At 46.3% G+C, this 144,179-nt stretch overlaps 1 protein-coding gene across 3 annotated transcripts; it reads right to left on the reverse strand.

Annotated features, from left to right (window-relative positions):
- Positions 1-24,031: 24,031 nt before the first annotated feature.
- Positions 24,032-105,794, reverse strand: JCAD (junctional cadherin 5 associated). 3 transcript variants are annotated; one of them, XM_037837960.1, is made up of 5 exons: positions 105,661-105,794; positions 95,455-95,626; positions 53,029-53,368; positions 34,236-37,879; positions 24,032-28,555 (listed from the first exon to the last, which is right to left on the reverse strand). In XM_037837960.1, exons 3-5 carry the CDS (start codon positions 53,307-53,309, stop codon positions 28,521-28,523), a joined length of 3,960 nt encoding a protein of 1,319 aa, XP_037693888.1. In that variant the 5' UTR covers positions 53,310-53,368; positions 95,455-95,626; positions 105,661-105,794; the 3' UTR covers positions 24,032-28,520. The 3 variants fall into 3 exon arrangements, with proteins under 3 accessions (XP_037693888.1, XP_037693889.1, XP_037693887.1); XM_037837961.1 differs by lacking the exon at positions 95,455-95,626 and having other exon boundaries at positions 105,661-105,784; XM_037837959.1 differs by lacking the exons at positions 95,455-95,626; positions 105,661-105,794 and adding an exon at positions 68,164-68,250.
- Positions 105,795-144,179: the final 38,385 nt, after the last annotated feature.

Genomic DNA, 144,179 nt, shown 5'->3' on the forward strand with positions numbered 1-144,179 from the left:
GAAGGCACCCCCTGCAGGAATCCGGGATGGCCAGGGCCACGCACGGCCAGCGGAGAGGGCCACGGCACTGACACCCCCAGCCCACCTCAGCAGCTCCTTTCCCAGTAGATAGGGCAGTGCTGACCCACTGAAACGGGATGGCACCACGAATGAGAGCGTCGCATGGAATTGGAAATGTCCTGGTATCTACATTTAAAAAGGAAAAAGAGAGAGGTGAACTTAATTTTAAATGTATTATATTTAACCCAGTATTTCCAAAATATTATTATTTTAATATGAGGTCCATATAAGATTGTAACTGAGATAGCTTACATTCTTTGTTTTGTCTTTGACATGGCTGTGTATTTTACACGTACAGTGCATCTCAGTTCGGACCAGCCACATTTCAAGCGTTCAATAGCTGCACGGGCCAGAGGCTACTGCATTGGACAGAGGAGCTTTAGAGCCTTATCTACAGCAGGTCTGACTGGGCTTCGACTTCTGGTTGGTCAAAAAAGTGAACCACAGGATAGAACAGGTTGCTGTCCTGGAATAATCAGTACTTAGGGTCTGGGGAGCTTTTCGGTCACTGCGGCAGACCCAAGCTCTTACCTGATGGACAAGAAGACAATGAACACAAAAGGAAGGAATTCTGGGCCTTTCCCTGTTCAATCGAACAGATAATTTTTGCACTAAGAGTATTATTGCGACTAGGAGTATTTCTTCCCGTTCTTTTTTCCCTTACACATGCTATATTTTGTATCCCGTGGACACAGAAGTATAAGAAAATGACAGAAACCGAGGTGTGGAATAACTTTATAATGAATTCAGTAATTTAAAAAGATTTAAAGTCGCTCTCTCCCATCCATGCTGGTACATAATCTCCAACTATCCTGGAAATGGAGAATTTTAGATTACAGGCATTAAGGGCCAAAATTCAAAACAAAAACTGTGTCGATAAAAAATGTCAATATGTATTAAAATGACCACTCTTTTGCCATCTCTCCATCCTTCTTTTCTGTGAAATTACATAAAGCACACCATTTCTTTGGCGAAAGTAGCCTCCTGTTTTATCTTTGCGTGTCTGTTTATATTTCCTTCTGGGAGCTTCTGGGATATCTTCATGTAGCTATTTGGATGGGCCTGATGCCTTGGACCTTACATTCCAGAATCTGTTTTGTCCTTCTAATTTCTTTACTTTGCAGCCCCTTGCCCTCAGGGAGCTGGCCAGAAACAACTGGAGTTAGTGCAGTCATCGCAACCAGGCACTGACCAACCCTCAGGTTCCTTTTTTTTGGGTAACCGTCAACTCGGAAGAAGTTCAGGATGGCTGAGAGCTGCCTAAGCCCCCCACCTCCCCACAAGGCGGTGATGAAAGCAAGTCTCAGGGCAAGTTTTTTTTGTTTTTTTTTTTTAATCTTCATTTTATTGAGATATATTCACATACCACGCAGTCATACAAAACAAATCGTAGTTTCGATTGTTTACAGTACCATTTCATAGTGGTACATTCATCACCCAAATCAATCCCTGGCACCTTCATTAGCACACACACAAAAATAACAAGAATAATAATTAGAGTGAAAAAGAGCAATTGAAGTAAAAAAGAACACTGGGTACCTTTGTCTGTTTGTTTCCTTCCCCTATTTTTCTACTCATCCATCCATAAACTAGACAAAGTGGAGTGTGGTCCTTATGGCTTTCCCAATCCCATTGTCACCCCTCATAAGCTACATTTTTATACAACTGTCTTCGAGATTCATGGGTTCTGGGTTGTAGTTTGATAGTTTCAGGTATCCACCACCAGCTACCCCAATTCTTTAGAACCTAAAAAGGGTTGTCTAAAGTGTGCATAAGAGTGCCCACCAGAGTGACCTCTCGGCTCCTTTTGGAATCTCTCTGCCACTGAAGCTTATTTCATTTCCTTTCACATCCCCCTTTTGGTCAAGAAGATGTTCTCCGCCCTCAGGGAGCTGGCCAGAAACAACTGGAGTTAGTGCAGTCATCGCAACCAGGCACTGACCAACCCTCAGGTTCCTTTTTTTTGGGTAACTGTCAACTCAGAAGAAATTCAGGATGGCTGAGAGCTGCCTAAGCCCCCCACCCCCCCACAAGGCGGTGATGAAAGCAAGTCTCAGGGCAAGTTTTGCCTCACATGGAGACATTTATTACAGAGAGGCTTATTAGCAGGCAGGCCCCAAACAGTGTAAATAACTCATTCGAAAATCCAGTTACATCCCAGCGTTCTGCCTGTTTAGGTGCCCGCGGACCCCCGGCACGGAAAAGTTACTCCAACAGAAGCATCTTGTGAGGCTGGAATTCTACTGATATTGGGTAACAAACTCCTCGTAGGAGTCCCCTGGGGTCCGGTGTGGACCTTCCTGGTAACGGCTCCAGTCTCCTGCCTTCCTAGACGTTGCATGGGGCTGAGGAGCCTCTAAACACTTAGCCCGGCCACGCAAACCCAGAACTTTCCATTTCGCCAGGGATGGCTTGTGGCTAATGTTCAACATGTGGGTGCATAGCCCATCACCTTCACCATTGACAACCCTCCTGGTATTGGGGTGCTGACGCGCGGCCAGCAGACAGGTGAGGAAGGAAGGGCCAGGACCTTGTAATGGATGTTGCTGGGTCAGCTGTTCACCCCTGCTCGGGCCACTACCCTCGAGTTGGGAGCTGGGAGGGACCTGGAAGCTGGAACTCAAAGGGTGAGTGGAAACTAACCATGGGGCTGGAGGGAAGGGTACGGGGTAAGGAGGGTTGGGGTGGGACAGGACTTGGTTCAATGGCCACTGGGTGTGGGGCAGGAGGAGGCGTCAGGAGGGCTCCCAGCCTCACGGAGGAAGCAGCCCAGCTGCCCCTTTCTGCAGGGATCCCCTTCATGACCAGGACCCGGGACCCAGGATGTGGGCACAGAGCTCTGTCTGCACAGAGGCTTCACCTATCCCCAGGAGCTAGAGCATGGTGCAGGAGCCCAACAATCTCACCCAATTACTTCAGAAAATGAATTCTAAGGTGAAAAGTAAGCTTTTGAAATGCATTTACATGGACCCTTTGCTTTGTTTGATATAAGTGCTGAACCACTTTTAAAATTCTCCTTTCATCCACTGCTTATCTCTGACTTATAATCACGGTGGATTTTTGGAAGGAAATACATATTAGAAATGGAAATCTTTAGCACAGAATAATTGCTTCTGAATCTGATATTCCTTTTCCTCAAAATTTTCAGCCCGATTATCATTTTCCCACAACGTGGGGTGAGGCAGGAGGGTCTATCATTGCAGGGAAAGCAGAATGGCCTTCCCTTTGCGTAACCAGTAGCAACAGGAGCCAGCATCCCCCAGTGGGGCTGAAATTGCTCCTCAGCCTCACAAATCGATGGCCTGTATGCAAAGTGGCCTCACTATAGTTTTATACCCAAGAACCCACAGCCTACTCAAGATATTATGGTCTGCTTGTCAATAGTGGTTCATAAGTCTTTTATTTTGTCTTACAAAATCAATAAACATGTGGGGACATGTCCGGCGCTTTCTCCGCCCCGCCTCGAGTCCTCGGTCGGCCGGCGATGGGGACCAGAGAAATAAGGGGAGAGAGGGTGCGGACAACGTCTTACCCGGAGCACTTGTGATCACTCAGGACTCGCGGTGGTAAAGCAGATAAACTTTTAATGGGACTAGGCAATCATCATCTTTACAGGTTCCACCCGGGGCGAGACACCTCGGGGGAGAACAACCTCGATGCGGCCGTCAGGTACGGCTCCTTGTGGGCTGTCTCCCCGAGCTCTGCCCGGGAACTTTCTTATAAACCTTACGTATATCCAATGGGCTAACGCCACGCACACAAGCATGATTGGTGAATACAGCGGGTGGTTACATACATCGAAAGGCGGAAGCAGGATGTGGGCGCCATCTTGACACCACTCGATGGGCGGGGGGAACTCAAGGGCAGGCTGCAGCTTAACAACTAGGCCAAATCCGGAAGGTGGCTGCTCACATCTCCCCCTTTTTTGTTTTTTATGCCCCAGTGTCTCTAGTGATGAATGTGCTCCCGTGGACCAAGATGGCCCACAACGTATTTTTTGGTGCTTTGGGGAGTCTGGACTAGGTCCCGGCCATACTGAGGTGGGACCTCTGGCACCGACCAGAATGCTCACTTCATATAGAGACCGGAGAGCCCATGAGCTGGAAACCATGTGGCTCTCCTTGCAGTACTCAGTCTCGCAACTGGGGGACAAGAGGGTTAGGAGAACGGTAGCCAGTGTCGAGGGCGTCACTAGGTGTCTCTGTGCAATGGCAGGGGTCCCGTCTGGCCACAACTAGGACTCTGCCCAAGAGATCTACCTGAGACAAAAATAGGACCACTGGTGCCGATTATTTATATCCGGGATTTTACCAAATACTTAGCTGCGAACCTTGCCCCCAAATGCCCTGCTTCGAGTGGTTGGGATGGGTGCTGGGCAGAGGGACTATAGTCATCAGGAGGGTTACAGGCAGAGGACATGGCCATCATGGCGGTAACACGTAATTGCTGTTGTCTTTGAAACAAACGCTCCAGCAAACTCTTAACAATGATCAAACCTACTAATAACCCCACAGCAAGAAGAACCCAGTTGGTCAGATTAGGCCAAGAGAACCAGGAGGGAAAAAAGGTCAATATTCCTGGCCCTCTTCCCGGTCTGCTGGGGAGTGGTCGACACCGTCGACATCATTTGACCGCTCATCACGCGAGTTGAGGACTGGATCCAACAGGTCACGTTGGGGGTTTAACGACCCGTCAGGCTGCAGTTCTTTGGTGTTCTCAGGCGACTGCACGGTTCTCACCAATCTCTCCGGTACCCACACTGGTTGGCGTCCTGGTTCCTGGGGAAAGACACAAACAGAGCCTCTGGCCCAGCTGAGCACTGGGTCAGGACCTTTCCATTGCCCCGACAGAACATCCCTCCAACGGACCAGGCCTCTATGCGGAGGACCTGGGGTGGTATGTTGTAGGGCAGGCGTCATGGTTGATGCGTTTTCATTTAAATAATTGTATGTAAATAGGGCGGCAGACAATTGGGCCCTGGGGGACAGACCATGACCTATTCCCCCCTTTTGCTTTTGTAATAATTCTTTAATGGTTCTATGCGCTCTCTCGATGATACCCTGCCCCTGAGGGTTGTATGGGATGCCATGTTTTAGGTGAACTTCCATAACATCACAAAATTTTTGGAAAGCCTTGCTGACGTAAGCCGGTCCATTGTCTGTTTTCAAGGTTTTTGGCTTGCCCCACGTTGCCCAAGCTGCAAGGCAATGCGCAATAACCTGATGGACCTTTTCCCCTGTCTCGGCAGAGGCAAACATCACCTGAGAACAGGTATCAATTGACACATGCAAGTACTTGACCCTACCAAACTCGGCAAAATGAGTAACATCCATCTGCCAAATGTCTCCCGGGATGAGACCCCTAGGGTTTACTCCTATTGAGGGGATAGCTTTTCGAGTGACACAATTTCCACAGGCTCGGACTATGTCTCTAGCTATTGCTCGTGGTATCTTAAACCGCCTAGCCAGGGTACCCGCGTTGATGTGGAACCTGTGATGGAATTCTCGGGCTAGTTGGCAAGGCGTCAGTGCAGGAAAGACATGTGGCTGCCGAGTAGCCATATCTACTAAATGGTTACCGCGTGCCATGGGGCCAGGTAAGCCCGTATGAGCCCTAATATGAACTATGTGAAAGGGATGCCGTCTCGCGAGAATCACCGTTTGAAGCTCGTGAAAGAGGGTGCTCACTGTGGAGGAACCCTTTATAATGCCCACAGCTTCCAAAATTCGCAGAGAGTTAACAACGTAGATGGAATCAGAGATAATATTCAGAGGGTCTGGAAACTCTTTCAAGACCGTGGTGACGACCTGCAGCTCGACCCACTGAGGTTTGAGTGGCTGAAAGAGAACAGTTTTGGGAGCATCTCCTTCCACACAATATGCTCCTATACCCGAGCTGGAACCATCAGTGTACACAGTGAGAGCGCCTTTAATTGGTCTAGGCGACGTGACCCTGGGAAAAATCACCGGGTGTCGGGTGACAAACTGTAGGAGGGGGTCTTTGGGGTACTGATTGTTGATACATCCCGAAAAGGTGCATCGGAGAATGGCCCATTGATCTATACACCCAGTAAGCACCTCAAGCTGCTGAGAAGAATAAGGCACCCTGAGGTTTTTGGGCTGCAGACCAAAATGTTGTACTGCCTGTTTAATGGCCTGTAGGGCCAGTTCAGCGACTGCAGTGGGATAATGTTCTAAAATCCTTTTAGGGGAAACTCCGGGGTGAATCCAGAGTAATGGTCCCCGTTGCCATAGCACTGCGGTGGGCTGTGATTCTGTCGGTAGAAGACAGGCATCAAAGGGCTCACTGGGGTTCACTCTTTTCAATGCAGCACTACTGAGCGCTTGCTCTACTTGGTACAGTGACTGCCTTGCTGCAGGGGTAAGGTATCTTGGTGAAGCCAGATCCGAGTCCCCTTTCAGCAACTCGAATAAGGGCATTAAATCTGCATTGGGTAATTTCAAATATGGGCGGATCCAGTTTATGTCCCCCATAAGCCTCTGCATGTCATTTAGGGTATGAATCCTGTCTAGTCTGAGTGTAACCCTCTGGGGTGAGATGTGGGTAGGCGTGAGCCTTGCTCCCAAAAAGGTGACAAGCTCGGTCATCTGTATTTTTTCCGGGGCCACTTCTAAGTTGGCTTCTCGGAGTGTTAGAACTAAATGTGCTAATGTGGTTTTGAGGAGGTCTACTTGTCCATGGGTCAACAGAATGTCATCCATGTAATGGAGGATCCTTACTTGGGGAAAAAGCTGGCGGGTGCGAACTAATATTTTGGCCACGTACAGCTGACACATGGTAGGGCTATTAGCCATGCCCTGAGGCAGAACTGTCCATTCATAACGATGGCAGGGTTCCCCCTGATTTAGGGAGGGCACTGTGAAAGCAAATTTTGAGGTATCCTCGGGGTGAAGTGGGACAGAAAAGAAGCAATCTCTAATGTCCATGATGACAACAGGCCACCGGTCCGGCAGAGTTGAGAGAAGGGGCAACCCCATCTGGACAGGTCCTAGAGGCTCCATGCAACTATTTATGGCCCTCAAATCATGTAAAAGCCTCCACGCACCTGATTTCTTTTTGATGACGAAGATAGGGGTGTTCCAGGGTGACGTGGAAGGGACGATGTGCCCCCTCTCCAACTGATCTGACACCAAAGCATGCAATGCTGAAAGTTTTTCCTGAGGTAAGGGCCACTGAGGTACCCAGACTGGAGCCTTAACTTTCCATGTTAACTTTATAGGTGTAGGTGGGTATGCACCCTCAGTGGCCCCTAGGAAAAACCCAGGCCTTGTCTACCGGGGTTAGAGTCAGCCTGAATGGGCTTCACGCGCCCTTGCAAGGAGGCCCCCAGCCCCCTGCCCGGGACATATCCCATTTTGTTCAGCAACTGTTTAGAAGTTGGAGAGTAGCCAGTGGTTAAGGTCACGTCCATCTGAGCTAGAATATCTCTTCCCCATAATGAAACAGGCAGGGCCAGCACATAAGGCTGGAAACTGCCTTGGTGTCCTTCCTCATCCGCCCAGTGGAGGGTAACGGCACTCATCATGGGCGTTGAGATTTGGCCGATCCCTCTGAGAGTGTCTTCCGCTTGGTTCGTTGGCCAAGCGGGGGGCCAATCTTGCTGTCTTATAATCGACCTATCTGCTCCGGTATCTAACAGACCTAGGAAGGCTCGGCCTTGCACTTTAAGAGTCAGCATGGGTCGAGACTCCAGGGACATTTGAAGACCCTCAAAAACCTCTCCGGAGGATCCAAATCCTTTATTCCCCCTCTGTCCTGGCTTGCTTGGAAAGACTGAATGCAGGCTGGGCAAAAGCAGAAGCTGCGCCAACTTATCACCCTCTGCAATGACCAGAGTACCCTGCAGAGACTGTACCATAATCTGGACATGGCCTGTGAAATCTGAGTCTACAATACCTGGTATAACTGTTAACCCTTTTAGGGCTGTGGATGCTCTCCCTATTAAGAGCCCCACCGTTCCTGCTGGTAAGGGCCCCTTGAAGGAGGTCCCCACTAATTGGACTCCCATGGCGGGGGTTAGTACGAGTCTGGAGGTGGCACAGAGGTCCAATCCTGCTGATCCGGGAGATGCGCGGGTCTGGATGGGAGCCGCATCGCCCGCTGGTGTGTTTGGGGGGCCCACCGCAAGGGTGGACCCCCTCTGCCCGTTTTTTGAATCCTGTTCGGGGCGGCCAGAAAGGCGTACTCCCTGCGCGCTGAAGACTGACTTACAGTCCTCTGCGCGATGAGGCCCCTTGTAGCAGCGGCCGCACAGCTTAATGGCCGCACGCGGTCCGCGGAGGTGCTGAACGGCGGGCGGTTGATCTTTATTAGGGCAATCTCTCCTAAAATGTCCTGACTGGCCACAGCCATAGCACCTTTTTGGCCTTGCCCCCAAGGCTCCGGGGTCCTTTGCGGTTACCTGTAGGGAGCTGGCTAGCATAGCAGCCAACCCTGCATTAGTTAACGGGCTACCAGCGTCTCTGCAAAGCCGAACCCATTCTGTCAAGCTCTTCCCCTTATTCTGTGCCAGGATAACCTTACATTCCCTATTGCATTGCTCAAAAATCATCTGCTTAACTACAGTTTCCGCTACCCCTGGATCTGAGAAGATTCTCTCAGCCGCAGTCTGCATCTTTGCCACAAAATCCACAAAAGGTTCTGTGGGACCCTGGTGAATGCCGCTGAGTGAGGCCTGGGCTTCTCCCTCTCCTGTCAACTTTTTCCATGCCCCTATGAAACAGCGGAAAATTTGGGCGTAAACTTCCTGGGGGTATCCTGTCTGATTTTGGGCGTGAGCACCTTTCCCTAACAACATATCTACATTCCACCCGCCGTGCCTCCCCGCCGCATTCCTCGCTGCCTGCTCCTCAGCTAACTCCTCAAACCACGCTTTCCAATCGATAAACCGGCCGGGTGGCAAGCAGGAGCGAGCCAGCTGAAGGATATCAGCAGGTGTATGATTTAGGGTGGAGAGGTTCTCAACCATGTTCAGGGTGTAAGGGGCGTTGGGGCCGTACTGATGTACGGCTTGCCTCAGCTCCTTCAAGAGCTTGTAATCATAGGATTCATGCAGATTACGACCTTGGTGATTGATGATGACTGGGAACATTTCGGAGACCGGTTCGGGTTCGAGCGGTTGGTAGCCGCCAAGAACGCCAAAAGGTCTGAATGTGATAAAAGGGCTCCACCTCCAAAAATGCCTCCTATTGGGTGAAAGGTGCGGAGGGTCCGCGTAGTCGGGTGGGGATTCTGGGCATTGCGCGGGAAGGTTAGGGTATGTACTCGGCATGTCCGCCAGAGGGAGCCCTCTATAAGGGCCCTTTACGGAACCGCTGAAACCGTCCACCGGATGCAGGTGCATTCTCTGAGGCGCAGCAGCCGTTGCTGGTGGGGCGGAGGGCCGCGTGGGTGAGACAGGAGGCCCCTCTAGGTCAATCAGCGGAGGCGCTTCCGGCCCTTCATCTGCCTCACTTTCAGATTCTGAGTCAGAATTATCAGAACTAGCACTCGACTCCGGCGGCTTGCCCTTATGGGAGCCCTCCGCAGATGAAACAGACTGAGCCTCTTGGAGTGCATGTCGCGCCTGCAACAAGGCGGTAGGCGTAGTTAGGCCTGTGGCTGATTCTAACTCAAGTACTGCACGAACAGTCTCCCATATAAGGACTAGAATCGGGTCCAAACAGACACCCGTTTGGCGCGCTCGGTCTATATCACGACCAAGTTTCATCCAAGAGGGCAGATTAAGGCTGCCAGAACAAGGAAACCAGGGGGCAAAAGTGGCCACATCATCAAGAAATCGCTGGAGAGAACTTCTCTTAACTGAGATACCCCGCTGTTTCAAAAGGGTCTTTAAGGGGGTCAATAGGGGTGAACTCCCAGACTGCCCCATGCTTGCAGTCGGCACTATCTCTTAATCACTCGGAGAGCTCTTCCGAGTCCCCGGGGCTACCTGAACGCCCACGGGCCCTAGTCCTCGCACGAAAAAAAAAGGGGGTGCTTACCTTCTCGCGGTGATCAGTCGCGGAAGTCAAGCCACGGATCCCGGGAGCACGTCTCCGTTGGGTCGAGGGGAACGCGAATGAGGTTCCCCGTACGGGCCACCACTTGTCCGGCGCTTTCTCCGCCCCGCCTCGAGTCCTCGGTCGGCCGGCGATGGGGACCAGAGAAATAAGGGGAGAGAGGGTGCGGACAACGTCTTACCCGGAGCACTTGTGATCACTCAGGACTCGCGGTGGTAAAGCAGATAAACTTTTAATGGGACTAGGCAATCATCATCTTTACAGGTTCCACCCGGGGCGAGACACCTCGGGGGAGAACAACCTCGATGCGGCCGTCAGGTACGGCTCCTTGTGGGCTGTCTCCCCGAGCTCTGCCCGGGAACTTTCTTATAAACCTTACGTATATCCAATGGGCTAACGCCACGCACACAAGCATGATTGGTGAATACAGCGGGTGGTTACATACATCGAAAGGCGGAAGCAGGATGTGGGCGCCATCTTGACACCACTCGATGGGCGGGGGGAACTCAAGGGCAGGCTGCAGCTTAACAACTAGGCCAAATCCGGAAGGTGGCTGCTCACAGGGACAGACAGGAATCAGTATACCAATTGTCACACACTCTAAGAAAGCTGGTGACTTTCCCAGAAATGAGAAGAAGCATTATATACACAAGTGCTGCTGTTCAGTAGGAAAATGGGATGCACTTGCTATGCAGTAGCTCTTAAGTTTAGGCAAGCCTCCGAACCACAACTGGGGCGTTTGTTAAAATGCAGGTTGTTGGACCCCATCCGCAGGGCATCTGCCTCAGCAGGGCCGGGGTGGGGCCTGAGAATCTGTATTTCCAACAAGTTCTCAGTGACAGGGAATCTGTCACTCTGGGACCAGGCTCTGGAACCACGCCTCGAGAACCACACATGTACACACAGAAAGAGCCGGACGCATCAATAGAATACCTGTTCTGTCCTGTGACTGTTGGCTTTTTTTCTTGGTTAGGAAATCTTAAGGTTTTCTTTAATTCTAGCAATATTTTTATAGTTGTCAGTGTAGAGATCCTGAACATTTTTATTAGCTTTATTCCTACATATTTGGCTTTTTAATGTATTGTAAATGGTATTTTCAATTTAATTTTCTAATTGTTTGTTGCTGACCTTGCATCTGGAGACCTTGAAAGAGTCATTTATGCAGTTTATTTCTATGTTCAGAATCATAACACCTGCCAAAATGACAGTATTACCTCTTACAAATTCATTTCTTTGTTGTTGTTGTTGTTGTTTCTTCATGCCTTATTGCACTAGCTAGGACCTCTAGTACCAGAATTAACAGAAATGGTGATAGCAGACCCCTTTGTTTCCTTCTGCATCTCAGGGAGAAAGCTTTCAATATTTCATCATTGAGTGGGACATTTGCCATAAGTTCTTTCAGAGTTATCCTTTAGCAGGTTAAGAAAGTTCTCTTCTTTCCTAATTTGCTACTTATCACCAATGGGTGTTGAATTAAAATCCTGCACATTTGGCTTATTTTGCTCCTCTGTTCCTGTGCCAGTTTGAATGTACTGTGTCCCCCAAACGCCATTATCTTTGATGTAGTCTTGTGGGGCAGACGTTTTGGTGCTGATTAGATTTGCTTGGAATGTGCCCCACCCAGCTGTGGGTGATGACTCTGATGAGATGTTCCCATGGAGGCATGGCCCCACCCATTCAGGGTGGGACTTGATCAGTGGAGCCATATAAATGAGCTGACTCAAAGAGAAGGAACTCAGAGCAGCTGTGAGTAATGTTTTGAAGAGGAGCAAGCTTGCTAGAGAGGAACGTCCTGGGAGAAAGCCATTTTGAAACTTTGGAGCAGACGCCAGCCACGTGCCTTCCCAGCTAACAGAGGTTTTCCGGACACCGTTGGCCATCCTCCAGTGAAGGTACCTGATTACTGATGTGTTACCTTGGACACTTTATGGCCTTAAGACTAACTGTGTAGCCAAATAAACCCCCTTTTTATAAAAGCCAATCCATCTCTGGTGTTTTGCATTCCAGCAGCATTAGCAAACTAGAACAGTTCCCTCCCTGTAGAATGCAGCCCGTTAGAGCAAGGAGTTTAGTCGGCTTTGTTTTCTGTTGCTCCTCCAGCTGAGTACAGGTAAGTGGAGGTGGTGGGAGTTAGGTGAGACCTGCATGTAAAGGCAGACCCAGCCTCCAAAGCACAAGAGAACCTCAAACACTGCAGCTGGTTTTATCATCCTTGTCGTGACCCCGTGTCCTGGTAGGAGGCAACCAGCTGGGCTCACGTGCTGTCTGGGAAGGGGTCTGCAGCTGCCCATCATCTGAGGACCCCTCAGGCACTAACGCATTTTGATGCCTGCCTTCTTGCTCCCCTCTCATGGGCTTCCCAGGAAGGGCCCCCAGGCCTCCTGCTCCACAGTCTCCCATGGGGTCATCCCAGGCACCGTCCATCTGGGCCCCACAGACCCCCTGGAGTGGCAGGTGGGCGGATAGGAGGTGAAGCGAAGGGCAGGCATCAGCAGAGAGAGGATCTGCTTCATGTGTGGTGAGGCCAGCCTGGGGCGGGGGCTTCTTAGAGCATTGCAGGGTGAACTCAGAAGAGACGCTTTGGGATCAGTTGCTGTGGAGTGTGGACCTGATGAGGACAGCAGTAGATCCACAGAGCGTTCTTCCAACAAGAGAGTGGGAGCCTCTGGCACATGGAAGGCAAAACATTAGGCAAGATGGAGCACTGTAAACTGTTACTGATGAACTTCCTGAAATGGCCGGGGTTTGAATAATCACCCAGAGAGGACATCTTTGGTGTCTAAAACACTAAGACATCAAGGAATGACCAAGGATCTGTGATCTTGCCATCCTTATCCCACTGGCTCAAAGGAGCAGCATAATTTAACTTCTGGAAAGTTCTGGAAAGTGCATTTACAACCATTTACGCTGTCATTCTTCTTGGTAAGCCTGTGCCTTGGAGCAGGGTTCTTAGTCACAGACCTACTGACATCTGGGACTGGATAATTCTCTGTGGTGGGGATTGTGGGATGGTCAGCAGCATCTCTGCATCTATGACCAGATGCCAGTACATCCACGCCCCAGTTGTGACAACCAAAAAATGTCTCCAGATGTTGCCAATGTCCCCTGGGGGGTAAAATCGCCCCCATTGAGGACTCTTGCCCTACAGTGAGCTGGCCATGAGAATCTGCTATTTGCTCTGTCTAGTTCAGATCCCAAGATTTTCTTATGTTGTGAGCACCTGGCCAAACCAAACATAACTCCGAGAATTTTCCTTCTGCTACAGGTCTTGTGAATGCAATCCAAATGTTTTACTGGGCTGGATGAAAAACTGGCCTGGGTTGGGCGTGTTGAGAGATGCTCTTTACGGGGAGACTTTCTAAAGGACTTTTCAAGAATAATTTTAACTACATTTGATTTTCGCCTTATGCTCTAGCTTTGGACCCTAACCACAAAATAGGATGCTACTCCATTGTAGTAACCTTCTGCCTCCACTGGGATTATAGGAAAGACTGGCAGAATTCAAGGTAGTTTGAAAATAAAGGCAGTGTGATGGTTTAGAGGTTTCATGGGTCCCAGAAAAGATAGTGTTCTTAAAGTGAATCCATTCCTGTGGGTGTAGACCTATGGTGGGTGGGACCTTTTGATTAGGTTATTTCAGTTGAGGCATGTCTCAGGTGGGTCTTAATCATCTTATTGGAGTACTTTATAACAGATGAAATACAGGGAAAGACAGAGAAGGTGAGAGAGAAAACCCAGGGAAGCTGAGAGAGAAAAGCCAGAGAAGCTGAGAGAGAAGGACACACAGAAAACAGAGAGAAACCACAGAAACAGAGAGGAAGCCACCGAGTTCGGAAGCTGGAAGCAACGAAACCTGGGAGTGAAGGGAGAGATCAGTAGACATCGCCATGTGCCTTGAGACTCGCCGGTAGCCGTCTTCAGAGAGAAAGCATCGCCTGTGGATGCCTTGGTTTGAACATTTTCATGGCCTCAGAACTGTACGCTTGTACATTAATAAATCCTAATTTAAAAGCCAGCCCATTTCTGGTACACTGCATTTCATCAGCTTCGGCAAACTAGAACAGGCAAGCAAGTTGACATTTTAGAGCAGGGAAGGTTAAAGGTCAAGTATGGAGTGACGCCACCACATGGAGGAAGGTGCCGTGAAACGTACATGTGAACTGGTGTACGTGGGTAAAGGTTAAGCTGCTGTAACAAAGAAGCCAAAAAAGACTGCCTTAAGGAAGACGGCCGTTTGTTTCCCTTTCGTGCAATTGTCCACGAATTGGGGGGCTGGCTCTGCCGGATACATCGGAGCTTTCCCTGATGTCTTCTTTCTTGGTATCGTCCTTGGCACTCCACCGCCTCCTTGGGGGTTGCCCTTGCTGCGTGGCTGAGGTCGGGTCATGGCCAAGTCACAGGAAGGGAAGAGAGAGACCAGCAAATTCCTTCTTGAGCAAACGAGGCGGGAGTGGCACACCTCCCTCCGTCCACGTGCCATTGGTGAGCACCTGGTTACGTGGCCACACCCAGCCACGAGGAAGGGGGGTGGGTGTCGGCTTTGACTGCGCGGTCACATACCCAGGATGGAGAGGACAGGTGTGGGAGGAAACAGCCTCCGATCAGACTGGGAATACAAACTCAAAATTCTGAAGGATAAATCACTGTTCAGAAAAGGATGAATGCATTTTTTTTAATAATCTCCCTAGATTGTACTTGATCTCTCCAAACTTTCAATGTCTTCTTGATTTTGGACCAGAAACTCAAACAGACTACTCTTCTCCTTGGAGGGGGCAACAGCTAAGTCATTAGACCTTGAGGGTCCCCTGAGAGGAGAAGCAGAGTGTTTTTTGTTGTTGGTGGGTCCTTAGCATCCTCACCAGCCACACTGGGGACCTGAGCGTGCAGGAGGCTCAAGCAGTGGGAACCCCAATAGGGGACCCACTGGCATCTTTTTCTACTGCACTGAAGAGTTTCTGTGCTGGGGGAATGGCTCTCCTAGCCTCTCCCTGGGGTTGGAGCTAAGTGTGCATGACCAAAAGGCCTGTGTGCCCCGGCAGCTAGGCAAAGCCTGAGCCCTGTGCCTGGGCAGGGCTGGAGAAGTGAGCAGAAACGAGCCCCTCCTCTCACCTCCTTGGGCAGCCTTGGGGAAGAATTTCAAAGGCTAGGGGGGGCAGAGGACAGATGAGAGGGGAGGAAGAGGAATGGAGCAGAACTTAAAGGCCCAAAGAGAAACCGAGGGCTGCTGGCCCTGGCCCCGGGGCTCACACTTCCCAATTCAACCCGCAGCCAAGAGTCCCCTATAGCAGGTTAGGTAAGACGGTGGCCCACCTATGGACCATTTCACGGGGCTGGGCCCCTCACCCCCATCACCTACTGCTAGAAGCTTCCGAGAGGACGGTGGAACAGGAGCTCCACTCAAGCCAGGTGCTTGGGAAGAGGTGGATTCGCAGGAAGCCTGGTGGAGTCGGCGCATCCGTGGCTCTGAACGGATTGGGCGTCAGCTCCCTCCCCCTGTGGACGGCTGGTTGCCACGTGCCCATGACCCAAGGACTCCTCTTGCTTGTGGAGCTGATGGGTTCCACGAGGGCTTCCCCACGCAGGAGCCGAGGCTGTACAGTAGGATCACCTGGCAGAGTTTTTACAAAAATACGTATGCCCGCTCCAGGCCTGGAGATCCTGATGGAATCAGTCTGCAGGGGCACACAGGCCTCAGCCCTTCCGCACCCAGCCGGGGCTGAGACCCTGACGTCCGGGATCTCATGTGATGGTCCTGACGGTCCCACGAGGAACCGGGATGTTTTCTATATAAGGGCAGAGTCTCAGAAAGGGGGATGGTTTGCTTAAGATTGTGTGTACGCCAGTCATTAGTCTAGTCTAGAAGCCACAATTACTGCCCCTCGGAAGAAAAAGACAATGCTATTTACAGTGGATTCGTGGGTTTTCCCTGCCCGGGGGTGGTTTCTAGAGATAGATAATGTGATTTAATTTTACTTTCAAAAAAGTTAGTGAAGGATTATGTTGAGCAAAGTAAGCCAGAAACAAAAGGACAAATATTGTAAGGTCTCACTAATATGAACCAAGTATAACAAGCAAACTGAGAGCTAAATTTGAGAGCACAGGTTATCAGGAGACAGAAAAAGGGCAGAGATTGGGCAATCGATGCTTAAGGAATACAGAACATTCAATAAGGTTCATTGTAAAGGTTTGGAAACGGACAGCCCAATGCTGTGTGATGGTAACACAATATTGTAAGTGTAATTAACAAAACTGAATGTGAGTAGGGCTGAAAGAGGAAGATTAGGGTTGTGTACATCACCAGAAGGAAAGCTAGAGGATAAAACCTGGGGCTGTATAACTCAGCGAAACCTAGAGTGGATGATGGCAATGGTTAATTGTACAAATATAAGAAAGTTTTTATATGAACTAGAACAAATGTTTGTCACTATATGGTATATGGGAAAAAATACAATTAATGCAAGCTAAGGTCTATAGTTAACAGTAACACTGCAATATTCTTTCATGAATCATAACAAAAGCACTATACCAGAGCTAAATGTCGATAATAGGAGGATATAAGGGAGGGGTTTGGGAATCCACCCTCCCTCTGGGACAAATAGGAACATTCTCATATAGATTGTGGTGGTCAGTGCATAACTATGTGATTATACCAGGAGCCACTGATTGTACACTTAGGATGAATTGTACGGTGTGGGAATAAAACTGTTAAAAAAAAAAAAAAAAAAAAAAAAAGAAAAGAATAAAAAAGGTAGTGAAGGGAGGCCGGCAAGGACCTGGGTCCTGCTGCCTTCCCATGTGCCAGGTGTGGGGCTGACCCATGAGGCCCCAGGCACGCGCCCAGGAGCCATCAGCCAGCATCTGCACTGTGTCCCCGGGCCCCCAGGAAGCTCAGCCGGTAAACCTTCTTTTTCCAGTTTTTTCTTGTCTGGAGCCCTCAGCAAATGTGACTTCCCCACCTCTGCCTCAGTCACTCACCTGCCACCTTCCCCAGGAGAGCATCACCCCTGAACCTGAAAGCAGGCGAGTTCCGTGGAGCAGGTGACACGGAACCACAAGGCAGGCTCGACTCAGGATCTCCTACCTGAGATGTCCTGCATCCTGCAGAGGACGTTTGTGTACAGTTGTGAGAGCAATTTTATGTCGAAGAAAGAAGACCTGACACTGCAGCAAGAACTGCATAGAGTCTGCGGATCCTAATTTATAAACAGGGGGCTCTTCCCATAATCGCCTGAGGATGTTTGGACCTGGCATCTGCTGGTACAGGGGTGGGGAGAAAAGAGGTTGAGCTGAGGGACACTGTCGCCTTTGGAGTGTTAAACGAGACCTGAGACTGCATACACAACACCACCCACATGTGCACATGACACACAACACATGCACACAAATGCACAGCACATACACACCACACACAGGGAACTCATGCACACAGAACACACACAAATGTATGTGCACACATAACATGCACTCACACAACACCCACATGCAAAATATGTACATGCAACACATGATAAAACACACAGCACGTGCAGACACTACACACAGAAAACACAGGTACACACATGCCACACATGCATACACACAACAAATACACACAGCACAGCACATATACATACAACACACAGGCAATACATGCCCACATGACAGAACTCATGACACATACATACATATAGAACACATGCACACACAACACACACAATACACACAGCACACTGCACATAATACACAGGCAACATGCACACGACACATATGACACAACACAACTCATGACACATATATGCACCCACAACACAGCACACGTGATGCACACACGACAGTGCACATGAAACATGCACAATGCACACACTCACACAGCACCGGAGCCTGCTTCTGTGGGAGCTCACTGAGCACTTCTTGTAACCAGCCAGCAGGGGGCAGCATTGCAAAGGCTATGTGGGTCGAGGCCATGGCCACGGGGCAGGACTGATCAATTTTTCAGCCGCATCAGTGCTTTCCTCAGTGCCGGGCACTGTGCCGGGACCTTCCAAGGCCAGAATGGAGAAAACAGAAATGTCTCTCCCTCCCAGACAAGCTTCAAGGGCTTCCTGCGAGCCAGGGGGCTGCTGCCCCAGGCCCAGGGAGGAGGGTTAGATCCAGCTCTGCCTCCAGCTGGATCTGTGGGGCTAGGGAGCCACTTACCCATTTCTCTTTTCCCCATGACATGAACTGGGTGGTGGAGCTGCGGGGTCCAGTGAAAATACAAAGCGAGCCACGAAAGCAAGCTCCCTTTGTAATGAGAACTTCTATAGGAGCGCCATGGAAAGGCCAAAGAAAAGGGTGAAATTAAGTTTAATGTTATATTTAACTCAATCTGTCCCAAATGTTATCATTTCAGTATGTCATATAAAAATGACCGGGATATTTTACATTCATTTTGCATATGAAGCCTTTAAATCTGGTGTGTGTTTTTACACTGACAGCACGTTGCAATTTGAGCCACAGTTCAAAGACTCAGCAGCCACCCATGGCTGGTAGCTTCTACTGGACAGCGTAAAAACAGAGCTTCCATTCTCAGCCCTTGCAAGTGTATTTCTGGGGAGTTATTTTTTTATAATATCACTGCCCCAACCCTGCCCATTTCTTCCTCTTCTACACACACACACACACACACACACACACTTGCATTGAAAAATAAAAAATAGAAAACATCAAAGATTGATACTAGAGAAAATCAGACTCTTCATTTTTCCTTGCTGGACTCGGCTCACATCCCCAAGTCTCCCGACTTTTCCTGATTTCTGAGGTTCCTGTCTGAGGCCCGAGAATCCCTCGGGAAATGCTCCATTGCCCTGCCCTCTCTTCCCATAGACGCCATGGCCGGGAAGAGCCCCCGCCCTCTGCCTCCTATCTGCTCTCTCTCCAGGCCCCTCGGAGCAGATTCCTTTGTCCATTAGGAAGCTGCAGATCCAAAGAGCTGCAGCCCCGTCCTCTGAGAGTCAAATATAAGCCCCATTTCCCACCCCTCTTAGACTCACAGGACTCAAGCCAGGGGAGCGTCCAGGGCTCCTTGTCTGCAGCCCATTGGGTGGGTGGGGTGGGGAACCCTGCTGCTTCGCGTTGACTGACAGCTTTCCTCGGGGGCAGCTGAGGCCACCCTGCCACCCCCTAGCTCAGGGGTGGGAGCCGACCCGCTGCTCGCCTACCCGAGGGAATCAATGTGGGATCAATGACTGCCCCCCACACTGGTTTTTTGGGCCTCCACGATGCAAAAGGGTAATAGAGCAAAATCCCATCAATACCACTTTTCCCCTGTAGCTAAAACCTTTCATTTAAAAAAATTTACTTGAATTTTAAAAAGCATGTAAATTCTAGTTAGCCCATCTACCTTGGGAAAAGAAGAGAGGTTTGGGGAAAGTACTGTTTATAGTATAGGGCACTTATTTTTAGACTTAGGCAATTCCTCTGCCGTCAGATCAGCTGACCTTGGGAATACCCCTGAACTTCCTGAGCCTCCGTTGCCTCGTCTGGAAAATGGGAGTAAAAATCTCCGCCGGACCTGGCTCTAGGGTTGTTGTATAAACTGGATCAAGCAGCTTTGGCTGAAGGTCATCAAGAACTGGGACAGGGTTTGAGTTTTACCCCACTTGCCAGCGAACAAGGTGGCCTGCTACGGCCTCCTGGACGGTGTGGGAGGCATGAGACTTCTGGGTCAGAGATGAGGGCCTCGACTACTCCCAGCAATATCGGACTTTTCTCGCACCGGATCCCCAAACCCCATTCCCCACAGGGCAACAGGAGAAGGGCCAGGTGACGCCGACATGCACACAGGAGAGCAGAGGAAGCTGCTCGGTCTTTCGTCCCGAGCAGTGAGCCTGCCTGGCCCCAGCCCCAGAAGGAGACACTGTCTTTATCATGTTGCAGAGTGAACACACCTGCCTTTTTCTCCCATCTTCAAGGCCACATGCCGTACAAACCCCCTTGGAAAGGACAAAGGCAGTCAGCGCCCCCGTTGGGAAGATCACAGCAGGGCAGGGGACGCGTGGAGGCCTGCCTGCTCGTGAAAGTAAGCAGTAAGCACCATGCACGAAGTATTCATGTTGTGTTGCAAAAATGACATCCTTGTGCCCCTTTCTGAGACAGGAAGTCTGGGGGCATGAAGAGGTTAAGTGCTTTTCCTGAGGCTGCCAGCTGTCTGCTGAATCGCCAAGTCCACCATGCAGCCCTCCGGCCCCAGGCCCCATTATCCCTTCCAAGCCACTGGCAAGATGCGCCCTAACGTCACTCATGCCTCTTTCAGCCCCATGACAATCTACGAATTGTAACCCCGTGAACACACACCAGTCCCGGCCATCAGATCCTTCTGAGGCTTCCTAGGCCAAGCTCATTTGAAAACAGGTGATGAGCGTGCTACATAAAGTAGGCTTTGTTCTGGGTTCTCAAAATTCTTCCTGGGTCTGCTCCAGACCTACCAACTTGGGTGTCAGTGGGCACCCGAGGGAGCACGCAGATCCCAGGAGCAATTGGACCCACAGGGTATGTGTCTTTCTGTGAGGTTTCTGAGCAGGACCCAAGGACAGCTGCCACAGGGGCTGATGACAGGTGGGTCAGTGAGCTCCATCCTGTGCAGGAGCCACACCTGGGCAGCTGGCCAAGCCCAGGAAGTCATTGGCCTGGGGACTGGGGTCTTTCTGTGTGGCTCACCAAGTGTTAAAGAGGGTGTCTTGCTGTGTTCCTGCCAGCTGGGGGGAGGGGGAATCCACCTGGGCCCTCTTCTCTAGCCCCCCAAAGTGACAGCCTCTTAAGGTGGTTTGAACACGTGCACCAGGTGCTACAGAGAGCCCTTCACGGGCATCATCTTATTTAATCCTCCAGATGGCCCCATTTACAGGTGACCTGCCCAAGTCACACAGTGAGTGACAAAGCTCTGACCCAAGGGCTGTGAGGCTCTAAGGCCCACCACTGTGTCCAACAAATGGCATGTGAATTATCTGCACATTTTCACAAATAAAGGAGGGGTCCAGGAGCAGAATCCCTTAAAAGCTTTCCTGCCCCAGCCCACTGTAGTTAGAAGCCTCAACTGAGGTCTGTGGGTGGGCAGCTCCACAGATTCTGCTTGCAAACAACCTGCAAGCCATGACTACCACCATCCTGGGCTGGACACCAGGACACCGCCGCCCTTCGTGCACCGAGGCTGCCCTCTAGCGTCTGAAGGCCGGCCGGGCGCTGCTCTGCTGGCTGTGCACGGCGTGGCCGACCCTCTTCCTGTGGGGGCAGACCGAGCTCAAGACGTATCCTCTCCCCTACCAGCAGCCAGGGCCCTGCAGAAGCAGACCCCAGGGAGTCCACGAACTTCCGGGGCTGCCGACAAGGGGGCTTTTCTCTAAAGGGGCGGAGGGGGGCGGGTTTAGACACTGTTTGCTGCAGTCAGTCATCCCTGGAGCCATTTACCCCAACGGCTAATGACAAGTGTCGACATTAGACTGGATTTTCAACTTGGATTCCACAAAACCCAAATACATTTCCTATTCTCTCTCATGCCTCCATCCCTTTAGAAACCAAGTCTGTTTCAAGAGAAATCAATCTGCACACTGAGGACCAAAGCAACAATTCGTGTTAGGAATTTTAGAAAAGTGTTTGGATTCACAAAAAAGCAGCGGCGCCTCTAATGATTTTTATCCTTGGGAGGATCATTCTCTCATGCAGCTGAGATGCACAGCATGGCCTTTGCAGTGGATGGAAATGGGTTTGAATCCCCACTCTGTTGCTAGCTGAGTGCCTTGGGCAATTATTTAGCCTCTCTGTGCCTCAACTTCGTCTTCTGTAAAATGGCAGGTATAAAGTAAATTAACACATACAACACACCTGTCATGCAGGGGCTCAACGATGTTTGGTTTCTGGTCTTCCCTCCACCCCCATGTTGGGCATTTGATTTTAAACTCTCAAAAGAAATTCTAGGTATATGGACATTTGGGTTCATTTCCGCACAAGTGGACCCTGCTGTTCTAACCTTAGAAAAACCCAGGTGGATTCCGTTAGTGCAACAGGAAGCACAGGACAAAGGCAGGCAGATAAGAGAAGGAAGGGCAACGGAATCTGTGTGATCTGGAACACACTTCCTCCAGCTCAAAGGCCTGCTCCAGCTAAAACAAAACTGGGGGGCCCCTTGGGCCGGTGAGGGCTGCTGCTCACCAAATCTCCATGGAGTTGTGTCCCCCAACACTCAGCAGTGGGGTGACAAGAGCATTTCCAGCCTGTGAGATGTAAGCTGAGCATCGGGGGGGGGGGGATGTGGGTGGGGGGCATGAGCAGAAAGGCTGATTGAGCTGGTGAGACACAGCCCCCACGGAGCTTCAGTGCACTGAAAAGGCAGCAGGGTGGCCAAACTGCTGAAAGTCTCTGCAGGCCACTGCAGATCCAGGCTGGAGGCTGGCCGCCCAGCTCATCAACACCCCAGTGCCCTGCCCTGCTGGGAGAACAAAGTGGGGAGAATTCCGTATCTTCAGCCTCTTGGCTCGCCCGTGGATGTGGGGAGCGGGACGGGGCGGGGGGGGGGGGGGGCAGACCACCCTGGGGAAGGACAGAACGGCAGGGCCCACCCCAACGAGAGCCTGCTCTTCGGGCATACACACGTGGCTGCGGTTTCAAATTCCTTTACACTCGGACGCTTGTGGCAGGGCCGAAGACCCTGTGGATGCCTATCTTTACCAAAAAATTGTCATATAATCTTAAGAGTTGGAAGAGACTGGCTAATTGAGTTCCACTCCCTTCTCTACCCTAGAGTGAAGTGTCCCAGGGAGGGTGGGAGCAGCTCAGGGGGGCCAGGCCCAAAACTTGGGCCTCAATTCCCTGGCTGGTGTATTTCGTCTTGTGGTGTCAACTTGGTCAGGTGACCCCTTGTGCAACCACACTATCACATGTGGATAATCACCTTGGAACAAGCCTTACCTTAAAGCCCACGTCTTACCGTGATCAGAAACTTCAGCCTACTCAGAGGCCCCTGGACACTGGAGCTTTGAGGCCCACACACATGGTGCCTTCCAAGAAATGGGGTAAATAGCCTGCAGAAGCTAATGGGTGAGAGCAGCAGCCAAACTTGAAAAGGACCAAATTTTTTAAAATTCAGAAGCAATGATGTGTAAGCATATTGGTCTGACTACCAGGAATAACCAACTGGGAGCATGATGGGGTGCAGAATCTTCAGCTGCTTCTGGCACCTGGATCCCTAAATGAAGATGGGGCCTGTATTTGAAAGCCTTCAAGCTGCCAGGACAAGTGATTCCCTGATGGTACAGGTTTAGGTTCATTTCCCACGCATCGAACACCAAACCTGACGGGCCTTTATATATACTCGATTCTTATATTCCAAGTATAAGTGAGGCCGATGAGCAAACGGAAGCCAGACAGGTGAGGCGCTCCAGGCCTTGTGCTGAGCTCTGGAGCCCGCTCCAGGACTGACTCCAGGCCTCTTGCCCTCGCGTTGGGGAGCCCCTACCAGGAGCTTTGATCCCCAAGAAGTCCTCAGTGGAGACGAGAGGCGCTGGGATCCTCCCGCCACATCTCCCTGGGGTCACTCCTGCTCCCCTCCTGGGACCCACCTTTAGAGGTTACAGGGAGCTTGTGCATGCACAGCCAGAGACAACAGACGCAGGTATTTTCATGCGAAATCTTTATTTGGAACGCGTGTGCTACTGAGCAGGCCAGCCACCCTGAAGCAGCAAGAGAAAGTACATTGTGCAGAGAGATACAAAGAGCTCCTTGAGACATTCACTTGTGTGTTGCTGGCACATCGTCTGCTGCTGCTTCCCCACGCTCGCTGCTACCCACCCCCCCTCACCCCTCACCACCACCCTCTCCTGTACTGAGCTGCGGCCACCGGCAACAGGCCCTCACCTGGTGGTCCTTTCCTGGGACCCTCTCCACCTCCTGCAAGTATTAACGATGCCTGAATTTCTGTGGGGTTATGGGGCCTTGTCTTCAAATTTTAGAATGATTTTTTTTTTTTTTTTTTTTTTTTTTTGAGATACTTTCTGCTTATTTTGTCTGACAGGCCTGAGTGTGATGGCTGGAATTTCAGCTGACCCAGGAGGAGAGGACTTCATTGATTTTTATAATCTGCAGGTTACTGCTCTTCTCCCTGGCTGGGACATGTGGTTTTCCTTTCTCATCTCCGCCATATGCTTCTCGACTTGAACCTGCCTTTGTCTCCCTCTGGCTCTGTGACTGCATGTTACACATCTTGGCTGTGGCTGGGGCAGTGGTGAAGGGAGGTAGGAGACAGAAGTGCTGCTTCTCTGGCTTGGCCACAAAGCCCGCAAGGCTTCCTGGTGAGGAAGGGGCTTCTCTCAGGGCGATCACTTCCTGCTCCCTCCCAGGCAAGGCACTGGGGCTGGCAGCCGGAAAACATGGACTTGCCTTTGGGTTCGTGGTTCCACCATTTATCAGGGTCCACAGAACAAGGCCCTCCCTGTCCACTGCTGTGTCAATAACCAGAGCAGTGGCGGGGGCTGTCAGTCAAAGCTGGGCTCTCCGGGTGCTCCCCGGCCTCCCCCACACTCCTGATGAACAGCCCGGGGACGGCGCTGATGGGCAGGCTGCTAGACCACAACCGACCCTTTCGAGAGGCCTCCCCACGTGCATGACAGGCTTCAGCACTCCTTCGTTTGTCCTCAACCAAACGCACAGGCTGGGGGCTGTTATTTTCTCATCTCCCCCTTCCCAGCTTGGTGGGTCCCCGCAGGGACCAACCCACGCTCCTGGGCAAGGACCACCCACCATGCAGACCCCCGAAGGTCATTTGGAATGTGGCTCCTAAATCCTGTCCTGAGTAGCAACCCTCCTCCCACAAACAGATGTACAGAATCTGCAATTAAAAACAAAACAAAAAGGAAATACACACACTGCCCAGGCCTGCGGTGGCCTTAGCTTAAGGAGTATACCCCCCGGCCCCCCACGCCCGCCACCCCAAGCCCAGCTCTCAGGCTCTGTCTCCCTGCACGGGGTGCGGGTGGGGGGGGGGGGGGTCTGGCAGAGCAATGGTCCTGACCACCAAAGCAAACGCTCCCAAAAACGTAGAAAATCAGAAGTGTTTCTCCACCTTCAGACAACTCTGCTGCACGGTCCCTTGCTCACTGATGGCAACCTGACAATCGTATATGATTAAATCACTGTAAATGACGACAGAGAATAGCCAGAACCTGCAGAAGTGATCCCGGGGCCTCGGGGTGGAACGGGGGGGAGGGGTTACTACTACCTTCCATTGGCCCTGCTGCCCAGAGACGGGGAGTGATGTTCCACTGGTGGATTTGCTTCCTCCTTTTTCCTCGAAGCCCGAAACCGAGCCGCTGCCAGAACAAGTCACTCTGTGGCTGCAGAAAATGCCTGGGACCCTAGTTTCAGAACTGTTAGAGTTTAAACACTGAACTACCAGGTTCAGGTTCATGAAACACAGAAAACTCCACTCACAGAATTTCCACAGGAACCAAAACCTCCACCTGCAGTTCGAGTAAGGAAACAAGGATCTCCAGGAGTAGGGGCTTTTAAAAAAAAAGAAGCCCAAAGAGTTGTGAACCCCATGGAAAACATCTGACTAGGGGCTGCCTGCACCTTCAGGCAGGAGGCTGCTGCTACTCGGAGAAACACAAGGCTGAAAATAATAACACAGATATTTGGTTTTTAATCATTCAGGAATTTTCTCCAGAGATAGCCAATTGGAGCCATATTATCATCAGACTTTTCCCTTCTTTTGTAAATCAAGAAATACAAAAACATTTCATACATAATTCTTCATATAGTTTTTTGGTCCAAATGGTCAAAATTGGAACTTTAATTTAATTTTATAAGTCCCAAATTACTAAACACCAACAGAAAGTCATATGTATGAGAAAAATAATAATACAAAATAGAAAAACTGTTTTTCAGCCACAAATAATAAAGGAGAGTTGTGTGTATATGACAAATAGAAATAATAAAAGGAAAATGAGCATTAAATTCAAAACCTTTGGTTAGAGACTAAATAATTTTATCTCATAACATGCAAGTTCAAACATCAAATTTTATAAGTTAACTTAAATTTTGAAAGTTATTTCTTTTCCCTCAAAATATTTATATATATGTTTGAATCCAGAAATTAAGGTTAAAACATAAATATTGGTCATGTCAACTCAATTCCGAATGGGTTCAGAAGGATATGATATAACCATCAGGATAAAACAAAGCAGAAGAACATCATGTTTTGATTTGCTTGAGGATGGACATATGTAAGATGCAACAATTTTTTTTTTTTTCTGGAGAACGCTTCTTTTTCTCTTAAGGAGTATGACTAAAATTTAATTATTTAGACTAAAAAAGGCTTTAGATCTATCAGCAAAACTTAAGAGGAAGTCAGAACAGAGCTCATGTCCATATACACATGTATGTGGGCTCAAACCTTCTTTCATCTGCATGTGATGAGGAAAGAATGAACCCACGAAGCCAAACCCACGATGGGTCAGCCCTCTCTTCATTCTACCAGACGACCAGAACGGTTCCTCCACAGTAACTGAGGGATGGACCTCTTCCCCACTAAATGTTTCCTGGGAAGAAGAGCCAGCCGTTCCTAGCAGAGACTCAGCCCAGATTACGGGAGCTGCCTGTAACTGCTCAGAAGAGCCCAAATCTACAAAGAGGTGACTCTGAGTAACAGGTAAGAACCAGGACTGCAGAGGAGGGTATTTGGAAAGACTTTTAGAATTATTTAGATAGATTTTCTTTTGTTGATTATAGTCCAAATACATGAAGCTCTTGTGAAATAAAATCATATGGTACAGATAAAAACAAGCCATGAGAGCCCAGTAAGAGCTGCTGTAGGGCCAAATTACAGACCACCCAACGGTTCACATTTTAGGAACTTGAGATGTCTAAAAATAGATAAGATGGTTTCTCAAAGAGAGAGAGAGAGAAGGAAAGGAAGGAAGGAAAGAGAGAGGGAGGAAAAGAGGAAGGGAGGATGAGGTGGCATTATTGAAACTTGGCAAGAAACTCTTTAGGAAACATTAGCTAACATCTCATTTAGAAAGAATAGACAAATGCATAAAAAATGCAAAAACTTTGTGCAGGCTAATGCAATATCAAACACAGTAGAATACATAGGCCTTATGATTCTTTTGTAATGGCTATATATATAATGCTCCAAGCACTTTTTAAAAATATGCAGAGACTAATTCTGGAGCATTCTAGATAAAAATACTTATTTCTATAAAGGAGCAGGGCAGGGGGAGGACAGCATAGGCTTGGGGCAGATCACCCCAGACATACAAAGCTGAAACTACGTTTTGGTAATTCTAGTCAACATGGCAGTAAAAGCCATTGTAAGGATGTTGGCTGGTTTTGAGAGGGTTCTTTTCAAATATAATCTTATAGCTGTATCTGTAAAGAAAAAAAAATCTTTGTTTAAAGTTCATTTTATTAACCCTGTAATATGTATATACTGACATTTCTTTCTACAATAAAATAAAAGTAGCAGTGTTGTAAAAAGGGACATAGCAAATGCTTTAAAGCAAATGTGAACCCTCTTTGGGTTCCTCTCACACAAGGGGATACAAACTCTTTTAAATAAAATAATACTTCCTTAAAAATCTGCCACCTAACAATTGTTTACATCATAGAAAAATAGTATTTTTGTAAAAAGAAATATAGTTACTTTGTTAAAATGGTCTATTTTAAACCAGCAATTATTTTTTCATATAAAGACTTTCTAAACATCCATACAGAAAATAAAAATAGATAATACTGAGTGCAAAGCAGACAATGTATATTTGCAAATGATCAAAGTATTTCATTCCCAGATAAACAATACTCCTAGTATAGTATAGTACACATTTTAATCTTTCAGCAACTTAAGAGATACTGCTTTTATTCTCTGATGGCAAGTTACTTTTACATAAAGTTACTTCCAGCAGCAGCAGGCCAAACTGACTAGACATGGATCGTGTCTATTCATTTCACACTTCCTCTAAATTCAAAGTGCTGAGACACGAGGCCACAGCCTGTGTCCCATGTCCCAAACCCCTTCACATGAGCACAGCACACAGGCCGTGGAGATGCAATAGGGGGTTATGGCATTCACAGGCCTTTCCAAATTATTCCACTAGATCTTCCACCTTTAAATTTTCACTCAGAACCAGACTGACACCCAACTATTTACCAACTCTGACAAATCCATCATCAAGGAGAGTTTCTATGAAAACACTTTTCTAAATAAAGGCATTAAATCTTCATGCCATAGAAACAGATGCTTTCAAGTGACTATTGCTTTATCTCCACAAAGCAACTCTGCACGAATGACTAATTTCTGTGTGACAGTGGCAAAGGATGTATCGATACACTAAAACCCAGCAGTTTCCAACGTATAAGTGCGCCTGTTGGGTAGTACCCCCGCATCAGAGGATACTTGCTTAGTAAACTCAGAGCTTCACTGCCATTTCTTCACACTCTTTCCACTCTGCTAGGATCGTACGAATCTGCAAAAAGAAGAAAGAGAATTAGTGGTATATTCAACTCGTCTATAATCTGCTTAATCCTCAGACCGTAAATAAATGTTAAGGCTCAAAATCCACAAGAGTATAAGAGTTCATTTCTAGACATTTCAACAATCTTGTTTTCACTAAGGAATAATAAACTGCCCACCCTGAGGCTACTTTAAAGGTATGTGGGTGACCATGACCCAGAGACGGGAAAATGTAAGCTGCTTAGTATTTTGAAGCCCTTCCTGCTGGTCATAGTTGAGTATAATCACCTTCAAATGCAATGCTTACGAACTGCAGTGAGGCGCATGGTGGATACTAAGGGGGAATTTGTGTGTGTGTGTGTGTGTGTGTGTAAATTACAACTGGAGTTGACGACTAGCTTTTGAACGTCCATCTCTGCGATCATGTAGTGTCCCTTGCGGGGCTGGAGGGACCCTGAAATTCTGACTATTTGGATTTTAGCAGACTGGCCTCAGGGCTGGACACAGGCCTGTGAGTACAAGCCTTCGAGGCCTTTGCAGACACGTGTGTGTCAGAGGCTGGCTGTCACATGGAGCCATTCTACAGTCCACACTGGAAAATCCCAACTGGGCCCAGATGACCTGGACTTCCAAAACGGGGAACCCAGCAACAGAGAAATAATCCCAGACCTCCACCAGCAGCTCAGCTGGGCGCTGCTAAGTTTGGCCACTGCTGGAACCACAGGGCTGTGGGGTATAGCAAACCTGAGGCCCACCCATTCCTCTCTTGGTCAGGAATCTCCTGCCACTGCAGCTGAAAGGTGGCCTAATTTTTAGAGGGAAAATGTTTCAGAAATCCAGAAGATGGCACACAGTTTTAGGGTTAGAAAAACAAAGACAAAACAATCTGTTTCCGAACCCATCAGGACCACTGTGCATCGTGAAGATCATGTAGATCCCAATTTCTCTGGCAGCGGCAAAATGCGCCCCCCCTTGCCTCCTCACGCCTTTTCAATTTAGCTAGAATACATCTCTGTGACGACTCAGCCGGAGTTTAGAGCCCTCTGAGTTAGACAGTGTCAGGGACTGAATCATATGTCCCCCACAGAATACGGGTTCAGTCTTAGTCCGTGTTCCTCCCGTGGGTGTGACCCACCTGTGCATGGGACCTGGGAGGAGGTTACAACCTGTTAAGGTGTGGATTCATCTGTGAACAGGATCTGCAAAGTTCCTATCCGGATGAGGCCAGACTGAACCATGGAGGGTCTTAAGCCATGCCTGGGGGCTGGGTCAGGAGAGGACAAACGGACGGAGACACGGACAACTGAGCAGAAGTAGCAGCCAGAAGCAGAGGCCGTGGGACAGAGAGAGAGACGTGAGTCAACCAGCCCCGAGGACGCTACATACTCTGGGAAAGCATGGCCTGTCGCAACCATGACATTGGACTTCCAGCCTCCAAAACCACGAGACAAATGCCCGTGGTTTGGGCCAACCCACTGTGTGGTATCTGTCAGAGCAGCCCTGGCAAACGGGGACTAGCGGTCTCCGCGTGGAGGGACAGTCCCGTGTTCTTCCTCGGCTGTGGTTAACCACACCAGTGCCCGTCCCTGCGAAGGGGAGGAGCTCCGCCAGGCTAGCCTGCCTCTGACCTTTCACACTTCACAACTTCCAAGTGGCCGCAGAAGACAGTGACAGCTGAGCTAACTCAGCCTCATGGTGTGTGGATTCTGAGAAGGGCCTTCCGGGAGCAAATGTGGCATTTTCTCCACTGAGAACGAGGAAGGCTGGTCACTAGTGGATGGGAATGTGTGGGAAGGTCAAGTTTTTAGCCTGTTGTAGTCCTGGGAGAAGCTGAGCATCTATTGAGCCCCACATTATACAGACTGTGCGCACTGCGGGGCTCACCCCAGTGCCGGGTGCATGGGGAGCATCTCCACAGAATGTACCTGCTGCCCACAGCTACGGCCGCGGCAGGGCACTGCGGCAGGAATTCTGCGGGACAGGGGCTCCTTCTGCAGACCCGGGAGGCTCTTGGCCCCATGGAAATATAATCAGAGCCACCTGAGTTATTTTAAATGAACAGGTGAAATTAATTTTCATAATATATTTATCCAAATATATCCAAAATATTATCCTTTCAACATGTATGCAATGTAAAAATAACTGATAGTATAGTTTTTTTTGTTTTTTTTTTTTTTGTACTAAGTCATTGAAATTAGGTGTGTATTTCACAGGTATTGCACAGCTTGGTTTGGACCAATTCAAGGGCTCAGTATGCCCATGTGATTCGGGGTTACTCTACTGGACAGCGAAGGTCTGGGGGAAAGGGTGTCACCCTAAATATTTGGAATCTGACTCCCATGGGCTCTGTTTCAGCTGATGACATCTCATCAGGCCATCTTGGTGGGTGTTCCGTGTGGCAGCGCTCTGAAAAGCTGGTGCCCCTGAAGCTGTGCTAATGCCCAGCTTTCCTCTGGCACTATCTGGCATCATCGGACCTTGCCAGATTTCCTCACTTTGGGCCTGAGGCAGTTTGTCTCTCCCCATCCTCCGCCTGCATTCACATCGTGGGGCATGCCACAGAGGAGGACCAGGGCCTGTTACTACACTTCTGGCTTGGAACATAATCCGTCCAGCTGCGGTGGGATCCTGTGGCCTGAATTAGCTTTGAGCAGCTGATTTCTTAGCCAGAGCTCAAAAAGACCTCTAAAAAGATGATGGCTGGAATGACCATCTGTAATCTGAAATAAAGACACAGTATAATGTGATATGCTCCACAATATAACAGAGATGATGAAGTTCTGCAAGGGTGTGTGTGTGTGTTAGGGGCACAGGGGATGGAAATACAGATCGACTCAGTGTGTCTTGTTTGTGACAGTTCCAGAATCCAATCTGGATTGAGGTGGGCCAGGAATCTGGGAGAACTGAAGTGGTCCCAGCACCTTGGGGTACTGGGGGGAGGGTGAAGTGGGACGGAGAAGAGCAGTCTTGTGTTTAAAATAAGATACATTCAAAGGAAAACAAAGTCCAAAAGTTTATCAGCAGCAAAGCAACAAGGTTTTATCCTAACTTGTGAGGCAACCATGAGTGGAAAAGTTCACGTACAGCAATAGTTTTACTACCTCAATCATCCAACCCACATTCCTCTCAAAATGACGAGTTTTGACTATTGAGGTCTTGGGTTCAGGGGGCTGAGCACCAGCACATTTGAGAAAGAGTCCCTAAGTGGCACCCCATGCTTCCAATTACTCAGAACACCAGAGCAAACTGTCAACATGCACAGCTCTCTGCATTCAGGTTTCTTAATGCATTTTAAATGCATCAGACAGTGAGGAGAAAAAAATAATGAAATTTCTACTTCTAGCAACAGTGGGGGGAGTGTTTTTAATGGTTGGCTAAACTTAAAATTTGTATTACCTGGCTGTTTTCGGATACCCAACCAACACCATTCATGTGCCAAATTGTCAAGCTAAAATTTGAAGACGCGTTTTATTGAACTATCAATTCTATATTATAAAATACTTCTGAAAATATGTGGCCATAGACTAAGGCATGGAACTATTTGCAAACTGGTTTTCTTTACTATTATTATAGGAAGATTTTGTCTTATTATAAAAATCTGTACAATTCTCAGGAAAAAGGTTGCACATATGTAATCATCGTCATTTTATAGATGAAGAAACTCATTACAGAATCCACCAAGCTTTAACTAGCATTTCAACATGAGTGAGCAGATATTACTTTCAGGAGTAGAGACACATCATGCTTGAGCCTAAATAAATCCCAATAGCTCTACAAACGGACCATGTAACACTTTTCCACCATAATGGCAAAAAGTTCCCATTCTCAGTATTCTCTTTCTCAGCCAAGAGCAAATTTGTCAAAATAACATGATCCAAGAGAGCCCTACATATGTATTATTTCAATAATGTATTTTGCATAAAGAACAGAGGAAATGTGATAACATTCCTAAGAATCAAACTGCATCAGTGAAAAAGTTTTTAAAGTGCCCAAGTAGGTTTTTTTTAACAAAAATTTCTGGATTCTTCCAGCTGTAACAACAACTGCCCTTTTCCATCTGCATTTAAATCCTTGGATTTCAAAACAGAAAGCAGAGATGTTGGCGACAGCACTACTGAAACGGACGGCCCGGCTCAGGAGGTGGGATGGGGTGCCCCTTCCCTGCCCTGGTACCCTCAGCTCCTGGGGCATGGGTTTCCCTTACTGTAAAAAGATTCGGACTAAATGATTCAAGTTCCTCCCAGTCTACGGTGTATGATGTGGACCTTTGGATGGCTCAACTCTTCCCCTAATCACTTCTGGGGTCAATAACTGACTAATTATTGCCAGTGCCTGAAACAGATGCCAAGGGGCCTCACTCTCTGCCTGCTGCTGTCAGAGCTCAAGGGCAAACTGCATTCGGGAAAAAGCACTGTTACTATCACAGGAAACCTTCTGGTGATTTTATGGATCAGAGAAGGCTCTGGAAACACATGCAGGTGAGAGGATGGGGAGGCTGGAAGTCTTCAGGATGCGAGTGCCAAAACAGTCTCGCCTGAGATGTGACCATCAAAGCACAGGGCACTTGACAAAGCTCAGTTGGTCGTCAGTTATCGACCCCAGAAGAACCATAATCTTTTAATCCAATCTTGCTGGGTGGAACCTTTTGATTGAGTGTTTCCATGGAGATGTGACCCAGTCAACTGTGAGTGAGAACTCTGCCTGAATCATTTCCACGGAGATGTGGTCCCACCCATTCAGGGCGGGTCTTGATTAGTTCACTGGACTACTTAAGAGAACTCCAGAGCTGACACAGACCTGGCACTTGGAGATGCTTGGAGAAGCAGAGAGAAGGATGTTTGGAGATGCTCAGCTAAGAGATGAAACCCCGAGTTTGCCCCAGAAATGCCCTGGGAGAAAGAAGCAAGGATGCAGAGATGCTGAGAGAGAGGAGTGAAGACAAAAGCCCAGAGACATTTTGGAGAAAGCCATTTTGAAACACAACCCAGGAGCAAAGGGCCAGCAGACGCCAGCCACGTGCCTTCCCAGCTGACAAAGGTGTTCTGGATACCATCACCTGTACTTCAGTGAAGGTGTCCTCTCCTTGATGCCTCAGTATGAACACTTTTATGGCCTTAGAACTGTAAATTTGTAACCTAATAAATCCCCTTTTTAAAAGCCTATCTGTTTCTGGTATTTTGCATAACAGCAACTTTAGCAACCCAGAACAAACAGTGTGGTAGTGAAAACAGATAAAAACAGGGATGGGGGGAGAAGGGTTTTGGAAGGTGTGACTATAAGACAGCATAACAGAATGGCCAGTTTATTGACTAGTCTGGTATGTCTTTTCTTATTAACTTAATAAAGAACTATGAGGGTTATTTGGCTGAATGCCTGTTGTTTTAGGCTGGTCTCCAAAAGGTTTACCAAGGTGTCTTCACCAATGTTGGAAGACATAACAGATTGCCCTTTTCACAGTAAGGGGTCTGAAAAGTTGATATAGATCATTTCTATAAATACATAATTATCTTAAATACATAACAAAAACTTGATTGTTTTTTAAGGAAGCTTCCAGATAATTCTTTGTAAAATGAAGCATCTTTTCTGTATTTGCAAATTTTCACTACCCACCAGCCTGGTATTTTTAATCACCTAACTTATCATCTAAGGAGTCCAAAGGAACACCGGAAACGTGCTCGCCCACCCCCGCTCACCTGGGCACCAGGAGTCCTCATCGACGCTCCTCCTCCCGCGGTGCCGGCTCCGGCGTCCGCTTTCCTCCCGCGAGAGGGCGCCCCTGGAGGCGGAGCCCGCGCGCCCCCCTCTGCGCGCGGGGTCCTCGCCGCTCCGGGCCGGGGCGTCCTTGGGCTCCGGGGTGGCGCCGGCGCCGCCGGGGGAGGCGAGGAGCCGCATGCGGGACACGGAGCTCACCTCCTTCATCCTCAGCAGGCGCTCGGGGGCGGCCCTGCGGGGCGGGGAGGCCAGCTTCTCCTGCAAGCTCTCGATGGCCTTGGAGGGGCCCCTGGGCCTCTTCTCGGGGCCCGCTGCGCTCGGGCTGCCCTCCACGAAATGGAACAGCGTGGCCCGGAAGGGCGGCCCGGGGCCCCCGGCATCGGGAGCAGGGGCCCGGGGGTCCGGCGGGCGGGGCGGAGGCTCGGCGGGGGCCCCAGGCAGGCCGGCAGGGTCGGGGGCTGGGGGGGCTCGGCTCTCCCCGTCCCTGCCCCCCACGAAGAGGGGGCTCTCCGTCCAGCCGCACTTTCTCCGGCCGTAGAAGGCATCCCGGGGCGCTGCGGGCTCCTCCGGGCAGGCCGGGCCGGGCAGCGGCTTTTCGCCGGGCGCGTCTGTCCGGAGGGCAGCGTCCTCGGACGCGGGGGGCTGGGGCTGGTCGCGCCTGCTTCTCCTGCTGCCCCGCAGGAGGGTCTCCACCGCCACGTCGATGCCCAGGATCCTGGCTGCCCTGGCTTGGAGGGACTCGTTTTGGGGGATTTCGACTGCACCCACTTTCTCTAAGGAGCCGTCCGGCTCACCTGGGCACTGCTCTTGGCCGGTACTCAGCCCCACAGCCCGTAAGTCTGGTGCCGAGAGGCCTCGACCTTTGTCAGCAAGGGAGAGGGGAGCCCCTGTACCCTGCTCTCCACCAGCATCAACCCTGGGGGGGATCATTTGGCTCAGCTCCACAGAATTGAAAACACTGGTGAGTTTCTGGTTTTCCAGTGGCAACCCCGGTTCCACTGCGAGGACTGGGGGGGCTGGTTTTGTGTCACTTAATCTGAATGCCATCATTCTTTTCACAGGGCCTGGGCTGACTGCTAGCTGGTCTATTCTACTTTCCACCTCCTGGACCCTCTTCTCCATAATCAAGCTTCCTGCTGCTGACCCACAGTATCCACCTCTGCTCCCTTCCGCCCCCAGGGGGCCCGGGGCCCGGGGCCAGGCACATGGCCATCCTGGCCTCTGCTCCTCACTCCAGCTCTCAGACTTACTTTTCACCCTTCCTGACCTAAACCCAGGCTCCTCCGGCACCACCGTCCTTGGCCCTTGCTCCACTCTCATTTCCTGACTGTTTTCACCGAGGCCAGAATTCTCCGGTCTGGAGCTGGTGCCGTTTTCCTGCTGCCACTCCGTCTCACTTTCTTCACTGCCGCTGCTCCGGCTGCTGCTCTCCTCCTCCTCCTGAAGCTCCTTGTTGAAACTTTCCAACTGACTGATTAAATCCCAGGGACGGCGACTAACTGGCTTCAAAAGAAACTGACCGAAGAGCTGCTTGCTGTTGCACGGCCCGGCTGCTTCGCCCTTCACTACCTCCCCCTTGGGCGTGGGGTCTGCTGCGTGTCCATGGACCTCAGGGCAGGGCTGACGCGAGCACGCCTGTGCCCGATTTGTGCTGGACGGGGTCCAGGAGAAAGCACTGTTGCTGGACAGGCTGAGGTGCAGCTGACCTTTCAAGTGATGGGCACTCGGCCTCTGATTTGGGTCCCCAGGAGCGAATGCCGGGGACTTTTGAGCTTCGGAGGCGGGTGGGTCCCAGCACTTGGAAGTCGGCCCAGGGAGCGGCTGTGAGCTCGTGGGCTCTTCGGCAAAGCTGGTTTGGGTTTGCTGATCTCTGTGCAGGTGCCCTGGCCAGGAGCCAGGAGGTTTGGACTTTCCGGGGCCCGTAGGGTGAATGAATCTGAAGTCGTTTGTTTCTTTGTCTTCTGGTTCCCCCAGATCGTGTTTTTGTGGCTCTGCTTTGCCAGCCATGCACCCCATGAGCGCCTGCAGCTCCAGGTCGGTGGAAGACATGCTCAGCAGACTTTGTTCTTGCAAAGCTGCTTTCTTATCAAACCCGTTCTGCTTATCAGAGCTCTGTTTTAAGTCGTTGTTTGTATCTATATCTGGCAGATGTGATTCTGATTTAACTGGGATGGAAACCAAACAAAATATAGTCTCGTTCATTTTTTTCTTTGAACATCTCTTGATCTGACTCCCGGTTTCAAACGTCTTGAGCTTGGTCATGGTTTCCCTGGTCCTCTCACCCTGCAGTCTGGGGGAAGAGACGTGGCCCTCTGGGTGGCCGAGCCGGCTGCCTTTCGTGGCAGCTTGTGGTTCTCTCACGATACAACTGTTGTCACTTTCTCCATCCCTAGGGCGGTGGCCCAGCAGCCACGGGGGGCTGGGATCAGGGGCTGCAGGGGCTCCCTTGCTCCCTGCCATGGGCATCCGGCTCTGTGCATCCCAAAAGGCCCCGTCATGTTGCACACTTCTGTGAGCAGCTAGTTCCTGGGGAGCAACAGAACCAGGGTCACACAGCTGACCATACGGCTTTGCTCCTTTGCAGATGCCCTGGGGCTGAGCGAGTTTAATATGGCGTATCCGCGGATGGTCAAAAGGAATGTACTCAACAGAGCTGTCGTCGTAAGCGGTGGTGGGGTGGGGCTGTGGGTGCGGCCCTGGAGGAGAGCGCAGGCCAGCGCCATATTCATTCCCGGTTCCCAGGGAGCCACAAGGAAGCTGGTGGCCGGCACCGGTCTTCTCCATGGGCTGCTGCTGTCGAGGCACCGCATCCTCCAGGTACGGGTTGGTGATGTGCTCGGGGGGTGACCTGTATGATGGGGGAGGCACATAAACCGGAGGCTCCAAAGCAGGGTCTGATGCCCAGAGATCATGCCTGGGGTCGTTGGTTTTGGTCAAATAGGAAACATAAAGGTCCGTTTGCTGGCTGTCCTGATAGTCGCTGTTTTCTACTCCTCCCCTAGATTGCCAGTGTGATTCGTAAGATGGAGGCTTTAGGGGTCTCCCAAACTTACGCTGTGGTAAAGGAACAAAGGAGCCAGCCTTCTCAGGGTTCCTTGTGGATTCCAAAGTTGGCGCACAATTTGGAGGATAAAATGGCATTTTCGGAACACCTGGCAAACGTCCATCATCTAATGGAATGGGCACTTCCACGCAACTCAGGCTCTCGGGGGAAAGAACTCTAGGCAACGACTGGGATTTCCCCTTGTTTTGAGAATTCAACACATGCTCTCCTTGAATGAACGGGTACAGATCTTGAAACACTCTCTCCCCATCGCTGTCAGACATCTGCCTCCCTAGTTTCCTCGGCTGGTTCCAGCTTTCGAGGCTTACGTTCTGCCACCTGGCGGGCCCTGACATTCTCAGTTCTTCTTCCAAAATTGCCGCCTTTATCGCACTCTCGGTCCTCGTTCCAACTTCCCATGGACCCTCCCTCAGGTGGACGGGCAGGCCATGGGCGTGGGCCCCTCCCCTGGCCTCCGGGCCCAGCCAGCCACCAGGCTCCGGTCCTCTTCTCCCCCAGGAGGCCCGGTCGTCACCGGCCTGGGGCTGGGAAGGCCACATGCATAGTGCTTGGTCATAAAATCTACAAAACAAAAACGCACAGATGTCACAAGAAGGGAATAAGCACTCAGGAGAAACACATACTTTCTCTGCCTCTGTGCCCCTTACTCCAAGTCAAACTAGGGTCAGGATCTTGTAGAAATGTATTCCCGACCACCGCACTTGTCAACCAGAAGGAAAACATGCCTCACAACCAGGGTTGGAAGACAGCCCCGTGTTTTGCCATCGAGGGCCTAGGAGTGACCACAGCAGGCTGACCACATGAACAAGGGCACACTGGTTGTCCCTGAGAGGGGTCAGGGCCTGAAAACTTTAAAGTGCCCAAGGGATCAGGTTCACCCAGGAGCAGTGGCCCATCTGCACTGAGAGCTCTCAGAGTGCTCATGACAATGCTGGATTCCTGGCTCCGGCCAGACCTGCTGAACCATCTCTGGGAGTGGGGTCTGGAACCTGCTCTACGGAGCAGTAGTTCCCAAACTTCACTGAGCTTTGGAATCACCCAGAGGGCTGCCAAAACACAGCCTGCTGGGTCCCTTACCCGGTTCCTAGTTCAGGAGGCCTGAACGGGGACTCAAAATGTACATTTCTAACAAGGTCCTTGGTGAGGCTGATGAGGACTGCACTTTGAGAACCATCGGTGCCAGTGGTTCTTGGCGGCAACCGCACACTTGAATTCAGGGAGTTCTTTTAAAAACCCTGATCCGAGGGAGAAGGGGGACCCAGGATTCAGTGTTTTTCCAGGTTCGCCCAGGTATTTCCAAGCATGGCTAAGCCTAGAACCACTTGCTTGCAGATTTCCCAAACTTCCCCGAGGGTGAGGCCCACCCAGGAGGCCTGTTACACACACACATCGCCAAGTCTCTCCCCCTAAAAATCGAGATTCATGGTCTGTTTTAGAGCCTGGGAATCTATTTTTAACAAGCATGGGCTGATTCTTATCTTCGGGCAATTTGGGAAATACAGCTAGGGCTGATTTGAGACTGATGCAGAGGAAGAGGGGGCTGTTTCCAGGGGGGACAGAACCTCTCCGAGGCAGGATGATAGCAGCAAAGGCCAGCCTAGCTCCAGCAGCTGCCCACTACCTGGCCGCACACTGGAATTGCCTGTGGGCCTTAAAATCCCGATGCCCAGGCCCCAACCCCACATGTTTGGATTTAATCTGTCTGGGGAGGGGCCGGGCCACTGGTATATTTCCAAATCTACTCAGGTGAGTATAGCATCCAGGGTACAGCATCACTCTTCTGCAGCAACCAAAGAAAGCCTCTGAACTACTCCACTATCCAGCTGCCACCCGCAAGGGACTGGACTAGAACAGGAAAATCATGGATTGAAGAAAGCTCGGGGGACTCAACTGTCTTGATTAACGATGGGCTATGCAGAAAAGGTTTCAACCCTCTAAAACTACCCTTGGTTTTTCAAATTATAAGGGTAATACATATTCATTATTAAACATCAGGGAAAACATGGCAAAGTACCAAAACCGAAAACTGCATGTAATTTTTTTACCTGGAGACAGTCACTTTGGCACGTGTCTTCTAGTCTCTGTGTGTGAGGATGTGTATTAAGTGGCCTTGCTGTTCTCGCAGGGATTTGGTTTTGCTGTGAGCATCTCCCAACTCAGCAGTAGGCAACGCTTAATGCAGAACACACCCTGAGCTGGTCCACTCTTAAGTGCTTTCTGTCCCTGATGCCACTTAAGCTTCCCCTGAGGCAGGTTCCACTGTCATTCCCCGTTTACAGAAGAGGAAACGGAGGCACAGAAGTCAAGTGGCTGCCGGGCCCTGCGATTTGCCAGGCACCAGGCTGAGCACGCCAAACGAATGCTGTCACTGGAACTTTATAACCACCATCACCCCCCCCCCCCATTTTACAGATACAGAAACGGAGGCACAGAAAAGTTAAACACCTTTCCCAAGACATGCAGCTTGTCGGTAGTAGGGAAAGGCTTCCAACCCAAGAAGTGTGGGCATAAAACCCAGTCAATCACTGCATCTTATACGCTGAAGAAAAATTCCTCAAAATATGTGAACTGAATGGACGAGCAGCTTTCCCTCATATGCACGTGATTTAATTAACCAGATGCCACTGTTGGACATTCATGCAGATTCTGATCTAAAACATTTGGATAGACAGCATTGTGCACAAACATTTATGCATGTCCCAGATTATTTAGAATCAGTCCCTAGAAAAGGAATTAGTAGATCATGGTGTGTTATTTATTTTATACATATTGCCGAAACCCAGCCCACTTTCCAGCTCGTAGCCCAGGAGACTGAAGAGGAGAAAAGGGAGGTGTCCTGGGGCCACAACTTCTGGACAGCGAGAGTTGGTGATGTGTCTGCATGCCCATTCCCAACACACGGCAGGAAGGTGCTGCAGTGCCGGGGCCCGGGGTAAAAATTCTTGTTACTGCCATGGTTGTTTGGAATTCTTTCTTTCCCCTCAAAGGTGAGGGTGGCTTCTCTAGTCCTGCCACCATCACCACTCCCAATAACTTATTAAGCAGCTACTTCAAGCAAATCTTTAATTTTGAATTGAAAAACTAAAAAATATTTAAAATCAGTGTGAGTGAGTGGCCAAAGTGCTTCTGCATTTCTGACTTGTCCACAGGGCGACACTGGCCACATCAGGAGCTCACGGTTTCTTTGCTGCTGTCAGTAAAATGTTTTGAACGTTTCGGTTTCTGATGCTTCGCCGAGCACTGCTGGGCCAGCTTCGGGGAGGCCGGTGGTCTGGGAAGCTGGCACCGCTGTCCCCTCCCCGGGTGCAGCAGCAAAACGCCCAGGAAGCTGCGTCCCTCCCTTTAGGACACCTCCGTGACTCCACTGCCCACCAGCAGCCTGGGGACAGGGCAGAAGAGGAACCGTTCAAAAGTTCCCAGCACCTGCTGGACTGCAGGGTCTTAGACTCTGGGGAAAGTCCAAGGGCAAGACTTAAAAACTGCAACTTATTAAACCATGACAGTTGTCAGAGATGCCACTGCAGAGACAGTGCGAGACATCATTAGGAAGAACATGACCGATATTCTGCCTCAGAGAGAACGTGCCTGCTCGCCTCTTCTCTTAAGCCGATGGTGCGTGGGCCTTTATTAAAACCTCCCTGACTCCTGTCAGTCCCATAAATGTGTTTCTAGAGCTCCAGACTGGAAAAAACAGGGCACTGTGGTTTATGCTCATTTTCTCAACTGAGGTTTTGGTTTCACAGCAGGCATGTGGGGTGCTGAGGACGGGGGCTGAAATCCTAAAGGGTATGTGCCCTGAGCACAAGCAGAAGAAAAATAAAAAATAACATAAATAGGACAAGGATGAAAACAGACTGTAAAAGCCTCCTTTCCTCCAGAAGTTGTGTGCTCAGTTTTCTCTAGAGTGAATATCTTTCCCCACCCTAAAATGTTGTTGTCTTAAATTTGTCAAAACCACCATATCTAAAACTCATCAAAATGGCAAACAATCTAAATTTTTTTTCTTCTATTTGCACACTATACCAATTTAAGGAAAATAAAGTCATGTGGGAAAATTTAAATAACCTATCTGAAAACCTCGTCCATGCTACATGGAGAAGTACAAAGCATTTGCTTAACAAAAATGTCTGCTTTGTGGTGGAGAGAGCCAGGCTCTGACAGGGCAGGTGGGCCCCACCTGGGGGACAGTTATGGTAAAACTCTCCTTCAGACACATTATCAAGTGAGGATCTTCTATTAGCTTCTATATGTGACATCCACTGTCAGCTAAAATGCACACTACCCTAGATGGCTTCAAAACCAAGAATATCTTGTAATACCTTTGAGAATATAAGGTGAGGTCCAATTTTTCTTTTTTTTAAAAAATGAAACTAGTTACTCACATGTCAGGAAAAAACTTAACAATGGGACTTTTTACAAAAACAAGCTGAACACGTTAAAACGGTGGGAAAAAGATAAGGAAAGCCAAGTGGAATGTGATAGCCCAAATAAATTGTGTTGACAAGTTCAATGAGACAAGCAGGACATTAAAGCAGAATTCCCAGGAGTGCAGGACAAAGACAAAGGAGCAGTTACACTTGCTAACAGCTCCCTGCCTTGTCGCAGAAGAGAGCGTGATGCAGTGATGCCAACAAAACAGCTGATTAAAACGGTTTGGAAACTATCTGAAACGTGAACATGTGAAAAGCAACATGCCTAAAGGAAAATTAACAAGTCTATCCACTGAATGTATAAAGCTGATTGTGAAAAAAAATCAGGAGGAATTTCTGTTCATTCACATGACCCATCTTCAGCCACAATAGAAAATATGGTCCTTCTTTTAAAAAGAGTAAGAGCATACTTAGAATGGGGCAATATTTGAAGTAACTTCTCATCACTGAGCCACAGGCTCTAGGTGTATCTTCTCAGCAGATGGCAGGGTCTACAGAAACTGTGTGTGTTATAACAGACCAGCACCTTGCCTTCCCCCCAGGGGACACTGGAGGGATGTGGGGCTCCTTCATGAATGAAATCCTGTACCTCGTCCTCCCAGGGGTGGCCCAAAGGGGCTAGTCAGTTACCCTCCACTCTGGAGGTCAGGCTGGAGGGTGGGGAGGCCCCACTAAAGGGGTCTCCAGGCCCCGGGATTGATTCCTGATTGGCGATTTCTGCAGGTCCAGCAGATGCCTGCTGTTCTCCATGGCCTTCAAGCCCTGGGGCCCATCCGGGGCCCCTTTGCCACAGCTGAGTCCCTTCGGAAGCTCGGAAGCCACCCCCTCTTGCAGATGGCCCAGGCAGTCTCACCCAGATGGACCATCTGAGCATGAAGGTCGTGTGCACTGCTTAAGGAACATCACGCTCCTCTAGGAGAAACTGTCTTCTTCTAGGCTGGTGACCAGCACTTTGGGCATTTCTTCAGAGTGACTCAGATTCTGCAGCCCCATGTTGGGTATCTGACGTGTCCTCGTGATGGGGCCACCACCTTCCCCAACAGAATGTGCTTGTGAGGCTCTTCGGGCCTGGAAGCCTGCGTCAGCTTTTCCAGCATGCCTTGGTCTACTCACTATGCTACACTGTGTAAATAATCCTCAGACCCAGGGTGACAAATAGTTAATTTGGGGAAGGAAAAATATGGGGTCAAGAAAAGATTAAGACCAAAGTGAAGGGGTAAGCAGAAATTAAACATCAGTCAGAAAAGATAGAGCTGTTCTGAAAACATAATGGGGTAAGTATCACTAGTTAGCCAAGTTCAATTTGAACAAGAATAATCTATTGCATTGGCAGAGGGATAACTAGAAAATGCCCAAATACCTGGTCAGGCAGCTGAAGTACTGTTATATGCCTGCTTCTTATGATGACTCAATAAATGAGTATTAATAGCATAGATTACAATGACATAAAGTACCTGGCCATCTATTTCACGAGATTCATTTTTGTTATTTTCCAAAATATATAAACTTAACAATGGGTCTGGAAGAGGAAGTATAACCATTAGAACTTTATATGGTGCTAAATTTAGACACATGAACAAGGGGAATAGAAAAATCAGCCAAATGCACCAAAGTTATCAATGTGCACAATGGATAACTAAGTGAGACTCATCTTGGAAAAGCACCTACTATGTACCTGAAGGAAAGCACCAGAAGTCACAGCTACTCAACAACAGAGGCTTCTGGACTCCTAAGCCTGGGTCAGGGTTGTACAAAGATGAGCTCAGAACAGAAAGTCACTTTCTCGCAGACACAGGGCTTCCCACCAGCTGCCCGGTAGCTCTCCCCTCACTTCCTCCAGGCCACTAATCACATTCTGACTAATTAGGAAGGAAGGGCTCAGACTCAGAAAAGCCGAATGGAAAGACGATGCCTGGGGGCAGGCCTAGGGGTGCACAGTGACCCTGCAGCCAACCCCAAGGGGCCTGCATGGGACCGAAAGGCTCCTCTAGTGGCATCACACCAAGGAGGTGTTCAGGGAGCGGGGCCTGGGTTTAAAGGTTGACACCACAGCTTTCTGATTGGGTGCTTAACCTCCCTCTGCCTCAGTTTCCTCATCTGTTGAAGGGCAGGCAATCATTCCTTCCTTTGCAAATTTGTTGGGCAAGAGTCAATGAGATAATATATTTAAACTGTTTAGCCCAGTGTCTACAACATAAGAAACACCTGTGCTAGTTATTATTAATGCTCACTAACCTAACTAAAATATATTGAGCCTTTAAACTCAGGGGAGGGGGTAATTTTAAAATTCTTTTTCCTCCCATCATCCAGGGAAGGGGTACGTGTAGCTCAAAGGGCAGAGTGTTTATTTTAACCTGGTGATTATTTTAGGTCTGTATTGTCTTTTTCTGAGTTGTAATCAATAGGACTTCAAAATAACAGGAAATGATGAAATAGCTGTCATAACATGGCTCTCAGGAAAAAGCCACACCCATTTCCATAACGATGATGTAGAACAAACCACTATTTAGTTTATTAAAACTAAGCAGGAAGAGCAAGCTCCAATCCATTCCCTCACCTACAGTCAACAGGTAAGGCAGATTATTTTGGTCTTTTCATATTTTCTCTTTAATCAGGATATATCAGATTTCCACCAAAAATACAGCTGGTCCTCACTATTCATAGATTCCCTATTCGCGAATTCACCTACTTGCTAAAATGTATTTGCAGTCCCAAAACTGACACTCACTGCGCTCTCACAGTCATTAGTGGACTTGTGCACAGGGGCGAAAAATTGAAGCCACCCGACATGCAAGTTCCCAGCTGGGGTCGAACAAGGCTCTGTCCTCTTGTTCCAACTTGCATGCTGCAAAAAAGTATCCTTTCCACAATGTATTGGTGCCATGTTTTTCACGTTTGTCCTTTTTGTTGATTTTGCTGTTTAAAATGCCCCCAAGAGTAGTGCTGAAGTGCCATTTGGTGTTCCTAAGCATAAGGCAGCTGTGACGTGCCTTACGGAAAAACATGCATGTCAGACCTTGTGCCGGTTTGGATATGTTATGTCCCCTAGAAAAAGCCATGTTCTTTGATGCAATCTTGTGGGGGCAGGCCTACCAGTCTTTTGATTAGGCTGGAACCTTTTGATTGTTTCCATGGAGAGGTAACTCACCCAATTATGGGTGAGAACTGTGGTTGGGTTATTTCCATGAAGGTGCGGCCCCGCCCACTCAGGGTGGGTTTTGATTAATTCATTGGACTACTTAAGAGGGGTCAAGAGCCAGCCCAGACATTTGCTGATGCTTGGAGATACTTGGAGCAGCAGACAGAAGGACGTCTGGAGATGCTAAGCTAAGAGATGAAGCCCAGAGTTTGCCTCGGAGAAGCTAAGAGAGGACTCCCAAACATTTAGAGAAAAAGCCACTGAAATCAGAAACTGAAAGCAAAGCAATCCAAGAGCAAAAGGCCAGCAGACATCAGCCACGTGCCTTCCCAGCTGACAGAGGTGTTCCAGATGCCATCAGAATTTCTTCAGTGAAGGTACCCTCTTGTTGATGCCTTAGTCTGGACCTTTCTGTGACCTTAGGACTGTAAATCAGTTGCAAAATAAACCCCATTTATAAAAGCCAATCCATTTCTGTTATTTTGCATAATGGCAGCATTAGCAAACTGGAACAGACCTGCTTTGATCAGGCGTGAGTTTTAGTCCTGTTGGCTGTGAGTTAAGTGCTAATGAATCAATAAATACCTTAAATATGGTGTCTTTAAACAGAAACACACATAAAACAAGATTATATGTTGACAGATTGATGGAAATGTTGTACCAGAGGCTGGTAGGCACCTAGCCCCATCTCTCCCCTGGGAAGGATGGTTCACTATTTGCTAATTAGGTGTTAGTGGCAACACCTAATGAGACTAAACTGTATTTTCACTACTGTAGTCCATATCCTGCCACCACAGACATGAAAAAAGAGAGCCCTAGTTTTTCTCCCTTTCATGTTTCTATTACGAGCCCTCACTTGCATTTATTTGTTCATATTTATTCAATAAGCAGGTGCTGAGTGTGTTTTGTGCCAGCCACTGTTCTTTAGATGCTAAGCTCAGAGTAGTCAAGGGGGGAGAAGGCCACCACTAGGTAGAGCAGATCAGAGAGCCCAAAGAGACGGTAAAGAACCAACACCCCATGTTCTCCCCTAAATGACGAGGACACTGAGCTCCAGTGAAGCCAGATAACGGCCCTTCCGTCCCACAGCCAGCACCTACCAATATGCCCCCAGATGTCTGGTCTAGGCTCTTTATGTCTCATAAGGAACTCAGAGGGATCATCCTCTTTGAAGCAAAACCCACTCTGCCTCTTTCTGGAGTCGCGTTTCCTGTCCTTCCACCCAGAGTCTCCCAGGTGGGTATTTCCCAGCTCGCTGACTGATCCAATTCTTTAACCAAAGAAACTCAACACCAGCAGGCTCCTCCAGGCGACAACATGGCTCCCGAGACAAGGCTCTGGCTGTGCTGCTGCTGGGCGTCTTCTCCTTCACCGAGGGCACGTCCCTGGCCCTGCCCCCGCAAGCCTCCCATGCAGCGGGGCCACCTGCCCTTGGGAGAAGCAACAGTGATGGGAAAGCCAGGTGGGAACAGGGTGGGTGCTCCTTGACGGTTATGTGACTCGTGAACAAAGCACAAAGCATCTCATAAGAAGGGTTCACAGAGAGACCACAGGGGAAAACAGGAGGTCTGGATCTTCATGTGTGTGCAGGAGTGCACAAGCTCAAGAAAGACATGTTCTTCTCTGTGACGGGGTCAAAACAACAATGCCTAAGAGTCAGGATATGAAATAAGTAGCTAAAGGACAAATAATGTTTGCGGATTTATAATTTTGAAGAAAGAAAAGAGATACATAGAAACAGATGTTAAGCTTGAAGAATTCCTTTTTTTTGGAAAACCACTATAAGCAGGATATGATTGGAGAGAAGCTAAAAAAGCCTCCGAAAATTAACTGTTTCCCATATCCAGTGGCGCTATCTAGGAGGTCACTGATCAAACAAACCTCCCAAGATGGGGGTCCAGAGTGCTGCGTCAGAGATTTCCCAGATTGCCCAGTCTCTAGTTAGTCATGGCTGCCACTCGATAACAGGAGATAATTACCAGTGTTTCTCGTGCCTAACTAGCAAAAATTTTTACCAGAATTCCCAGGGCTAAGCAGAGAAGAACCTATTATGGCGTGACTCTCAGATTCAAACCTCTTCTGTGTTATTTTACAACTTCCTATGACTATAATTTTTCAAAGGAAGCACATGAAGGAAACCTGACTGCCTGATAACGGTCCTTTATATATTTTAACGGTAGCTGTTCAGGTTTGCTAATGTTGCCATTAAGCAAAATACCAGAAATGGATTGGCTTTTATAAAGGGGATTTATTAAGTTGCAAGTTCATAGTTGTAAGGCCATAAAAGCGTCCAAACTAAGGCATCAATGAGAAGATACCTTCACTGAAGAATGGCCGATGGCGTCCGGAACACCTGTGTCAGCAGGGAGGGCACATGGCTTGCGTCTGCAGTTCCTTTGCTCCCAGGCTGCATTTCAAAATGGCTTTTTTCCAAACTGTCTCTGGGTATCTCTTAGCTTCTTCAGCTCCTGTGCATCTAAGCATTGGAGTCTTCTCAGCTTCTCGGGAGCAAACTCTGGGCTAGCATCTCCAAACGTCTCCAAGCATCTCCAAGTATCAGCGACACTGTCAGCTCTTAGCTTCTTTCCAAAATGTCTCTCTCAGCTGCTCTGAGCTCCTTCTGTTTGTGAGCTCTTTTATAGGACTCCAGTGATTAAATCAAGACCCACCCTGAATGGGTTGGGTCCATATTTCCCTGGAAATAATTTCATCAAATATTTCACCCGCAGTTGACTGAGTCACATCTCCATGGAAACAATCAAAAGATTCCAATCTAATCAACACTAATATGTCTGTCCCACAAGACTGCATTAAAGAACATGGCTTTTGGGGGGACATAATATATCCAAGCTGGCACAGTAGCTAAGCATTCTTTGGTTGTAGCTTCTTGCTACATGTAGAGCTAACACCTAGCTTTCCCCTTGCCCACTTTCTCTTTTTGCCCCTTAATTTCTGTGAGTGTGTTGGCCAGCGAGCCTTAGAAGAAGACAGCATGTACTTCAGTAGATAAACTTAGTTCAAACTGATGAACTAAAACAATAGTTCCCATTATAGTCTTTGAATCTAGATCTAAATATAAGCTCTCAGAAGCATCCTTTTTATATTACCAGAGAGAAGGGATGCCACCTATAAAATATTCTTAGTAAGTATCTGTTATATGGTAAAAACAAGGATGTCATGAAAATCTAGCATTAAATCATTTGATATGTAGAACACTGCAGTTTTACAGACATTCAAGGTTTTTTAACTATAAGCCTATAAATAACTGCGATAACATTCGACATGGTCTGTGTGTTGGGTTTTTTCTACACCATATGAATGACTTTCATGCAAAGCCTGCAGCCAGTTGCATCACCACAATCTGTTACTGAGACCATTTAGGAGAGGTTTAGCATCTAAACGAGTTCTCTCTGAAGCAAATGACTTGGAGAAGGAAATATGCTGGGTTTTAGAGTTTCAGTGACGAGTGAAGACGACATGTTTTGGGGTGCATGATCGGCTCCCCTGGCCTGGACCTGGCCTCATCCAGAGCCCCTGGTGAGGGTGCGGCTCAGCACCCATCTCTGCGTGCTCCCACCTGCCCTGTCCAATCCCCTCCCCTCCTGACTGGAGCAGGGTGCACACCCTGAGCAAGCTGGCACATCCTCCCGACGTCCAAACCTATCCGAGTCTTTGTCAGAAATTTAAACTAAGGGAAAAGGACAGTGGTCAGCAGGGGACCCTGGGATCAAAGCACTGTGCAAAGACAGAATAGAAGTCATTGGAGCCAAGTTTACTGGGACGCAGAGACCGACTCTGTTCCGTAGAGGAGGGTGCGGACGTGCAGAGGCAGATAGACGGCCACATGGGGACAGTGACAGGGATGCCACGAGCCCCCAGGGAGCAGCCGAGATCTGGAACCACCTCGAATGACAGTCTAATCCTGGACCCCACCTCTCTCATTCCCACTGCTGGTTCCCACTCCCATGAGGCCACTTCCTACCCACGGGTGGTCCAAGAGATTCTCCACCAGAGCCTCACAGCACCCTCTCCCTCCTCCAGGTGGGTTCCAGTTTCTTGCATCTGAAGAGTCCACAAAGGAGGGATGGTCAGCCTCCTGGGAGCTTTGCCGAGCCTGATTACTTCCTCCTCTCCCAAGAGATAGCATGTTGAGGGAGAAGCTGTCAACACTGTCAGCAGCCACTCACGGGCCCAGTGCAGGAAGCCAATACCCATCCTTCTCACCAGCCTCACCGGGTTCCCTCACTGGCAAATCCATGTCCACTTCCCTCCGAGTTGAGCCCTACTGAGTACTCAGCACTTATACAACTGCCTTGGCATATGCATATTGGATTGGGTCCACTGAATTTATATTTTAAAAAAGAGCTCTTACTAAATGCAGAACTCTATGTTAGGAACTAGCAGGATCAGAGATGAGTTAGATATGGTGTGAGCCTGCAGGAAGCTGACGATCCTGGGGCCAGCAGCAAGTGCTGGAAGGACACAGAGGAGAGTGTAATTAATTTCAACCGGAGAAGCCTGGAAAAGAAGGTGAACTGAGTCAGGCTCACTGGGGCAAGTTGGGATTCCCAGAGGGAGGTGGGGGAGCAGCATTGTGGGTGCTTTCCGGTAGGGCCAGAGGATGGGGGACACAGCAAATAACCCAGTGTGGCTGGCACATGGGGGTGGGTGAGGGCACAGGAGGGGTGGGTCAGGGTCTTGGGGTGGGAGAAGCCTGCCGTACCCCTCCAGCGAGCCAGGGTGACCATGCAGGGAGCTGCGCACTCGGGGTGCAGAGTCTAGCTGATAAAGTTCTCAGCTGTAAGACCAATGATGCATCACACTGATATTTAATTTTGTAACACAGTTTTATCTCTGATTATTAATTGAACAAACAAATGAGAATTGACTCCTGGGCCTGTCTCACAATGAGAGCCTGGGAGCGCTGCAGCATGTCACTTGCTCTTTTACCCCTGCTCATCCCAGAACTGTCTTCCTCTCCCCATCTTGGGGCATCTAACAACAGTCAAATCTTAGCCTCTTCAATAAGTTATGAAACCACCACTCTTCATGTTCGACATTTAGTCAAGGGTCCATATTTCTCTCTCTGTCTCTCTCTCTCTTAAGTTTTACTGGATATAACTGGATAACTGGTCCTTAAAGAAGAAACTGCTTTTCTAAGATGATGCTAATTATCAGAGGAAAAGAAACTCATCCTGATCGCTCTCACCAGAGCTCTTAGTGGTCCAGCCAAGCCCCAGGCTATGGACAACACCAATTTCCAGTAGCACAGCACTCAGCAATGTATTCGAAGCAGCACCAAGTTCCTTTCTCTCATTTAGGCCCAACAGGATGGACTCCTTCCACAGCTGCCCCAGGTAGGGAGGGAACTCAGCTGTGCTCCAAGTGCTGCCAGATGCCCATGTGTGCTGGGGGAGGGAGGGAGCTGGACAGAGAGGGAGAAGTGAATATCCAGCCCAAGACCCCCGTAAGGGGCCTCGCAAACTGAGCACCACCTCCCACTGGAGGAGGCCCATGGGGCACCAGCCTGGCGGCCTGGGGCTTGTGGCTGGAGAGCCAGGCTCTCCCCCACTGCCTGGCTGAGTGGCCTTGGGAGCCACCTACATTCTCAGGGCTTCGAGCTCTTCGTCTCTGTGATGACGAGACTGCCATCACGCCTAGGTGGCAGCCATCCCACTGGAAGGAACAGAATGACCTGCGTTCAGCCCTGGTCACCTGTCAAGCCACCTCTTGACCGCCCTCTTCCCAAGAAGTCCGGGGGATGTCGAGGACGGTCCTACAGTTTGGGACGCGCTCTCAGCAGACCTCAATCCCCTGGAAACTGAAGGGTGCGGGGACCCCGTGAAGCTTCCCCAGCACCCCTGATGCCTTGGATTTGGGTGGGGCCATGAGGCCCCCCACCCCTCACAGAAGGAATTCTGAAGGGGCCACGGTGAGTGACTGAACCTGGGACTTCCAACTCGTTCAGGTTCAGAATTCACATAAGTCACGATACTGTTGGGTTTTCTTTCTTTCTTTTTGTTATTTAATCTGTTAATTGTTAGCACCTATTTATTTTCTCCCAAATCACTTTTTATCTGATGGGGAAAAACTAATCTCCTCCATGCCCAACTCTCTGTCTGCCTCCTGTTTTCTCAGGGCCAAGTTCTCTGTCAGCTACTAAAGGAAGAAAACATCTTTTCTTCTCAACCCAGGAGGTCTTGCAGCTGGTCTCTGGCTTTGGGCACTGGCAGATTTTTGCAAACATGTATGTGTTTTCTCTTTTCTACCCTAGAAGGCAACCTTTGACTCCAAAGCTAACATACGCCTCTCTAATCAGCCAATCTGGACAATACGGGAGATAGGCCAGGCCTGTTCCACCCTCTGTCACCTGTTCAAAGACATCCCCGTGATATAAAGCTGCTTGTCGGAGCTGTCACTCCTGATGGGGGCAGGGCCTCCTGCACTCTGACTGGGTCTCCCCACCTGCAGACTGGCTGGTGGGCCCGCACGGTCCTGGGGAACCTGTTACCACCCAAGGCCCTAGAACGTCCTGGGCAAGCTGGATAAGAGCTCGAGAGCCGTATCGCCAGCACGGAATTCTAAAGGGGGCTCTAGAGCCTCCCACTCTGGGACCCAACTCTGATCTGGCCCCTCGAGTCTGAAGGAGGCCCCCACGGCCACCGTCTTCACCTTGACAGAAAGGAGCCTTCTGCTGTTTAACAGTAGTTACAATGGTGGGAGAGCTAACTGCATCCATCAGCACAGATCAACCGAGCATCGTGTGCCCGGAGCTGAAGCAAGCTCTGTGGGAAACACAAAACCAACAGGAGACAAGGTGCAAGCTTGATGCCCTGAAATCCACGCTGGAAGGAGCAGACATGCTCAGCACAAAACCGGAAACAGCCGGGTCTGTGCAGGAGGGAGCAAGGCTGTCCCAACCCTCAGCCAACTGTCCCAGCACAGCCGCTCCCCAAATCCAGGGCGGGCTCATCTGCCAGGGAACGAGGGAGCTGAGCCTGGGGCAGGGGTGGACATGGGCCCGAGTTCTGAAGGGCAAAGTTAAATGAAAGCACTTGCAAGTCCTTCTCCATTCTGGGGTCTCCTCCTACACCCGGCACTCCTGGTGATAACTCTTGCCCCTCTCTGCAGACATGGCTCTGACGTGGCCGCACAGTCTGCTTTCACTGCGCCGGCTATGAATGGCGGCTCCCACCTTCACTCCTAGGTGCGGGAGGCTCTGAACCATATGATCAAAGTGCTGCCCGATTCTGCCTGAGCTCTGGCAAGCAGCAGGCAAGATCCCCTCTCCAGAAAGCAGCTTCTCACCCAGGAGACGAGCTCCCTGCTGCGTTCACCTCCTTCACCCACCTCATGCCTGCTATGTGCAGTGACACGACAAGCCCCCCCCCCCACCCAGCCCTTCTTCCCCAACCCGTGCCCGGTCCCCACACAGCTTTAAAAAACAAACACAACCTGAGGAAATGACGATAAGGGTTTCCTCTAAGGAGAATTTAAGGCTCCTCTCCCAGGCTGCCTTGGTGGCCAGCTGCCTGCTAAATTTCCTTTTTTTTTAAACTGCTCTCTCTCTTCTCTCTCTTTTCCTTGGTAAGGAGACAGCCACAGATGCAGCTGTACCCAGTTGGGATCCACACACTGGGGCCAGTGTGTGCACAAGAGAAAGATGGGTCAGAAGCCAATGGAATGTCAATACACAAGAAGAAAGATTTGCTTCCTCACAAATGGAGGGGAATACATACCCCCTTTTAACTCCCCAAAACCTATAAAATATTGACATATATTAAACAAAAACCTAAATACAGTGAATGTGTGCATGACATGGACAAGCTCTTACAGCGTTTTAAAAGGGCACCTACCTGAGCACAAGGGAACAGAGGAGCAGAATGTGAAAATCAAGTGTCGAGCGTGATAGAACCCGTTTACTCAGCCACCATTTGTCGAAGGCCTACTATGGGCCAGAGCCAGTGCTAAGTGTTGTTGGAACATCCCAAGGACCCCAATGAAGAGAAGCTTCTTGTCCCTATCCCCCCTCTCCTCCCCTGGCCCCAGCCAAATACAAAGACTTGAAGGCGTCTTTCGTACATAAGCCATGGCCAAGCACCCAAATCAAAAGGAAACGCTGGGTTAACCCTGAAACTCACCCTGTGTCCGATGTTCTAGAAGCAGAAGAACTCAGGGGCTCTCGGTGGCCTCTAGGGGTCCCTCGGTGGCTCTGGGATGCGCCCACGTATCCCTGCCCAAGGGATTTCTTGACCTGTGCCAAAGCAGCCGGGTCGTTTTCAAACCCATTCAACACCCCCTGGCTGGCTCTAGTCCTTGCCACTGCACGCTGGTGCTCCTCGTAGTTATCCTCGCGGGCTGCCGGGAGGGTTCTTGACACTTTGTATCCATGAGAAATCAGGAGATCTTCCACGCTGTACATGGTGCACTGAGTCCCTCACAGCTCAGCGCATGGAGACATCCTAGAGGCGGGGCCTGACACTGAGGGGAAAGCAGAGAGCTCTGTGTTAGGGCTGCCATTCCTGTGTGGCAGGTCCGCCCGACACTGAGGCGGATCCTCCTCCTCCCTTTACCCACAGCAACCTAGACCTCAGGGCACGGCACCCGCAGAGGTGGCACAGATGATGGAGACGTGCGACTGCCCTGCCCGACAAGATGCCCGGTTTTATCTGTATAGACAGGGCAGACACAGCACTGGCTCCACAGGGTGTAGTGGTATCCAGAGGATCTCACCGCTGATGAATGCCTCTTCCAGAAAAGACCGGAGTAGTGTTTAAGCAATGAAATGACGAACAGTATCCACCATCCCCTATAAACAACAGGCATAAGGGGTGAGGACAAAATAAATACAGACCCTGAAGACACAATTACTACTTCATGTTTCTAAAAAGAGAACTACCAACGGCCAGCTCAATCTCATCCTACTTTCCGGCTTTCATCTCGTGGCTATCCCTTTTGCTATAAAAGGGCAGGGCGAGGTTTCTGATCAACATGTACCCTGATAGGCTTCAGAGGGGCCAACCGCAAGGGAAATCAGCCGCACTGGGGCTTAACCAGCATCAGAAAGAGATTTTAAGTCTTTAGGCGCATAATGAGATGACAAGCAATGCACTGAAGAGTTGCATATACCTGATCTGCTATATGTGCAATCGGAAGGTTCTCCTTTCCACATGAAACTGTGAAGAATCACATCTCTTCCCAGTGGATCTTGGAGAACAGTTTGGAATCTTTGAGCCAAGAGCATCCACACTCCAACCCTGCCACAGTGCATTAATTCAACAGTGGCCACTTCCCCCAAAGTGAAATACCCAAAGGCCGTGGCACTGACAAAGAACAAAAATGGAAAGACACCTACTTAAGAGAACCATGTGTGAAGACACATGTTGACTTTTACCCAAGAGACTCTCACTTCCTATGTCTTTCCCATATCAACTGGTTGTGAAACAGACTTTGGTTGGACAGAATCTTGCCCTGCCTTCCCAGAGATTGGGACTCTGGCTTGGGCAAGAAGCACACACAGCCAGCTCCAGTAAGAGAGCTCAGCCAGCTCCAGCCACTCTCCACTGGGGGACGGAAATAGAGCTGCAGCAGCCACCGTGAACAATGGCCAGGAAACGCCTGGGCCTGTGTGCAGGTGAAACAAAAACGTACGTGCTTCCTGACAATGAGATTTCGGACTTGGACACTGCACAGTTCTGCTGACCATACGGGTTCTCACTCTCCTCATGCCAGATGGCAGCCCAAACGTCTCAGTGGCCAGCGTGCTCAGTCTCAGACTTTGGAAGTCTGTAACTTTCCATTATGCACCTAGATGTGGTGGAAGGTAGACAGGCGCTGGCAGTTATGTGCTAACAGACAAATCTCTGTAGCAACCCTGCCATTCCTGACATACTCCCGCTAGATGTCTGTTTGGGATTCATATGGCTTGTGTCATTCACCTCGACAGAGATGGACGCTCCGGAGAAGCAAGCACTTGTTATTTTATTCAACTGAGCAGGTCACTGGGTTGGGTTGGCAGAGGAAAGAAGTCCTATTACAAGCTCCATGTGACTGAGTCCTACAACAAGGTTGGGTACATGGTGCTCCAGGAATATAAAACAAGTCCTCGGGGGCTGGGTCTTTGTTTTGTTCAGTATTAGATCCCCTGCATCTAGCACTTAGTATATTCCCAATAAATAATTGTTAAATGAATGCACACATGAGAGAAAGTGACACTTGAGCTGGGTTTTGAAGAATGACTAGGAGCTCGTTAGGGGACAGGGACTTGACATTTAAAATACACTTTGAGTATGATTATCCCCGGAATAAAGAAATGGCCTTGCAACAGGATTCTGGTGGCCCTGCCCAGGGTCCCTGGCTCACTGGCTCAGGCCTCACCACAGTTAGAGTGTAGGTGTCAGGACACTCAGGTTCTCTCTACTACTCCAGGCTCTTTAAAAGAAAAGCACATTACGCGGCACTTGCACTGGCCATCCAAGCTGCTGAGGCACAGGCCAGTGTCCACCAGGCGGCCGGAGGATGCTGCCTCCATGGTTACTGCTGAAGAAGAAATGGTCCTCACAAAACGGGGTGGGGGGGTGTCCTTTCTCCTATGAGGGATAGTGGAGCTGGTCCAATATGGCTAAGTGTGCATGGAAATTATATTTAGCAAGCCCATGGGGGAACCACAAACATCTCTCAGAAAAGGTTCAAACCTGTAAAAACCAGCACATGCCCTTAGAGGTCCGAGACCCGGAGTGTTCTGACTGCTGGGAGCTCCCAACTTGCCTTCATCTCAGAGGTTGGCAGCTGGTAGGGGACAAGAGTGTGAAGTGCATGTGCTTCCTTCAGCAGGCAGTGCAGAGAACGGGGCAGGAGCGGGGTGCGGGGTGAGCCGCAGGCCCTAGCGGACCCCCCAGATGGCTGTCCCCCGGCCTCCACCTCAGGGTTATAGGAGGTTCCCTCCTTCCGGGCCAGACGGTCACCTTCTCACCCCCAACCCAGAGCTGGGCTTCCACTTCCTTTCTGCTCCCCATGAAACTTTAACCACCTGCCCCGATTCAAATCTCTGGACATTCACACACGTTCCTAATCCTTCCCATGTTCAGCCTGCTTTCATGAGCATACTTGCCTAGTTACGACGGAACAGGCCCAGGAGAGGCAGCACTGTTGTCCTTGTTCGCCAATGCTGCCGGGATGCAAAACACCAGAAACGGGTTGGCTTTTATAAAGGGGGTTTATTTGGTTACACAGTTACAGTCTTAAGGCCATCGAGTGTCCATCAATCGGGCACCTTCACTGGAGGATGGCCAGTGGGTCCGGAAAACCTCTGTTAGCTGGGAAGGCATGTGGCTGGTGTCTGCTCCAAAGTTCTGGTTTCAAAATGGCTTTCTCCCAGGACGTTCCTCTCTAGGCTGCAGCTCCTCTTCAAAATGTCACTCTCAGTTGCTCTTGGGGCGTTTGACCTCTTTTACCTTCTCCAAAGCAAGAGTCTGCTTTCAACGGCCGTCTTCACTTGGTTCACAGACCCCAGGAGGGAACGATGACACGCGGGGGGAGCCTCAGGCGCCAATGAGTTGCTGGATTAAAAGGATGGCTGGCCGTGTTCAAGTTCCTTTCCCATCCTGAGATACCCGCATTCTAAGTCAACAGCATGTAATTCTCTCACCAGAGCACACCCATGAAACGTGCCAGAAACTAAAGGTCAAATCCTGCACAATCTTGATGATATATAATCATTAGAACAAGCAGTCATGGAGTCAGAAACCGGAATACAGGCTACCAGGACTGGGGCGGGAATAAGGAATGCGGAGTTACTGCCTAAATGGTACAGAGCGTCTGTTGGGGAGAAGGAGACGTTTTGGTAATGGATGGTGGTGATGGCAGCACATTATGAACGTAAATTAACACCACTGAATTATATGATTTGAATACGTTTAAAAGGGGGAAATTTTAGGTTGTATATATGTTACTGGAATAAAAATTTTTTAAAAAAATTAAAAAAAACACAGGACTGTACAACACAAGCAATGAATCATAATGTTAACTTTGTAGTTAACTAATAGTACAACTACAATAATATCCTTTCGTCAAACATGACAAGGATACTACACTCATGTAAAATTTTAGTAACAGGGAAAACTGCATGAGAGAGGGTATCTGGGAACGCTGTCTTTTATGCATGGTAATTTTGTAATCCTATACACTTTCTCTATTTAAAAAAAAAGATAAACTAAAAAAAAAACCCAATCATAATTCCCATTTTAACCACCTCAAAGGTTGCTGTAAAGAGCAAATTCATCCCCAAATTTGACACAGATGTAAGTTAACATCAGATTCACAACCTGGGAAGGGTGGTGTGCAATTAGAACAGTGTGGCATCAGTTATGGTCCTGGGTTCTCACCGCGGCCTGATGTAGATACCCAGGTTTGACTTTCGGCTCTGGGACAAGTCACTGAACTCGCCGAACCAAAGTTTCCCAATCTGCAGAATGGAGCTGCCGCTGTCTTCCCGTCTCACAGGGCTGCTGTGAGGGCCCAAAAAGCAAATCACTGTGCAGACTGAAGAGTATGGATCCGTATGCTATGATGGCTCTAGTTCGTCTTTGAAGGGTGACTTGCCTTGGGGAAAGATTTCACATTAGTAATTCATTTTCACCAAGCAGCCCGGGCCACCTCCTAATTCCTCCTGTGTCCTCTGGTATGTTACTCTCGATTTCCAACTTCACGCTGGCTTTCTGTCACCCACATTATCTTTTGCAAATGGACACTTCAACCTCCACCCATGCCACTTGGAACAGTAAATACTATTTCCTGGGCGTCTATAGTGTGCCAGGCACTGAGGTTTAATAGTGAGTAAGACAAATTCCTTGCCTGGAGGAGCCTACTGTATAATTGAGGAGACAGCTGGAAAACAGGCAATTAAAACCTAACTAGTGAGCGTGTCAGTGATGGGCCACGGCGCGGTGACAGGGATGAGGCGGGATGGCACACAAGGGGCCTTCAGCCAGGCTCTCAGGATCAGGGACTTCCGGAAGATGGCTTCACAGGCAGTCCTCCTCCAGGCTGCACGGGAAAACCAGCCCGTGAGTGAGATTTTAATACCAGCTCATCTAGCAAATTTTTCCCTTCACCACTTTGAATTTTTATTGTTTCCTCGTACCAGACACTCACAGCAGAACACCCAAAAAACTAGCCAAGGTGGTGTGCATACCTGGATACAATCTCAGGTAAGGAAGAAACTTCTAGTATCGGCTGGGCAAGGGCACAGCTTCAAGGGCACAGCGAATGTGCCCGCTTTCGGTACCTAAAGGGCAATATCTTCTTTTGCATTCGTGCATTTAAGGTCAACATAAGAGCAGACACTTCAACAGAACAGATTCTGAAAGTGGGGGCCTCCCTGTTTGGGAGGTTCCTAGGCAGGTAAGGTGACTTTTAAACTTTTTTTCAGTTTTACAGCAACACTCTGTAGGTACGTGCACACACATCAGTTGAAAATGTAAAGGGAAAATATTTATCCTTTCTGTACTGAAATGTACTGTCATAAAATATATTCTGTTTCTTTTTTTTTTTTTTTAATGCAGGTTATCACCCATTAAATTAATTTCATGATCCACGAATGGGATACACCATTTGAAAACCACTGTGCTCTCTTAGGATGTTGGACTCGATGACCTGGGACCTTTTTTCAAGTTCAAAGAGCCTATCAAGCTGAGAAATTCCTTGGTCTAACTAGTTCCTTGCCCTGGTCTCAACAGCAAATGCAGCCACTTCATCATATCAAAAAGTTACTTAATTCATAGCTACTAACTGAAGCGACTTTCCCAGTCCCGAGCTGAGAGCACAGGATGGAAAAGAAATATGTCTCTTTAAGGGAAAGCAGCCTCTTCTGCTCCTTCCCCCACTCTACCCAGGACCTACCAGGGGCTTGACACCCAGGGGACAACAAACACCTGTGTTGCAGACGGACACACAAACCCAGCCTTGCTGAAGCTGCAGGGGAAACGCCAGGTCCCTCAAAATAAAGTGCATCTTCGAAGCCACCACTTTGATTCTCTCTCTCTTTAGTTTGAGAAAGTCAGGAGGCAGCTTTTTTCTCCCCCTTTTGATTTCACTATTTTTCTCTTCAAATTTTCCTACTACTCTCTGACCCACATATTCCTAGAGTAAGTTCACCATTTCAAAGTCAAAATGAACAAAGCAGTTTAAAAACTCCACCGCCACAAGAAAAACTGAAGCCCACCAACAGGGACAGGGTCCCCTGATGGATCTATTTCCCAGGGTGGCAGAAGCAAAACTGTTTTTTCTCCTCTCTGCAGGACGCTCTGCACAGGCACAGAGAGAGGCAACAGAGGCAGTAAAAACAAAATGGGCTTTGAAATCAGAAAGACCCACTTCTACTAGGGAGGTGGCCTTTACCAAGTTATGTCTGAGTCTCAGTTTTCTCATCTGTAAAGTGGATGGCTCTCCTACTCATTCCAAGGACTGTGTACAACAATCCACATGAAATAAGTGGCTTGTGGGAGCTGCTGGGATGCTAGGATGGTGATTGCTATTAGTCTTTGTGGCACTATTTGTTTTTTTTGTTTTTTGTTTTAAATTTTTATTGTGGTAACATATACACAACATAGCATTCCCCCATCTTAGCCGCTTTCAAATATACAACTCAGCGGTGCTCCCTGCATTCACAATGCCATGCTACCATCATCACCATCCATTACCAAACCCTTTTCATCACCCCAAACAGAAACTTTGTCCCCACTAAGTATTAACCCCCCTGCCCACGCCCCACCCCCATCCACCCCTGGTATCCTGTAATTTTCTTTCTGTGTGTGTGGCACTGCTGTTTAACTAGAGAGAAAGCAGGGCTACACCAACAACTGATTCAGAGAATTCTCACCCGGCCTCCAGCCAGGTTCTCTGTATCTTGATCTTAGACAACTAGGGTTCAGTAGAGTGACACAAGCCTTTTGATGAAGACAAAATTTTAAGACAGGACACGGCAAGAAGAAACACTGGATGTATAAAAATCATACTTTCCTAAAAGAAAGATTTTGTACAGAGCATACAACTTTCACAGAAAAAAAAATTAAGGTCAACATAAGGTTTGGGGTTTTCCCCAATCTTCTGTTATGAAGATGTATATTACAAGCTTAAAAACTTATGCTGTAATTGACAAAGCAGCAAAGGAAAACACGGGTCATGCTGAGCCAGGTAGGATGATGGGGTTTGGTCCACATTCTCTTCTTATTCACCTCTAGTGGTTTAAATTACTCTTTCAGGGGATGAAACCAAAAAAGAAATACTTATTAGCATGCAGTCTCTAATTAGGTGGCTTAGGGAGGGTGCAGGAAAAACAAAGCTGAAAAGCCATACTTTTCTGGGTCAGGGGTTTTGTTCATTTGACTGATTCATGATATGACTAGGTTTGTATTCTCCTGTTACCTTTTTTTTTCCCCTTGAAGGATGCTTCTGACCAGGTTGCAAAGTGCTCAAAATACCTCTCCAGTAGACGCACAAGTCTCTGTTCTCCAAGAATATCTCCCAATAAACTCTATCCACATAAGCCACAAGGAAGAGCCTGCCCTGCAAGAACACACACACAGCCTCCGCTGCCACCTGGAATGAGCCGGATACCATACCAGTCACTTGGCACACTCTATTCCATTTTATACTCCCAGCAAAATTCCTGATACAGTTACAACTGTCCCAATTTTACAGATGAGGAAGCTGAGGCTGAGTCCAGTGGCAGAAGTGATTTGTCTAGTGCCAAAGCCCATGCTAAGCCTATCCATCTATATTTCCTTCCTTAACAGCAACAAAAATTTCCTAATTTACTAAATTATGCATAAATATAAATAAGGGAAGATGGAAACCATGGTAGCATCAACATTTTTTAAAAAAAAGAAACTGTATATTTAAAAAGAAAAAACCTCCTTATGCTCTGGGATTAGGAGGGCTTGTCTAGATAACTCCGCTAACGCGCGCACACCTGTGCACGCACACGCCCGTGCACGCACACACACAAAGGTAGATGCCTCCTTGACTACGATGTCTTGACTGCAGCACTAGTATTTTTTTTTAAATGCCCAGCGATACGATCTGTTCCCAAATATTCCATGCAATTGTTCTGTGACCTGCAGAACTCTGTGATCGGGCTGGCTCTCTGACTCTCCATCAGTAGCATGGAGCTGCCACAAAACTTGTGTCAAACTGAAAAGTGAATCTACTACATACATGATAAATGGTGGAGGGATGAAAATTTAGAAGGAAAAAAAAACTAAATTCTAAAAGAAAAAAAAAGTATATAGAAATAGCCCCCTCTTAACCTGAAACATCAATAGAACTTGGATTTTCTCTGAGTAGACAGTGGGAAACCACAGAAGGGTCTGGGCAAGGCTGAGGCAGCTTCAACGTGCACTGGCAGAAGCACACAGGACTAAGGTGACTTGAGCAAGGAAATGAGGGAGGACAAGCAGTCGGAGGAGGGCAGGAGCAGTGGAGACGCACATAAAAGGAATAAGGAGAGTAATTTTCAAGGGAAGAATTTTCAGCAGTTGATTGGAGCAATGGTCACTTCATTAACAGAAAGATAGAAATCTAAAAGAACTATGGTTTGAAAGATGGTAGGTACTCTGCTTTTGATTGAACTAAACCACTCCCAGAAAATTTTCTTTTTCCAAAATCACTGTCAAATGGATTTTCATCCAACTTGAATTATTTGTGCCTTCCAAAGCACCTGAGTGGTACCACTTAAAGAAATCTTATTCTTACTGTGTAGCAGGTTTCTAAGGCCTTTAAATGTGAGCTATATCACTTAAATTCAAAGGGGAGGGTTGAATAATTTAGGGAGCTGTTGTTAATGACCCATTAGCCTGTAAGCATGGAGTTATCCCCGACCCCCACCCCCATATTGTAGGGGTGAAGTTGCATTTCTCCATGTTGTTCAGTATGTATCTGTCAGGTGGAATTGAACTAGAGAAAAGGAGAGGACCTCTTTGGACTTCAGTCTTCTTCTGAAAGAGTAAAATGAGAAAGTTGAACCAGAGGTTCTCTAGGGTCCTTCTAGCTCTAGAAATCTCCCCATCTCCCCAGCCAGTTCTCCTCTGAGAGGCACAACGTGCATTTCCTAATCAGCTGGCCACAGCAGACAGCGTAGCCTATGGCCATGGCAGTGAACAAGGATAAACAGGTCACAGCAGACAGAAGCTCTGACCTTGGCCTCACCAGCAGCCTGCCCAGGCTGACCAAGAGAGCACTAAATGGCCACACACTGAGAGGAAGAGGGCATGGGGTTGGTGGGGGGACGTGGCAGGGCAGTGGAGTCAGGCCAGGGAAGTGCCACAGCTAGCAATCCCCCTCCCAAAGTTACTCCAACATAAACTGCTCAAGACACTTGCTTTGCACTGGATGGGCCCGCGGGCACTGGCCTACGTGCTGGAGAAGAGAAAGACATTTAAGACCCAGCCAACCCCCTCCCTTGCAGATGCCATCGTGGAGGGAGTATTATTTCAGTTATGGACCTTCTCCTCATTAGAGCCTGAGATTAACAAATGAATGTGATTTAACAGGTACCAATTTCTCTTCTCTTTATAAAAATATTTTTATTCTGTTACTTACAGTTATAAGCTCCCCAAGACAGTGAAATGAAACAAAATTAATATGCTTATTAAATCGACAAGAACTGTTCTTTTTAAATTTGCCTAGAACCTGAAGTTAAAATAAAGGAAAGAAATGCCCAATGAAAAATATGTTCACCCTCACCTGTCATCAAAGAAATACCAAATAACCAAAGTACCGTCATCCACTTATCAAATTCCGGGAGCTTTTAGAGAGGGACATTTGTGGCTGGTGTGGGCAGGGTGAGCTCCACAGACTCTGCCTCCTATTTAGGGGCACACGGACACTGTGAGAGTCTGTGTGCAAATGGGTGTCGCCTTTCTTAAAAGTGATTAAGTGGTATGTAATAAGCCTTACAAAACTGGAAACCCTATGAGCTAGTAATCCTACTTCTTGGATCAACTCCAATGAAATAATCAGAGATGCACACGAAGTTTTATACAAGGTACTCGCCCAAGTTTTATTTATGGGAATGAAAAATTAGACTGAATGTCCATTTAAGGGATGGTTAAAAATTCTGGTGCATCCACAGGTGGACCATAATAGGTATACGCACGTAGAAAATTATGTTTTCAAATACCTAGTGTGCAGGGAAATGCTCACGATACCATGTTAAATAATAAAGAAAAGGATGCAGAACTTGAGATGCAGAGTGTGATTCCAATTTCACTTATACACATATGCACACAGAGGGGGGTAAACACCAAAGGACACCTACCAAAACAGTGGTGCTGGACTGTTTTTCATTTCCTAATTGTACGTGACTATATTTTATGATGTTGTTTCTACCGTGAAATGTATTAGGTCGAACCATATGAAGTTGTCATTTTGCGAGACAAAATGGTCAAATATTGGCAATTTCATATGATTTAACCCAATATTACTTCATCATCATCAGAAAAGACCCTTTAAAAAAAGAAAGAGCCGATTAAGTAGCATTAGGAAAAGATATCTCTGAAAACATATTACATATTCGGAAGACTCAATGACAATCAGAGAAACACTGAAGGAAAGAATACAGAGTAAATTACATGAGGTCCTTATATATAGCACACGTGTCTTATCTGCTACAGAGAATCCTAACCTGTTTCCAGTAGGCCTGAAATCACCTTTCTGCTGACAAAATCTAATACAAGATTGCAAACAGCATTCTAAAGGTCTCGTTAGACATTGTTACTCCTTTAAAAAGCCCAACAACTTCTAAGTGGCATTCACTGACATTCCATACTTAAGATGTAATTGGTCCCGCAAATTGTTGGCAGTTCAGCGTAAATATTTCTTCAACTGACAACTTTTAGGTCTAATGTTATGATTAATATATAACAAAGTGCTTTCTTTAAACAAGAGGTAAATAGCCAAGACATAAACAACCCAGAATGGAGCATGTTGCTAACTGATCCACGGATTTTTAACGCTCTCTACAGCTTCTTATTCTTTTTTTTTTTTTTTTTTAACAATGGCAGAACTGAGTATTTTATTATTAACAACAGGCTTGCCATTTCCCTTTTCTGTCTTAATAATTAAATAAAGAAACTCAACAGTTCCAGTTGAAGTTCTGGGACAATGAGTTCCCACAAACTGTTGTTCCTGTACCACACTATGGGCTGATTAGCCCTGCCAGAGCCCGAAACACCTTAAAATCTCTTAAGACTTAATAAAGCATATTGAATCTGTGAAGTAATCATTTAATAAGGCAACTATCTAAGATCAAAAAGACCCTCAACGCTAATGTTGCTGGGTTGGATCAGTGTTGAGGCATAGATTCAAAGGGAGAGACAGAAAAAATGTGCCAAATATTATGTGCTTTTTTCATAAATATTACCTGTTCTGACTCCTCTTTTTTGTTTTTGTCCCAACACCTTAGGTGCTGTCACACACGCACACACAACACACACTCACTCCAGCCTTCTCTTTCCCCTCTGGATTCTGGATCTCCGACCATTACCCTGGCTTCCTCAACCCATTTTCATGATACCCTAAGTACCTTATTGACATTTCTGAAAGATTAGAAGCCATTAAGAAATGGCTGAAATTGAATCATACTTTTAAAATCTGGGACTCTGGGCTACTTGCACAATTAACTGTAAAACTTAAAACAGGTTTGAAATTTATTCCGCTACCATTCCATATGTCAAACTCTACAAAAATAACTGTAAAACTTAAAACACATTAGAATTTTATTCCACTATCATCCTATATGTCAAGCTCCACATGTAAAGATTCCTAAGGTATTCTATTAAACTTGTACCAGTTTTTGGATTTTAAATCCTTTTAGAATTAAACATGCAAGGCTTTCTAAGACTGTTAAAAGTTGGAATGATTTCATGTAACTTTTACAGGCTGAGTGGCTTTCTAATTACAAAAGTTCATATAAGTATTCCAAAAGTAAACACTGCAAAATTCAGTACTTAAGTAAAAAGTAAAAGTTCCCAGAAACCCGGCTGTGCCAAGCAACCAGCAAGTTTGGCTTCTAGTTTTCCACCCATTCTTCCCATACATATACTTGCTTTCTTTTGTTTTTCCCTTTTTGAAATATACCTGTGTCTCTTCAAAACGGTATCTAAATTCATTCATTTACATACAAAAGAAACAAGCTCCACAGAGAAGCTTTTAAGAGACTACCAATAAGCAGCACACTATAAGGATAATTAGTGCTTTGATAATACACCGTTGCCACTTTGGCCAAGCTGTCCCCAACTATCCATAGAAAGTTGTTGGAAAATATACTGAGTTAAAGAAAATAAAGGTAATAACCCAAAATTAAAACATAATACCACAAATTCAAAACAAGATCGTTGAGGTTTCAGTGACTAGGGATTTTCTGTATTTTTTTAAGAGACACCTTCGTGTTTGAAGGACATATCAAAGGATTGGGAGATTGTCCTACCCTTCCCCAGATTCTGGCTTTAGCGAGTGAAGGTCCCTCGCATTCTTTAGGTCAACAGGCCCTTGAAACAAAGCACAATGGCCAGGTTTTAATGAGTGAGATGACCCTTCCCATCCAAATGGTGAAAAACAACATCTGCTAAAACCCAAATCAACTGAAGTACTGGGTTCAGCAATAAGCCTAGAGGATTTCGGAGCCGTGGGCTTTGCTTATCAAAATAAAAACCACAACAGAACAATTGTTTCCATCTCAACCCTCGGTGTTCCCAACTCTCTCTAGATTAATCAGCATGGAGGCTCGCCAAGTGCTCAGGAAGCCTGGATTCCGGTAGGACGGTTCTGTCCTCCCAAACCAGAGAAGGCCCTTCCAGCAAGGTCAATGAAAACCTGGGGAAACCGCACACTCCTTGGTCTTCTTTAATGAGAATATTTCTAGGATTTATTTTTAAATTGAATTTTTAAAATTAGACCCCAAGGATCTTAGCATATTTCCATTTTTTTTTAACTGAAAAACTGGTGCTTATTTATTTTCCTTGTATACCCGCCACCTCCAGTTAAATTGTGTAGCTATTGAACAATACCCTATAGCCACTGGAATCTGACCACTGGGATGAGTTACGAGATAAACTCTGATTAGTTTGTCAAGCCCTCCAGAATGAGTGGACACAGTCATTTTAAGTTATGTTCCAAGGGGTGGAAAAACAAACTTCTTTTTTCATTTCTGAAACAGGCTTCCTCCACCCACCCAAACCTTCTAAATCTCTTGGGCCTCGCCAAGGGCCTGACCTTCCGAGGATGAAGTTCTGCCCGAGGAGGGCCCAACAGATTAAAGGCCTCTGTTCAACAAATATTTGCTCGCCCACTCCAGCCAGAGTCAAACAGTTTGCTCCATGCTGCCTGGCAGAGGAAGACAGATCCTTCCTGGAGCTTACTCAGCTGGTGGCTAAGAACTGGACATCTAATACTAAGGTAAATAATTGACTCTGAACCCAAAGGACATTATGGAAAACCTAATGAATTTACCAAACTCCCAATTTCACATAAAAACCACCCTAAGTGAAATAGAATCTGTGTATGATTAAAAAAAAAACAAACACACACACACACACAAATCCTTTACACATGCTTGCCTTGCTGAATAGCCTCACACCAGTCATCTTAAATTCTAAAACTGCTTGACATAAGGCACAATTTTTCTGAAGTTTTACCTGGGTTTGGACCGTCTGCTATCTGCCAAAGCATCTCTTCTTGCCTGGATCCCACTCCCCTCCCAAAGAACCTCTCCCCTCTCACCCCCAAACCCCATCTTCCAACTCTCACCCCAAATCCCTGGGATGCCTATTATTTGCAAATCGGAAAAGACAAAACCTCGAGAAGGAAAAATTCTTCGGTGGAAGGAACATAACATCAGAGTATCATAGGCAGAAAGAACCTCGGGGCTGTGTGATCTGCACAGTCCCAAGCCCTGTCTCCAAGACAAGGCCAGGCAACCAGGCTAGGTGAGGGGGCTGCGGCCCGGCCTGGGGGTGGGCGAGAGCCTGGCGGGGGGCGATGGGGGGTGCAAAATTGCCTAAACCCGCTCCTCGAAGTCCTCCATTTCTAGAGAGTGTGGGTGAGCCAGGCTCAGGGCATGCCCAGGTGACACTGCCACGAAGTTCTCGATTTTATTTTTTCTTCAGTAAAAGAAACCAGGGCTTCTTTTTCAACCCGCCTGCTTGGTTTCGATCGCGGGTGACAAGGGGCGAGGGCTGCGCTTTTAACTGGCGGTGCCGAGCGGCGGCCGCGGCGGGGCACCCAGCAAGACCCCGGCGTCTCTGATGGGGCGAGGCGGGAAGCCGAGACCCGCCTGCGGAGATCGGAGTGCGGAGACCTCGGCGGGCTCCACATCCCATAAACGAGCTGAGTAACGGGATTTACGGCACTCCTAGACGGGGGCTCTTTCCTTCCTCCCACTCTTTTTAAAATTTAAACAATTACAAACAGCCGGGCCGGGCTGCCCGGGACACTTGCTGGGGGCGCAGCCGCGATTAGCGCCCTAATCCCCAGCCCTGACCCGCCGGGCGCTGGGCGCGCGCAGGGGCCTCGGAGGTGACGGCCCCCAGCCCGTCCCGGGTCGCGGCCCCCAGCGGGTTCGGCTCGGGACGAAGGGCCCATCGTCCCGCGGGCAAGTCCGAGCTCCGGCCCCGGCGCGGGCAGGGGGCACCGCGGACACCAGGGGGGCCGGGGGACTCTGAGGATCAGAGGGGCAGATGTCCAGCCCGGGGCAGCGGCGCGGACGTCCCCACCAAGCCGGGGCGCGCGGGCGACGGAGGAGGTGGGCTGGACCGGGCGCTGGGGGTTGGAAGGGGGGAGCGCCTCCCAGAGGGGAGCGGGCGCCCCCCGCCCCCGGGGCCCTCCCCGCGCGCAAGGCGACGCGAGCGCCAACGCCAGCCGCTGTCCGCGAGCCGGACCGTGGGCCCCGGGGCGGCGCGCAGCCGGGGCACCCCCGCGCTCCGGGCGGGGCACCCGAGGGCCAGGGTCTCCCCTTCCAGCCCAGCAGGCGCCTCCCCACCGCAGGGCTGAGGGCCCACCGCGGTCTGCTGCCGGACGCTGCACCGCGCGGGGCTCCGGGAGGGGCGCGCTCGGGGGTCCCGGCACCCCTAACGCCGGGGCAGGCGGGGAGAGGAGCGCAACCCTGGGCTGTGGAAGTTGGGGGGAGAGGGCGGGAGATGGGGGCGAGGCCCGCCGAGGGCCGTGGGACTGGGTTCCACGGAGGCCGGGAGTCAGCAGGGGCGAGAGACGCTGGGACTCACCGAGCGACTCCCTCATGCTGCCCAGCGCCGCCGCCACCGCCGCCGCCGCCGCCGCCGCCGCTCCGGCCGGCCCGGGACCAGCGCGACGCGCCCCGCCCGCGGCGGCCGCTGCCGAGCATGCCCGGAGCCGCCCCCGCCGCCCCGCCCATCTCCCCGCCCCTCCCGGCCGCCGCCCCGCCCACCTCCCCACGAAGCCCCGCCCATTTCCCCGCCCCGGCCTCCCGGTCGCGCGCCCGGGCTCCCTCCGCGGGAGGGCGGCCAGGGTTCCGGAGCCGCGCGCGCCGGCCTCGGCCTTGCTGCGCTGGGTCGCGGCGGAAGGCGCGGGTGGGCTGGCCACCCCTCCTTCTCTTTTCCTGTCACTAGGGTTAGGACCTCTCCAACCCGGAGCGAATGTCCACACTTACACTCAAACACCCGCACACAGATGCACGCACGCGCACACACACACACACACACACACACACACACACAAACTTACGTAGGTATACATAACACACAAACGCACAATCATCCACTGTTGCACGCGCACAAAGACTCCCACATACAAACAGACCTAGACACAAACACAACATCTACACACAATCACACACTTACACAAACACGCAGATGGATGCAACGAAGAGTGGAAAACTGCGGACAGCTTAGTGTTTGGAATTTGCTTCTTTAAAAAAAAGGGGGGATCTAAGAGTGGTAGCCCTAGAGCTGTAAGGGACCCGAGAGCTCAGGCGGTGCATCCTCTCCTGTGACAGATTAGGACACTGAGGCCTAGAGTATGATTTGTCTAAAGCCAAGAGTAGGAGGTGGCCAGCGGGACCATTCAGACAAGAAAGAACATTGCCTGACTCCTGAGCCACGTTTTTCTCTTGCAGCAGGGGAGGGCAGACATATTTTACTGCTGCCTGGGTCTGCTCAGGGACAGAGAGATGAGATAAAATGTTAAACTTTGCTCCTGAGTTGGGGAGTGCCAAAAGGCTGGTCAAATCCACCAAGGCAAAGATGGATGGCAGAACCAGCAGGTTGTCCTACAAAACGAGTTTTCGAAAAACCATTTAGCCACAGCATGGATTTGGGACTGATAGCTGCCACAGCCGTGACAATACCTCAAGATTTCCTGCCTACGCAGGCTTTTCATCTCTTTCAATCCTCGCCACACTCCTAGGAAGTGGGTGCCACTCTACAGACGTGGAAACTGGGTCTCAGGGAAGCACTCAGGCTGCGAAATCAGACCCGAGACCTTTGCTTTGACCCACTGAGTAAAGGCCCTGGTTATGGGGCACATGCAGTCTAGCAGAGCAAAAAGACCAACTGCACTATTTTTGGAAAAGAATGGCTGATATAAACAAGTGCTGTATTATGTGTTATCGACAGTGCAGGTGAAGAAACCAGATGGGGGAATTGGGGGGCAAGGGGGTGGGCTGCATGGCCAAGTGCTTGAGTCTGGCAGCTTGGGTGCCACCCTGGGCTGCTGCTGCCACTTTCTAGACATGTCATTTTATTTCTCTTCACTTATTCTTCCTCTCTAACAAAAGGGGAGAATGCTGATACCCACCTCCTAGGAAAGTCATGAGAATTAAACGAGAGAGCAAGCCTTTTTGACACCTCATGCAGTGCTTGACACATTTTAAGAATGCAGAAAATGCCAGATACTACCACGAGCACTTGTACTACTAGTACAGGCTGGGGAAGTAAGATGAGGAAGAAAAGAAAAAGCAAAAGGAAATGCAGGGTGCTTTTCTGAGGAATCCCAGTCATTAATGGTGGAGACACTGCTACTTATCATCAGAGCAGATTTCGAGGATGGATTGCTGCAGTGACATCTCGGGTTACTGTTTTTGCTCAATTTGTCAACTCAATGAAATCACTTTTCGTTGTCGTGGGGTATCCATATGTGCCGAGGTCTGTGCAGCCATGGACAGAGCCAAATGTTCCCCAAGATCATTTATCAGTCGGTGACTTGAGATTAGAGCATGTTTCCCCACAGAACAGTGTTGTTTTGTTGGGTTTCTGGGTCAACCCCAGAAAGTTTTATAATGTAGCTGAAATGCTGTGTAGTTGCCGTAGAAAATATTGTGGCAATACCAGGGACTAAGCTAAATCAAATCAAATAAAGTTTAATAAGAAAGAATGTGTTCACGGAACGGTTGGTAAGAGCAGATTCAATTAGGGGAGGGCAAGGACAACAAGATCCTGGAGATTCTGAAGAAGACTACTTGACAATTGCAAAGATTCTCTGCTGGTTGTTGGACACTGGCTCTTTATCATGATGACCTCATTTTGAAATGTGTGGCTTCCCTCTTCCCAGTACTGGATCTCACTCACCCGGCTCTGAGGCTTTCCAGCCCTAGTGAAGGCCGTTGCAAATGAACAAGCAAATGAAGAAAGAAGGAAAGGGGTGGTGGGGGGCGAGAGAAAACCAGAGAAAGATGGGAAGTTTGTCGGAAGACTTGGGAGAAGAATTATGAAGAGGGAGGAGCGCAAGGTTTAAAGATACATGAGTATGAGCAGGTGATTTTCAGAATTATAAAAGGAGGATAGTAGGAGGAAGACAGCAGTAAAGGGGAGTATGGCAGTTCCTGAAATAATGGTAGGAGGTGGTGAGAAAAATCCACTGGGCCACTGGTCTTCCAGGACATAGACATAGAATGTGGGGGTGAGATGTGAGAAACCAACAATACATATACACATTAACGTAGTTTTAGGTTATATCATGCATTATAATACATGTGCATGCATACATATATATACACATCCAAACACACATAAACATATGCATGTAATTAAGTTTATAGAAAAGAGGGCATTTTTTTCTTAAGCCAGGTCTTTGTAACTCAGAAAGCGCCTGAGTAAGTTTTATTTCAACCATTAGAAGAAACACTTTTCTTCTCCTAATTCCACCCACTCCACTTGCCTGCAACTTCAGTCCCTTTCTCCTACCTGCTTGATTTGGGGAGATTTAAACATAGAGGGAAAAGTAGCTATTTGTTTCTATGATGCAAAATAGAAAATATGATTTAAAATCACTTTTAGCGTGACGCTGGTGGAAATCTCATCCTGCCCCGGACACTCAAATGGCCCCTCCTTCCTCTGAGTCCTGCAGAAGGGAACTCACAGTCTCAGGAAGGAGCTTGGGTGACTGAGTCATCAGAGATGTGAAATGACCAGAGAAAGAATGCTTCATGGCCTGCTTAAGAAATTAAAAAAAAAAAAAGAAAAAAAAAAAAGACAAAGCTCTTGGTTCTTTAATTCATTGCCTTCTAAAGGAACTGGAGTAACTCTCCTCCCTCCCTGAGCTAGAGTTCTTCTCTGAGGACCTGCTATAAGGTTTCCTTGAATGGAATAAGACGTTCTTGGATGTTTCTCTTAGTCTGTCAAACACTATCCAGTGTCATTTCTAAAACACTGATGTTCTAGAAAACTTTGAAGTCTCTCTTATTGGTTTGTTCAAGAAAGTCTGAAGATAATGGCTATACAAAAACTATAGGGAGTTTTATGTCAACAGCCAATAAAGCTTGTGTTTAGAATTTTTTGCCTATTCTTTCCATTTTTACAAACATTCTCCAGTGTTTAGATATTGACGACATGCATGAGTCAGAAGCTATGCTGCATAATTATTTTTAACCATAAGTTAGAACTCTTTTTCCTTGGACTACCTACTTCAGCCTCAGTTGGGGGATTTGGTTAAAAGCCAGGTTCGTGGGCATCCTTGTGACGTTCAGAATCAGAATCTCTAATTTCTATAATTGAGACTCTGGAATCTGCATGTTAAATAAAAGCCCAGATGATTCTCACATGCACTAAAGTTAAGAAGCAGGGTTAGGGGACAGGAAATAAAAAAAATATGTCAAGAACCTGACAGAATGAATGGTCCATAATAAACACCCAAAAAACAGGAGCCATCAACATCATCATATAATGCCGAAAAGGACTAGCACAGCAATGCCTCTTGTGAATAAAGAACAACATGCATTAGGTGTTAACTATTGACTGAGAGTTTGGGGCACTAACCTGCACAGAAAACTTGCAACCCGGAGGTTAATAAAACAGAGCAAATGTTTTCCAGTCATATACCTTTGCTCTGAGGTGGCTGAATCTGGGATGGTTACTGCACGAGCAAAATCATTTCCTAACTATTTGCTCTCTTTTTGTCAGCTACATGTTAATGACAAGCAGCCCTCCTGCCTCTCTCCCAAGCACGGGGTTGCTGTTTATCACTGCTAGACAGAATAGTTGAAGCATCTCCTGGCCTGCAGTGTGCAACTCTTTAACTCAGAAGGAAAATCCTGGAGGGTTGCTGCCCTTCAAGGGATGCCAGTGGCTGGCTGGGTTCCTGCTGTGCAGAGGGGACACCAGTGCTTCTTCTAGAAGACATACATCTGGCCAGACACCCCTGGGCCACCTTTCTCGCTATCATGTACCAGCTTATTCGAAAATCATGCAAAACTAACCAGAGCATTTTATTTAATCCTATATGACATTTTATTTTTAAAATGGGAACCATTAACTGCAAGGAAATGCTTCCATATGCAGAGAGAATGACTTACCAGGCTTCCATAAAGTCATCAGTGGCAACACAAAAATGACTCCAAGGTGTTGGGGAGAGTTGACATCTTAACTGTCATTTAATGCTTATGGGCCAGGCTCTTGACCAGGTCTTGACTTATATTCTCCCGTGAACATAAGGGTAGAATTTATTGACAAGGTTGTGTATTTTTGAAGTAGTTATTCTAGTTGAGTGTTGAAGAGAATGTACAGCTCTTATAAAAGAAAGCTTTCCTGATCTTGTCTGCCTCCCTAAAACTTCCATAGCATTTTATTTATTCTTCTTGTAGAACATTTATCATGGGACACCTTGAATTTGCTTTATGGACATACATATTCAGTTCTGCTAGTAGGTTCTGAGTTCCTTGGCAGAAGGCACTGCTCATCCCTCTGTCCACGGCAACCCAGCCCCATACCTTTAGAAAGGCAGATGACACAACTATCTCTTGGTTTGGATTGTTGGACATCTCCAAAGTACAAATGGCCACTTAAACTCACATTGTGTAAATGCTGAGGTATAAACCTTATCATCTGAGTGGGGTCAAAAAAATATCAGCTGATGTCCAAGAGTTACCGAAGGAAGAAGACACAAAATGGCCAGCACTTGAAGAAACAGTCTGGATTTTCTTGAATTCTTTGTCTATTTGTTTTAAGTCTATTTAGGGTTTTACATTTGCTTTTTCCACGTTCTACATGAAACACAATGTATCGTCCTAAAAACACTGTTTGTCTGCCTCTTAAGTACCTGGATGATGTGTTTATCAAGCAGATATCATGCTATTTATGGGTTTTGCTTAATCCAACAAAAATTAAATTTTCTAATAGCAAATAAAATTAAAACATGTGAACAAGAGAGACCAGAGAAGATAATTAGTGGTCTGCAAGGAGGCAGCTAATTGCCATGAAATATGAGTCGGAGACAAGAAATTAAATCAAGTGAAAGTCAACCTTTCATCAGCAGTAGTCGGAAAATAGCAATAAAACCTAAGCCCAGGGTGTCATCTAGCTAGAACAACTGGTTCGTTTTTCTAAGCTCCCACGTAACTGTTGCAATGTTTCCTTTGCCCCCTCTAGCCTCCCCAGAGAACGTGGGGCATTTTCCCAGTCAGCACGGATAAGGTCCGGCAGGACACTGTGTTTCTAGACAAGCCACCAGGAGGGTCTCCGTCCCCACGTGGGAACTCGGCAAAAGCCGAGTGAAAGGATGACAGGCTGAATTGAGGGCCTTTTCAAGTCAGCGGGGAACTGCATGTACTTTTTCATTTTTTCCAAACTAGAGAATGCATTAATTCTTTGTCTAAATATTTGTACAGTTTTCCCTATAGCTTTTGATACCTGGAATGTGTACTAGAACTTTTGTTGAAACTACCGAAGACCTGGAGGTTACCATAACTAACTAGTCACAGATGTAGTATTAAGTCCAACTCTCTCTTTTTGTCTCTCTGCATGACATACACTGGAGCCATGATAATAAAATTCTGGGAACTGATGCTATTTATAAATGAAATAGCTGTCTTTTCCAGAGAAAGACACCTTCTCCATAGTTAGAGGCCACCTGTTTATTTAATGAGGCGGTACATCTCTTTCATTCTGAATATGGGGTCATGATGGATTTCATACATTGAAGGATTAATTTAACAATGTGGAACTCTTCCCAATTGCTAGTTCTTTGCTGCTACCTCACAACAATAAATATGGCCCTCATTTTTTTGGTATTATTAATTTTTTTACATTTACCAGCTTTGCTAAGAAACTGCAAAATAACAAGGCAATAGAACATGGGGAACGGTGATGTGTCAGCCCAAGGAAGATGAGGACAAAAATATTCTAGTGTTGAAGCAACAGGAGGATGGTAAATCTGATTTTTAGCCATTTAATGTAAAAGGTTAAGGTCTTAATAATTGTATTTAAGGGAATGTGTTGAAAAATTAAAAGACAGGTAGATTTTCTTACACGTCGATTTGAAACACTAAAAAAGAATCCCGTGACACAAGTACATCATATCTTTAGGAAAACAAGACTCTCCTCTTCCTTATAGAGGCCTTTGGCCAGAGGCTAGTAGCCTAAGAATTCACCTGGTATTTAAATCAAAGGCCACAAAACATCTTTCATTTGTAATTAACTTCTGCGGCTGCTCAGTAAAGTATATTTATTTAATGTTCCCATTTTCCAGGTTACAAGCTTTATTTCACATTTCATGCCATATTAGACACTATTCCTACTAATATCTCAAGATAAGTGCACACCTTCTTGCCACATATCTGTGAGCATGAAGACCTCATGCATCACACCTGATTGTAAGTTTCCTAATGGCGAGAGACCTGATGACAACTGCCACTCACAAAATAAACTATTAGGACTAGAGATGGCATGGTCTTGATCTAAAACATGAATCAGTAAGTTTATTGACCGTTTGGAAAACAAAATTAGCTGTTAGCCATTACTGGCTGGGAACTTAGAGGTGGGGCTCAGATATCTGCATGTTAAACATGTTTCCCTGATTCTTACATGTGATCAATCCTAACATAACCTGATACTGACCAAGCTCTCTTAGTAACACGTGTTCACTTGCTCCATTGATTTCATTAACCACAGAGCACTTTGCTGCCACATTTAGGGAACTTAACGCATTCATGGGAAAGTGCTTGCCAGGAGGTAACGTAAGCTGGAGAAAGAGCACATAGGCTTTGGAATCAGACAGCTTTATTTTGCATCCTATTCCTGCCATTTTGTTGCATGTCTTTGGGCAAACCACTTCCGTCCTCTGAGCCTCCATTTCCTTGTGTGCTAACAGCCCATGGTCATTTATGAGGCTAAAACGAGATAGTGCAAGGAAGCATTCAGTCCCACGGTGGCACCCCATCAGTGTGAGCTGTCCCTCTGCTGCACCTTTCGTGCAGCTCACATGCGAGTTCACGAGAGAAATGCAAAGCACCTGGCACATCAGAGAGCTCTGCACACGGGAGCTATTAGGAGCTTCGATTTCTGGTGACTAAATATAACTTATGAGCACAGTTCCCTCCTTTGTTGAGAACCAAGGCAGGAAACTATTTCCATATTCATTTGGTGTTGGTGGAAAAAGTATTACAGAGATAACAGAGCATTAACAAATTCTAGGAAGGACCGAACTACATAGCCTTTGGGTTGGAAAGCAAGACTGGCTTCTCTCTCTTTCTCTTTCTTCCAGACAAAAAGACAAAAGAAGGTTACTGCAAAGAGCATGTGAATTTCAGGTTAAAACAAAGTGTGAGCATGTCTTTAAGCTACTGGAATATCATAAGGAGTTTAGTCAAGATGCTAAAGAAGGATATTTAGAGCTACACTCAATTTTCCATGGAGGGAGCCCAGATAGCACAAGATTCCAAGAGCGGATTTGAAAGAGAGGATATTTATTGAACATAAAACATGAAGTCTTAGGTCTAGATCCGAGCATATGGTTGTGTGTGCATGTACGTGTGTGTGTATGTGTACGTGTGTGTGTATGTATACGTGTGTGACAGAAGAGTAAAGCGTTAGATTTCAGGGTTTAGAAGAGTAGTTTGGGCCCAATGGAACAGAACAAATGTGTTGGAAATCATAACAAAAATGCCATGGACAAATAATCTGATATTAAATCAGGAGCATTCTTTGAGGCAGACAGGAGCATGATATGTTTGCACAGCTCTACCTTTAGATATTAGAAGATACTGTACTTTGTCATTAAGATATTAATACATATTGTACCTGTGGCCAGGAAATTACTGTCCTGACTTTCACCCTTTCCTTCCAAATTTCACTGAAAGTATGCCAAGCAGACAATAGGTCAAGCAGAAAATAATGTGACTATATTATAAATTTATGGAAAGTTTCAGCAACTTTAAGTATTTTCTATGTACCTTGAGCCAAATTCTCTGCCTGAAAGTCTCAAAAACCCAGCCGAGCTCCCTGACACTGGCTTCCGTATGTCCACAGGCTGATAACATGTCACCTCACAAATCGGAGGGTCACATCGGGGTAATTCTGATGTACCCAGCTCAGCACCCACCTAAACAGTTCCAGGGCAAAGCAGCAAGATATGCAGATGTGCTCATCTCCAGCTGCCAGAGATCCCCACATGGAAAGAGAATCCAGAAACGGTAGGGAAGGGCATGAAGACAATCCACAGAGTGGTGTGGTAGTGAGGAAGCTACGGAGCATATGCCACCAGTACATGCCCGCCATCTCCTTTACTTTCTCTATTACATCCCAACAAATAATCATTTTCCCATAAAATAAGCAAGAACTGCTTATTTTAAGAAGGCCAGATCCCTCTTTTCCAGCCCAACATCAAACTAATTTTTAAGGGTTTAATTATTTTACTTCAATTCTGATTGCACAAGTAAGAACTCTCTATAGACTTCTAGGAACCATCTTATTTTTCCATGAAGAAAAAAGGCCTTGGAATTCAGAATGGAATGGGTTGCAGCTGTCAAAGTTGCTTAAGAGAATGTGTGTGCCTTGGTAATGGAGAATCCAACGAGGTCATAGCTCTCCTCCGAAGGTGAATAAGTTCACCTTCCAGTATGTTTAGAGTAGGGTTCTTTAGGAACAGCATGTGCTTCTCAGTAAGCCTGTCAATCTGGTGACATTTTATCCCAAATCCATGGAATGGGATAATTGACTTAATATTTGTGTCCATACTAATGACACTGGACAATTGTTACATAATAAGTGAGCCGATGGGCAGCCAAGGAGATAGAGGAACCAAGGTTTGCTCCAAATTTGTTAGATTTTGATGAGAAGTTGTTCCCTAGCAACCTATATTCATTCTGGAAAAAAGGTTTTTTTTGCATGAAGTGAAGCCAAAGTCACATCAGAAATGCCCAACAGCAAACACCAGCCGATGCCAACCTGTCAGAACCATGCCATCAAAATGTGGAACAGCACACTGGAAAAATCTGAAGTGAGTGAGAAGGGAGGAAATGCATTCAAAATGAGAGTTGTTTTTTTAAAAAGCTAATATCTGCAAAAGGAGGAAAAAGTCCCTTGGAAGAATTAGGATAAAAAGCAAAAAAGTTGTCTTGTATTTGTGTCTGCTCTGCTTTCCACAGCCTGCCATGACTGTAGGCTAATTAGATGGTAGCACTAATTTCCGAGTATTGCCATTTGTTCTGAATCTTCTAGACTGAGATGAGAAGTGGAGTTAGCCTAAAGCCCCCTGGGGCAGACATGTTGTCACTTCTTAAGTATATATATCGTGCAGAGGCTTTTTTGAGCCATTTGGTACCTACCCAGAAATCTGACAGTTATTTCTTTCTAGAGAGTTAGAACATTAAGGTTTTCAAAATAGTTTTGATGTACAGGTATTTGTTGATTGCAGTAACTACAGCTGAAGTTGAGTTTCAAAGACCTGGTCCTCCAAGGCTGTAGATCACACGCAGCCAGATGTGAAAATGTGGCTGCCCACATTGGTGAGGGATGGCGTCCCAGTGGCTGTCAGGTCGTTCCTTTCCTAATTTTGTGGTGAAATTGCAAAGGGCTGTCTGTGTGCATTTATCACAATGCAAGGCCATGCATACAGCCTGGATAACGTGGCATTGCCAATCATTAGAGAGTCTAAATTAAAATCTGGTGTGTTGGGACGGCCAGTCCGTTATCCTCCACTTCACAGGAATGAAAGTCAGCATGAGAGCAAAGTCATCACGCTGGTCAAGGGTAGAAGGAAACAAAAGACATACTCTGAGCTGGTGAGAACCAGCTGGGAAGGTCGGATTGCTCAGGCCCCTGTTTTATTCATTTTCAAATGGTTTCTCAGGGAGAAGAGAAGGCACATTCCAGCAGAACTCATTTGCCCAGAATAGCAGCCAGAAAAACACAGACTTATATTTGCTTGAACTTGGAAAAATATATTAAGACATTTGGAATTGCAGAGCATATTGACGAGGCTGCCACAAGCTGTCTTGAATGGGCCACGGGCCCAGAGAAACTTGCCTCCCCTAGCAAAAGGAGGAAGACCTTCCAGACCTCTCTGTGTCCAGGTAGCAACCCAAGGGTGTAGACTTCTTTTACAAACCTATCCTGCACAGAAGACAGTATCTGAGAACTCACCTGCCTCTGGCAAGGTGGTTAAGTGAGTGATATTACTTTTCCATGCTTTTTATAATTTAGTCACTAAGGATGGGGTATGTCTTTTCCTCTGAAATTCTAGGGGCTCCCCCTTGCCAGCTAAATGATGTGCCGGTGAAGTCTATTTCCTGACAGCTCACATAGCCACTCTACAGGGATCTCAGTTACCCACACAGCACCCAGACACTAAGTGGAATTGTAGAAAGGTAAATGTCTGAGTCAAGAAGGGCACTTTGTACTCCCTAGGGGACAGAATGAAGAATTTCATTTTATTGAAAAGTACAGCAGCAGCACAAGACTGCTGTTTTGTACAAACCAGGCCATTCCCCCACAGGCCCGTGATGATGATAGAAGCAGATGCTTGGGTGCCCAGACAGCTGGGCAAAGGCTACTGTTTCAGGACTTACTGCTTCGGACAAAAAAAGCAGATTGCTCTGACCTGGCAGCAAGACCAGTAAATTATCTCTGTGATAATTGGAAAGAGCTGGATCTTAAAAGATCCATCGGAGAAGTCACTTCTCTAATGATTGGTGGTGGCAGCCACCCCTTTATGCTCCTACTTAAAAGGCCATGGGACAATAGCAAATTCCTCTTCAGAACTAGACCTGTTGGTGCTGCTGTCAGTGGTCTTTCTTCTTGATGACATGTGAAGGAATGGTGCCCCTGAAGCTGGCAACCCTAACGAGAGAAGGCTGGTGTTCTTAAATACATCAGTAAAGGACAGTCATGTTCACAGTGACTTCCCATCATCGTCATCTTCTTTCACATGCCCTTTCAGCTGGAGAAGTCATTGACGTTGTGGACATGGGGAGAATGAGTGGTGGAAGTGAGGGCCCTACAAATCTGGCTCCAGACTCTACTTGTCCAACTCTGGTGAAGCTGTTCCAGCCAACATGAGTGAAATTCACCTTTGATGGCCCAGCTGGTCTGGGGATTTGGCCTACCTTGTTAGAAATTCAAGAAGAGTCGTTGTTGAAGGAGCTGCTGGCTAATGGGGAACAGTCAAGAAAGGTAGACTTGAACTCCGGAGTGATGGCAATATGACTCTTTTAGATGATGTGCTGGTTTCAATCTGTTATGTACCCTATAAAAGACTATGTTCTTTTAATCTACTCTTGTGGGGGCAGACCTATGGTGGGTGGGATCTTTTGATTAGGTTGTTTCCATGGAGATGTGATTCACCTAATTGTGGATAGGACATTTTAATTAGATTATTTCCATGGAGATATGGCCATGCCCATTCAAGGTGGGTCTTAATTAGTTCACTGGAGTCCTTAAGAGAAGCTGAGAGAGACATTTTGAAGACAGACTCAGAGACCCTTGGATAGAAATGCCCCAGGAGAAACAAGTAGAGGGCCAACACAGACCCAGACACTTGGAGATGCAGACAGAAAGACGTTTGGAGATGCTAAGCTAAGAGATGAAGCCCTGAGTTTGCCCCAGAGAAGCTAAGTGAGAACCCACAGATGCTTAAAGAGAAAGCCACTGGAATCAGAAGCCGAAAGCAATGCAACCCAGTAGCAAAGGACCAACAGAAGCCAGCCACATGCCTTCCCAGCTAACAGAGGTGTTCTGGATACCATTAGCCTTTCTTCAGTGAAGGTATCCTCTTTTTGATGCCTTAGTTTTGACACTTTGATGGCTTTAGAACTGTAAATGTGTGAACTAATAAACCCCCATTGTACAAGCAATCCATTTCTGGTATTTTGCATTCTGGCAGCATTAGCAAACTGGAACAGATGAGCTCTCTGAGTATGTAGGGAGCAAAATTTCTGAGAAAGAGAAACCAATTAGCTTAGCTAATCACCATGGTCTCTTTCTGGGCAAACTTCTTTGTCAAACCTGGTGGGTCAGGTCATTGACCAGGCTCTGATCAGCTGTGACTGGCAGGCTGGGTCACCTGATACAGAAAACAGTCACCCTCATTCAAAGAATAGACAGCAGCAGGCAAGAGAGGTCCTCAAATGGGTACCATGTAATGGACCTGTGATTGACGGATTCTGAGCCATCCTTACCTAACTCAGCACTTATAAAAGCAGACTCTAGGTTTTCAGATGTGTTTCCTCTGTTTAAAAGTGAACAATTTCTGCAGAATTTCAGAATCTGTTTTTAAAAATGTTTAGCTCTGGTCTTACTTGCACAATTATTCCCAATCATCATTATTCATTGTTGATTTAATTTTTCAAACAAGCCCTCCTCGCAAAGAGAAAGCAAGAATGAAAATGAATCTCCATATAAATCTCTTGGCAGAAAAGTCTACAAAATCATTGCCTTAATAAGTTACCTGCGTTGTGCAGTTCAGATGTTTCCTGGAAAAAGCCAAAAGTAGAATGAATCCTTGTCCTGCCCAGTGGTTTGCTCTCATAGTCAATAGCGGGGGACATGGGGAGGAGGAGGCTCTTAGCCCCCTTTGGAAACTCTCATCTGAGAAGACCTACCAAGTTTCAAAGCATCACTTGCATCTTTCTTCTTAAAGATTCTGTCTTAGTCTTCTCTCTACCTCTTCCCTCCTTCCCACCTTCCAATAACTGCCTAAAATGGCTCTCCTCCCAGTTCCTCAGCTTCGAGTCAAATGAAGTCCCACCCTCTCTATTTCCCCAGCAGCAAGTCATCAACCCCTGTCTTTGTATCCTTTTCAACCTACCCCTTCCCAAACATTCCTGCAATTTTGGCAACAGTCTCCCATCTGGAGCTCAGCCACTGGCCTTCCTCTCTTCTCTCAGATTTCCTTCACACCGCATGAAGAATAATCTTACAAAAATCTTGTTTTGATTACATTGCTCTGCTGTTTAGAAACCCACGGTAAAGCCTATGTCAAATTCAATTCCCTAAAGCACATTCTTCCTCCATTCAGACTCCTAAACACAAGCTTCAGAGATTATCAAACCACTACCACTCACCTCTGTAGGCTCTCCCCACCTGTCTCTACTCTGCAACTCATGGTGCCAGACCTGCTTCCTGTCTCAGGCTTTCTGCAAGGCATTGCCCTATCTGGAATGCTTTCCCTCATCTCTGCTCTCTCCAAGAATAGCTTTCTGGGTCCTATTCCCTTCTATCTCCAGGGGCCAACACCCAGCATTATGCCATAGGCTTGCTGTGCCAGTTTGGATGTGTTGTGTACCACCCAAATGCCATTATCTTTGATGTACTCTTGTGTGGGCAGACCTATCAGTGTTAATTAGATTGTAATTCTTTGAGTGTTTCCATGGAGATGTGCCCCACCCAACTGTAGGTGATAACTCTGATGAGATAATTTCCATGGAGGCATGGCCCCACCCATTCATTGTGGGCCTTGATTACTGGAGCAGTATATAAGATCAGACAGAAGGAGCAAGCTTGCCACAGCCAAGAGGGACACTTTGAAGAAAGCACAGGAGCTGCAGATGAGAGACAGTTTGAAGACAGCCGTTGAAAGCAGATTCTTGCTCCGGAGAAGCTGAGAGAGGACAAATATCCCAAGTGCAACTGAGAGTGACATTTTGAGGAACTGCAGCCTAGAGAGGAACATCCTGGGAGAAAGCCGTTTTGAAACCAGAACTTTGGAGCAGACGCCAGCCACATGCCTTCCCAGCTAACAGAGGTTTTCTGGACACCATTGGCCATCCTCCAGTGAAGGTACCCGATTGCTGATGTGTTACCTTGGACACTTCATGGCCTTAAGACTGTAACTGTGTAACCAAATAAACCCCCTTTTATAAAAGCCAATCCATCTCTGGTGTTTTGCATTCTGGCAGCATTAGCAAACTAGGACTCTTGCATATGCTGAGTGCGGCTCTTTAATTGTCCTCTTATAACTCAACTGGCTTCCTAAGCTCCTCTCCTGTGGGAGACCAGACCTCTACCAAGACTTGTCCTGGTAGAGGTCTGGTCTAGGGAAAGAGGAAACAAATTCTCTGTTTTCACCAGGACCAGCCCTTCTTTAAAGCTGCACCAGGTGTCTGGATACCAATGTACTTAAGGAACCACGGGACATGTCCTTGCCTAGGCCCACATCTCCTCACTGCCCACCACCCTTGGCTCCCAGATTAAGGCAAAGGCTTCCCAAGGTCCAGTTAAAAAGATATCTGGGTTACCCTGGCAGGATAAGACCTCAATTGCACCTAGAGAACTCATAACCATGGACTAACTTACCAGATTAACTGGAGAACAAGGAATGGAGAACTAGGACAAAATGTAGGGATATTTCGATATTTTATGCATCAGTCAGGACTTGTGTGGTTGGAAATGACAGAAACCCAGTTTGAACTAGCTTGGTCATATAAGGAGATTTAACTGGAATACAGAACTGAAGAAAGGGTTGAACGAACAAGTTGGGTGAGGTAAGGCATGGAGTTAAAATGAACCAGGGATTCAAATGCCAGCAGGAGTCTGTCTCTGCGTCTTTCTTTCTCTTTTTTTATTAGAGAAGTTGTGGGTTTACAGAACAATCTGGCATGAAATATAAGGTGCCCATATAATGTGTCTGTGTGTCTTTTATCTCTGCTTCTGTCTGGGTGGAAGCTTCACTCTCTCTCACTACAGACATCCTTCCTTCTTGTGGCTGCCGAGAGTTCCCAAGTTTTATATCATAAGGTTCTTAACTTCTGAGAAGGGTTGACTCTCTTTTTCAATTTTAAAGTGTTAGTTTATTTTCAAATATTGTGAACCTTCCTCTCTTTCATTCTTTAGTCAAAAGAAGTTCAAGTGGCTTATTACTTAAGTTATATTTCCAGTGGTACCAGCATGCTTCTAACTAGAAAAGAAGCCAGTGCTGTTGAGACATGCCCCCGAAGAGATGTGGTGCAGAATAGCTACTAGAGTTAGAAGATTTGTGTGGACGCTGTGTGTGGAACTATCACCTCCAGCACTGCATACAATTCTGTTTCATTAAAAAATTCCTTTAGTTTTTACAGATATCAAAGGCATGCATAGCCATAGGGTCAGTGAGTATATCAAATTTCTTAATTTGCTAACATATAAACTTAGCCCCATTTGTTTAAATAGTAAATCTTTTAAGTCTACATGTAACTGTGTTTTTACCTTCTTGTTGGAAATGAGCAATTACAAAAATGTATTTATATATCTCATACATGCTGGTGATGATATAAACCTTAAAAAGTGCCTGGGAACAGATGGTAGTTTTAGAACAAAACAGATTCATTAGCTGTCAAATACTGCTTCCTGTAGGATGGAAAAATACTGTCACTTCTCAGGTAGTGCTAAGAAAAGCTCCCACTTCCTCGAATACCTTAGGATATGGATTCTTCTATAAAAATTTTGGTATGGGAAGACTATGAAATTTCACTGTTAATGAATATCACAAACTGAAAAAAAGAAAATGGCTTCTCTGATCAATTGATATGAAGCCCAATTCAAAATGCATTTTAAAGATGATGCAGTTGATTCCAGACCAAATGATGCAAACTTCCAGGGTCTTTCAAGTGCAGTCTCCCTGTCCCCATTTGTGGACTCTTCCTATCTCTTATGTTAAACCTAAGAAGGAGGAAGAAACAATCTCTGATTTTGCAAAAGTAGAGTTTTCTAGAACTGGAGAAATGCTTGGAAATCATCATAGACAAAGCAAATGACATGTTCAGGTCAGACAACCATGTAGTCGCAGAGCTGGAATTGGAAATCAAGTCTCTCCGGTGTCCTTTCTCCCCCAAGGCTAAGAAATCACTTTCTAAAGGAATATTTCTGTAAATAGCCACTGACTTAGTTTTCCAGGCTGCCAAGACAAAACCACATAATGTGTTGGCTTGAATAGCGGGAATTCATCGGTGCAGTGCTTTGGAAGCTGGACGGCTTGGTCCTCCCAGGGTCGGTGCTGCGCTGGTTGGACAGCGATCCTTGAGTTCCTTGGCTTTCCCATTCCATGGAATTATCCTTTCTTTTCTCTTCCAGTTTCCATTGGTTTCAAGATTCCAGCTCCTCCCTGTGGCTTTCTTTGACCGTCTGAATTTCTTCTGCTTGTAAAGGCCTCCAGTAATCTGGATCAAGACCCAACTTCATTCAGTTGGGCCACACTTTAACTAAAAATAATATTTCAGAGATCTTATTGACAGTGGAGTCACACCCACAGGAATATAGATTAAGATTAAGAACATGTCTAAATTGGAATATATAATTCAATCTATCACAGTTTGCCCTCTGGACCCCAAAAAGACATGTTCTTACCACAAGCAAATTACCTATTCCTTATATCCCAAAAGTCTTAAGGCATTTCACTAACAACTCTAAATCCAAAGTCTCGACAAAATCAGATATGAGTGTGGTCCACCCTCCATCTGCTGGACCTGTGAAACCTTGAAAACAAGCTATCTGCTTTCAAAATACAATGATAGGGCAGGCATAGGATAGACATTCCCATTCCAGAAGGGAGAAATTGGAAGGAAAACAGGGGTTGTGGGCCCTAAACAAATCCGAAACCCAGCAAAGTCTGAGAGCCACCTGTGGCTTGATAATTTGTCCTGTGGGCCTGCTGGAGAGGCAGCCCCACCTCCCCCATTCTGTTCCAAGTGCTCACACAGTGGCCACGCTCTCCCCAAATTCTGAGGCCTCGGCTCCACCTTCTCTGAGCTGGGATGGCAGTCCCTTCTACATAAAACCTGGGGTATAGGACTTACCTTCTCCAAGCATTGGGGTGGTGGCCTAAGTCACCCCAAACATAGTGGCAGAGTCCTGGCCCCTCCAAGTGCAGGGACAGACACCCCTTTCCAAATGTGTGGGTGGGCCCTCTCTCTTGGCCCAAAGAGATCTTTTTGGTCCAGACCTCTGCTTCCATGGTTCTGCCCTTAAAGTCACTCTTTTTCTCAATTTGTTCCTTTTCTGTGCCTTTCAGTCCAGGTTGGCAGTGCTTCTGTTCATACAAATTTTGCAAAACCACTGTTGGCTTTGCATGCAGTTCAAGGGGGTCCAAACCAGACAAAAGGGCTTTCCACCAATCCTACCTGCATAATGGTATTTCCAATCCTGACTGCCTCTGAAATGGCTGACTGGATCCATGTTCAGCCAAACCCTTTTAGCAAAGGGTTGTTCAGTTAACCACTCACATGGAGCTCTGTGCTCTGGGGACTCACATCCTGGAAACCCAGGGAGGACGCCATAGTCTAAGAGCATGCTACCTGGATAGGCCGAGAACTTTCCAAATCATCACATGCTGTTTCCTTTGTGCTGACGAGTTCAGTTTTCAGCCTATCTCTTTCCTCTTCCGTTTTACTATAAGTCACAAGGAGAAACCATGCCACACCTTTCACACTTAGCTTGGAAATCTCCTCAGCTAAATATCCATAGTTATCGCTTACAAGTTCTGCCTTCCATCTGACATCAGAACACAAGTTTGCCAAGTTCTCTGCCACAGTATAACAAGGATCACCTTCCTTCCAAGTTTCCAATAACACATTCATCATTTTCTCCTAAAGCCTCCAGAAGCAGCTTTGATATCCATATTTCTAATGACTGTCGCTTGAAAGCAATCTAGGCTTTTCCTACCAAGTGCTTCAAAACTCCTCCAGCCTCTACCCATTGCCCAGTCCTAAAGCCTAGTCCACATTGTTAGGTGTTTGTAATAGCAGCACCCACTTCCAATACCAAAATCTGTATTCGTCAGGGTTCTCTGAGAAACAAAACTGACAGGAGATTATTCATATTTAAATATTAAGAGATTTATTGTAAGAATTGGCTCCCACGACTATGGGGATTGGCACATTTGAACCTCCAGACACAAGATGGAAACTCACATGAAGGTGAGGTTGTATTCCCTTGGAGACGTGGGCTTGCTGAAGAAGAGGCAGAACTTTTTCTTTCTGACATCTGAAATCCTCAGTTCTTGCTTTAGGACCTCCAGCTGATTGTATCAGGAGACTCCTCTCATTGCTAAAAGCAGTCTCCTTTGTTGATTGTAGATGCAATCAGTCCTAGCTCAATCACTGATGATTTAAATCCATCTATGAAATACCCTCCCAGTAACAGCCAGGCCAGTGCTTGCTTGACCAAACAAGTGGTCACCATAACCCAGCCAAGCCGACAAATGAAATTCACCATCACAGTAACACACGTCAGATTTTCTGAATGTGTATGTTTGTGTGGATCTACTAAGTAAAGTGTTTTGATGAAGGATTTTTCAACCATATTTTACATGACTATAAACATTTTTCACAATAAATAGATTTTTATAATAAATAAACAATGGAAACAGCAGAGTTCTTCATACACCCTAGGGTCTAGAGATAGCTAGTAGATAGTGAAGCTTAAATGCCTATTTACTGAGCTATCAAATCTTTGTTTAAATAACTGAATCCCTAATTTTACATGGGAATGAAATGAAACTTCTGTCCATCAGCCCTAGGACAGGTCAGTCATGAGTCAGAACCAAAACACATGCATAAAGGCCATAGGGAAGAAAGCATGTAAACAAGAAAGCAATTTTAAAGAAACTGAAAACTTCTGTTATTCGTGAGGTGGGAGAGGTGAAAGAAATGGACTTAATATTAAATATAGCAATTATTTGTACCCTGAAAATTGTCACAATCTCCAAATCCAAGCTCATTCTTTGTCATACTTTCACAAAGTGTTCACATGGGTTTGTCCTTGTATCCTACCCCCACAAAAATAAAGTAACAATCCTGATTATGAAAACAGTAGGCATCCTGCTATTCACTAATCTCTTTTCTTCCGGAAATAGAACCTTTTTGTTTTAATCTTTTGGTTTCTTCATAAAGAACAGTTTAATTTTTACATTTTTGCTATTTCTGATGAGTAATTTGATTGTCTTTTTGGTAAGACCTGTACACTTAGTGTTAAAGGGATCCTCCCTGAAATTGTGAAGTCAGGGGAAATTCAAAGGCCAAATAAACTGTTTCACTGCAAAATGAGCACATATTGAAGCCCTATTCTGTAAGGACCATCTGCTTCCTTTGCATTATTTTCATGTGACCTTGTATTGCTCTTTACATTGCAAAGGTATTTCTACATTTGTCAGTTAGTCCTTACCATAAGATTCCTCCTTGCCCAAGATTCTGTAATGAATAAAAGACATGGTTCCTGCTTTCAGTCAATTTGCTACCTAGTTCAAGAGAAGAGGTGCTGGAGTGTGGTATGGGTTACAAGTTTGGCTTCCGAGTGAGGGGCAATATGAATTGTGAGCCAAAGAAATGAGAACTGGTGTTAAGAACCAAAGATGGATATTGCAAATCATGGAGTGATGGCTCAACACTGAAGATGCAACGAGGCCCAAAGCTCTAATTTCTAGCACGCTGACGACTAGGCTCCCCTACTCTGTTTAGAAAAGCCTGTAGAATCCATGGGGTTCTAACCACACATCCTGCTCATCTGCACAGCAGGAATCTATGACATCACAGAGAGTTCTGTTTAGCCACATTCTAAGACTGATTCCATCCTCCCTTTAGAAAGTCTATTTGTTTAAATGAACTCTTTTTATATGTTAAAAATGCACTTGACATGGCAGATTGGATGGGTTGAGATGATACTTAGAAAACTCTGTATCTCTACCAACTCCTGTGAAAAATGGGAAATTCCAAAATATTTTTAGCATTAAATTGTCTCCAAAAAATAAAACAGGTATTCAACTATATATATATCAAAAAAGATTTTTCTCAGGGTAAAATGAACACGTCCAAAGTGCCCTAAAGATGTACTGTCCAGAGAAACAGATTGAAAAAAAGTCTACTTTTTGTCTGGCCTCCTTTTGTATAGTGAACTTTTCCCCTCCAAAGCCCTGGCAGACAAATCAGTACAAAGGGCATGTTGGCCGGACCAGGCATTAAACCAAAGAATGCATCGTACCAACAGGGCAGAAAATAGAGTCTGCTACTGAGTTGGAAATGAATGGCATTCGACGATCTCATCAGGAGCTCACTTTTTGTTTGCGGCTACCTGGGGGATGCAATCGGTAATGGGGGATGCAATCGGTGAGCCCAAGGAGGGAAGTTCTGTCCGGGTTTGGACCCTCCCAGTCATCTTAGATTTGGATTTTCTACAGGGAACCTTGCCTACTGAGAGCCACGTCACAAGTCCAGATCAGTAATTACTACCTGGCCTGGGTAGAAATCCAATCCCAGTATAGAAAAAATTATTCCATGCTTTGTTGCAACTGATAAAAAGTTACCTTCACTTTTCTGACCATGGTATTTATCCAGCATTTGTGCACTGTGGTATCTGAACTCATTCCAATTTCAGATGTATGATTTGAAAATGTTTGCATACTTCTTAAAAGCAAAGAAATTAGATCAACCCCAAGAAGTCAGGAAGAGTTTTCTAAAAGGGATCTGATATTTCTCTCTCTTTTTAAAGTATAGTTCCAATTTCTTGGTTTTGGTCGATTTTTATTTCTTGCTAAAGAACACCTGCTATTACCTGTCAGAATAATAGAATGGTTAGTACAGTGGAATGAACCCCAGGCTTGGGGTCCTGGGCCTTGGGTGGGAATCTGACTTCTCCACATGACAGCGCCATAACGTGGGGCACAGTAGGCACATCTATGTGGGGGGAAGCCCTTATTTCCCACTGGTGATAAAGAGTAATACCCCAAGCCCCTCTCCTCTCCTTCCTCCCCATCATCCCCAAGCCAACAAGAAGTCAGGTCTGGCTACCTGGTATGGAAGAGGAGCTGAACACATTGAGCCAGCACCTTCCTCCCTCCTCTAACCCACCAGTCAGCTTATGTGTTTGGCCCGTTCTGAAGGGGGGGTGGCCCGTGATTGTTTAGCAGTGATGCTATCAATGGACAGGAAAATATGTCTAATTTAGGGGCAAGGTATTAGCAAGGCCACTTAGCCAGGAGACTGAAGCCACATTCTCCAATATAATTTTATCAGTAATCTGAGCTTGGGAAGGGCAAAGGGCAGGGGTGGGAGGTGTTATTTATTCCTGCCACTGGAGCGGCACCTGGAACCTCACTGGACGTTAGTCAATTTTTGCTTAGAATTGGTGATGGTGAAAAAGTGGGTCTGGAGAAAAAAGCAGAGTAGGCTGAGTGTGAGAATTATAAATAGGAAGGCAGCTTGAGGGTCAATGCAGCTTCAAACTCCCAGAGATAGACAATTAGATTTAGAAGACAACATCGTCATCCTCCCCATAGGAAATTCACCACGAAACGGTCACCCTTAGGAGCTCCAGAACACACCATGGTTCTCAAAGTCCCTTAGTCTCAGGAAAGCTGGAGGAATTTTCCCTCCTGCCCAGCCCCCACCTCCTGGTTCATCTGTTTACTTAGAGCAAGTGGGAAGATCTGCCAGCTCAGTTTGCAGATTTTAAATCAAATAGTTTGGGAGATAGCAAGATAAAGGCCCCGGTTCCATTTCAGTTTCTTTCTCTCTTAAACATAACAAGGCTCAGAAACACAGGGACCCAAGGCAGGAACTGGGTGGAGTCCATTTGGCTTCAAGGCCTTGTTATGGAAAGGAAAGAAGACGCAAGACAGACAATCGGTCTATATCCCAAAGAGGGAAGCTATGGACAAAATATTGCTCAGTAACTGAAATGCAGAAGTTTTGTTTTCTCTCATCTGGTCAGATTTTAGAAGCCGAGGACAGCAGAAGGGCTTACAGTCCCTAAACTCTGCTCGAGGTGGGTTGAGTGATGGGATGAGCACTGGGCTGGGAGACAAAAACTGGGATTCGAGGGCAGCGTCTCCTACGATCCATTACATGTCCTTGGTGGAGGTACTCCCCTCAGTGTCTCAGTTTCCCCCTCTGTAAATTGAAGGGTGGGCAGCTGTCTTCCCTTGGTGGGAGGATGGGCTTCCCAGCTCCAACCGCCACTATCTGGCAAGCAGCCCTGGACAGCGGAGCCATCGGCGAATGGCTACCCGAGAGAAAGCAGGCGCTGAGAGGAGAGCATCCATCTCCCAGCATCTTGAGCAGCACCTCTTCTTTCCCTGCTCGGTCTGGTTGCCCTATTTGGCAGCCGCTCCTGATACGGCTGCTGTGCTTCCATCTGCCGACTCTCAGCGGAACATCAGGGATAAAGGGTGTGAAATGTGGCTGCTTCTCCCATACTTTCTAGTTGCTACTAATGGCTGTCTAGGGACAGAAATGTTGGATGACCTCTTTGGAAATCCCTTTGGGAACACCTAAAAATATCTTGAATTCACTAGATAATTGTTTCATAGGACGTAGGAGAGCTGCCATCATTCCTGTGGCAAGTGATACTGCCTGATGATTCCAAAGAGGTAAGAAGTCATTGTGGATGAGTTAATCAGTTGGAACAGAGCAGCTGATGCCAGATGTCTAGTGAACAGCACTGTGTTTTGAGGTTTTTAAAGCACGCGCACTGCACACACACACTCACACTCACCAACTCTGCTGTCTAGAAGCTAGTCACAAATACGTGACTGTTTTCAAATAATTTCAAAGTGACCGGTTTGTTTTGTTCCCAATTATGTTTATGAAAATGGTTACAAGGAACATGTATGTCCCTGTTAACATCGAGGGTCTACAACATGGTTATAATGTTCATCAGCAACTAGAGAACATGTTGATGTTTTCCTTCTTAACCTAATGGAAGCTTATTTAAGTAAATGCTCTCATCTTTAATTCAGGGTTATTACCCAAGGAAAAAGAAAAAAGCTGCTGAGCCCAACAACATTTATTCCTTGTTTCCAAAGCTTATGACATTAAAAATACCCTAAGAGTACCAGTTAATATACAAAGCATCAGGGTCCAAAGCTCTTCCCGGACTCTACCCACTTATTTGCTTGATGAATGTTTTAGGGGAAAATATATTCACAAGTGATGGTCAACCTGCAGGTAAGGGGTGGGTAGAGGTGGTTAAGAGAAGAAAAATGTGAACATTCTGCATCTCATCCTTGCCTACCCCTCCATCTCCTTCCATACTCAATCAGAGTTCCGCTCAGACCATCACAAGCAGGACCCTGGACACTGGAGATCAAGTCAGTGTTCGCCATGTGAAGGAGAGGTCCCAGTGGGCCTGTGAGCTGTCTACCAGCTTCTGCTTAATTCACATCCTAGTGATAAATAAGATGGGGCATGGGGGAGGGAATTGCAGCCAAACTGCATGGCAAGATTAGAAATGTCAGCCCAATGTAGACAAAGCCTTGGCAAGCACTGAGTGTTGTCCAGGTCTGCTCTGAACTCACTTAGCAGGACTGGCCAATCTCATTTGTCTCCTTTTGGGCACTTCTTTAGACTACAGGTGCATAGGCACAGCTAAATAAAGCCACTAAAAGCCTGGAGGATTAACAATATGGTGACTTGAAGACTTGCTGGTGCATTTGTGAGAAGCTCTGCAATATGATTTCTGACAGTTGTTTGGCATAATTCAAAGATCACTAAACAGAGCTAAGAAAAAATTTCAAAAATAGATGTGATTCTGGATGAGACCCTAATAGCATAAGGGAATTTCTGTTTAAATTTATCTTTAAAGGAAGTTCCTGTCAAAAACAGGGATGAGACAGTAGTTAAAGATAGGTGGTGCTAACACATGGGAACTGACGTCAGATATTCTTGGAGGGACGTAGGAGTTAAGGGGGTGGAAAGATGTGAAAAGATGGTTTTATCAGCTATTTGGATTTCTTCATGGTAGCAATAACTATGTTTCAAGTTCTATTTAAGTTCTGTCAAGTGAATCTACCTAAGGACTAAAATCAAAGAGTACATGGTGTGCAACACCTAGGAATGCTCTGGAAGGAGACAGAAGGGTGAGTGATAGAAACAAGGTGGGCAGTGGGTTGTCATAGTGGGGACTCAAGTAGGGCCATAAGCAGGGTGGGCTGAAGACAACTATTGGAATGTGAGGGCCTACCCACAGTTCCTGGCAAGGGTGGCAAGCAAAGCAAAGCAGCCGGGAGCTTCCAGAGTGGTCAAAACAGTTCCACAAACTGGAGACAGCAAGCCAAAGTGTGGTCCTTTGCTTACCCCTGCGGGGAGAAACACCTGACAGCCCTTCTCAGAGACACCTGTGCTTGTGGGTAACATCCTGGTCAGAGCCTCTCCGCGGAGCTCAGCGCACCATGCTGTGCACGACACAGCCCCCACAACGAATGCCTTACTATCACTGTGTCTAGGAGGTTTCGAGAAAGAAGCATTTTTCTTCCTACTGGCAGAAAGAGTAGGGCAAGATTAAAAATGGTGCATGAGCCAGTGCGCTAGACACCACCTTTGCAGCTTTTTGTCCCTAGTTTTGACCATTTGTGAACCACCCCTCCAAAGCCTGTGCCATGTAATACGTTGTGCTTCTGCTGAGGCACAGATTAGAATGCTGTGAGCGCAATGTTTGGGGGTGAGAGTGAGTCATTGAGCTAGCAAATGCATCCAGATTGCTGCTCAGCATCTACAGTCCAGCTCGGGTTTTGTCCTTTTCCTGCTCAGTTAACTATTGTGAGTTCCTTTTGAAAAGCAAATTGTTTTTTTGTGGGATGGGTCCCTGAAAGAAAGCCAAACTACTTATGCTGATTTGAAAGTAAAAAGAATGTAAAAGGCTTTAAGGAAGTTATGGATTTTAGATAGAAAATTGGAGTTTTAGAAAGATTAAAAGATAATGGAAAGTAGATGCTATAGAGAGAATTCAAAGTTTGAAGATATACCAAAGCCCTGGGTATTGAGTCTCCTGTACTTTCTGATTGTGAGGTGTGAAAGAGCTGTACTATAGGTAAACACTGAGACCAAGAAATAAAGGAATCTGCTTCCAGCTATAACTAAGGGACTATGCATAATGGACATGGTTTAAATTCTGAAAAAAGCCATAGATCATCTCCTAACTTTCCCACATAGGTCCCAGTGGCCCACTGATTCTATAACAACTCTTCGGATAGACTTATTTTTGTTGCTTACAAGGCCATTGCTTTTCTCATCTGCACACTCATGTCTTTGGGATGACTTGGAATTGGCATTTCAGTGAAATCATGCGTGCTGCCTGTGAGGAGGCGTGAGGCAGGCATAAGGCCTCAGGAGAAAGGAGAAAAGGCGGGTGGTTTGCTGAATCCATAGTGAGTATCTGCTAATTAGATTGCTCAGTGCTTTCCAATCCCAAGCTCCAGCAAATGCCTCCTGAAATCCAGCCCCTTGTGTGTAGCCTCTTGTATTATCAAAGCAGCACTCTGATGTTGAGGCTTTAACTCTGACTGGCAGCCCTGAAGCCCAGGGAACCCCAAGGAACCCCAGGGATACAGTTGTAGCTTGGAGATTCAGCAAAGAGTTTGCAGGTAAGAGCTCTTGAAAATGAGTCTCCAAGGTAAAAGTGTAAACTCTAAAAACTCTTTGTCTGGTTGGTTTATTGACTTTTGCTTGCAGTAATCAGGCCCTCACCTGAGAGCTTGGGAATCTGCTATAAAGAGGTCAGGGCTGTCATGGGATTCTGTCTTTGTCACACACACAGCATTTTGGTAGGTGCTACAAGGACTTAGTATAAGATGGTTGCTGCCATATGAAAGGAAAAGATTGCAAGCCTTCTTTGGGGGTTTCTATAGGCAGTCATCAGGAACATGCCTTCCTTCTTTGTCATTACTAGTATTGAAGTCAAGATGAAAATTCATTAACTATTTACAGGAGGGCTACTGGAGTCACAAAGGTGAGTGAGTCAGACCCACGAGCCCTGGGGGTTGCTGGGCTAAACGGAATGGCACTTCAAATCACATTCTTGTTGAAAGCAGAAGAGCTCACTGCCGCACTTTCCCTTACACTGTTTTTGGGGGGCTGAATGGCAGCCGTATGGGAAGAAGTAAGTTCTCCTCCTGCTTTAAATGCAAGCACCATTCTCGGCCTTTGTCAAAACCAGCCACCTGCTCCTACCTTCTCTTCTTTCCCACGTACCTCACAGATTTAGCCCACTTGCTCCCTGACATTTTCATCATCCAATCTCCTGCCTGAATATCTCTTTCTGTAATCTTGCCGAGGTGTGGGGTAGTTTGCCATCTTTTCCTCCTCCCACTCTCTCTTTGAAACAAGCGCACAGATTTTTCCCTAATGGGGGTGCAGAGGAGAACGTTTAGTTCTCACCAGAAATTAGTCCCATTCCAATTGTCTGAGTAGATTATTGTTGGACCAAGAGATTGAGATTTCAGTCATGGGTGGGTTTGGGCTGGTGCACAATCAGCTGTGTGTGGTGTGGTCCTGAGCCTCACTGAGCATTTCTTCTCCAGCCTTTTTCCTAGCTGCCCCGTGGCCAAGGGGCAAACTTTATATCCCTTCTCTGCTTCTCTAGAACCCTGGGTTCTTGCCTGGTCCAGCCCCCCATATTTCTCCTCTGGGGGTCAGATCATCCTCCATTGGCCTGGAGGTCTCCAAGTTTGCCCTTACGGATGAGTCTAATGCCACTCACCTCTCAAAGTTATTTTCTGATCCCTGATCCATTTTTCCACTTCTGTTCAGTTTTGCTGATACATATTCACTAGTCAACAATTAAATATAATTCTACCCCTGGGTGAATCACGGCTTGTTCACCTGTGTTCTAAATTAATTTGTGGGCCAGTCTTGCCGGTGGCCCTGTGGTCTCAATGATGGTGTCCCAGTGACCTTGTCTGCATTGCCTCAGCTCCACCCAACAGCCTACAGCCCACTGCCATCCCATCCATTTCTAAGCCTGCATCTCCACCAAATCTGCCATAACTTTGCATTTCTGGTTGGAAATGTACGTTTAGTTCTCAACTCATTTGCACATAACATGTCCCAGTATCATAGCATCTATCTTGCCATGTTTTAATGATTTACTCACTTGTTGTTTTCCCATGAGACTACAAGCTCCTGGGGGATACGGACTGCATCTTGCTTGTCTTTGGATCTTGAATGTCTGCCACATAAGAGGCACCCAGGAAATATTTAGGTTAGCAGCTGAGGTTCTCACAGCATCCTATAACTCCAGACTCACCAGGGACAGCACTTTATTCCTGGAGCAGGGGTAATGAAAAATGACCAAATTAGGATGAAGCAAGCTGTTCCCATTCATTCTAGAGATCTTTTGCAGGCTTTTGCTTTTTTCATTTGTTTGTTTCTATTTGCTTATTTGTTCATTTCAAGCTCAAGTGGAACTTCTCTTTGAAACTCGTGTCAATGTCGTGTGTTCTACTGTGTTTTTTTTCATTGTCAGTAAAAATCAAGGTTCAGCCCACTCAAGCAATCACAGAGGAGCTGTGTGTGGAGATGCTGTTGGAAAGACTCTCTCGGCACAGGAGATGATGTTCTCTCCCATCCCTCTGCCTGGCTTTGTCCTTCCAACGCCCTCCACCGCCCTTTGCCACCAGCACAGGGTGGGAAGCGCAGGTGTGGATCTCGAGAGGAACGTCAGGACTGACAGCACCATGGATGTAATACAAAGTCAGGTCCACCAAGATCCAAGCTCCTGCAGTAGCACCCCACCTCCCCTTCCTCAGTTTCCTCATCTGTAAGACGTAGAAAACACTACTTACCTAGCGGAGTTGTTACAGGCGTTCATGATAACCTGTAAGTGCTATTATTATTGTTATTATTATGAAACTGACAGGCACAGATCACTTTCTCAAGCTGGTACATAGTGAAAATCAAGGAACTGCTAATGCATTATTCATCACCCCTTGACATGACTTTCATATAACATTCAGATGAAATATCTTTGATCTGTTTCTTCATTTTCTATTCTGAGCTCAGAACATAGGATAACTAGTTCATCAGTTCACTAAACTGAGTTGTTTTTTTTTTTTTAACGAGCATCTGTTTGTGGCAAGGTCTCAGGCTCCTAACTGTACCTGGTCTTAAGAGGTTGAGATATGAAAAGACAATGGCTCAGCTGTGTCATGGAATTTCTCAGTTTATTATTAGGCTGCATGGCATGTATATGGCTTGTATCTATCTGGAGACACCGTGGAAAGGAGAATCAAGCAAGAGCTTAGATTTTCCAGTGAGCAACTTGTTTTAGTTTCCAGGCTGCTAAAACAAATACCATACAATGGGTTGACTTAAGAACATGAATTCATTGACTCACAGTTTCAGAGGCTGGAAGGTTTGCTTCCTCCCGCGGTTGGTATCTCCTGGCTGGCTGGCAACCTTTGGGATTCCTTGGCTTTTCTGTCACATGCCATGCACATGGCGGCGTCTTCTCCTTTCTCTTCTGGGTTCCATTGACTTCCAGCCTCTGGCTGTTCCCTGTTGTGTCCAATTTTCTTTTCTTATTAGCACTTCAATCAGGTTGCATCAAGGCTCACCTTCATTCTTTTTGGGCACACTTAACAATACATCTTCAAGGGTCCTATTTACAAATGGACCTTTCCTATCACACCCACAGGAACATGGATTGAGACTTGAACATGCCGTTGTGGGGAACACGATTCAATCCCAACACAACTGCAGAACTTTAATTAGCTTTTAGTCCATTTCTCTGCTAGAAATATAGCAAATCTCTGAGTATATCTTCAATACCATTTCAGCAATTATAACAATTCTAAACAGAATAATTTACAGGAGGTATTTTTGTAAGCCTAGAGGAACAAGGGAGGCCATATCCAGTCCTGAATTTGGGGCATGCCTAGAGAAGCTGTCAAACAGATGTTTAACAATCTTCATGACAATAATGTAGATCATTGGGTTCATGTGTCCAGCCTCATCCAGACCTTACAACCTCGACAGTGATAAAAATATACAACATTCTAGAACCCAAGTGGGTGAGTTTCAGTTATCTGGAGCGTCCAGGTACTGGCTGCATCTCATTCCCCCTACAAGCCAGGAATGGCAGCACCCCAGGACGATCTATAGCTCTTAGGATAAAAGCCCAAATACTGATCGTGGCCCTCAGAGCTGCTGGGCATGGCTCATTGATCCCTCCAGCCTCAGTCACTCCCCTTCTTCCCATCCTCTGTTCTCCAGCTGCGCTGGGCTTCCTTCTGTTTCCTGAGAAGGAGGTGGCATGTGCTGGTCCCTCCCTCTGGGAGGGTTTCTCCATCTTTCATCCGTCCTCTCCTCCAGGGCTCCTGCCCACCCTCCACTCTCATCAACAATGTCCTGATGCCCAGCCCTTTGGTTCCTTTGGGGTTCCTCCGTCACTCACTCTTCAATGGGAAGTCAGTCTCTACAGAGCACTTCCATGCATACAAAATTATGTATTCATCAGTGAGTTTGTCTGCTTAATTCATCCATGAACTTCAAGGGCACAGGGATTGTGCTTGGCCTGATTCATTCACCTTTATATCCCCAGTGCCAGCTGATGCTGAATAAATGTGATAGGAAAGAATGAATAAATTCTGGTTTGTTTCTAAAATTTTCTGCGTGACAAGAGTCCTCTGATGCTTTAATTCTTACGTAACTCTTCACGCCTCTGTCTAATACATTTACATTTAAAAGTCTCTTTAGTCTCTAGGATGATTCATCTTGTCTGTAAATGCCATTTGAAGGTTCTTAGTGCCCAATAACCTATCATCATGAAAACTTCAATCTTCAAATTCCACCCACTTCTCCCTTATTTGGTTCAATTACTACATCTTCCCAAATCACTTTTCTGTTTCCTTCTAACCATGGGATCTCATGCGGCCAAGCTGCCAAGCTGAACTGCATCTGTGGTTCTTTCCTTAGCAATGTGATTTCCTCCATTTTTTCCACTGTTTACTTCACTTGGTTTCCCGGTAGCCTCTGAATCCCATGCTCATTTACTTTTCTGCCAGGATAGTGGCGTTGTCATTTGGGATTTTTAGTTTATTCTCCACCATTTCCATTATCTCCTCCATAGTCTTCCTCTAAATTTTTTATCTATTTATTGTCCTTTCTGCTTTAAAGAAAATTTTTCAAAAGTGAGGAAAATGAAACCTAAACCTATTCCCAACTCTTCTGACCTTTGGAACATTAACACTATTCCAAAAGAAAGGTCTGAATTAATCATTTTAAAAGGCTTTAGGGGATTCTCAACTTCTCATTTTCGGTCTCATTCCATTTTCTTTTAAACAAATCAGGAGAAAATCTTCCATCACTCTATCCTCTCTCCCTCCCCCAACCCAATCAGTTATGTCTCTGGTTTAGTTCTCTCTTTTTTTTTGAATGAGCTTTCTTTACCATTAAATTATTTTTCTTTTCTAGTAGACCTTAATTAGTACCAATTTCTTGATATAAATTATAATTCTCTTTCGCAAATATTCCTTGAGCATCCATTATATGCCAAGCTCTGTGCTAGGGAAACAGCAATGAATAAAATGGAAGGGAAAAAAAGGTCCCTGATGTCATGGAGAATGCATTTTAAAGGAGAAGGTCTAATAAACATATCTGCATACATATAATTTTAGATAATGATGAACTCTACAAAAGAATGCTGTATGACAAATGCTTTATACAATGAAAAAACTCTGAATGTATTCCCATATATGGGGGTTCATGATTCTTAATGGAAATTGTAACTTGGTATTTTAATCAGAGTCCTGTCATAAACATATCCATAAAGTCTTATTTTAATTTTATTGGGTTTCAACAAAAGGGGCATTTATGGGGTGTCTCCTGAGGCAAGGTCCTAATATTCATGAGAAATGGTGCAATGAAGAACAGGAAACCTTGGAAATTCTGACTTCAGAAGCAAGAATGAAGAAGAGAAGATTCCACTGTGGCCTTGACTGGGAAAAGGCCAGTGACAGCCAGAGAGACTCCTTAAACCACTCAGGCTGCTCACTGCCCAACCACTCAGGTTCTTAGGGCTCGTGGGGTTCTTTTGCTATCATATTTAAAGGTGTGTTGTAAGGAGATAAAGGCCAGTAACTCTGATTCACAGACTTAGAGCTGGAAGGAGCCTCAAATGTCATACAGCCCATTTTATAGATGAGAAGACTTAGGGTATATACATACGTACGTGTGTGTGCCAGTGTGCACGCATGTGTTATGTGTACACAGACATGTACCTATATGTATACATTTATACCCAGTCCTTCTGACCCCAAACAAGCCCCCTGTCCATTGTACTATAGTGATCTATTGCCAACAAACATTTGAGAGTCAACTTTTCCAATTCAGTTCTACCAACCTTTTTTGCTGTTTGGCTATGAACAAAATAGCTTGGGAATGACTATAGGAGGTATAGAAATGAACAGGATGTAGTTTCAGTCTTCAGGGAGGTTGCCAACAGAAGACATAACACGAAGTGAGTGTGGTAAGTGCTATGATAAAGGCACAAAGAAAATATCGTGGAAATACACCAAAAGAAATGAGATGCAGCAGGGAATCAGTTCTCATCAGAACTAGCCTGCAGGCAGAGATGGGGAGGAAGGGGCATTAGGGATGATGATGCTCATAAGCTAAATCACAGGGGCCTGACTATGGCTCATACAGGAAAAGAGAAGTGATTTCAGGCCTCCAGGAATGGAGCACCCAGAAGGGGTGGGCAGGGGGAGCGAGGCCCCTTTGTGAGGGGCTGTAGACCCAGGCCAAAGCAGTTTGGACTTGATTCTGTCACAGGCTTTTGAGCAAAGGAGTGGTTTCACTCGCATGGCATCTTATGGTTAAACTGGCAGGAGAGCAAGACGGTCCTGGGTAAAAGGTGGCAGGCTGGCAGTTGGCTGAAAAACGGCAGCTCACCCCTGTTATTTGGGGGTGCCTGTGATAATGTTGGTTAACACTGAATGAATGTGCTAAGGGTTTTGCATAAATAATTAGCTCAAGTCGTTGTCATAACATTCCTGTAGGCTAGGAGCTTTTATTATTCCTATTTGACGTACCGGGAAACTGAAGTTGAGAGGGCTTCAGCCACACACTAGCAAGAGGTGGTTGGGGAACCAACAGAGTCAGTTTTATTCCTAAATCCATCCTCTTAATTGCAGAGCTGCCCTGCGCTGTACTGCTGACTCCAGCCCTACTGGCAATGATTTTTGTTTTTTGTTTTTTGTTTTTTGAGGGATTTACACATGAAAATAATTTTTAAAGATCGCTACTTGGCTGATACTGAAAAGGATGGTGAGAAGACAAAGGCCCAGCATGATTGCCTCTGTGGCAATTGCCCTGTAACTGTGGATTACATTTAAACCAAGCGGCCGCGTTCTGGAATGCCCTGTTCAATAGGCTGTTCCAGAAATATGCTGAGAGCTCTGTCTTGTGACGAGAGTGGCAGAGCTTTGGGGGTGGCTGTCAGGGTGTGACAGAACAGTGATGTTGGCTCTCACAGGTGTTCTCTGTATTCAAGCTCAGAGCTGGAGGAGGACAGGTGTCCGCCTTGACTGGGGAGCGCTGCTCTGCAACGGGGAGGTGAAAATTCTCTCAGAGGGAAAGACCCCAGGAAGAGAACACTATGATATCCCCAAAGTGAGAGGCCATCAGGGAGAAGGTTTCCCACTGTCCTCATGCGTGAGCACCGGGGTCCTTGGTGGCCACAGCCGGAAGGCAGCAACTACCCCTCACTAGAGTCTTTACAGAGTGTGTGGGAGGCTGTTTCAGCAGAAAGATCTGAGTGGGTGGCCACTAAATGTTCTTCCTCAGGTCAGAGTTTTCCAGCCTAGATAACAAGCACCTTCCTCGTAAACTCACATTTCAGCCTGTGCTTCAATGGGAAAGAAAATACCCAACAAAGTTCCAGGGCTCCTTCCACAACTCAACATTTCAAAAGCCAACAACACCAAGCACATGGCAAGTTCCCCTAAACGGGTCCCACGATGAACATTTGGGGAGGAGACTTTTTCTGTCCTGAGCTTTGTGCAGTGGAGCTTGGGGTCCTTGGTGCACCTTGCTCAGGTGAGCTGACATCAGCTGGAGCTCAAGAGGGGGACCTGCCCTGACTCCCTCACTGCCTGCCTGGGGCTGAGCATTTTCATTCAGCCACCGGCTGCCTCGCTAGCTCGCCCCTGTGCTCAGTTATCTTGATAGATTCCCCATTTGCATTCATGGAGGCCCTTCCCTAGCCCACTTCACAGAGTGGGAGAGCAGACTTTCACTCCATGCAGTGACCAAGAGGTCAAGTCAGGCTTCCAAGGCGGCCGGTGTGAGGGAAAAGCAGTATTACAACCTCCCCAGGTGAAAGTCTGGACCTCACCAATGACCTTTCTCTTGGGGGGCCATGAGTGGCAGGTAGTCAGGGCGAGGCTGATCGTAGGGTGTTTCAGAAGATGGCAAGGGCAGAGAAGAAGGTGGATTGGCAAGACAATTGCCTGATTTCAACTCAGGTTCAAGGTGAGGAGGAGCAGAATGGAATGACAGCCCAATTAGTTCTTAAACGCTCTCTCTCTCTCTTTGCCGCCCTCATTTTCTCTTTTCCTATCTTCTGAACAGAAGGAAAGTATCTGGGACACCCTCCCGCTACTTTTCTCTCTTCCCAAGCCTCTCTCTCCTCTTCTCTCTGGCTTCTTCTTTTCTCCCCTATTCTCTCTTTTGTCTTCCCCCTGCCTTGTGCTCCAACACCTCCTTCCTCTGGCTCTCATCCTCTACCCCCCTCCACTTGCCTCTGTTTCCTTCACACACTTCTCTTCTATCCAACCCCTAAGAGTGGGGATGCTTCAATGTTTGGTCCCCCACTCAGTTCTGGGCTCTATCTCTCTCTCATCCCTCTTTCAGAAACTTTGCCCATTCTCTAGATTTCATTGATCTCCTTAAAGCTTCCCTTCCAGCCATGAGACCAGAATCTCAAGTCCTATCATCCCCTCAAGCTCCAGGGCTGCATCTGCCACCACCCCTGGGTGTGTATGGGCAGATCTCTTGTTGTCCTCTCAAACTCAATACAAAACAAAACATCCTTCCCCCAAAATTGACTCTTCCTCCCAACTTCCCTCTGTTTGCTAATGGTGCCACCCTTTTCCCAGTCTTCCAACTTGAAACTCCTGAAATTATCTCTAATTGACACCTCAGCCAATTACCTCGTTTGTTGATTTTTCCTTCAACAACTGCCTGGTGTCTGTTTCTCTCTCATATCTGTCCCCCCACTCTGCTCATACCTGCCTCTCCTTACCTCAAACCTTGATTGTATCAATAAAAACTTTTCTGCATCGGCATCTCTCCCCACAATCCAAGGGGTGGGGGGATGGGGGAAGGACAATACCACCTATTTGTCTTTGCAGCAGCATCCGTGGGTGGGCAAGGGAGTCAGGGACTGACGTACAGACCAGCTGTATGGCTCTCCTTGTCACATGTCCCCCCAGTTGATCCACCTGCAGTGCAGGAAGGCCCCAGGCCCAGGGCCTGGTGAGAACATCATAATTTGCTCTTCAATTATTCTGCCAATGTATATTTGCAAGGCCTACAATGCCAAACACTGTCCAATGTATTGAGATACAATAATGAACAAAAAAGACCAAGTCTCTGTCCTCACGGAGCTCACATAATCATAGGAGGAGATAAAGAGTAAGTAAATAAGTATATAATGAATAAAAACACATAATCATAGAAGAGAGGGTAAATAAATGAAGCTGTAATGTGACATGTAGTCATAAATCATAGAACTTGTATATAAAGAAAAATAAAACCAAATAAGCAAATGAAAAGATGCTCAACATCATTAGCCATTAGGGAAATGCAAATCAAAACCACAATGAGATATCACTTCACACTGACTAGAATGGCTATTTTTTAAAAAGTGAAAAATAACAAGCATTGCCACAATGTCGAAGATTAGGAAACTGTACACATTGCTGGTGAGAATGTAAAATGATACAGCTGCCATGGAAAACACATTGGCAGTTCCTCAAAAAGTTAAACATAGAATTACCATATGACACAGCAATTCCACTCCTAGTATTTACCCAAAAGAACTGAAAGCAGGGACTCAAACAGATTTGCACACTGATGTTAATAGCGGCACTATTCACAACTGCCAAAAGGTGGAAGCAACCCAAGTGTCCATCAGCAGAAAAACAGTTAAGCAAAATGTGGTATGTACATACAATGGAATATTATTTTGCCAGAAAAAGGAATGAAGTTCTGATAAATGCACCAACATGGATGAACCTTTAAGACATAATGTTAAGTGAAATAAGCTAGACATGAAAGGACAAATATTGCTTACATATATGAAATATCTAGAATCAGCAAATTCATAGAGACAGAAGGTGTATTACAGGGACTGGGGTAGGGGATGGGAAGTTATTCCTTAATGGGAAAAGAGTTTGTGTTTCTGGAGATGGAAAACTTTTGGTAACAGATTGTGGTGCTGGTGGCATGATATTAAAAAAATAATTGATGGCTCAGATCTGTCCACATAAAAATGGCTAAAATGGCAATTTTTTTGTTACGTATGTGTTGCCACAATAAAAAATAAAGCCAAATAAAGGGAATAAAAAGCGAGCGGTGGGTCCCGGGGGTGCGCTTTGAAACAGAGAATTGTGGAGAGGCTCTGCTGAGGTGACTCTGGGGCGGAGCCAAGGCCAGCAGGGACGGGCCTGGGTGCCCCGGGGTGCAGGGACGGGCCTGGCAGCTCTGGAGGAGCAAGTCTCCCGGCTGGGGGCTGAGAGGGCCCTGGGTAGCAGCACTCACACCTCGGCCCCACCTGCCTCCTGTTGCTTCTGAGTCAGAAACCCTGATGGCACCCCTGGAACCCAGGCCCTCAGCCTCCCTCTCCCCACTTTCCCTCCCCACCCCAGGTCACTAGGCTGCCACGTCCCACAGACCCATGCTGGTCCCCGGCCCATCCCTCCCCTGGCAATGCCCCATGGGCCTGCAGAGCTGCTCTTCTGGCCACTGGAAGCCGGGCCACCCTTCAGGTCCAGGCACATCTCCTGAGGCCACCTGCAGCATGAGAGCTGGCCCCGGGGTTAGGGCTTGAGCAGCGCCCACCCCTCACCAGCCCACGCCTCTCTAAGCTTCCTCTGGTGTAAAGGGAAGGCTGTGGGGAGAGCCAGAGATGTTTGCCAGTTGCTCAGCCGAGCACCTGACATGGTCTTTGCAATTGGTGGCCCTACCTATTTTGTAAACCTTGACTTTAGCCCTTCGTTTCAGACCACCCGATAATGTCCGGTAATTAATGGATGTAGGCAAGACTTGAGATACATGACAAACTCCCAAAGACCAAGGATGCTATTCATATTCTTTGGGACAGCTCCCCCCACCCCAGTGACTATTCCAAAGTTGAGCATACAGAATGAACTTGAATAAATGTCTGACTGACTGGTTGATGGATTGCTTGATTGATTGATTTGGCACTACCATCAAATTCCCTTGAAATGAAAGCTTTAAAGGAAAAATAATGATTTCTGGGGAGAGAAGGAGAGATAGAGTTATAGAATTGTCAAATAAACACCTGATCCAGCCAGGGTGAGATATAGTAAAAGATTTCATAGGCACAAATGTTTGCAAAAAGAAATTGCACAAATGAAGAAAGATCCAGAGTAATGTCAGTGTTTTCAGAAAAATGGTTCACTCCGCGAATGGATTGTTCTTTTATTTAGGGAGCCAAAGTTAGCAGTGGTCAAAAAAATTTTAATGTATCTTACATATAGATTTTAGACAAATCTTTAATGATGTAGCATTAGAGAAATGCACAAGTAAAAGACATAAAAATATGAGACTAATTGAGCTATATTATACAAAACTCTAAAAGTAGAATAGCTATTGTGGCACCCAATTATTTGAAGAGAAAGCTGCAAGGGAAAGAGTTTAGTTTTATTCAACCAGAACATATGATGCCAAGATTGCCTTGGGAACTGAGCCTGTGTGATCTGGTCACCTGACAAATCTCAGTGCCACTGTTCTAGATAGTGAATAAAACCGACCAGACCATGGTTTAACATCTCTACAACCTGGACACAACCCAATGTAGCTTGGTGGCTCTATCCAGGCAAGTCTATTTCTCAAATACCCAGCTCTCTCTCCATGAGCAGAGAACTGCCACTGCAGTTTTCTCTCCATGCAATTCTTGTTTCATCATTTTCTTTCCCTTTCAGAGAAACAGACACAAGCCCTTTTCAATGGTGAAAAGCTAGAAAGCAGCTGGCTCCTTCCAATTCCTACTGACACTATTTTCTTAATCATCTTTCCAACAAAACAATGAAAAAGAAAAGAAAACGTTTACCTGATGAGATTCCTGAGTTCTTGATTTCTTCATGAGAATCTAAAATTGGATGTTTGAAGAGCAACTCCGATTTGTCAGCTGAGCGTTCCTTCAATCACAAATCTATCTCAGACGGCTGCTCTAAGTTTGAGCTCTGAACAGAGGATGTGTGTTATTTTAACCACAAGATTTCTAGTCAGTAGGGAGGAGGGATGGAAATGAGGTGCGTTGGCAAGCGAACACTCATATCCACCTCCAGCAAAATGAGCTCCTCCAGGCTGACGTAAGAGCTCGGGAGGGGATGTGAAGAACCCCCAAACCAACTTTCCCTAAACTAGATGTTAGATAACCATGGAAAATTCCAAAGGAGTAAGATAAGACACTGATGGTCTTTCCTTTAAAAAAACATCTTGGAATGCCATGTCAGATATTGTCTGAAGGGAAGCTCAGCCCTGACCTGGCCTTGGATAAGAGACAATGACACCTGTAGATGGCTTTGCTCCATAAAGAAGCCCTTTGAGGGCTTAAAAAACATGCAAACAAGCAAGCAAATAAAACAAAACAGAAATACCAAGGAGTGTAACCAAGTAAAATCTTTTGTGTGAAAACAATACCAGGGTTGTGAGCTCCAAGTGAAGTTGTAGGGTAAGTAGGGTGAGGGATCAACCGGGCTCTGTGTGTGTGTGTGTGTGTGTGTGTGTGTATCTTCCACCTCTCCCAAACAACTCACAGAGCAAAGGCTGGGCCTCAGCTGGGACTAGTTGGAGGTCCTCCTCCTTAGTGTTTTGGCAAATACAAATGCCGCCTTTGGACTTGTCGGAGGAGAATAATTTATCGCACACAGAATCAACAGCAAAAACTAGAGCTGCTGAAATGTCCGACGGCCCGTTATGGCCAACCCCTCATGGATGCCAAAGAGGTTGAACTCCACTTTTAGAAAAACTCAGCAGAGCTCCTATTAATCAGGGTCATAACTCAGTTTTATGTCGTCTTTCATCTCAAAGGCGCTTGGGGTGCTTTCTCACTGAGATATAAATCATCATGTGCACAGTCACCTCGGGGATGAAATACAGCTCCTGCCTGGCAGCAGCTGGCGCCGACGCAGGCCGTCCGCTTGGAACCACAGCAGAGAGAGCAGAATGGCTGCCAGGAGGCGCTCTGCGAGGAAGAGTGCATGGACCTGTCCTTTGGACATTGGCGCCTTGCCCCCACCGGGCTAGCAGCGCACTTTGCTGCCATCCTGACAGGGCTTCTTCTGTCCACTCCCAGCTACGCTCACGCAAAACATGCACTCAGGAAAGCATCTGGTAATCTAAAGGGTAGGTGAAGGCTCTGTTTCCCATTTGATCCTGTAGAGCAGGGGCTGGCAAACCTTGCACCAAATCCAGCCCACTGACCATGTGTAAGTAAAGTTTTATTGGAACGCAGCCATGCCTGTGCATTTACATATAGTCTATGGCTGCTTTTGCCAGGCATGGCCGCGTTGACTGGTTGCAGTGGAGACCGTATGTATGGGTTGCAAAGCCCAAAACTATTTATGACCTGGTTCTTTACAGGAAAATTTACCAACCCTGGCTGTAGAGAGCTTATTTTGGCGGGTGGGGGGGCGGTAATTTTGCATTGTTTTGTGTTTTTAAAAGGGGTGGAAGAAAGGAGCAAGGAAGAAACATCCTCTCATACCACCAACCCCATATTCAGACCTTAATCTCCAATTTCTTTTTTCTTTCATCAGAGAACTTCCTCTAGCCATGTAGCCTCCATTCTTGCCGAGCCTGAGCCAGCTTGCTGGGCCTTACCCGCACGACTTCCCCATAACTGTGACCATCCAGCTTGTCTCTCAAGTGAAGCCTTGGAGGCTCCCTCGAGGCCCCCTTCCCAGAGCCCCTCCCTGGGCTGTGCAGGTGGTTGCCCCTCCTGCCAGCTCTCATCATGTTTCATTCATTTGCCCCTAGTGTTCCTACCTCAGTTATACCCCACTGGTCTCTTGATGTGCCTGCCTTTCTTACAAGAGTTTCCTGAGAGCAAGAACCATATCTTACTCATCTTTTTATCCCCAGAACCTAAAACAGTGAAAGACCTATAAGGGGACACTCCATTAATGATTATTACAAAAATAACTCAATCAGCCTTACTCCACCAGATGGTGAGCTCAAAGGAAATGAAGGAAAGGGTTGTCTGATATTCTTCATAGACTAAGTTTTCCTAAAATAGTCTTCCCCAGGGACGGCTATGGCTTTATCCCTTTAACCTTGGCCCTGGGTGGGGCTGACTTCTACAAATCCCGGGGTTACTTGGTCATCTAATTTTGAGTTTGGGGAAGAAGAGCTTCATTGCAGAAATATACATCTATAGCAGTTAGAAAAAGACCAACTCTTTTACAATTAGAACTGTCTCAAGGCTGTTGGAGGGCCTGGCATTGGGTAGGAAGGGATGTCCTGAGGATCCCTTCTAACTCTGGAAATAGTCTACATTCCCTTGTGTGACTATGAAATACAGATTTGCCCCCATCAGATCCAAGAGAATCAATATAGGCCCAGAACAGAAAAGGAGCCAACACTCACATGGCAAGTGACATTGGCATTGCACCCCACCAGCAGAAAGGCCACCTCTCCTGATTCCTGTTCTTAATGGTTACAAGTGTGGCAACAACAGGTCATACTTTGTGCAATCAGAGGTTGATGATATGGGTGTACTGGATATTGATCACATTGTGGCCACCTGGCATCTCGTGAACGGTCTTCCTTTGCTTGGAGAATCTGGGTTTCCCACAGTGAGCCCCACATTCCCAAAGCAGAAGCCAGGACTCTCTTTCCCAGCCTCCGTTCCAGCTGGGGTGCAGGCAGATGCCATAGGCTGTGCAGCGAGACACCTGCAAGAACGTTCAACTCATTGTAAAAGCCATGAGGAGGCGGGAAGATGGTGGAATCCATATTGTAAGAAGTTGGTGCCACGTGGCAGAGAGACAGCCAGAGCAGATTGTCTGCTGGGCGAGCCTTGGTGTGGTGCCCCATTTCTGCTGCTCCAGGAGCCTGTGGGGTAACGTTCATTTTGCTCCTGGTTGTGGAGCCCCCATGCCTGACTCGGGTCTCCCAGAGATTCTGTGAGCTGACAATACCCTTGATTAATTTTTGCTAACACTAGCTAGATGTACCATTTGTGACTAAGAACCCAGATGTGTATGGCTGACATGGGTACTTCAAGCTAAACCATTTTGTTCCATGGCTTTCTTGCCTTGGTGCTCTTTTGAGTGAGCACTTGGTAATGTAATTTTGTACTGACCCTCTGCTCATTTGCCCTTGGACTCAGTCCTCACTTTTCCTACTTTCCTTGGTTTCATGGAGACGGGGAGGTGGGGGGAGGGGGAGGGGATGGAGTAGGGGTCTCGCCTCTGAGTTGTGTTTTGCAGGCTCTGTGTCACCTGGTTTCCAGCTGGGTTCAGCCAAAGGGAAGCACCATGGGTGATTGGAAGGCAGAAAGGAGAAGCCAGTGTACCTGTTACCCCTTTCTCTGCCTCAGCTACCATCTCCAGCAGGGCTGCTCCTCCACCTCCGTGACGTCAGCTGTGCCAGGACAGGGCCCCGTGGGTCTGGCTTCCGTCCAGGGACTCTGGTTCCTTGTCTTTCAGCCAAGGAGTAGTAGCAGCTTCCTGCTATTGCAGATCTCCCAGTTGTCTCCCCCTCCTCATTTGGCATCTCCGTCTTTCCATCATGTGTGTCACCAATCCGCTGCATTCCATGTCCTCAGTTCTAAGTGCCTGGAATGGTTCTTGTTTTCCTGAGTGGATCCTGACGGGCACAGCACTCTACACCACTTCTGCTCAGGGGCAAAGACAACACCACGCACCCTCAGGCTGGGGGTTGGTGCCTCTGGGCAGAGCCTTTGCCCCATGGAGTAAAATTCCTCTTACTGCTTTGGACAAGATCACTGTCTACAAAGTTGACTACAATGAGGCAAGTGTTATCAAGCCATCTACGTAACTCTTCTGGCCTTTTCAGAGAACAAGAAAAGGCGTTCAAAAGAGACTTGTTGATAGAAAAAAGTCATGATTAGAAACAGCAGCTAAATCCTTGCCTCACTGACCATAAGATTCCATGAGGACTAACACAAGATAAAGCAGAGAGCGGTCAGTGAAGGCCGAGAAATATTCAGCTTTAGGGAATTTAGAAAATTTTGCTTGGCTTTAAGGGGAAAAAAATTGTAAACTCTTCTTCCTCTAGCTCAAAAAAAACACAAGCAAATGCTATATCACAAAGATTTTCATTGGCATTATTTACTAAACTAAATCTGAATGCCCAAATGTCAGAAAATCATGATTTTCATCATGATATATTTACCCCATGGAATAGTTTACAACCAGTAGCAAAGATAATTATGAAGGCAATGTAGTAATGTGGGAAATGGATATGGCAGTGTTAAATAAATAAAAGTAGCAGAAGTAGATATGTCTACCTTGTGATCCCAGCCATCTGAAAATCCTAAATGCATATGGACAAACTGGAAGTGTATAGGAGAAGGAGTTGATATGTTAAGGTGATGGGTGACAGGTGGTATCATTTTTATAAAATTGCCTTTGTATAATGATGTTTGTGCAACAATAAATGTCCTCCCCTCCCCTTCCCTTTTCTTCCCTTCCTTTCTCTTCCCTTTTCTTCCCCTCCCTTCCCTTTTCTTTCCAATCCAGGGTAGCATAAGACTAAGGGATGATGAGATGAGGACAAGCAGAGCCAAGAGACAGCCAATTGCTAGGATTTTGGGACACCTTGAAGAGGGCACAAAGGTCTTGGAAGAGTATTAAGATGAATAAAATGAGAAATACCAAGGTGCCAGATAATACAGAATTTTAGTGATTCTCAGGACCTGAATAGAAACAGAAAAAACACATAAGATTTTAAATTGGGGCTAAATAATATATTGTGGCTCACATTTTCAATATTTTAGAGACAATCCATTCCCACTGGGTCAGCATGGTAGAAGGTGGCACGCCTTTCCTGCCATAATTAGCAGATGAAGAAACTGAAGCCAAGAGAAGTTAAGTAGCCTGCTCAAATTCCACAGCTAGCAACCGGAGCGCTGGGCCTGCAAACGTCTTTGATTCCAACCCCAGTGCTTTGGCCTCCACACCTGGTTGCTTCTAAATAACTAAGATAGTAGGTGTGATGGTTAAGTTCATGTATCAACCTGGCTAGGTTATGGTGTCCAGTTGTTTGGTCAAGCAAGCCCTGGCCTGATTGTTACTGTGAGGGCATTTCATGGATTTAAATCCTCAGTCAGTTGATTGCATCTATGGCTGATGACACCTTCAATCTACAAAAGAGATTGTCTTCAGCAATGAGAGAAATCCCATCCCATCAGGTGAAGGCCTTAAAGGGAGAACTGATGTTTTCAGCAGGCAGAAAGAAGAATTTCTACCTCTACTTCAGCCAGCCAGCTTCTCCTGGGGAATTCTTCATCAACGGCGAGTTTCCAACTTGCAGCCTGCCCTACGGAATTCAGACTTGCCAATTCCCACGGCCATGTGAGCCAATTCCTATAACAAATCTCTAAATATTTACATATACTTTATATCTACCCTGCTGATTCTGTTTCTCTGGAGAACCCTAACACAATAGCTGATCGACACAAATGGGCCCCAAATGGCCCCAATGATCAGGGATGGTTCTTTCCCTCAGTTATCTCAAGACCTCCCCAGAAGTCTCCCTTAGCTGCTTTGGCAGAACCTGGTCTTCTGTGCCTGGTTCCCTCTCTAGAGAAAAGTTGTCTCTGAAATAGGATCTTCTTATCTATCATTGGGCAAACTTCCTGTCAGCTGCAGTCTGCTCATTTCCTTCACGTGGATCCCCAGAACTGCAGAAGATCTGCTCATGTAGAAGATCCAGCTGCTTTTCGGAAGCCTGCCTACAAGAGAGGGGTAACAGTAGGACCTGCCTCACAGAGCTGGTGTAGGATTTAAAACAACAACCTCAACAACAAGAAGAAGTCTGTTCACGCCCGGGACTTGGAAAGTTGGCTGGCTAGCTGGTTGTAAAACCCTCACTAGTAGGTAAATATGAATAGTAGCAAGAAACTCATGGGCCAAGTTTAGAAATAGCTCCATGACAAAAGTTCCTTCAGAAGTTAGGACCGAGAGAAAGGTTTTTCACTGATCTCCCACAAACGTATTTAATTTTTAGTGTGCTAAGTAATCAGTGTGATTTCTTTGTAGCCCAAGATGCAAGAAGACTCAATTAATCCAGCTTCTTTTAGTTTAGTTTTGTCTTTTTTTCTGCTCCATCCCTCATCACCTTTATATATCGCTTCCTGTATTTAGTCTTGTAAATTATTTGACATCAGGTCTGTTTAGGAAGAAGGTGAGATGTAAATTAGTTGATTACAAAATAAATCATGCAATTACTATTCATAGCTCAGCTGATTGAACTGTCATCTCCCTTGTCTCTCTGCTATGCTGCAAGCCAATGAATTTACACAGTGAGTGTTTGATCTATATACCAGAGATAAATAATGTTTACTAAGTGCTATTAATTTAGTTACTACTCAATAAATGACTGCCCCCAACAGTACAAAGATTAACCATAATCTAGAGGGTGTCTTTTCCCAAATTTCTCACTTGTTACTCCCTAATAAAACAGGCTCATTCTTCATTGGTTTAAGAATCTACGTGTGTGTGTGTGTGTGTGTGTGTGTGTGTGTGTGTGTGTGTGTCTCTTGCCTAGGCTTTCCCTATATGGAAGGCACAGTTTATACCATACCATCATCTATTCATTTATTCATTTGGCAGATATTCACCAAGCACTCACAACTTGCCAGGACCTGTGCGAATCGGAGGTTCCCATGACGTTTTCAAGTCCTCAGGGGCCAAGCCTTCCCCCCAAGCCTGAAGGCAGTTAGTGCCTCTGGGTCGTTCATCTGACACTTGGCATAGGCTGCCTGGTTTTGTAAACTGCTTTTTTATGAACGGTGTTCTGTCCTCCCATCACAGCCTGGTTGTTTCCAGAGCCAGGACCTTATCTTAGGTGTTCTGTCCTCCCATCACAGCCTGGTTGTTTCTAGAGCCAGGACCTTATCTTATTAATCTCTGCAATCCCAGTGCCGACCCAGCGCACGGCCCTACACATACTAGGTTCTCAGCAAATAGTGCTGATGTTGAAATCACATCATTCTGGTAATTCAAAATAAAACAAGTGGTTAGCACATGGGAGGTGGAATTTGATGCCTTTCAGACTCAGGAAAATGTGTCATGTGGTCACACGAAAGCACAGCCAAAGCCCAAGCATTAGAAGCTAAAGGGACATTCTGGACACGGTTTAGTAGGGCTGCAGGCAAACGCCAGAGCAGAGCTGACCTTGTGATCTAAAGGTTGGAGCCTGCATCCTAGACTGTGCCAGAATGAATGGACAGATGCCCAGCCCATCCCCACACTTGATAAGGCACTGCCTAGAAAGGTGTGGTGAGTGTGGTAATGACAGTGGCTGGGGCTGTCCTTTCTGGGAATAACCATCACGAAACACCAAGCTGAATATAATTTGCCCTGTATGTTGGCCTAGGCAGAGCCATCTTGCAAAGTAGGAGGAATGGGAAATGATAGTTGCCAAACAAACCTCTGTTTATCTCTAGGCAAAATTGATTAACTGGTAAGAGTGTAAGGATTTAGTTCAGAGATGGGTGTGGTGCAGGATATAAAAATAATCAAATACATGAATGTGTCTGTTGAACAAAAACCCAATACCTCAATGTACACAGTGTCTGAACAGCCAAATGCTCCCACAGATGTCAATGGTATGAACTTGCAGGGTACTTCTTAGGAAGAAGGGCTTTTTGGGTTCATGGGAGCAAGCCCAAGTCTCAGCAGCTCTACCACCTAATTACTGAGAACTGACTTGATGCAAACTCCTCTCAGATTGTATTGGCAGTTCTCAAGCTTCATCTATCATCCAACTAAGCTTCTGAAAACTTTTTTTAAAGCAGAGATTTCAATCCAGTAGATCTTTTTAAAAATGTCCTAGTTCATTCTGGGGGTTGGCTGGGTTGGGAATCCACTTCTACGTTTTGTTTGGCAGACACTAAGGGCTGGGTCATCCTCAAAGATGTGTCATTGGAAAGATAGAACTTATATAAACAAGGAGAGAATAATGACAGTGAGAAAGGAGGGATCAGGGTGGATTAGATGTTGCATAAGATGCCTCAGGAATGAAGCAGGGGCAGAGCATCCCTGGCAAGGAACAGCATAAGCAAAGCCATGGAAATAAGACTAGGTGGGAAGCAGGGAGGAGAGTAAGACAAATGGGGTGGGAGGAGGGTACACAAATGGGAGTGGATGGAAATAAATCTGATTTATGGATATTTAGCAAGTGGCTATATAATCCTCTTTGAACAGCACTACTCCCAGACAGTGATCCCAAACAGCGGAAAGTGTGTCTTGAATCAACAATTCCCAACCAGTTTGGAGTTAGAAGACTCTATAATTGTTGGTTTGATTTCACAATGCCCCACTTTTCCCCCTCCATATCTCTCCAAAACATTACCAGAAAGGCTTGTGGACCCTAACTGCATCAAGTTTTTCCTTTGTGAGGCTTTTCAAGTGCTCCTTGAGACTTCCCAACTCTAAGATAAAACACCATTGGGGTTAAAACTCTAAAAACCACATTTCCACTTGAGAGAAGTCATATCAGACACACTTTACAGCCATATCGATGTTGGAATAGGAGAGGGAGGAAGCCTATAAAAGGAGGTCACCACAGGGCCTACCCTAGTCCTGAAGCTACTTAATATTGCTGCGGTGACTTAGGAAATCGGCCTAACAGTATATTTGGAGAATCTGCTTTGCATCAGGCATCATGCCAAGGACTGGGATAGAGTAACAAATGTTCCACCTCAAGGAACTCATGTTCTTACTCATTAGATTTAAGTATGAGTACAAAGTTGGCTGTGGGCTAGCACCTTGGACAGGTTCAAAGAGATAGATCTGGAAATGGTGAATGGAAAGTAGAAGTTGAAAAGACACTGAAGGGGGTCAAGAACGGGCCCTCAGTCAAGGAATGGAAACCGCTGATTCCTAACTTTGATTGTAGCCAAGTAAACAAGTATGATACTAAGAGTGACTAGGAATGGAAAGGGTAAGAGTTAGAAGTAACCTCTTCCACCCCTGTAGCAGCAAGACTTCTCCTAATTTCCATTGCGGCTTTGGTTTTTAGTGGAGACATACAAAAACAAGAAGTCCAGAACAATTCAAGTAGGTAACAGAAACGAGCCCCAGAAGAGTCAAATGATTCCAATTCTTTTCAGGACAAGAAGATCTAGAAAAGGGATTTAATAGCGCATCCAAGTAGAGGAAAGTTATTTTGAGGAAAAAAGAGCTTCTTTATCTTAGAGGGCCGTAAATGAGAGGAAATGGCTTCAATTTCAGGAAAAAAAGTTCATTTACTTATAAAGGAAACTTTCTGACTAGAAGGATTGTTGCAGATCAGGTAATTGGGAAATTGGTGGATTCCCCTTTCTTAGAGAACCTTGGGATGAGGAGATACAGTCTTGTGTGGAATGGAGAAAGGAGAAGAGGCAGGTGAATTAGTCCCTTTCTTGTCTAGCAATTCAGCCTTTGGTCTCCTTCCAAATTGAGAAGGTGATTTTCATAACTGGTGCTTATCTTGTGCTTGCTGTGAGCCAAATATGACTCTTTTATGTAAAGTATATATTATATATTAATTCACTTAATCCTCACAAGACCACGAAGCAGGTTATTATTATTATCATCTGCTTATTACAGACAAGGAAACTGCATATTACAGACAAGGTTACATGGCTGGCAAAGTGCAGAACCAGGTTTTGAGGCCAGCAGTCTGTGTCTGAATGTTCCATGCTTACCCACCATGAGGCCCTGTATCTCCCTTTTGGTTCTATAAAACAGTACCCTTTCTCATCTCTGACTCCCAGTTCTTCTAGAAGGCAAGATCAAGAAGTTGGTGTTTTAGTCTCCTGGCTGCTAAAACAAATACCATGCAATGGGTTGGGTTAACAACAGGAATTAGTTGGCTCACGATTTCAGAGCTGGGAGGCTTGGTTCCTCCCAGGGTTGGTCTCTCCTGGCTGGCCAGCCATCTTTGAGGTTCCTTGGCTTTTCTGTCACATGGCAATGCATATGACAGCATCTTCTCTTTTTGCTTCCAGATTCCGTGGACTTCCAGCTTCCGGCTGCTCCCTAGGGCTTTCTCTCTCTGTGGCCCTCTGTATAAGGCCTCCAGTGATAGGGTAAGACCCATCCTGATTCAGTTGGGCCAGATGGTACTTGAAGTCGCCTCATCAAAAAGGTCCTGTTTGTACCCACGGGAATGGATTAAGATTAAGAACATGTTTGTTTGTTTCTTTCTGGGATACATAACTCCAAGCTACTATAGTTGGAGTGTTTTATTTGATCTATATCTTAAGCTTGAGAATTTTAAAACTTGTGGTTCAAAGAAAGAATTCTCTTTAAGACCAGACTTTTTCCCAGGATCTTGCTGTTTCTATGCAAACAGTAAACAGGCAACAGCAGTGTACTCCAGGATACACGGCTTGGTGGGTGCTGGGGCCAGTGGCCCAAGGCTCCTAGACCTACCTCCTAGCTCACTTCTGGTTCAGGATCCACTTCCAGTTGAGAACCAGGGTTTTATTAATTTACCTCCACCTGCCTTGTTCCAAAAAGGATTTAAGGCAGCTCAAGGCTAAAATCAATTTTTAGTTTTAAGCAAACCAATAACTCTGCTAATCTAGGTCACTAAAGGACTTTCTGATATATTTACCCAGTGTTAACCAGCGGCTGTCTGAAAAATCAGCTCTCATTGAGTTTCAGATATAAGCAGACAAGTTAAGCAAAAGAACAAACTGTCTTTATTTTGGTAATTGTTGAGAAGTGGCCTTAATTGACCAAAGGAAGGCTATTGTCAGGTTGGGATGGGGATGAGAAAGAAGGAAGAAATTAGTAAAGAGAACTTTATTCCTCAACTATTAAGACCAGTTTTTCTCAAGTAAAGAGAAAATGGAAATTTGATTGTAGGTTTCGTGGCTTTCTGGATAGGGAAAAAAAGAGATCTTGGGGAGTGAATACTCAGGTTTTAGTCAAGGTTTCTCTTACTGGCTCCTAAGAACCTAGTTCTAGAGTGTTTGTGATTGTCCATAATTCAGAGGGCACTATTTTTGACACAAGAGGTAGTCAGAGGAAATCTACTTATAATTTTGGAGTGTTTGGAATCTGGGGTTTGCATCTCTGGAGCCCTCAACCCTGCCCGAAGTGACTTTCCTTAGGTCTGCTCCAGGTGAGAATTTACCTATCAGCTCTTATTTCAGGAAAACAAGTCAAAGACCTTCCCCTATCACTGCCCCCTCCCATCTCCTGTCTGCTCAACAGGGCAGCATCTGCCTTGTTCCTGGAGGGCCCCTCAAGTTCAGGACCCTGCCCAAAGAATGGGCCAGACCAGCAGAGGGAGGCAGGACCCCTGGCTCAGCTGACCTGCCGGCTCCGTAGCCCCTGCACCCAGAAAACCAGACAGGCCACCTCCATGTAAGTCACATCTAAATGGGCTGGCAAGGAGCCCCTTTGGGCTTTGTGCCCAATGGTCTCCACTCAGAGATGGCTCGGAATCCACTGAGTTTTGGTGACACATCAGAAGGAAGATGGCAGCCAGGCAGGTCTGCCCACACGTAAAAGCCAGGAGTGAACGCGTTGTTGCCCACCTCACGTCACCATCAAGTTAGGTGTGGGTTAGATGGTTATTCATTTAACAAAACGTGGTGGGCAGCAGGAAGGGGAGCCCAGGAGAAAGCCAAAAAAGAGACTTAGACAATGTGGAAAACTGACAGGACCCTACATTCCAATGTCAATGGTTCTTAACATTTTAGGGATCACCTTTGAAAATCACTGAAGCTATGCATCTCCCTCAATAAAAACATACGTGACATACTCACAAATTTGTGCATACAGTCTCAAGGGGCTTTTCTACAGGCACCCAGAAACCCTGCTACGGCCACGGCCAAGAGCTCTAGCAAAGAACCCTGCCCACCTTGGCCAGATACACTGTCCTGGGGTAGGCAGGCCAAATGGTGGGATTGGCTGTGTAGCCCTCTTCCTCCAGTGTTGACTTCTGGGTCCTGCAATCCAATCTTGCTGTCCTGGAAAGAATCATAACACCCTGGTTTTGGAGACACACCCAGATTGGGGTCCAGTTACCTAGCTGTGTAATGTTAGTCAATGGACTTTACCTGTCTGAACCTCTGCTCAGTTTTTTCATTGGAAAAATCACCATCCTATATCATGGTAGGTGATCTGGAGGTTAAATGAAAATGCACACACAGAATGCTTAGGCTGGCATTTAATGCACAGTACGTATTATAAGCCAGGAGAAAGTCCAGTGACAAGGTGGGGGGAGACTCCCCCAACAAATAAAGAGGAAAAACACCCTTCCCACCTCCAGTTTTGGTAAAGAGGATTTGTTTGCTATGCTTAGGGGTTGTTATGAGTTTGTTCCTGAGGTGTCCTAGCTGCAGGTTCAGCAGCAATGCCCTTGGACTCTATGTACTTATAAAAAAACTTCTGCCTATTTTCCTGCTTTAAAAATCACCCTGGATGGAAATCCCCCAGGGCAGGAAGCAAAGAGGCAGCTCTCTGCTGAGGTGGCCTCATCACAGGCCCCTGTACTGGTGTTGACAGACACTGTGCTAATGCCGGGTCCCCAGAGGAGGGAATTCAGCAACGAATATTCCAGCTACTGGTCTACAGGACTCTGCCCATGTGCAAACTGCACTCTGTGGACAAACCATTCACAGAAAGCTCAGTGCTCCCAGACAGACATGGGGAGGATTAGTGCAGAGACCCCATGGAGGAGCAGGCCACAGATGGTGGCAGTGCGTCTCCAGACCCTGCCTCAGGCTGCCCAGCGGGCCCCACCCAGGGCTGGGAGCCGCAAAAGCTGGGGAGGCCACGGGGCTGGACAGCAGTGCAAACCATCCGCCACTAAAGAGGTTTAAGTGGGGACGGCTCAGCTTAAGTCTGTGGACACGTGAGAGAAAGGAGGAAACACTCAGGCCAGGAAAAAGGTGTGGCCTCGCATTGTGGCGCTCAGGAAACGCTGATCTGCTTTGAAGTGAGGAATGCAGCTGGCGTCTTCCCATCTTGGGCAGACTTGCTTCTCTCCAAGATGCGCAATCGAGCTCCAGAACGCACAGGTGCCAGAGGCTGGAGCTCTAAGCAAGGCTGGTGGAGGCGCAAGTGGGGAGGACGGCCGGGGGCAGGCTCCGGTTACAAAACTCAGGAACAACTCTTCTTTACAAAGCCAGAAGCATCACACCACATACACACACATCACATACACACACACCCCCCACACATCACATAGCCCATAAACACACTCTACACACACATAAATACCACACACACATCACAGCACACACACACACATCACATACACAAATGCACACATCACACAGCACATACACACATACTCTACACACACATAAACAACACACACACACCACACATATACACACACAGCACACATACACAGTATTCACACATAAACAGCACATACACACCCACAACACACTCATAAACACCACACACACATCACAGCACACATACACACCATATACACAAACACACACACCACACACCACATACACACATTCTACACACACATAACCACACACACACATACCACATACACACACGCCCCACACATCACACACCACATACATGCACATTCTATACACACATAAACACCATACACACCACAGCACATGTGCACACACACCACATCCACACAGACCCAACACATATCACACACAATCACATGTGCAAACACCCCACACACATCACACACCACATACATACATAAACACTATTCACACAAACACCACACACACACCACATACACAAACATACACCCGACACCACTCACCACATATACACACATTCTATACACATATAAACACACACACATCACACACCACACAGCACATACACACACACCACACATTGACACAAAACACACATACACACATCATGCACATACAAACACCACATATACACACTGCACACACATAAATACCACACACACATCACAGCACACACACCCCACATACACAAACACACACCCTACAAACATCTTGCACCATACACCGCATATGCACACACCACATAAATACACACACAGCACACATACACACACCATGCACACACAAACACCACACACGCCACACCCACAAATCACCCACATATACACACACACCGCACACCCACATCACATGCACACCACACACACACACATTCACACACAAACGCACACACCCTCCACATGCACCACATGCACCACACATGTACACAACACGCACACACATCTTTTAACAATGGCAAACTTCCATTATTACCTTTGCTCTTAAAGTAATAAAGCGATTAACATGTCTGGGCCTAATTGCTTAAACTTTTCAAGCATCAGAACACTGGTTTTCTCCAGAGAAAAACACCTGCTATTCCACTCCTAGCAACAAGCCAAAGTGGAGCTGAGTTGGGGAGGGGCTCGGCTGGGCGCCCCTTGCCCCTCCACGCCTGCCTGCGCTTGAGGTCCAGCAGCAGGAGGTCGCGGCTACCGGGGAAGGCCCGAGCCACCATCAGTCCTTCGTCCCTGCCTGGGATCGGCTGTTCCGAGAGGGCTCGGCGGACAGCGAGGCCCTGGGGGAAGGGGCGCCCGGACCGCAGGCTTCCATGGCGCCGAGATCCCGGGGCGCGGGGTTACCCCGCAGGATTCCGGGCACAAGGCGGGTGCCGAGCACTTAGAGCAGGGAGGAGTTCAGAACGAGGGACAGTAATCCCCAAGGTGTCCCCTGGGGCTGCCCCTGTCGTAAGGAAGCCAGGAGTGGAATTTCTCCAGCCGCGCTCAACACCCGGCGCTCCTGCGAGGGGACGGCCGGCGCCCCGCTGCCCTTCCCTGCCGTCCGATTGTAGACAGCGCCAGGTCCACTTGAGGACAGCGAGGTGCTCCAGGTGGAAGGACCTCGGGGGCAGGCAGATCTCACCCTCCGGGGGGGGCGCATTTCCCAGAGAGCCCACCCAGGTCACAGAGGCCTCGGCACACCCACCTGAAGTTCCCAGGTGGGGTCACACGCCGGGCCGGGGGAGGGGCACAGGTGACGGCGCACCCTACCACCTGGTCTCATGAGGGAGCCGAGCATTTTAAAGCCGAAGTGCCCTTGGCGGTTGAAAGCATGTAAGGACATAAATGATTAATAGTAACTTTCAAAAGTAGCTTTTATTGTTATCAAGTCCTTCCTGTGGGCAGGCTGGATGTGCTGCAGAGATGGCCTCTGACCCTCCTACCTGCTCTGGGAGGGGGGAGGATCGTCTCCATCTTCCAGATGGGGAAACGAAGGCTCCGGTAGGTGAGTAACCTGCCCAAGATGTGGCTTGGATGGTGAAAGCTGGCCTTGAGCAGGTCTCTCTAACTCCAGAGACCAGTGCTTCACCCCCAAAGGATACTTGTATTGTGTTGGGAGATTAGAGTTGCCTTTGAGGAAAGTATCTATGAGAAAATGCACCAGGGGAAGTCTAGGGGTAAGATCAAGCAGATGAATATGTTATGAAATTTGTTTCTAATTAAATGATACAAAAGCATAAAATATAGTATTGTTTCCTAAGTTGCAATATAAAAAAATGTTTCTAAATGCCAGCCACAATCACCAGTTTCTCAGAGAGTTATCAGAATTCAAGCTGCCTTACATGGGATGTGACTCCCAAGGATGAATCTGGACCCGACATTGTGGGACTGAGAACATCTTCTTGACCAAAAGAGGGATGTGAAATGAAACAAAATAAAGCTTCAGTGGCTGAGAGATTCCAAATGGAGTCAAGAGGTCACTCTGGTGGGCATTCTTATGCACTGTATAGATAACCCTTTTTAGGTTTTAATGTATAGGAATAGCTAGAAGTAAATACCTGAAACTATCAAACTGCAACCCAGTAGCCTTGACTCTTGAAGACAATTGTACAACAATGCAGCTTACAAGGGGTGACAGTGTGATTGTGAAAGCCTTGTGGATCACACTTCCCTTTATCCAGTGTATGGATGGATGAATAGAAAAAAAGGAACAAAAAACTAAATGAAAAATAGGATGGGAGTGGGAGGATGATTTGGGTGTTCTTTTTTACTTTTGTTTTTTATTCTTATTTCCACTTTTTCTGATACAAGGAAAATAAATGTTCAAAAAATAGATTGGGGTGACGAATGCACAATGATATGATGGTACTGTGAACAATTGATTGTACACTTTGGATGATTGTATGGTATGTGAATATATCTCAATAAAATTGAATTAAAAAAAAATCCAGGCTGCCTTTGCAGTATCTAAACGTAGAGACCTGGATTGGTCCTACAGCTCCGTGTGGCTGTTCCACTTTCGCCGTGTGGAAACCACTTATATGAAGGATGCCTGTCTGCTAAAAGATCAACTGGATGGTTTTTAAGTTAAACATAAACCACTGAAGGCCAGAAAGCTGCCCATGAGACTGTTCATTAGTGTGGCCACCAAGCAACATAGACATCAACAGGAGGAACTTGTATGAAATTCTTCCAAAGCTGCTGTAGGCATTCGCTCCTGTCACTTGGGTGGCTCCTTCTCCTTTGCCACCAACTCAAGGTTGGTGATCTAGTGGGGAAGCCCCTGATTCTCTGCAGTCAGATGCTGGTGGAAGGGTCAGTGCCACATGCATGTCTGCCGGACACCCACAGGACACTGCATTCATTTAGGTGCTCCATTTCATGCTGAGCTGTAGGAAGTAGCAGGGCTAGGTGTGTCAAGGATGACAAAAGTTAGGCTTTCTGCAAAAAACTGAATCAATGAAGTGAGAATCTCCACGGAAGGACAGCTGGGCCCTTGTAATCTTGAAAACCATCCTTCTTTTAGGGCTGTTTTAGGCCAGCCTTTGAAGGACCTGTTCTTCTTTAAAGCTCTGGTTCAAATATGGACATAAACAACTTCCATGTATCCCTCACAACACAGTTGTGACAGAGCTGGAATATAAAACTAAAGGCTTATAGATAACAGTGGGGATATAAACAAAGAAACTGACTACGATCAGGGAATCTGTCATGCAAGCACTGCCACCCCACCCTTCCTGGGATGCCGGACTCCCCCCCCCCCCCCCCCCCCCCCCCCCCCGCCCTCTGCCTGCCTTCGAGGCGCAGAGGCCATCATCAGCACCTGGAAGCTTCGGCGGTCATGTTTTGACAACTCAAACCCAAACTCATGAGGAGAAGCTCTAGAGAGACAGGAGTTTCCTCTCCCCCATGCCCGAGGGCCTCCTTACTCTTCTCCAGATGATCCAGTAATTCATTCGTCCACTCACCAGAGGGCCCTGTGTTCCAGGTGCTAGCCCTTGGGGCGGGCAGAGGATGCAGTAGTGGGGAGCCATGTCTCTCCCCCCATGGAGCTTCATCGGACGATCTCTCAGATTCCTGCACAAGTCACTGGCTGGTCTTGCTTCTGCCTAGCAATTTTGATGTCTCTAAAAAAAGTCCCTGTAGCTGCTGACTTACTCTCTTACACTCACTCCAGTCTTTGCCTGAAGAGTCAGACACTGAGTTTACTCTTCAGAAAGGACCCCGATGGTCACTCCTGTTTGGATCAGGGCAAGGTGGATGGGAAACTGGACTAGACATCCACAGTTTCCCTGATTCTGAGTATCGACAGCCCAAAGGTGTCGGCAAGCTCTGTGAGAGAAGACTGTGAAATAGCATGCTTTGTGCAATGTGTGAGCACGCGGGCACCCTTGCGCCGCAATGTTGGGCTCTTGGTGTATTTAGGCTCCAGAGGAATCTCTTCGGTACTGAAAGTTTTTTGTGGAAAGTTCTCTATTGTGTTTTCAGGACTACCTGTACAGAAGTAACTCACAGTCCCAGGAAGTCTGAGTTCAGGACCAAGGTCAATGGAACACTGGGTTCTAATTCAAGTCTGAGACCAGAAACCAGGCTTATGTGGGGACAGGGCTGAGAAAAGGGTCTGGGAATCAGAAGACTCAAGCCAAGCCTGGGGCTCTGTAGTATAGATTCACGTAGTCAAGGGCAAGTTAGAGATCTGGAGAACAAGTTGTCAAGAGGAAGGTTCCAAGCCTCTGAGGATGGAGGAAGAGAAAAGTCTAGAATCAGGTAGAATGTGGAGAGGAGTAAGTAGGAAGCAGGTACAAAGCCCCACTGCCCTCCAGTCTTTTCTAAGACAGCAGGTAGATCAGGCAGGTGGAGAGGAACTCAGTGCAGAATGTGTCTGGGCTGGAGGGGAGAGGGTCAGGGCTTCCCACACCAAGGAATCCTCCCCAAACCCCTAGCTGGGTGCTTGGCCCTTCCCGCGCCTCAGCTCCCAGCACTATGGGGTTTTCAGACCTCCCAGCCTTGCCCGGTGCTTCTACCAAACAAAAACAAAAACTTGATTGACAACCTTGCATCCCATTGTTTTTCCTTGACTTTCTCATAATAGTTCCCATAAATTCACAGCAAGTTTAAGCCTATACTTTTCTGTGTATTCTGGAGAGTTCTGGAGTTCATTGTCTGACTGCCAGGAGGGTAATTCCCCATCGGGTTGCTAATTACTACTTTTATTACACTTGAGATGTTTTGCTTTTTTTAGTGATTTGTTTTGTCTTTAAATTAGATGTTGTGAATAAATTGGAAGAGTTTTAATGTAATCTTGGGATTCTCAATCATACTGAAAGATGAAAAGATGAAAAAGCCAGCAAGATAAGACTTTAGGATATAGCTGATACCTCATTCTCCTAATAGTGGTTCTTGTGGTCCATGAACTTCTTGGAGTCCCTGAGACCTTTTCAGGGAGTCCATAAGCCAAAACTATCTTCCTAAAGATACTAACACATTATTTACCATTATCACTGTGTTGACATTTACACTGACGGTGCAAAAGCAATGGTGGGTAAAACTGACAGCCTTTTAGCACAAAACAAGGTAGAGGCACCAAAGTATTAGTTGCCATTGTGTTTGTCATCATCATGCACTCAGAATTAAAGTAAAAAAAAAGGTTGCTTAAGGACACCTTAGATGAAGCAGTAAATGTTATTCATTTTATTACATCTCAAACAACAAATACGGAGAAAGATCCACCCAAAGTGCAAGAAAGACAACTGGATTTTAACATAACAAGGTATGAGTAGTTCACTGATGTGGTTTTGGATTCCCCATTGCAACTAACTTTTAAGAGCTTACCACTTGTTGAGTGTTGATGTAGGAACAAAGAGGAAGATCCACAATTGTCTGAAAAGGTGAGTACCATGCCCCGCCCTTTTCCAACTACTGCAGCAGCTGTGAGCATCAGCTATCTTTGATTAAACCAGACATTAAAAAGGCTTGCACAAATGTAGAACAATACCACAGTCTTCTCCTATTTTGTTTTTGAAAATAGTTATTTTTATAAAAACATGTTAAAATGTAGTGTGTATTATTATTGTCGTTATTTTATCAGTCAACATTAAATATTTTTTTCAGGTTGAATTCCTAATATGGCAAATATTGTCTGATATAACCCATACAAGAAAAAGCCCTTTGGGGTATAGGGGTCCTTCTTGGAACCGAACGGTTGAAAACAGATGTCCTAAAACACATACACATACATAATCCTCCATTCTTACCAGGCCACAAAATTTTGCCTGTCTCCCTGGGAAGCAGAAGTCCTTGAGAGCAGTTCATGAGAAGAACTCGTAAACTAGCCCAAGTAAACTAACAAGGGCCAAACAACACGTCCACACAATGACCCTGCCGGCAGCCAGCCAGGACAGGCTGGAGAAACGTGTCAAAGAGCAGGAACTTGAGACTCAAAGGCTGAATGTTGTCAGCATCTCAATGATACTGGTATTGCTTGAATCATAAGAACTGTTGTACAATTTCAGTTCTTGGAGCCAAATTTCCCAATTTTTACTGAATGCCGAGGATAACTTTGCTTGGCCTTTTCTCCCAAAGTGTTCCTCTGGGCCCTAGGAGAAAGGTTCTGCTAATATCTCCTATTTGAGGAAAAATTGTCTGAGGGAGGGAAGACATTCTAGAGAGTCAAGATGAATCCTTGACTTCCTTTCATCCAGGGTTTACCTGGAGAGTTCCTGTAAGGTTGGGCCCAAACATTTGCAAACCAGGTGCTAAGAGAGATGTACAGGCACTTATGAACAATAGCTATCATGAGCCTCCACGTTCGGTCCACACTCCACATTTATCTAGACAATGTTCTGGAACAGTGGTTCTCAGAGTGTAGTCTCTGGACTAGCAGCATCAGCCGCACCTGGGAACATGTTAGAAATGCAAATTCTTGGGCCCAACTCAGGCCGACTGAATCCAAAACTCCCGGGGTGGAGCCCAGCAGATTGGGTTTTAACTAGTCCCCCAAGAGCACTGATGCATGTTCAGTTTATGGACCACGGCTCTAAATACAAGGGGAAGGAGGTTACATTTGTCTCTGACATCTTTCCACTTACCACTTCAGGGTGGCTTCTCCCCTTCCCGATTGGGTTGTCCAACTCCTAGCCACCTCTACTACGTCACACCAAGACAGACCTCATTTTTATCTAGCTGGCAACCCATCCCGAAATGAAATGTGAGCAAATAAGTCTTAAGGTATTGTTCCAGTTTGCTAATGCTGCTGTTAAGCAAAACACCAGAATGGATTGGCTTTTATAAAGGGGGTTTATTTAGTTACATAGTTACAGTCTTAAGGCCATAAAGTGTCCAACAACAGGTACCTTCACTGCAGAAAGGCCACTGCTGTCCAGAAAACCTCTGTTAGCTGGGAAGGCACATGGCTGGCATCTGCTTGCTCCCAGACTGTGTTTCAAGATGGCATTCCCCAAAATGTTGCTCTTGGGCATTTAGCCCTCTCTTAGCTATAGCTCCTCTTTAAAATGTCACTCTCAGTTGCTCTGAGTTCTTTCTGTCAGCTTTTTATATGGCTCCAGTGATTTAATTCAGACCCACCCTGAATGAGTGGGTAACGCCTCCATGGAAATTATCCAATGGATATCCAATCAGAGATCTTGCTCAGATGGTGATGTGTTGATTGAGACACCTCACCATGGAAACATTCAATCAAAGAATTACAATCTAATCAACATTAATACCTCTGCCCCCACAAGATTCCATCAAAGAACATGGTGTTTGGGGGGGACGTAATACATCCAAACTGGCACAGGTGTCACATTTCATTTCAAAAGAAATCCCTAAATGTGGAACTTGGAAGTGCTGCCCAGAGACAATCTACCTTAGCCTTACTGTTTTACCTAAGACGTTTGCCATTAAATTCCATTTCTTTTATGATTTTTAATCTCTTTTTGGACATATTTACCTTTAATCTCTCCTTACCTAATGTGTAACTAGAAAACTTCATGACTGGGCAAGTGAACATGGCACATTTGCCCTACTTTCTCCTGCCCAATTTTAGAACAAGAGTCACCAGGCAGATTCCTTCACACTCTTTTCTTATAACACCAAGGAGGAGGAGGATGGTGGCATGTTGGACTTCCACAGATGGGACCACAGTGCTCACACCTGCTGAGTGGTTCTGAGGCTCATTCAGCATCCTAGCCAGTATGGCTAAGTCTAGCCAGGTGCATAAAAAGTATGCCCACCTAGTGAACTCTATCACCCCCATGGAAAGAATAATCTGTATTTTGGATGCTTCTACTAGGGATTCAGAAGTCTAATTCCCATGGGAAGCACAGCCTCTTCTTGGAGAACCATGTGGATTGGGGCTCAGGAAACCATGACAATAAGATTTCTTGTCCATCCAAGTAGCACAACAGAGAATATCAAAGGCAGTTCTGCTAGGAGCCTCCAAAACCATCTTCAGATATGGATTATTCTGAATCTTTATTTATGGATGTTCCCAAACTGCCTCATTTGCATATAGCTCCATTCAGCTGCCCCAAAAGTATAAAGCAAGTCAGCTTTGGAAACTGGCATTTACTAATATTTCTTATACAATATGCCATTTATCACCACTTCTGTTTTGTCTGTTTCCATTAAATGTGTAATGAAAACCCAGGATAATTTAATCATCAGAGGCTGAGTTTTTGAAACCCACATAAAAACACATACATACCACATGACTTCCTTCCAGGTTGCATGTCTCCTTGCATCTAAGAAAAAAAATATATATATACATATTTCTGATTTTTTAAGGTTCCTTGTCTAGAAAGCCTAAGATAGTCAAAGAATTATGAAAGGAAGTTTAGTTTTAAAATATTAAACCAGTCTGATTTGTCCCCTTTGGTACTCAAAGTGCCAAAACAGAAGCTATTGGACACAGGCATTTCTGTGTTCTTGGCCTTTACTCTTTTACTAAACTTCAGGAGCACGTATGAGCCATCAATCCCTGGGGTGGGGGAATCCATGAAAGGTCATACCTATTATCCCTCTGCCTTTGGCAGGACTACCCTATGTCAGGTGAAACAACATCATGTCTTAGACATCTTCAGAGAAAGATTCCACTCATTCTTCTCTTCCCTCTAATGACACAAAAGAGGACAATCTGGAAAAAAAAAATCTGTAGCCTCTCTCCTTTTTGGTACCACTTGGCCCATAAGAGATACTACTGAATTAGACAGGGTTTTTGGTAGCAAGGAACTGGCTATGGCTGGAAACAAAGGTGGTATAAGAGGTATTATTTGGGGCCCTCAGAATTGATGGAAAGCTAAAAGAACAGGTTTGAAACAGCAAGAACCAAGGAAGGCCTGCAGGAAAATTTCACAATACACAGAACAAAGCAACTGTCTTGTAGACACAGCCTCACCAAGACACCTCCAGACACCATGACTGGCACTACCAACATAAATTAACCTCTGAAGCTCCCCTGGGTCAGCTGCACAACAATCCAAAGTTCCAAGAGCAAGTATTTTGTTGGTCAAGCTTAGGTCATTGACCCACCCAACCTGACTGGAGCGAAAAGCAGATGGAGGAAATATTTAGTATTTGGCTCTCTTGGCCTCCACAGTGGGGAGAAATAGGGGGAGGCAGGAACCAGGATGGCCTTCTGATCAAGACAACCCTCAACAGGAAGATGCAATTCCCAATAAAGAAAATGGGTGACTGCTGGGAAGGAAAATGGCTCTATGATAGCCCTTAATAGCAAGATATTGATGCTTCCCCCCGAAGGGATATAAGAATTGCATCTTGTGGCTACAATCAAATCCTGCCATGTGCACTGTGTAGTAAGAACTTTTGCAAGCACCCAGGTAGAACTTTTGAAGGGTAGCCGTGGTCCCGCTGACTTTGATTCCCATGCACTTTTCAACATATCCCCATCACACGCTCTCTCTCAAGGCTGCTGGCTGAGAAATGAGCTGCTTGACATTCCTGGTGTGCATTTCCCAGGCTGTATTGTGAACACTGACATTTGTTTTGTACATTGGCAGATTTGTCATGGCTGCATCTCGGAGCCAGGCTTCTTACAAGAAAGAGTGATTTTAGAAGTGCTTATCAACCTAGATCCTGATGCGGGTGGCTGCTGGGAGTGTTCCCAGACAGAGAAGTCAGGAATGATCCCTGACCAGAAGCAATTCAATCCACCAGAGCAGAAGGAAACCAACACCATTTCTGCTGGATCCCTCCCAAAGAAGAATCCGTGTCATGGTGAAAGGAGGACCAGTGGGCCACACAAGAGGGCAAAGGGTTCTCTACTTTGCAATGACCAAAAGACACATCACATTTCACGATTTGAGGGTCATAGTCTAAGAGATGCACCATTTCTAAGGAAGAACAGCTATGAGATAATGTTTTCTTATCATGTAGAACTTTTATGTGATGCATATCAAAAGGGCTGTTTCAGTCTTATTTAGAAATAGGCTTTATCACGTATCACTTCTGTACATATATATAAAAGAAAATATAAGAGAAATAAATGGAAGCTTCTTTGCATTTGCACACTGACTCTTCTGAATCACTTTTTGACTCAGAGTTGCTGATCTCTGTGGTTGTCTACATAAAAGTCTCTGTGCCATGAAGAGTTTTAATGATATAGCATTTCTTAAAAGAATCCATCAAAAAGCTAAAAGCCATTGATGCTAATCAATTAAGCCAGCTTTGCAATTACTTAGTTATCCCTCTTTATTTAGACTTCCACTTTAGGAATTCCTAAACCCATCTCATTCACCACCTTTCCTTCCACCTTTCCTCTCCCCAACAGATTTAGATAGAATGCTGCACTCTTGCCCCTGATTTTTCCAGGCTGTTGCTATCTATCTTGTGGATTTTGATGCTGGCATTTCTAAAACTTAGGCAATGACAACCTGCTACCTCACCGACAGCAATCATAAAACACTGATTATAAGATGCATACGGATTTCAGAAATGTTAAAATGTAAAAAATTATATACTTTAGAATCAACTAAATATGAGATGTAAAGGTGCTCTTTAAACTTGAAAACACTAAAACCTAAAGAGATGCTAATTTTGTCTAATAACAGTCATTATTAGATGTGGGCAGTAGGACTACATGGTATTTTACTGTGCCAATTTTGACTGTCTTGTTGACTAGTGTATTTTCACATCTATATTTACTTCATTACCCTAAACACACCATTATACTTTCAGCTTTGTACATAAACGATAAGTGCAGGCGGCAGACATGCTCACCATCCCTCATCCCTTCCTGGTGCTCTCTCTGGTCTAGAGTCTGACTTTATCCTTCATCCTGCTCCTTCCCTGACTTTGAGCTTCACCCCGAGGAACAGGTAGAATGGAGTGAGGGTGTCTTTATTTGAAAAGCGGCAATTTTAATGTAGGGTATTTTTGAAATCACATTACAATGTCCCCAAGGTGGTGACAAATGGCATCTTCCCCACTGCTGGGTCAATTGGTATCAGTGGGCTTTGGGTGTTGGGGGCACTGGGGTTGGGAAAGGACCAGGGTTTGGGCTAAAAAAAGGCAGAGTTAAGGGTTGAAGAGAGTGTGGCAACAAAAGACCAAAACAACACCAAGTGGAGGTAGCTGAACAGTGTTCAAGAAGGAGGCAGCTAGCAGTGGCCAAGAACCCATGGGGAGTCCAGAGAGTTAAGCAAATTAAGCCACAGGCAGCACTAATTATCCAAGTATAATGAAAAGTCTTGGTTAAAGACTTCATATGTACTTCCTGCCAGAGCAGATGCTGGGTAGGGAAGAGGCCAGCCAAGGTCTAAGGAAAAAGCAGTAGATGGATGAGAGCTGGATGAGGAAAAGAGAACTGGACCATGCGGTAGTGTCCGATCCTGCCTGGCCACCAGTGGGTTTGACATATGAATACTTTGGGCCTCTGGCTGCAGCATAAAGTTCTTTCTTAGCTCTCAGAATGGGGCTAGTGTTGCACGATCATTCCTGGAGTCACCCTGACTGTCCTCAGTGGGGCAGCTACGTTCCAGATGTAGAAACAAACGTGGATGTGTTCAACCCAGTGAAAGATGATGACAACTTGAAACAGCAATGAAACCATTTTTAAGGCACGGCCGCTCCACCTCCGCAGCTGGAGCTTCCTGCTAACGTGATCCTGTTGTTTCTGGAGATCTCGGCCAACTGACAAAACAATTTGCTCATGATGGTGGCTTGATGACAAAGAGGAAACCTCTTATGGACTTGCTGGAGCAGCAAAACTTGTCCAACGAATACAGCTTTGTGTTACCATAGCCACAGGAAACAAGTGGGCTCAGGATTCCTTGATTTTTCTCTGCAATTAATCCAAAGATGACCAGCTTAGCAGGAAATCCTGGGTCTTAGATATATATATATATATATATATATATATATATATATATATACATGTTCCTACTGCTGGTCCTTTTCAGCACTAATCAAGTCCTACATCATCAGTGAGCTTATCCCACAATGGAAAAGAAGAAAAACAAAACCCAGGTTACAAAACCCTGCACACCCGTGCTTTCGACAGCGCTTCCCAGTGCTCTCCAGGAGACAGAAGCTCCAGAAATGTTTAGTACAAGCAGCAGCAGCAGGGCAGCAGGAAGCCTTGTGTTTAAGGGATTTGTTTTTAATAGCTTAGTTTAGTTCATTTTGGTAAATCATTGGGTGTGACCAAAAGGTAAAGTTTTTGGTGTCTATAAGTCAACTTCTAAGAGTTGAAGATGAAGGACACAGTGCACTGCTACCACACAGTTAAATATTTTCTCATCTTCTATGAAATAAACTAAATTCATAAGCAAAAATCATCAAAAGCTTATCTACTTTATACCATATCGTAATGACATCCATGATTTTATCAATAATCTCCTTGATACCATCTGCTATTGCCTAATGTTGCTAATGTAGCATAAAAATACTCCCCTATGTGGTCATATTAATGGAAGAAAAATTATTTCCCAGGGCCTCAGGCTGTCTTCATGTTAAGTGACAGACAAAAATTGTCTTGGACCTCACTCACCTTTAGCCATGCCCATCTCCAAATATGACTCAAATGGATCCTCCAGCTAAGGCTAAATTTCTCTACTCAACAACACCAGTGACATCTTGAAGCTTCTGGAGGGGCAGAGAAGTCTCTGAGACCAAGTGGCTCAAGAGACAGAAGAGCATGGTCCCAGCAGGTTCCAGTTCTGTGCTGAACCTGTGTGACCTTGGGCAAGGGAGAGGCTCTTATCACACTGGTATCGTAGTCGGGGACACTGAGGATCAACTCTGCCCAAGGTCACACAGCTGACTCTTGACGGGGATGGACTGAACTCAGGACTGTCAGACGCCAAGGCTGTGTTCTTCCCATGGCCTTCACTAAGGAAGAAGAGAACCAAAAAACAAACCTATGAAGCACCATTCTCTTCAAATTCAGAAGTTAGCAAAGGGAAATGAAGGTTGTAGGTAACCAGAGATTGCCTAAAAGTATTTATTTAATATTGATCTGTAACGAGAAGGAAAATGCCTGGAACATCCATTCAGCCTTTAGGAGCCGCCCACCCACAAGTGCAGCCAGGGCCGCCATGACTGACTTGAGGCTGGCAGCCCCTTCCAACAGGCAGTGAGGACTGCAGCCTGCAACAGTCCACCCCTTCAGGAGGAAACCTCAGGCCCCACCGCACTCTACCTCACGACCCTGTTTCCCTTGTCAGCACCAGACCAGGTGCCTCCTCTCCATCTAGCACCACTCTGTCCCTCGCCTGGTCTGACCCAATCCTTCTCCCCACCCTCCTTCAGAAACTCCAGGTTATAATGAGCAAACCCTTCCTCTCCTGCTTCTCCACAGCCCTCTAACACTGAGGCTCTCCAACCAACTGGGAAATGGGGTCAGTGTCCTTCTGGCTACCCAACACCCTTTCTAAGCCATTGCCCCCTGCCCCCTTGTAAATACACTTGCTTCTTGGAGGCTCAAGCCATCTGGCCACCCCACTCTCTCCTCCCTCACAGCTGTCATCTGCCAGCCTGTGGGTCACCCCTCCTCCTGCACTGAAGGATTTATTTCCTTCTATGCACTGTCTCTCCCACTTAGTCTTTCAAAATGCAGTATTGAATTTAATTACACAAATCATATAGTTTTCTTGCAAAAAATAATAAAGCATGATGAATAAGGCTAAATCCTTTAGACCTCCACCCACTACTCCAGGACCTGCTCCTCTCCCCCAGGGATAACCATTGTATCAATTTTGTGCCTGTATTTCCAGACCGTCTTTCCTTGCATTTGCATTCAAATACACGTGCACAAAGAAAACACGTGCTCTATGGCCATTTTAAAAAACATAAATGGCATCAAATTTATGTTTAGCTTGTCACATAACTTTTTCCACTCAACAATGCATCTTCAAGATCAAGCCCTGTGTGGTGGACATACCCTAGGGTGATATGTAATGAGTCCCACCTTTATAAAGTCCCCTCCCCTTGAGTGTGGGTGGAACCCATGACTAGATTCAAGGTGAGAGAGTATGACAAAGGTGAGGGGCAGTCACTCCTTTGACCACATTATATCATATAAGATCTCTCTTAGCAGACTGGAGTGAGAGAGTCTCCTGTTGACCTTGAAGAAGTCAGCTGCCATGTGGTGGAAGAGCTCATGAGGGGGTCACATGGCAGGGGACTGTGAGTGGCCTCTCGGGGTGTGAGAACAGCCTCCAGCTGACAGCCAGCAAGAAAGTGAGGACATTGGTCCTACAACCTCAAGGAACTGAGTTCTGCTAACAGCCCTGTGAGCTTGGAAGAGGACTTCAAGCCCTGGAAAGGAACGTAGCCTGGCCACCAACATCTTGATTGCATTTCTCTATTACAAATACAGCAATGAATAGCCATGGCACAGAGGCATGTGTTTTTGAAGAGTATATCATACAAAATGAATTTTGTTAATAAATATTACCAAATTGCCCTCCATTCCTGTACCAATTTATACTCCCACCACAACCAAACATGTTTGAGAATATCCAATGCCACACCTTTCAACAGTAATTGATATTAACATGTCTCTGATTACTTATGAGGTTGAACATATTTTCATATATTTATTGGCCTCTTAGTTTTCCTCTTCTGTGAAATGTCTTTTATTATCTTTTGCTCATTTTCCTATTGAGTTGTGTGTCCATTTTAATTGATTCACTGAAATTCTTTATAAATCTTGGACACCAATCCATTTCCTATTGAATATATTGCAAATGTTCAATAGTTGCTTATTCCAATCTGTAGCTTGCTTTTCTTTAACTTGTTATGGGACTTTTTGTCATACAAAAGTTTTTCATTTTTGATGTGTGGTTAAATTGATGAATTTTATGTCTTTTGATTTTGTTTTGCTTTTAAATGCCTTCCTATCCCAAGATTATAAAAAATATTCTCCTGTATTTTCTTACAATATTTTTATAGTTTCATTTTCATGTTTTTATTTTTGTTCCATCTGGAATTTATTTTGAGTCATCCACCCTTCCACCCACCCAGATCTGGTATCCACCCTCACCATTCACCTGATATCGCTTTGGGCAAGGTCCCTGGTGATTTCTCTGTTACTGAATCAAAAAGACAATTCTGGGCCCGCATTTTCTTTGACCTCACAGTAGCATCTTCAGAGTTGAGCTTGCCTTCTTTTTATTTTTTTAAACACTTCCCTCTCTTGGCCTCAGAGACACCACACTCTCCTAGTTTTTCTGCATCTCCTTGGTCTTCTTGTTCTCCTTTACTGGATCACCTTCCTCTTTCTAATCTCTAAATGTTGGTGTTTCTCAAGGTTTGGCCCTACGCTGTCTTCTCTGTCTTTAGTTTCTCCTTGGGGGTCTAAGCTTTACATAACGTCTATAATGATCCCTTAATGATATGCCTAGTCTAGATAACTTTTCTGAGCTGCAGCTTTGTATAGTCAGATATCCACCTGGCATGTCTTAAATGTAACATGTCCAAAATGTACATTTTAAATGTAACATGTCCAAAACCGACTCTTGATTCTCATCCCCCATTCCAAACCTCGTTTTCTCTCTAGGCTTTCCTTGTTACCACCATCCACTTCTTCAGCTCCAGCCACAAGCCTAAGTTCATCTTTGACCTTTCTGTTTCCTCTACCCCCATATCCAACCCATTCGCCACTGATGTCAACTTTATCTACCGAGCATATCATGACTCAGTCTTCTACTTTTCATCTCTGCTGTCCCCACCCTAGTCCAGGCAGCTCTCATCTGCTGCTCACACCCCTGCCCCAGCTTCCCCGCTTCCCTTCTACACAGGAGTTCTCTTCTTGTAAAAACTTAGGTCGTTGTGGTTCCCTGCCTTCCACTTTGTAGTGGCTTTCCATTGTACTTGTGACCATTCAAACTGCTTTCCAGGATCCCCAACTCTCCATTCCTTTCTCAGGTTTTTCTCCATGCTCATCGGTTCTCCTGCAGGTCTTTGGACATTCCAAGCTCTTCACCACTCCAGGCCCTCTCCTCCCAGAGTGGATCCGCGTGGCGCACTCCCTCTCATTCTTCAGGTGCAACGGAAACGACAGCTGCCCGGAAGGACTTTCCTGTCCACCTAGGTGGAGGCCCGAACTTCACCCGGCACTCTCTTCTTTCTCAGCGCTCTGCTTGTGACCTTCACAGGACTTACCACAGACAGGCGTTGTTGTTGTTGTCGTTATTTCTCTCTGCTCTGTTAGAATCTGCTCTGTTAGAATGTGAGCCCCCTGAGAGCAGGGGCTGAGTCTGTCTGGCCCACCATTGTTTCATTGTGAATTACTGTCGGATCCAGCCCAAAGAGACTCCAACAAGTTTCAACAAATTTTCCCAAATGTCTTCATGGAATTTAGGCTTAGTGTGTCAGTAAATTAGACCCCAAATCCCCCCAGGATAAAACTTCCTCTCCCTCTCAACCCCTGAGGCACAAGGGGGTTAGTGTTCAACCAGGCTGGGCCCTGAATACCTCTCGTGGTCGGGAACAGAGTGCTGGAAACTTCCTGGGCCATTCCTTCCCCACAGGATCCTTGGGTGTTTCTTTTAGAGTGTGAACATGGACAGAGACCTCACTCCCTAGTGGAAGGAAGATGAGTCTCCAGCTCCTCTTGGTAAACCGGTGACCTCACGCTTAGGGGGTGAGAAGAGGCAAGGGGGTGTGGCAGCTACAGGCTTTCATTTCCACTTTCTCCTCCCCCAGATCTTGGAATCTGCAGTGTGTTGTGAATCTTGGGTGGCAGCTTGGAAGTTTAGGAGGATTGTTCTCCAATGGGCGATTGGGATATTTCATGTGGGGCACTGAGGGCAATCGGAGCAGGGTCACAATTTCACAGACAAACCGAAAATACAACAGTCAACGCTTAGTGGGTCTGGCATGTGAGCTGGCCGCTTCCCATGACAAGTCTAGTGAGTCTGGCCGCTTCACATAACTAGCTGAGGTCCAACCTGCTTCAACCTTTTGCGTTAAGGATGCCAGTTACTCCTATTTTACAGACGAGAAACTGAGGTTTAGAAAAGGCACTGGGCTTAAAGAACCAATCCCCACTCCCTGCCCAAAGCTAAATAGGCACAAAAAATAATAGCTTTTTTTTTTTTTTTTTTTTTGTAACAGCAAATAGCTGTTACAGGAGCAAGGGCCAGAGAAAATATTTGTCCTACAGTCATTCAGTGAAGCAAACAGACTATAACCAAGTCACAGAGCCCTGTAGCTATGGGGTCGGGTTGTGGAAATAACCAAGCCAATGCTCATCTTTTATTTTTATTTTCTTTTAAATAAATGTTTGTATAAAGGGAGAATTTGAGATCTAAAATATAGGGCTGATCAATTTGTATCATCTTTAAGGAGGAGAATTTTCTTAGGCTTGTTTGAACATACCGTTCTGAGTATTGCTCTGCACGTCATCTGTCACTGCAGCTTTTGAATTGGCCAAAGGAAGGGTCACAGCTGTTTATGGCTCTCACCACAGGCACTGACCTTCCTCTGGCCCCTTAAGTGCCAGGTCTGTGTTTGCACTTCAGTCTCTTTGCGGTTGCTTTGAAAAAAAGTTCTGCTTTTCCTCTCAGAGGCTCTTGGGATCTGGGCAGACCCACACTGACATGATCTCCTCTTAGGCAGATAATTCTTATCTCGGTAAACACAGTGATCTTGGAAGGACAGTCAGTCACCTCCCAGGAGAATACTGCAAGGGAAAAAGAGAAGCCATTCCAGGCCCCCCTGAGTAAACAGCCCAAAGCTGGAGCTTCCTGGGAGGCTGGGGGTCACCCATGTGGACACCAACGCCATTCTGTGTGTGGTTACGTGAAACAGAGAGGCTCTCCAGGAGGCTGTTCTGTTCCCCTTGCAGCAGAGAACCTAGGGCTGGTGACGCTTTCCTACCGTGGATAGCTGGAGAACCTGAGACATGGTTTCCTGCAGGTCCTGCCCAACCCAGCTCATCCTCCTAGAGGAAAAGTGACTCGCCCAGCCTTGGCGGGCATTGTTGGGAGCCACCCCGAAGGCCTCTGTCCCATGACGGTCTTCCCGATGCTGTAGGAGCAGCTGGCAGTAAGCGTCCACCTCCTAAAGTTTCTGTCTCCTCCTTCCTTCCACCTGGCCTTTTGCGCTAAGGACTCGATCTAGACTTCCTAACTGGTTCAGGGGCAGATACTTCCTCACACACAGAGTACAGTGGATGTGGGAAACTTGTTAAACAAACGTTAGTAAACCCCTCTTTACCACAGGGCTTCTCTGAGCCTCTAATCTGTATTTCATATCGTAAATCTCTGAGAGAAGGGTGTAGTACATAGGATTTCCCATACATACTTGATTAGGGCACGCTCATTATCTTGCCATCACTAGTGGAGTCCACAGAACCCAGGTTGGGTACCAGGCTATATTGCTCCCCTGTCCTCAGGAAAGAAGGGGGAGGTGAGCATAATGTTTACTGAGTGTCCGCTGCGGGCCAAGAACTCTGCCGTGCCCTTCCGCAAGGCAGGCATCAGCGCCACTCCTTAGATGTGACATGAAGTCATTTGCTCAGAGTCATGAAGCCCTAGGAAAGTCCAAACACCAGAAGCATTCAAACGAGAAAACTGCCCTAAAAGGACACGTTGATGATGATCTATTCCAAAGCCAGGCCATTGTACTGGCTCCAGAGCCATCTGCGGTGGGGTGGGGTGTGTGGTGGTGGCGTGACCACCGACAGTCAATGAGGTCAGCAGCCTTGAACATGAGATAAGGGGGTGGAGGAGCTCCCATGGACGGAACACAAACAACTCAGTCAGAAGGTACTTTGTGTTATGAAGATCTCAGAAACTCATGGAACAAAGGTTGTTTAATTGAACAGGGGCTACTGCAGATTTGCAGGCTCAAAGAGAAATCTGGAAAAGAAAGGAAAAGGCAAGAGTGAACCGGTACTTTTAGGAACCATGGGCCGTTCTGCAGTGTTAAAGGAGAAGAGCACGCAGATGAGTTGCTGATGGAGAGAGAATTGATAAACTGCATACTTGTCTTTTCTTTTTTTTTTTTAATAAGCTTTTTACTTTAGAAGAGTCTTAGATTTATAGAAAAATTAGGAAGATGGTAGGGTCTCATATGCTCACACACATTTTACCTGATTGTTAACATCTGTCCCAACTAATGAACCAAAACTGATAAATTATTATGAACTTAAGTCCATACTTTATTCATATTTCCTCAGTTTTTTTCTGTTCCAGGATCCTATGTAGGGTACTCTCTGTATTTATTCATCTAGTCTCAGGCTTCTCTTGGCTTTGATAATTTATCAGGCTTTCCTTGTTTTTGATGACCTTGAAAGTTTTGAGGAGAACTGGTCACGTATTTTATAGAATGTCCTTCAATTTGGGGTTTTCTTATGGTTAGACTGATTATGGGTTTGGGAGAGGCTGGCCACAGAGGTCAAGTGCCATTTGCATCACGTCACGCCAAGGATACCTACTATCGACATGACTTATCACTGTTGATGTTGACCTTGATCACCTGGCTGAGGTGGTCTTCGTCAGGTTTTTTCACTGTAAAGTAACCTCCCCTTATCCCCTTTCAAATTGTACTATTGGACTCATTGGAAGGAAGTGCCTGTGCGCAGCCCACAGTTCAGCAATGGGGTGTTATGTTCCACCTCCTTGAGGGTAGAGTGTCTACATAAGTTATCTGGAATTCTTCTGCACGGGTGATTTGTCTATTTGCCTCCATTTATTTATTTATTCAATCAATCGTTCATTTGTGTCAGTATGGATTCATGAAGATTTATGTTATACTGTGTATGAATATGTATAAATAACACTATGTTATATATTTTCTTGCTGAAATTGCTCCACCTTTTGCCTTAGGAAGTTCTTTCCATTGGCTCCTGTGTCCCTTTGACACACCCCATTACCGTGTGTGTGTGTGTGTGTGTGTGTGTGTGTGTGTGTGTGTGTGTGGTTATTGGTGGTGGTGGGTTTTAGCACTTCCTTACTTTGGGGCACTAATGGATGCTCCTGGCTTATCTTGCAAATTCCCTGCCCCAGCCCTAGACTCAGCCATTTCTTCAAGAAGCCTGGTTCATTTAATTGGAGGGTGGTCTTAGAAAGCAGGGCTGGGTGCTAGGTGTGCTCGTTGCACCTGGGGTGCTGTCCTTTTTAGGCCATCCCAGCAGCAGAGCAAGGAAATGTATGTGTGTCTATTAATATATACATATATATATATATATATATATATATATATATGCACACAAATGTCTCTAAGTGTTTCTATACATAACCACATAAACACATTTTGCAGTAATATTATTCTAAAACTCCTTTTATTTATTATAAATATATTATGTAAACAAATATTAAATATATGTCATTATTTGATATTAATACTTATACTTTTAGATCACTGTGCTCTTTCGGAGTAGAAATCGCTAAATTCCAGAAATGTCACTATTCTGGAAGATGTCTCAGCCTAGACATGCAGAGTAAACAATCAATATAGAGCAAGTAGCCGAGTTAGTGTTTTAACATGGCTCCAACTCTCTCCTGCATCAAGTGACTTTTCAGAATTTTTATAAATCTTTTGGTTTAAAAGCTTGGCAAGGACCTCCTTTTTTGCCATGCAACCAACTATTGTCCCATCCCGCTTTTTTAAAAGTTTAAATCATGTTGATTTACAAACTCAAAGTTTTGCAATTAAGATACTGTTATACTCACTTTGCAGTCATGATTAAAGCAAAATATAAAAAGAATTTGCACCCCCCCCCATGCTTGTACTCAGTGGTGATATTTTCACTGAACATAGTTTTATTATCTCAAGAGCAAATCTCATGGAGGTAAAATTTTTATGACTTACATTAATTCAGTATCCTTGGTTGTCATATTTTTCAACTTGCTGTCAAGCCACAGAAATATATTTTTAGGATATTTCTAAGGGAATCAGTACGGGAACTTATCAGACCAAATTTGTGGCAAGATTTCCTGAGAAATTAAGGCAGGAGAATTCTGCTACACACACGCACACATGCACGCCCATACACACGCACACACACATACTGCACCTTGTATGTAAGAAGGAGAGGAGATAAGTTCTTCAGGAACTCAGCCCTATTGCAAGAATATCCTTTAGTAGACGTCTTAGTTTGCCAGGGCTGCTGTGACAAATACCATGCAATGTGTTGGCTTAACCAACTGGAATTTAGTGTAAAACAGTTCTGGAGGCTAAAGTCCAAAACCAAAGCATCCGCAGAGCCATGGTCCCTTGGAAGTCTGCAGGGTTCTGGCAGAGGCTTGCGGCAATCCATGGCATTCCTTGGCTTGAGGCATAACTCAATCTCTGTTCCTGTCACACGGCTGTCTGTCTTTCTATCCAAATTTCCCTCTTCTTATAAGGACACCAATCATATTGGATTAGGGTCCACACTATCCAGTTTGACCACTTCTTAACTAAGCACATCTTCAAAGAACCAATTTCCAAATAGGATCACCTTCATGAGACTGGGGGTTAGGACTTGAACTTGTCTTTTGTGGGGGCCACGATTTAATCTATAACAGTGTGGTTATGCAATCCTGGGGTGGAGGGTCCATTCTGTCTGTCAACATGGAGTGGTCTGTGTGTTGCTAAGCACCAGTGGTTGATTGGATTGAGCAACATTCACAAGGGGGTAATCCTTGGCAGCACTTTCTAAATCTCATAACGTAGTACATAACGATATAATTTGCTCTAAATAAACATACAACCATGCTCATTTTATTAAATTCGTCAGACAACACACCCCAAATCACAATGTCTTTTCTTAAATATTGGCTGAAAATATGCGCACATTCATATTCTAAAGTTTACAAAGTCAGCACGTGTGTAAACCGAGAGGGAACAAATTTACATGCAAAGAAAGTTTTGCACGTGGCTTTTGTGGCCCAGCTCAATCCCCTGCACCCTTGTGGCTCAGCTCAATCCCCTGCACCCTAGCCTCAACCCCCACCCCCCACCCGCAGAAGGGGCCTTGAGAGGAGCTGAGGCCAGGAGAAGATAAGGTATCAAGGAGAAGAGACTTATCATTCTTTCCACTCCAAGAGAGTCCCCAGGCGTGGACACTGAAACCACAACAAAAGATAAGGTCAGATAAGATAAACAGAAAAAGCAAATTCCAAAAGCTTTCCTTTTCTTCTTGAGAATTGAATACTGTCCCTAGAGCCGGTCACAGTTGTTGGTGTTTATCATCACACAGTCTTCAGCACAAAGTCAGGCATTTTTTGCCAAATTAGACTCACTCTGCAGTCTATTATTATATTACATTTTTAGACATCAAATCCCGAGTAGTGCACAAAGGAATCTTAGGGTGAATTGTTTTTTAAAGGAATAAACATCCTGGAATGTATTCCTTCTGTACACTGTGCAGTTAATTGGAGAGTGTATCGTGAGTTCCCTTCAAAGTAGACACACTTGGAAGGTATAGCAAAAAATACACTGATTTTGCATCTGAATTGCATTTTCTAGACTGTTCCCCCAGATCTTTGCATGACTAGTGCCTTACCTTTGACGTTTCAGCTCAAGTATACCCCCTACCATTCTTAGTGCCATTTCTCTATTTATTTTATCATCTGAAATTCTTTGGATATTTGTTGACTGGTGGTTAACTTACTTGTTCATTTTTTTTATCTTCCACTACTAGAAATTAAGCTCCACAAGAGCAGAAAACTTAGATGTTTTGTTCACTGCTGAATTTCCAGTGTCTGGAATAGTGCCTGGCACAGGATTTGTTGGATGGATGGAGGGATGGATGGATGGATGGATGGATGGATGGATGGATGGATTCAAAGTCCCCTCCATAGAACCTTGGAAGCAAACATCTGAATGTTTCTGGAAGTCACAAGGAGTAGTTTACTGAATAGCAGAATGTTTGACGGCAGCTAATCCCCCTCACTCATTTTACAGATGAAGAACCTGAGGAGGCTTTATAGAGGTGAGATTGTCCGTGGGGAGCCACTCAGAGGCTCAGAGGGCCCCAGCTGTTTCCAATTCTTGAGCCGGGCCTCCAATCACAATTTTAAAATAAAGGAAGGCACAGGGAAATCAAACAGTGTACCAACTGGAGTCATCTTCTCTAAGATAAATAACAGTCTGTCTACACACGTGCAGCTGATACTAATCAAGGCAAGATCACCCCATCACTGCCACCGAAACATCAGCGTCTCCCTCTCGCTGAGCCTCTCTCTCACCCCCCTCTCTGCACCCCGCTGTCCCCTACTCAAGGTGGTAAAAATGAAAAGCACTAGGACTTATAGGAGTGGGCCATGTCTTGGGTATAATGCTAAGCGTTACTATTATCCCCATTTTACAGAAGGGAAATGTAGGCTTAAAGACACTAACTAGTTTGCCGGAGGTCACACAGCTAATAATGTGGAACTCAGATAGCATCCCAGGCTACCTGACACCAAAAACTGGTTTAAAATTTTTAATCTTTAAAAAAAAAAAGCTACATTCACATCATTCAAAATTCCAAAACTATATATTGATTTACTAAAAAAAGTCTCCCTCCTACTATTAGTCACCCACTCTCCTTCCCCATAGGCAATCAATGTAATGAGTTTCTTGAGGATCTTTCCAGAGATATTTTATGCATATGTAGGTCAAGAGACGTAAGTATGTGTATCATTCTGTAAATTTTTTTTGCTGTGGAAATGTTGACTAAATACAAAAATAGACAGAATCCTATAATGGAGCCCCCCATTCCTATCACCCAGCTTCAACTAGTTTCTACTCTCTCCAAGACATGAGAGCATTTCATCTATAAATAATTCCATGTGTATATCTAGAAAATGAAGACTTTTAAAACATAACCAAAATACTATAATTACACCTAAAAATTAACAATAAATTCCTCATTAAATATCCACTTAATATTCAAATTTCCAATTATCTCATCAATGTCATAATTTTCTTACAGTTTGTTTATTTGATTCAGGATTCAAATAAGAACCACACAATGCAATCATTGATAGGTCTTTTAAGTCATTTTCAATTTATCAATTTTCCCTTTACTTCTTTTCTTTTTATTCCCCTTGCAATTTATCTGCTAAAGAAATCAAGTTGCTTGTCCTGTAGAGTTTCCAACAGTCTGGATTTTATTGGGGGAAAATACATAAATGATAACATAAAAAAAATTTATACTATTTTGCACTTTTTCTTCACTTAACAAAATTCATTAATCCATTCAACAGATATTTTTCAAGTGCTTAACACTGTTCTATGCACTGGGTATTTAACAGCAAACAAAACAAACACACAAACAAAAAACCCCTGGTCAAACTTACATTCTAGTAGGCTGAGACAAAAAAAAAAAATGCAAAAGCATGTGACAATTGACAATTGTATTATTAGAAGAAAAAAAGCAGTAAACTCATACAGGATACGTGCGGAGAATTGCAATTTTAAATAGTGTGATCAAACAAAGCTTCTTTTGAGCAAATCTATAAAGTTGGTGAGGGACTGAGGGATGAGGCTATCTGAGGGAACAGCATTCTAATTAGTGGGAATAGCAGGTGCAAAGGCCCTGAGGCAAGAGAGAGACGAGAGTGTTTAAGGAACAGCAAGGAGGTCAGTGCAGTGGGAGCTGTGGGAGGGGGTGGCAGAGACAGCTGAGGGAGGGACTGGACATCAGGCAGAGCCTTTTAAGCCATTGAAAGGACATAAAGAGCTTCCCCACTCTTTCTCATAGCTACA

The sequence above is a fragment of the Choloepus didactylus genome, chromosome 5 (assembly GCF_015220235.1).
Source record: "Choloepus didactylus isolate mChoDid1 chromosome 5, mChoDid1.pri, whole genome shotgun sequence".
NCBI classification, from domain to species: domain Eukaryota; kingdom Metazoa; phylum Chordata; class Mammalia; order Pilosa; family Megalonychidae; genus Choloepus; species Choloepus didactylus.

Excerpts from the sequence above, each read along its gene's own strand:
- JCAD (XM_037837960.1), bottom strand. The coding sequence starts at position 53,309 with ATGTACAGCGTGGAAGATCTCCTGATTTCTCATGGATACAAAGTGTCA. Across the intron at positions 37,880-53,028 it reads TCTAGAACATCGGACACAGG|ATTTTATGACCAAGCACTAT; the intron begins GTGAGTTTCAGG and ends TTTGTTTTGTAG. Across the intron at positions 28,556-34,235 it reads TGAGGACTCCTGGTGCCCAG|ATTCGTACGATCCTAGCAGA; the intron begins GTGAGCGGGGGT and ends TTCTTTTTGCAG.